Below are 144,179 nucleotides of genomic sequence, written 5' to 3' on the forward strand. Positions count from 1 at the left end.
AGTATTGATGTCCAAATTGCACGGAATTCAACCTACATGTACATAAAATGACCAAATGCTGCACAAATTTTGCCAAAACTGCAAAAGCCCCAAATTGCACGGGGTCCAATGTGCCTCAATGTCAAGAAATTGGGTCAATTTCAGCCCAATTTGTCCGTGCACATGAAAAGCCCCAAATGTCGGGGACAACATGTCACAAATTCTTGCAATTTCTGAGACAAATATCACTGTTGCATCTTACTCACACCAAATCTGGACAAATCCCCAAAATTTCCAAGTCCTACATGCATTAATTTCAGTGAAATTGAAAGAATTTCACTGAGATGTAAAAAGCCCCAAAATTCCCGGCAAATGTGCATCGACTTTTCAATTTTTGAGTCAGATCGTCCAATTTTGTGTTGAGATCCCCAAATTCGGGAAAAGCCCCAAATTTCTAGGACAAATTTGCACAAATCTGAGATATTGTGCTTGTGCGCGCGAAACCTTCGTTAGATGGGAAATTTTCAAAGGATTTTGAAGAGAAAAAAAAGTTTGATGATGGGTCTGTTGACACGTCAGTTGCGCGCCTTAATGCTGATGCTGCCCGTTCGCTTGCCACGCACCTGTCACCTGTCACCAGCCACGCAACCGTCGCACCCGTTACCTGTCAAGTAGCTATCGCGCCCGTCACCAATCGTTGTAGTCATTGTCAGCTGCTGCTGATCGCCTCGTCAGTTGGTCGCCCACAATGCCTGCAGCAACAGTCGCCTACTCTCCAATATCCATGACTTGTCGTGTGCCCTACAGTGACAATTGGAAACTGTCGTCTATGTCAAATCTAACAATTGCTACCCACCTACGACACTTGCAACTCCTAAGTTGTCTCGAGGAGCGTGTGCTCCTTGCCAGCTCTGATACCAGTTTGTTGGGCCCGGTGGCACGAGGATAAAGACATGCAGTGCTTACACACACCAGCAGAGACAGAGAGAGAGTGCAAAGTAGTGAGAAGAGTGAGCACGACTTGTGGATACAATGACGAGTGTACCACTTTAGGTTTTTAGATAGATATATGTATGAAAGTACAATGTGCTAAGGGTGTGTTCACACCCGTGCACATATAAAAGGCACGATGGCCCTTTATTCCCAACAGAAGCTCCCCATCTTAACTTGGATCTTCATTAAATATAGAAAGAGGATAACCTAGGAACTAAATATACCTTAGTTAGGAGCGGGTTTAGGATGTGTATATTCCTTGCTTTGTCTAAAGGTAGTATCACTAGTCTTCTTTAACTTCAAAGTTAATTAGGGAAGGCATTTCATACTTAAGCAGGGAAGTCAAAACTAAAGTTGATTAAATGTTTTGAAAGAGATAATAAGAAAACAAGGAGAGATTAAATATCTTATAATAGATGTTAAGAAACATTAAACAAAACAATTGAATTAGTGCACATGGTATTGCAATTGGCACAAGTGACCAATGTAATGATACTTGGTGTAAACTTAAACCCTATACAAAAATAATAAAAATCAGTGAATAGCCATCAAACAAAATAAGAGAACCCTAAGAGATGATAAAATTTAGAAGAAATAACATTAAACATATGCAAGATGACCCACCCATTAAATGTAGCTTGCCGAAGCTAGGCCTTCCTCACACTAAAATCTCTCCTTGTGAGGTGTAGGCTGGTCATTAGGGTGAGGATCAATATCATCTTCCTTAAGCTCTTCATTGTTTGTTTGCATCTCGAAATTGTGGAGAACACAACAAGCAATAATATACACAACTACCTAATGAAAGTCCACATTGATATCATGCAAAATATGCCATCTATTTTTCAGCATGTTCCAATTATTACATGCTCAAGGTTGAGTTTCTCTAAAAGGATTAATTAATTGACCGCACACACCATATCATGCATTGGCTAATAGATATGGCAATACATGAACATTACTAGGTTGTAATATTGGTTCCTAAAGGACTTTCTTTCCTTGCATTTTTTTGTAAAGAGATGATGCCTTCTAATAATGAGCTACATCATTTTTGCCTCCAAGATCTATGACATAAACATCTCATAGTCGTTTTTAGTACCACAAACACATTGTATGAGGATTGAGTAGAAGAGATGTCTACACCAATATTAAGCATGTTGCTTTAGTTGAAAAGAGAATATCCAAATAGTTGGATGTCAATATTTTCTCATTGTGGACTCACCCACTCCAAAAGTATAAGCAATATGATGGGTAGACTTGTTGTATGCTAGTTAAGTAATGAGCAGTGGAGTGCGTTCTCAAAATGAGGCGAGGAGATGTTGATGGTGTAGTATCTAGAGGAGTAGAAGGACGTGGATACATTGCTGAAATTAGGTCAGTAGAGAGAGAGAGAGAGAGAGAGAGAGAGAGAGAGAGAGAGAGAGAGTGACCAGTTTAAGGTTGGTTACACACCCATTGATAGATGTCCCATCCTTAGCAATAGTGTGGGCATGCAATTTTTGAAATTGGACTTAGACATGCGCACAAAGCCTTTACAGATAAGAAAGACAATTTGTAATAACATGACAAATAATATGCTTATTATTATTTAGATTGATTGCAAATGCAAAAAATACACGCTTGTTCATCACTTCACAAACTGAAGGAGGGATGTTTTCCAAGCCAAAGTAGGTAGGGAGCTCACGTTTTAGCAAGTAAACAACAAATTATATCTTCTTTGATGTCCAACCCCCAAATAAGTAGTCCGATAGGTTAACATTTGTATAGAGTGGGATCATGGAAGCCTCCCATCATGAATGAGAGAGAGAGAGAGAGCGATTCTTCGTGAAGAAAAAAGAGAGAGAGAGAGAGCGAGCGCTGCGAATCACTGCCTCTCAGATGAAGCGAGGCTTCGCGGGCTGGATGGGCTGCTGGGAAGGCGCCAGGTCTCGCTCGTTGCGGCGCAGGGCTGAATTGAGAGGGCGGGACTCGGGAAAAAGGCGCACGCAGGCCCAATAAAATAAATAAATAAAAGCCAAAGAAAAAGAGAAAATTCCGCCAACGGGACTTCAACAACGGTCGTTAATAAGCATTTTCGCGCGCAATATGCAGTAGCAGCAACAGCACTCATAGCAATACACCAAAGGATCATGCGACTTCTCTACCTGGTAGGGTTATAGCTCAGGCCTCTCTTCCTATCAGTCGTGCCTCCCGCTCTTCTGGCTACCCTTGGTTTTCTCTTCCTCGACTAACAAATTTTATGCTTCCATTGCTCCTTCAGCAGACAAACAACCAGTAATATGCCTTCCAAGACACCTGCAGATTCCTGACTGTCAAATTTCATACTTGTATTGCTTCTTCCCAGCAGACTTAACAACCAATACTATGGCTCCCCAGACACCTGCACAGCATATGCTTCCTGAACGGTACGCACTACCTAACGCCTTCGGTCTAGCACTTCTGCGTTTATTTTGTCTCGCATGAAGCTCACATTGGTCTCTGTCCCCCCAGATTGCAGCTTCTCGAGGAGTTCTATCATGCAATGGAAGCCGCCATTAGCCTCCTCCGCATCCGGCATCAAATTTGCTCATTTTCTGCCATATCTGCTGCCGTAGAAAGCTCCACGCAGAGGTATGTGACGGACGGCACTGAAGCTTGCCATCGATGACAAACAGATAAACAACTTGGCATGCATCTTGTTTGATTGGTCATTCTGCGTTCTTTTTCAGGCGGTTTCTGAGGAGCCATCTCGCCCAAATGAAGCATTTGTTGCCCGAGTCTCTCCACGTGGAGGAGCTCATATCCTGGAATGCAGAGACGCAGTCATCCCGCAAGGACCTGCGCATCACGTTGTATCCTTTTCCCATGGAAGGTGGGGAGCTGGCTCACAGGAGCAAGTCGCTTCGGAAGACAACGGAGATGGTGGCCAGGCGCAACGAATTTCACAGGCGCCTGATTAAGTTTGCCATCGCCAACCCCAAGGTAGGTACACAAAGAGTATCCAGAGTCTGTGTTTCGGAACCGAGGGATGTTGCCCTCTTTCAGTAGAGCTCTGTATATTAGGAATGACAATCCAGTAGAGACTATGTTGCAGATGGATTGCGAGGTGCCACAAGCAGAGATTCCTGATCGATCCTTGACCGCTGCACGGGATGAGGCCATGCCTCAGTCGCTGAAGGTTCGTTAATGTGTCCGCAGAGAGAGAGAGAGAGAGAGAGAGAGAGAGAGAGAGAGAGAGAGAGAGAGAGAGAGAGAGAGAGAGAGAGAGAGAGAGAGAGAGCGCCGTTGTATCTAAATTTTGACTGTCAATTCACGCAGGATCATGTCTCTGTGGCAACATCACCGGTGTGCCAATATGAAGCAGCATGTGAAGTGGACAACAATCTGTCAGAGCAAGAAGATGCCGGGGAACATAATAACCCGGAGGACATGGGTGCTCCCTTGTCCCTTTCTCCGGTTGCCTTTCATTCTTCTCAGCTGAAGAAGTTCCCTCGATCTCCAGGCACATTGACACAGCATCAGTGCCCTTCACCACCACAATCATCAACAACTGCTTCGTCCCATCTCCCATCAAATTTCAAGCGCCATTTCTCTAAGCCCAGAAGGCCTTCGATTTTGTCTGGTTTCGAGGCGACAGCTGCAAATGCTGAGATGACGTTGCTATCTGTTGCCTCTGTTGGCAGAGAGGGGAATGAAACTAGCATCAATGAGATATCCAGAGCAGCGGCCAGGAGTCCTCGCTGTCCTCCTACTCTGCCTCCTCCTCTTCCTTCTCAGAATAAGAAGAAAGCCTCGCAACAGGTTGCTGTCGCATCGGTCATGTCTCCGCCACGGCAACATAACACCGCGTGCCAGACCACTCCGGCCAGAACGCCATGTTCTGTCCTTTCCAACCCTTTTCTGTCACCTCCTCCATCATCACGCGGCAGCTCATCTCCTTCCGCCACTCCTCATCGCGATATTTGTACACCTTCTGCTGCTCCTTCGTCAATGTCCGAGCCTGCTTCCAAGCAAGAAGCCCCAGATGCAACACCAGTCCATGCTGTGAGGAGGAAGGCCGCTGTCAAGTCCTTACGATTTGGTTCTCCTCCTTCCAAGCGCTCTGCGCTAATCCTCCAGGATGCTTCTCATCCTTCGTCTGACTATATACCTGGTATAGTGGCCGCACCTATTCCTCCTGCTTCTGCCTCTCCTCCATGCAGTCCATTATCTTCCTCTCCCGCCAAGGGTGCCTCCTTCGTCACGCCTAAGAAGCCGCAAAGCAGTCTGATCAACAGAGCGCTTGCCTTTCACTCCCCTGCACACGTCGGGGCTTCATCGGATGAAGCAAGAACAGCGGAGGTTCTGCTGCACACGCCCAAGAGGAAGAGGCTGTTGTCTCTTCTGTCTTCGGATTTGCAATCCGATTCGGCCGTGCCCAGCAAGAGCGACCAGACCCAGCATGCAGGCTTGCACTCTTCTACCATCCCCAGCGAACCTAGTAGTAAGCCGGCCATGCTTACAGTTGATCCCCTGTCCACGAGTGCATCGAAGCTCTCTGCATCCGATGCCGAGATACTTAAGTGCCTGCCACAAGAGCTTTTGGACGATGTAAGTGCTTATACACTGCACATATAACTATCAGCGTTTGATTGATACTACTGACCTTAATTGGAGGCAATGATAGTGATGGACCCACTCTTTGCTCCCTTCAGGTGCAAGCCAAGGAGAGGAAAGGCATTTATGAAACTGCTTCTGGTCTGGAGAAAGCCCGGAGACGGCAACAGTTGATTTCAGGCTTGCCCCACCTCTTCAACATGGTGAGACTCATCTTTCAGTCGGGGAATCGCACAGTCTTGACTCGCAAGGATTTGATCCGCATGGTTGTCGCATCACATCCTGACATAACAGATCAGGGTAAGGCCTAACGTTAAGATTTATGATAGCTGACATGAATGTTCAGATGTATAGATACCACGCCTGCTGTGATAAACATGTTGACATAGATGTTATTAGACATGGCAGATTTGAGTGTTCTGTAAACATCGCCACTTAGATTTTCTTCTACCTCCTGTCTGCGAACAGGAGAAGTCAGAGAGCAACTACAACTCTTAGTGGACTTTGCCCCAGAATGGATGTCGTCTTGCAGCTCTTCCACAGGGGAGCAACTCTACCGGTAAGCAGATCTAACCCCTCAGGTGATCGATGGGTGTCAATCATATGGCTCTGTCCGGTTAGAGCAAGCACGCTGATGTCTCTAACTGAGTAAAATACGTTATGTGCAGGATCAATAAAAATGCGAATATGAGAGCTGTGTCCAAGAGCCTTACTGAGGCTAAGTATGGTGTTAAGTGATAGCTGATACTGATGATTGGCCATGTACCAGTTACTTATATAAATCGATCTAACTTAAGCTTTGGTGTCATTGTTGTAGTCATGTCTCTTGCTGCTATGTTGTCTGAACTTACTGCTTTGGAGCACCTATGCTTTATTGTATTCCATAAGTCCTGATCTATCAGAAAGCTGTTATAGGTCCTTTGAAGAGCTCATACACAATGGAAATGAATGGCCTCTTTTATGCATACAGTGTACTATGCAATCTTGTCATTTATTGGGCTTTATTGTCTGTGGATGTATTCAGTATGCTTGGAATTCTCCCTTGAGATGATTGCCAAAGATTAGTTTTTGTGCAAAAGTGAGTTTTCCACATTGGAAGTCAACATGAAGTGAGAGGAACTACTCAGTATGCTCCTTTTCAACTAAATACAAGTATTTCACTGACTGCTAATGTTTTGAAGATGGAATGTTTCTTTTTCAGCCGGTATACCAAGTATTATGCTGGCTGATTACTTTAATGATGGCTGTTAAAAACAGCTGAATATCAATACTTTTTCAACTGGATTATTATGTTGGCTATGAATGCATTAAAGTCGTTATGTTCTTTTTCTGGCTAAATACTGTAATGTTGCCAGTCCATAATAGTTGAATACCAAATCTTTTCAGCTGAATAACTTGTGTTATGCTGTCTGTAATGCATTAAAGTTGTAATGTATTTTTCAGCCAGTGTAGTGAGTATTATGCTGGCTGAACATCGTTATGTTTGCTATCAATAACAGCTGGATACCAAGTCTTTTTTGAGCTAAATACCAAGTTTTTATGCTGGCATTAAAACGTTATCTCACTGCTGAATAGTTGAACAGCATTATGGAGTTCCCTTGAATTGAAGCAAGCTGTAATACCAAGCTGGCTGCTGGTTGTATGGTTTACATTGGTACTGTCTTAGAATCATCAGTAATCCCTGGTTCAAGTTCTTCAACTGTTTATTTGTTATGTATATGTCAAAAAGACCAGTTCTGATGTAGTGCTGACTAACTTGAAGTCAAAAATCTCACTGAGGAATAGTGGAAAAGCACTATGCAGTTGGCTTCTAGCTCTCTGAGATAAAAGAGCATTGATAGACTCTCTCTGATAAGAGATTTGTTTTCTCTGCATTCTCTGAAAGGCCACAAGATGGAACCTCTGCAACAAAAACCCATGCTTTGCTTCTAGCTCTCTCTGATAAAAGAGCATTGATAGACTCTCTCTGATAAGAGACTCGTTTTCTCTGCATTCTCTGAAAGGCCACAAGAAGGAACCTCTGCAACAAAAATCCATGCTTTACTTCTAGGAAAATCGCAGGCCATTTCAGGACTTGGGCATTCCTCCACAATCTCAGCAATATCAAGTATTATGCTGGCTGTCAATAACAGCTAGATACCAAGTCTTTTGCTGGCTGTTAATGCCTTAAAGCTTTATCTCACTGCTGGATAGGTGAACAGCATCATGGAGTTGCCTTGAAGCAAGCTGTTATGCCAATCAAGCTGGTTGTATGGTATGCTATACCAAGTCTTTTGAACTGAATACCAAGTTTTATGCTGGCTGTTAATGCCTGAAGGCTTTATCTCACTTCCGAATTAGTTGAACAGCATCGGTACTATCTTAGAATCATCAGTAATTCCTGGTTCAAGTTCCTCAACTGTTTATTTGTTATGTATATCCCAAAAATACTAGTTCTAATGGAATGCTGACTAACTTGAAGGCAAAAATCTCACTGAAGAATGGTGGAAAGGCACTATGCAGTTGGCCTTCTAGCTCTCTCTGATAAAAGAGCATTGATAGACCACAACAAGAACGAACCTGTGCAACAAGAACCCATGCTTTGGACTTAGGAAAGCCACAGTCCATTCAATATCCTGCACAAGACAGTTTGCATTTTAATATCATGCATGTAGACTGGTAAAACTTGACAAATTCAGCTCCTACTTACCATCAACATACTGTCTAGTTTTTGCGATGTGAGAAAGCAAGCGTAGACATAAGCTTGAGGCTTGCTAGCCGTCAACTGTACAAGTGCATTTAATCTCTACCTTTCAGAGTCGTTGAAAGCCATTGAAAAAGGCATGTTGTTGTAGCTTACGGTCCTGCTCCCAATTTGTAATCTGCCACTACGAATGGTGATGAGTGTCCCATCGAAGCCATGGAGAATGTGCTTCTTTTACTTGTACAATCATAGAAGGACCCATCGAAGGCACGACTTCGCCAGGCAAGGCAATACCCTGTCACTAATACGCTGTCACTCCAAAGAAAGCTGAGGTACATTGCAAGGATATGAGGACATGGTATGATTTGTGGGACTTGGTTGATTCCTATTGTTTGTATGTGCAAAGGTTGGAAATAAGGCAATGCTTGTAATGTGCTGTAGATTTGCTCTTGATTTCTTTGCCAACTCTTCTTATTTTGAATACTTGTAATATGGGGTTGTCGGTAATGCCTTAAGAATAGGGCTTCGTACATATTAGGCACAAGGGAGCTGTTCCTGCCACGGTATTGTGGGGGAAACTGTTTTTGCGATGGAAATGGTTTCTATAGATCACACAAGGGGTTTTTGAAAACCATCTGAATTAGAACTATAAAGGGAAAACCTTTGAGGACTACCCAAAAATGGGCAAAGGTTTTTTGGGAAAACACCAAGGAATAGGGTATTTGTTAAAAAAATTGGGTGGTTTTGGGGGAAAATCGGGAACCCTCCATGTGATCTTGAAGGGTCCTCGGTTTATGTGAAAACCTTTCCAAAAACACCCCCTCAAAGACCCATGGGGGAACAATTCCAAGGCCTTTGGTCTAAAACCTTGCAAGGGGCATGTGGAGTTCATACCCATGGGGGAACAATTTCAAGGCCTTTGGTCTAAAACCTTGCAAGGGGCATGTGGAGTTCACAAGACAGAACCATGAATATCTCTTCATTTAGACCAAAGGCCTTGAAATTGTTCATACCCATGGGGGAACAATTTCAAGGCCTTTGGTCTAAAACCTTGCAAGGGGCATGTGGAGTTCACAAGACAGAACCATGAATATCTCTTCATTTAGGGAAGAATATATTTCTTAGGCAGTGGATTGGCCTTAGTGAGGGTCTTAGGTCTACTCCTATTTGGCATGTGGAGTTCATAAGACAAAACCATGAATATCTCTTCATTTAGGGAAGAATATATTTCTTAGGCAGTGGATTGGCCTTACTACGATCTTTCGTGATAGATCTACTCCTATTTGCATTGTTTGGCCACTTCACACATCGTTCGCGAGGGTCTTAGGTCTACTCCTATTTGCATTGTTTGGCCACTTCACACATTGACAATTAGTAGCACCAAAAGAAAATGTCTCTATTGTGCACCTATATTTGTCCAGGAAAAAAATTATGCATCTCTTTGTGTATGCTCAACTTCTCCACATGGGTAAGATAATGAGCCTTGAGGCCTTTTGTTGACATAGAAGGGAATGCGACATGTGTCTCTTCAAGATGTCTTTTTAGACTTATAGTTTCTTGAGATATTACTCGCAACATTTATAGGGTTTTTAGTTATTTTAGACAAGGAAGTAATAAGCAAATGCTAGTGTAGGGCATTGTAAATAAGGAAGTAAATGCTAATGCATGCATTGAAAATAACATGTAATTAATTTAGTAGCTAGTAAATGTTGGCCTAGGGCATTGATAATGACTTGTAGTTGTTGTATAATGCGCAAGATATATGCAAGGTGGTAAAGTGGTGTGTGTTTAGGGTTGTTGGTCTTGAATATTACAACCACTTATTGAAAGGATCCACAATAAAGATGGATAGCCATTCAATCTTCCAAGATTGAATAAAGTTCTTTCTAGTTACTACCCAATAGTGCTTAAATCATTAAATTGGTTAGTTAAGGTCTTGCCTAGGCAATATCATATGTGTTTAACTAAATATCATGTGCAGTGTAGTGAATCTTGACAACATCTATACTTGTCCCCCCCCCCCCCCCCCCCAAAAAAACGCGCCTGCATTGCTCCTTATGCGCCCCCTACATCCTCAGTGCACACATCAATACGGTCGCCATACCCGGGCCTTCGCCTCGCGCATCCCTTCACTCCTTCACTTCCTCTCTCTTGCTCACCCTCCCCCCGCCATGGCTACTCCCTCGCCCATGCGCATCCTTCGCCTCATCTTCTATAGTCGACCTCAGTCCGATTCCAGCGCCATGATAGTCGTCAATCACTGCTGCATCAAGACCACACTGGCCTCCTTGATGTCTGCCATCACTGGCCTCTACCTGCTTCTCGGGTCACCCCTCCTTCCTTTCGCTCAATCGGTTGTCCTCATCTCACTCCCGCATGTGTGGCGCTCGCTCCTGAGCTGGATCACCCCCCCTTGCCTATTCGTTGTCCTCAATTGCATCATTGTTACCCTCACCCTCACCTTCGGCAGCTTCAAGGGCCCCTCCTCTGCAGGCTCGGAGCTGTATGTAGACCATGTGAAGAAGATGGACGCCGTGCACATGCATGTGGATTATTTGCCCCCTCCAAAGGTTCGCAAGAGGCCAGTTCATGTGGTGCCAGTGCAAGCAATTGCTCGCAAAGAACTAGAGAAGGAGGAACATGTCGCGGTGCAGGACAAAAGAACAGAGAATGATGATTGTGATGATAATGATGGTGATGATGCTGTGGCTATGGCTACCTTTGATCTTGCACAGAGAGCATGGCACTCTCAGCCTGCAAGCCCTTCCGGCCAGAAACAGGCTGCCAAATGCGTCCGCTGGGCGAAATCCATTGATTCCTCTTCCATGTCAACAAACAGAAAGCATGCAATATTTCGCCATGGCTTCAGGTCATCGTCCTCAGCATCAGCAGAAATCGTGCCCGCCCCAGCTCGAAGCGCCGGGGCGAGCCTAGGCGTGGAGCGCCTAGTAACTAATTTATAATGTGCATGTAGTTGACAAAATCTTTTGGTGCGTGTGTACACTATGTTCTTCTTGGTGCCCACATGCTTGGGTTCTTTTGTAGATATCGACACGCTCCACACTTAAATGTTCATGCTTCTTATTCCTACTTTAGCCTTAACCCATCTATCATAGTTGATGGTCTACTTGTAGCCCCTAGCCAAGGGGTACAAAACAAGATGCCTTAAACTAAAGATGGGATTGTTTTAGGGCTTTAACTTGGAACATGACCTTGCTAATCAAATTAAGTCTTGGATTTATTTGTGCCGTGACTATCTTACAATGAAACTCTAAGATCTAAATGCTTTTAGTTTAGGGAGTAAACCTCTTTGAGCTACATGTCCATGATCTCTTTAGATTGGTTTATCCAAAATTGGGTTGCCCATGATCTCTTTAGCTTGGTTTATCCAAAATAACAAACTCCATTATTGTGTTCTCCTATATTAGAGAAATGTCTTACCTATTGCTAACTACATTTTTGTCATATCTAATGGTAATATCCTAACTATCTCCAACTCTACTATGGGTCTTTTATCTTAAAATCAACCTTGTCGAAACATTTATCTAAATGCTTTTACTTTTGGATGTAAACCTCTTTGGTAAACCTCTTTGTGCTACATCTCTTTAGATTGGTTTATCCAAAAATAACAAACTCCACTATTGTGTTGCCCATGATCTCTTTTGCTTGGTTTATCCAAAATAACCTACTCCATTATTGTGTTCTACTATGGGTCTTTTATCTTAAAATCAACCTTGTCGAAACATTTATCTAAATGCTTTTACTTTTGGATGTAAACCTCTTTGGTAAACCTCTTTGTGCTACATCTCTTTAGATTGGTTTATCCAAAAATAACAAACTCCACTATTGCGTTGCCCATGATCTCTTTTGCTTGGTTTATCCAAAATAACCTACTCCATTATTGTGTTCTCCTAAATTATAGAAATGTCTTACCTATTGCTAACTATATTTTTGTCATATCTAATGGTAATATCCTAACTATCTCCAACTCTCTACTATGGGTCTTTTATCTTAAAATCAACCTTTTTGAAACATTTAACCTATGAGGTATATCAAACAAGTCTTCAAATTTTAGGTCCTCAATTTTTGAAGAGCAATGACTTTATCATATGTTTGACAAAGCATCCATCTTTGTATGTTCAAAGTAAAAAGACACCCCTTCAACAAAGGATCTTCTATGCAAGTTTAATGTTTTGTAAGAAGTGTAATCCACATTTAAAAATATCAAAAGATGGGACCCAAAAAAAACTTGAAGTGATTAACATAAATTGTTGAGGGGAAAAGAGTAGAGTCCATTTCTCGCTTCATGATCTTGTACATGTCCTAACTAGTGCTAGTGGCGTCCCTCTCATCCCTCCAACACCTCAAGCTACATGTAGGCATTGTGCTTAGAGATCCTTCAATTAATCCAAGACCCTGCAAGCATTATTATGTTTTGTAAGCATTGAGGAGGCTCTGAAGACGTGAACTATATAACCATCCAAGGTTCCCTAGATTTTCATGCAGTTAGCAATTTCCCTATTCAGAGCTCAAGTCACATATCCAAAAACCTAAGGCCCCATGCTAATCACAAACGCAAAATGAGTCTAATCAGTCTCTCGAGTTATTGATTGCCAATTACAAGCCACAAAGTCCACTTATTTCACTGGCAGCCATTGTTTTAAGACTGATATTCATATGCAAAGAGGATTGTAGCATGTAAATACAAGCAGAGAGCCTTTGCTCATTGAGGGCACAAGAAGCAGACAGATATGCGATGCATACCTGATTTTTCCTGGTCAATTCTTCTCGACTGTATAACAATTCTGACCTTTGAGCTCCTTCGCCCATTGTCCTTTAGTATTGGTTCCTTTAACAGATTCATAACATCATCGTATTGGTTCTTTTAGTTGCTTGTGAACATCTTCCCCTTATTGTTCCATGGCAGCGTTCATGTACCCATCCAGACCAGCCAAACTACTTGCTTCTAGAGACATAATATTATGTCACTTGACTGTCAAGATTTATACCAGACTTGATACCATTCCTAGCACACGCAAAACAAATTTATACCAGACGTGAAACCATCCCTAGCTAGCACATGCAAACAACACATCAGGTTGGTAATACAAACTTGCATTAAAATAAAAACATTGACTCAACTTTTACATACTTTGGAATTTTGTAAAATCCCAAAACAATGCATCCTTAATTCCTCAATTTCAACTTTCATTGGGCCCTTTCTTACTCTTTTGTGAACATTTCATTTATAAGCACATCTTAAAAAAATTCAAATCGCACTCTTTTAATGCAAAATGTATGTTGATTAATTATTACAAATTTATGATGACACAATGCGTACATTGATTAAAGGTTAAAGATTCATGACAACTCTTAAAAAACACTCCCAAGGGAGACTGTGAGATGTCACATAATTCTCTCTTTATAATAATTTAAAAACATTATAATGATGGTAGGTATTTTTGTCACTTGCTATGGTGAAGAGGGTGTTGCATGCTGTTCCAACATTCAACAAAATGAGCCTCCACAAAACAAGTGTACACATGGCAACATAATTGAATTAAAATTATTTAGACACTTTAAATCATCCTTTGCATTGTCTTGGAAGGTAGCTCCTTTTGTCATTCCAACAATGCCTTGTACATGTTGGCAAAATTTCATGTTGATTGTGTGTAGACAAAGTGAAATGGGTGGGTGGATAGGTGAATGCCCTTGCACATGGACATATCCTTACAATAACCATCTTTGTAACAAAAAATGGGGCTTTCCAATCAAGTCAATGAGCTATCCCTAGTGATTGTGCTTAAGGCCATTATGAGAGTGTTAGAGATTGTGTGTATACTATATGGTCCCATACATCCTTGCCTTGGGCCTACTCTGAGAGAGAGAGAGAGAGAGAGAGAGAGAGAGAGAGAGAGAGAGAGAGAGAGAGAGAGAGAGAGAGAGAGAGAGAGAGAGAGAGAGAGAGAGAGAGAGAGAGAGAGAGAGAGAGAGAGAGAGAGAGAGAGAGAGAGAGAGAGAGAGAGAGAGAGAGAGAGAGAGAGAGAGAGAGAGAGAGAGAGAGAGAGAGAGAGAGAGAGAGACCCGAAACCATGAAGCCATCCAATACAAAGGGTTTTGGTAATGCATCCACATGTGACCTCAATATAGCACAAAAATTTATCAAGTGTGACACCTTGCCCCCCCCTCCCCCCCCCCCCCCCCCCCCCCCCCCCCCCCACACACACACACACACAGAGTTGTGTGTGTGCAACTCCCCTATATAAGATAGGGGTGTGTATTGTTGCCTTTTTGGTTTGTATGTTTCCATTGAACACATACAAATGCATTGTCTATGACCTACATATAGAAGAAGAAGAAAATAGGGTGTATGATGCGATGCTATGTTGATAATTTGTTTACAGTCCTTTTGGTCTAGTCAAAGATCTAAGACCATATGACTTTTGCCACATCCTCAGAAGAAAGTTATGACCTTAGCTCACAAGCACACACACACATAGACACATTTGCCCCCACCCCCCACACAAGTGTAATGCTACCTTTCTAGTTTACATGTTATATTGATCCAATCAAAGATCTAGACCATATAGAAGAAGAAGAAAATAGGGTGTATGATGCGATGCTATGTTGATAATTTGTAAACAATCCTTTTGGTCTAGTCAAAAATCTAAGACCATATGACTTTTGCCACATCCTTAGAAGAAAGTTATGACCTTAGCTCACAAGCACACACACACACAGACACACTTGCCCCTACCCCCCACACAAGTGTAATGCTACCTTTCTAGTTTACATGTTATATTGAGAGTGAGAGAGAGAGAGAGAGAGAGAGAGAGAGAGAGAGAGAGAGAGAGAGAGAGAGAGAGAGAGAGAGAGAGAGAGAGAGAGAGAGAGAGAGAGAGAGAGAGAGAGAGAGAGAGAGAGAGAGAGAGAGAGAGAGAGAGAGAGAGAGAGAGAGAGAGAGAGAGAGAGAGAGAGAGAGAGAGAATGTGGTGCCTCAACATATCTCTAATGAGCATCACTTTATTGCCTTATCACTCACTAATACATAAAGAATAAGTATACACATGTATAGTTAGGGTTAGTGAGTGAGATAAAGCAACTAGCCACATTAGCCTTTACCCCCAATAGTCTTCCACTTAGTGAGACTGACATGAGTAGCTATTAACCTTTAACCCAACAACCTTCCACTTAAAGGAAAATGTACCTTTAAGGGAGATAGAATAGCAAAAGAATATGTGATGTATCCTCACCCAATTTTCATCAACTCTTGACAATATCCAAACATTTTGGAGGGAAAAATATTAGTGATGAGAAAGTCTATAAGGTTTTCATTCATATCCACTTTGACTAGCCCCAACACACTTGTTCTCAAAGTGAAAGTTCACTTCTATGTGCTTAGTCTTTGTATGAAACACAAATTCTTTGCAACATAATGGCACTTTGGCTATCATCATGCAACAATGGCATGTCTTCTCCAATGCTCGAATATTCCTCTAGATAAGTAAAATACATAGCTTCTTTGCATGCCTTTGTGGTTGCTATAGACTCTATCTTAGTATTAGCATACATTTTTACAGATGAGACCTCCATGAGATTGCACACAATACAAGGTAATGACATCTATGTGGTAGACTTTCTAGTGTCAACATTCCCTACATAGTTTGCATCTATGTACCCAAGTACACCACAGTACTTTCTCCCAAAGTATATGCACATATCCCTCGTACCACTTAAGTAACTTAGAGATGACTTTCATTGCTTCCTAATGTTTCTTGCCATGATTTGATATGTATCTACTCACAACTATAAATGCAATGTTTGGAAGCGACTAGCAATTATGGCACACAAGAGAGTATCCATGCATGATGCATAAGAAAGCTTGGCCATTTTAGTTTTTTCCAAATCAGATTTGGAACAATAATTAGTACTAAGTTTCATATGTGGAAGTAATGGAGTAGTTATTGCCTTCCACACCTCCCTATTAAGATGTTGGAACATTGTGCTTATATAATCATTTTGGAAATGGAGCAATCTCTTTCTTCTATCTTTGATTGTATGAATACCAAGGATGTGATTGGAATGCCCCAGATTCTTCATCTTAAAGGTTTCCATTCACCCTTTATTTAGGCCATCAATCTCACACTTGTTTGCCCCAACAACAATTAGCATATCATCCACATATAGGACTATCACTATCAAGCTACCATCCTTAGCTTTTCTAGTGTATAAGTAGTAATATGTCTCACATCTTTTAAAGCCATGAAACTAGATAAAGGTATCAAACTTATTATACCATTCCTATGGGGCTTTCTTTGAGCCATAAATACTCTTCTTTAGCTTGTAGACAAGATGTTCTTTTACATATAAGAATGACATCTTTAGATCCAATGGCATAAGCTCCATATCTTCCTTAGCCACTAAGGTAAACATAGTGTGAAGAGTAGTCATTTCCACCCTAGGTTAAAGGACCTCATCAAAATTCATACGTTTCTCTTACTTGAAGCATTTGGCTACCAAATCTGCCTTGTACTTTGGCTTAGCATTTTCAATTCTAACCTTAAATTTGAAAACTCACTTACATGGCAAAGCATTCTTGCCCTCTCATAGAAGAACTAAATCCCAAGTCTAATTCTTCATGATAGAATAGATTTTTGACTACATAAGTAGCTTCCACTTGAGCTACTTATTACTAGTCATGGTCTCTTTGTAGCAATATGGCTCCTTGCAAATTTTTTTAATCACATAGTGAACTCAAAGCTAAAATCTTAGGGGGATGGGAGGCACGAGTAGACCTCTGTAACATAATGGGCTAACTTTGAGTGAGAATTTCGGGCTCCACTCTTTCTTCATGAGACACCATTGGGCTCTGAATAAGCTCCTCAACATTGATTTTTTCACTTCTTGCTTACAAGTAGAAGCACCACTTGAGCCCTCTCTTTGCACAATTTGTGCATTGGCCTTTGCTCTTTGTGGAAATATAACAAGTAGTAATGCATTGTAGAAAGTAACTTTTCTTGTTTCCACTTCCTTAAGGAGCTATGTATGCATATCTTTCTCATTGAAAATCACATAATTACTATGTATGATGTTCCTAGCTTTTGGATCCCAAAGGTGCTAACCCATTTCACCACTTTGTCCATAGCTTATAATGATGCATTTTCTTGACTTTGGCTCCAACTTACTATGCTTCTTTTCTGGTACATGTACATACACTTCACAACCAAGCACTCTTAAATAATCATATGAAGCCTTCTTCATGTCCAAGCCTCCTTAGGAATGCCATTGTCTAATGTGTAGTATATGACATGCTATCATCATAGCTTCAATCCAAAAACCTTGAGTAAGATGAGCATTTGAAAGCATACTTAGCCCCTTTCATCAAGGGTCCTATTTGTGCATTCTACATAACATTTTGTATAGGAATACTAGGTGTGGTGAGCTCCTTCTTGGTGCCATGTGCTTCATAGAAACTTTTAATATGTAAGAGACATACACTCTCCATTATGATTCCTAGGATACTTTAGTTCCAGATTGCTACAAATGCAAAATTTTTTGGAAGTAAGACAATGCATCTTTTTTCCTAGATATAGAAAAAGCCTACACTTTCCTAGTCGCATCATCAATAAATGTAATAAAAAAGGATGTTCTCCCTAGTAAAGACATTGCAAGCATAGGCTCACATATATCACCATGTACTCATTTTTCTATTAAAGTTCCTTATCAATTGAATGACCATATTTATCATATATATGATGCTCACATAAGTAAAAGTACAAAAAAATAGTAAGCAAGCTATATAAGAAAACACTTCCATTCCATTCTTAGAAAGATGATATAATAATCAACGATGTTACGATAGAATTGGCTGAAAGGTATGCCCATAAATACAGCGAAGAGCATTAGCTCGACAAAGCCCTCAAGGAGGTCCTTTGAGAGAAGTAACAAGCCCTAAAATACACACTTACCCACCATTTAATGCCTCAAAATAGCATCCAAGTTTTAGGGTAGCAAACAACATAAAACATGCTAAAAATAGGCCAAAGAATGCTTCAATCTAAGTAATCAAGGAGGCTGAAAATTCATCTCAGTGGATCTTTTTGGATAGCACAAAGAAAAAGGCTTATGCTTTCAATGTGGGGAAAAGCACACCACGGATCATCCTTCAAGATGTGCTTATTGGAGGGCTAAGCTCAAATGTATATATGTCTAGGAAGATGTGGATGAGGAAGATGAGGATTTGAATGCTATAGTACATGCTAGTCATGAGGACTATGATGAGGATATGGGTCAAGAACAATTCTACAATACCTTAAATGACTTTCTCTTTGAATCAGGTGGATACTTGCCTCATGACCCATGGAAATGCCTTTACCATACCCCCCATATACTGCCACTTCCATATGCTCTATCTCTATGGATGCATGGATGGCTCTAGGAGTCCAAGCACGCTGCAAATATAATGGAGCATAAATGAAAAACATGTTTTTATTCTTGTCGATAGTGGTAGCACTCATGTTTTTGTGAATAAATAAGCCATGAATCATCTAAGATGCTTTACCACCATTGAATCACATTAGCCTTCCCAATGAATTACCATAGCCTGTACGAGTGCAAGTGGCAAATGGTGATGAGGAAATCAACACTCAAATATTCTCTAGAGTACCTTTATGCTTGCTGAAGATTATGTGTCATTTGTGGACTTGATTGTACTTAATATGGGTCTCATTGACGTTGTTCTAAGATGTGATTGCCTGAAACACTTGGGAAAAATTTCCATGGATTTCTCTTAGCTTTACATGGAGTTTGTTATGTATGGACAACCCTTAGAGGGAATTTGGGATAATGCAGAATTTTAACTTATTACAACCAAGCAACTCAAAAGGGAATAGCCACAAATAATTGTATTGCATTTGAACAAAGAAATTATAGATCAGTCGACAATTTTAGCTAAGAATTCCAGCATTGAAAGATCTCTTGGATGAGTACAAGGATTTATTCCAAATGCTTGTAGTTCTCCCACCTAAGAGATAGGTGGATCATCCCATTGACTTGGAGCCCCATTCAAAGCCAGTGATGAATAAGCAACCTTGTAGGCTTCCAAAGTGTGAAAGTGAAGAAGTTGCAAAGCAAGTCAAGGAGTTGGTTGAGATGGGATTCATTGAGCCGGGTTATTCTCCTTATGCATCCCTAGTCTTGCTAGTCAAGAACAAAGATGGATCATTCAAGATGTGTATTGACTATAGGGACTTAAACAAAATCACAGTTAAGAATCAATAGCCCATATCTAGGATTGATGACTTGCTTGATGAGCTAAAGGGGGCAAAGCATTTCACAAACATTGATATGAGATCTAACCATCATTAGATTTACATGAGAGCAAATGATAAGATTAAAACTACATTTCACACAAATCAAGAGCTTTATAATTTCCTTGTAATGTTGTTCATGTTGACAAATGCCCTTGCTACTTTTCAAAGCCTCATGAATAAGATCTTACACTCCTTTATTTTTCAGTTTGTGCTTGCATTCTTTGATGACATTCTCATTACAACAGATCATTGAGAGAGTACTTATTGCACATCATGAGGGTCTTTAACATATTAAGGGAGCATAAAAATTTTGCAAAGGAGAGAAAATGTATATTCATGCAGATTGAGGTGGTGTACTTGGGCCATATTATGAGTGAGCATGGCAAATAGGCTGATGCCAAAAATGTGCAATGTGACAGGAGTTGCCCCACACTAACTAATACCACTCTTTTACTAGGGTTTATTGGTCTTTCTTCAATCTATTGGAGATTTATTCACCATTATGCAACAATCATAACACCTTTAACTAATAGATTGAAAAACAAGGCCTTTTGGGATGCTCTAGCTGATCGCAGCTTTAACTGATTGAAGGAATTTCTTACTTCAACCCCCACACTTGTTAGCCTAGACTTCTCTAAAGAATTCACTGTCCAATGTGATGCTAGTGGAAGGGGTATATGCGCTATCTTGTTGCAAGAACATGGTTTCATTGCATTTGAGAGTCACAAATTGGATAGAAGAGAGAGGAAAACGCATGTCTATAACTAAGAAATGTTGGCTGTCCTTCATGCTATCAAGAAGTGACATCATTATCTCTATGGCCAATAGGTTTAGAGTGAAAAGTGATCACCAAGTGCTTGTGTACATTTTTCTATTACAACCAAACTTGACTCCCAAGTAGAGGTGAGTGGCAACCTTACAGAATTATGATTTTGAGATCACTCATACTAGAGGAAAGAATAATGTTGTGGTGGTTGATTCCCTCTCTCATATGTAGGTATGCAAAGTATCATCTATTTCTGAGCTTTAGAGTGATTAGATAGAGGAGCTTCAAGAGGCCCACTAGCTTAGTGATGACTTCAGCCCTACCTTTTAGAAATTATGGCAAGATATCATGGAAGAGAGCTCCTAGTATCAACTCAAAATTGGACTCATTTGGTCACATGGCAAGATTGTAATCCCTCATACCTCTCCTTTTAAATAGAAGATAATGGAAGAGATTCATTCTTTGCATATTGCTTGTCGTTTGGGCATCTTTAAGACATATGAATTACAAAGAGTTTCCATTGGAAAGGCCTATGAAAGAACGATAAGAACTTTGTCTCTAAATGCATGCCATGTCATCAAAACAAGGACAAGACTCTCAAGCCATGGGATTTATTGTTTCCATTGCCTATCCCCTTCAAAGAAAATGGTCACATATTATGATGGATTTCATCATTGGCTTGCCTGTGACCAAGAAGCATTGGAATAGAATTTATCTGATAGTGGATTGACTCACCAAAGAAGCCCACTTTATCCCCACTAATACACAATATACCACATCTCAAGTAGCCAATTAGTTTATGGAGTATGTCTTTAACTTGCATGGGGTTCTATAGATCATTGTGGATGACATAGATGCCAAAATCATGAGCCATTTTAGCTCCATGAGGACAAAATTAGCTTCATCTATAGTATATAACCCCCAGAGGGATGGCCAAACTAAGAGGGTAAACAAGTGGCTTGAGACATACTTAAGACATTTTTGCCATGACATACAATATGTATGGGATTCATGGCTCCATTTGGTTGAGTTTGCACATAATAACTCCACTCATTGGAGTCTCGCCTTTGAGGCCATAAATGGATACAAGGTGCCTCTTTCTATGATCATATTCAGTGAGAAGTTAAACATGCATGGAAGAGAAGAATTGCACCGCATGCAAGCCCTACTTTAGCAATGTAAGCTGAATCTCAAGAAGGCCTAGGAACTCGTGAAGTTCTATGCTGATGAAAAAAGGCACTCCCTTGAATTTCAAGAAGGTGATTGGTTCTCTTGAAGGTATCCAATTCCCAATACTCCACATTAAAGGATGGATCTAGCAACAAGTTGGCGCATTGCTATTATGGGCCTTACAAGATAGTTAAGAGAGTGGGCCACTTGGCTATCATTTCCAACTCCCTCCCTCCACTAAGATACATAGTATTTTTTACATGAGTTAGTTGAAACCTCTTCTTGGGACTTCTAAAGACTATGTGGAGGAGCTGCTACCCATAGATAAAGAGGCCATCATACAATACATTCTTGAGGCAATCATTGGATAAAGCAAAAAGAAATTGAGGACTTGATTCATCCATGAGTATTTGATTAAATAGCAAGATTTACCCCTAGAAGAAGCCTTTTGAAGGCCAACAACAATCGTAGAGGAGCCCACCTAAAAGATGCAATTTTGGCTGAAGAGTAGCTCATTTTAGTCTAGTTGACCTGCAGATAGCACTCTATTTTAGAACAGTTTTTACCCTACCCTAATGATAGTCATGTGAAACCTGTATGGGTTGAAATTACATTTCATGAACTTTTTTTTTGACATATCATATGTCTCAATTAGAGTTGCCCATAGAACTCTATTAGTTTCTCAAGTAGACTTGTTTTAGATAACATGTTGTGTTAGACCATAACTATCAAGAATTGGTGGCCAAACTCATAGATTGTCAATTTGTACATGTTGTACATATTTCATATACATATATACTCCCTAATTCCATATAACTTTGAGCTTTCCTATACATAAATTACTCTTGTAATGTTGAATAGAGTAGTACTCTACAACCCCACTGTGAGCCACACCAATAAGTTTTCTTTTTATTTTTGAGGGCAAAAACCTTAGGGGTCGGGATGTAATGTAAAAGAGTGGGATAGATGGGTAGGACACACGGGGTTAGTATGGGAATACATGGTTATGGTGATGGGGTATTTAAGGTGTTGAGAGACTTAATTAGGGGATTTATCAATAATCAAGTCTCTCTTTACCTTCCTTGTAGCTTTCAAGGCTTCCCCTCTCCTTCTCTCTCATCTTCTGTATTTCTCCCTCTATTGGTCTTTCCCTCTCTTCTTCTCTTTCTCTCTCCTCTTTATAGTCTTCTTCCTTTTCTTTCTCTCTCCTAGATCTTCTTCATTACAAGCAACAACTCCTCCTTTGACATGGTTCTAGCAAAGGATACAATAACCTCATGTATAAGTATACCTTCCTATGGACATGAAGCATCAATATAAGGCAAAAGAAATTATCTTGGTATAAATCCCTTGCTAAAAGGCACTTAAAATTTTTCTTATTTCTCCAAAAGATCCTTAATGTCTTTTTGATCCCATAGTTTTATCTCTCACCAATCTTTTGCATTTATGAATGAAAAAGTTAAGTGGTCTCAAAGGATACAATATCATACTATGTGGGTGCTTCTCCCCATATACACTAAATCAAAACAATAGAAGACCTTTACATGCCTTGAAATAAGGTACTCAACACCCTCCCTAATACCCCAACCTTTTGTAAATAAATTGCTACATGGTCAAAGGTTTTCCTACTTATCACACAAATGCACATACATTGTACGAGTGATATGAAACTCATGCGCTTGTTTGTATAACATCTTGATTATATGCTTTTTAAAATGGCCCAGGTAGACTCATTCAAAAAGTCTTATACCATTATGCATTTTTCATAGCATCATCTTCTTCAAATCTCCTAATCTTTAGAATTCAAATGAAGCCATTGGACACTTAGAAAAATGAAGGAATCAACATGTATCACACACACATACACATATATACATGTATATATGTGTATCTATGTACATCTATAGATAAATAATGGTGAAATTTTATATTGAAGTAATAATGCATGGATACATAGTACTATACTTGCTGCAATCATATTTAGGCCTTTTGAACAACATACTTCTGTTAATATAATAGAATACTATAATAAATTATAACATATTAATATAAAAAATATTCAATTTAAATAATATTTATATATTAGTATAGTAAATTGATTATTATACATTGACTCATTCACATAATTAATAATTTATGAATTTAAAAAAGTTACTAAATTGATATTAACATTTTGTATATATTAATTATAATTATTAATAAGAGAACATATTATCAACATAATAATAGTAATTATGTATATAACTAGTAAAGTACCATTTTACAATGTATATATAATACTATTGTACTAATATATTATTTTTGACAAGTGTGTGTGTGTGTGTGTGTGTGTGTGTGTGTGTGTGAAATCATCAATACATTCATGTTAATTATTATCATGGTTATCAATATCAATTTGTTATTAATATTTACAATATATTTATATCTTAATACTGTCTTGCTATTATGTAATAGTGATGCATATTATTTATATTAATAACTTGATAAAGTTATTAGTGAATGAACATTATGGATCAAAACATATAATGTTAATATATTCATATAGGATACATCATTGAAATTTTAATTTTATATGTTTCCTCATTTGAACTCTCTAATTTCCTCTATGACATACTTAAAAGACTCACTTCACTAGTTTTTGATTTGTTGCATCAAGCTTACAAGGATAAAATAAAGGTTTTCGACAGTGCTTACATGTTCATAGCAAGCATCCAAGCTTGTGCCACTCGACTGACGATTTCTTTAGGCACACTATTGATATCCACAATTTTGAGATCAAAGAAAAGATGGATGCATGAACAATGTACTTTTTCTCTACATTTGACATGTAAATCATAAATAAGCAATCACATGCATCTCCATGCAGTGCTTTTGTGTCCATCCTCATACATATCACTCCAAGTCAAATTAAATATTTTTTTAATGCTACTATTTAGAACTATAGATATATCTTAAGGTCATTACAATATGTCTATTATGTATTACTATAACTATTACCAATAATATATCAATGTATTATTGTTAACATATTAATAGTTCAATATTAGCCAAATATACATAATAATTAAAAATTCAAAAAATATATATATTGATTGCATATTTGTTGATGTAGCATAAACATATTGACAATAACATTAGTATTATTAATAATATTATTAACATTATTGGTACGATTATTATTAACATATTGATAAGTCAATGTTAGCCAAATATATTATTGATTAAACAACTATTAATGTGCCATAGATTCCAAAATGGCTCTAGTAGTCTCATTCAAGAAGTCTTAGAGCCATTATGAAGGCATTTGACACTAAGGAAACTTGAGGAATCAACATGGAGCACACACATATGTATGTATGTATGTATCTATGTATGTATTGGTGAAATTTTGTCTTGAACAAACGCATGCGTTGATACATAGTATATCTTGGAGCAATCGTATTTATGCCTTTAGGACAACTATTGTTTATATAGTATATCAATATAATGAATTGCAACAAAATAATATCACAAATATAAAATATAATTACAATTTATACATTAGTATAGGAAATAGATAATCATACATTGATTTATTGATGTATTAAATTAAATTAATAATTCACATACATTTTTAAAATTACTAAATTGAATTCACATTTTACATATACTAATCTTACTTATTAATAAAAAATATGTTATTCACATAGTAATAGTAATTATAGATATAACTAGTAAAATAAGGTATTGAACATATACTTAATACTACTATACTAATATATTGTTTTTGACAAGAATACATGTTAATATATGTATTAATATTGCCAATATACTCATGCTGATTATTATTATTGTGATTATAAATAAGAATATGATTTTAACATTAACAATATATTCATACATTAATATGTCTTGTTAATATATTACTAGGCACTTCATGCTTAGATCCTCTTGATGCTTTTGCTAGTGTTCTGTCAGTGCTACAAGAACAAACGGAAGTAGTGGAGTCCTTTACAAATATATGAAAAGTGATAGCAAACATGAACTTTTCTATTTATAGTGAGAGCTTTTTGGGTAAAATAATACCCCATGTGGAGGAGAGTTCAACTAAACCCAAAATTACTTTTATGAATGACAGTCCATGCAAGAAATCTCCATTCTATGTTGTACTCTCCATTCCTGGCAAGTCTATTTTTAAACTGACCATATCCATCCTAGGCCATGTGATTGACTATCATAACTATTCATTAAGCAACACTATATAGTAAATTTTTCATTACTATGTGACACTAGCTCCATATGTTCACATGAATTCACATTTTATGCTATAATACACATTGTACAAAAAAGGCCAAGAAGAAAGCTTGTGCATATCAAAGTCAGTTATCCAAGTTTTATTACCAAGCCAACACATATTTTGATGTAAACTAATTGGGATATGCATGCATTTGTTTATGTGGGATGGAGGTATAGGCTTACGTGTAAGTTTTCACAATGTATTTCACAAAAGTGCATCTATGTAGCTTACAAAGCGGCCACCTTTGAAGCTACCTTCCATGTCCTTAGTCTCTCTCTCTCTCTCCCCTATGTAGCTTACAAAGCAGCCACCAACGTTCAGCCATAGGAAATGCCAATAAATTCCCACGCAAAGCTCTGGGACGGTCCAAGAAGATGGAGGAGGCAAGCATTAGCCTGCTGCAACAATGCAACATGTGCATGTCGTAAACTTCTGATGAGCTTGGCAGCTATGGCGCGGGGGACTGCCAATTGGCTGAGAGGGTGAGCTTCTGATGAGCTTGGTGCGTGCGGCCCAGGCTACGAGCTGGGAGAGAGAAAGAGAGAGAGAGAGAGAGACACACCTGTCACCAGCCTCCACGAATTGAGACGAAATGACATGACTGAGATGATGAGAGAGAGAGAGAGAGAGAATCGCGACATGTAAGGTCTCTTGCATTGGCAGATAGATCTCATTCGACACTCGGACTTGCTCTCTCGGGAGGACTTGCTTCCCTAGCATATGGCAACTTCCTCTGGGTCTTTGCCATGACTTGTGTATCTTTTTCGTGGCCTAGTACTGGGATTTTACATACGTTGGCTTAGGGCCCTCGTGTATCTTGCAATCATGTAAACTTGTACCTTTTTTCGTAATTAATACAATTATCTTTTACGGAAAAAAAAGAATTGCGAACAAGTATACATTAGTAAGGTCATTATAATATGACTTATGTATTATTATTATCATTATTATTAACATACTAATACAAAAATATTACCAAAATATTAATAATAATAAATTCAAAGTATATATTGATTAAATATTTATTAATGTAACATAATTTGGATATCTATAGTAAATTTAGTGGTATGGACTACTAATAATTTGCACTAGATATATCTTATCCCTTAATGATAAGTTTCACGGTGCAAAAAACAATACGGAGTTTGAAAGTTTTAAGTCATGTGGCCTTTGCATAAAATCAACAGTGCAATTGAGCTCCCTATTCGATGGACTCCATGTCTGTATATGTATATATATATATATATATATATATATATATATATATATATATATATATATATATATATATATATATATAAAGTGACCATGACCATAATGAAATTTTCCTAAATCGTAAATCGTATAATATGGTAAATAGTGAAAAAGTAGAAACTAGGATTCGAACACCCGATCACAATACAATATAAAATACGTCATTACTTGCCCCCCATTACACTATGCAATTACAAATATAAACCTCAAATATTCAATTACGCCTTGCACCAACTTGACCCACATGTAAATTTCAAGCTACAAAAGTATCCCATGTATGTGTTTTTGAGTGGACATTTCAGGACCTTCAACATAACAAAGGTGACCAATAGTTGTTGCCTGTCATAGTAATTCCCTCAATAGTACACATTAATTTGCTCAATCTATTTGTCACCCATGAATAACACGGGCTGTAGCGGATGCACCCAATACTACAAGCTTCTTAATTATTTCCTTTTACAAACACAACAATATGTCCTTCAGCTTGAGAAAGCCCCTCCTTGTATATTATCCTAACAGCACGAGTTGATGGTATTTTTATACAATATGGGATTTTACTATTTTGAACAATGATCATCAATATGCTACTATACATTTTGGGCTAGAATAATGCGTCAATAGCATTTATATCAATGATGAAGCTTGTGAAGGACAAGCAGTGCAGCAGAAGTTAAAAAGATGGAAATTGAGTAACTCAATAGATCTGCACCGGTTGCTATTGTAATGCCTTTGCTTCTCTCAAACATCTTCACAAGCAAAATCATCACAACCACATGCCCGAGCTTCGTTTTCAACTCATCTAGGGATCCAATTCTCATCCATTTGGGTCTCTCCTGCATTCCAAAACCAACCCAATAAGCCCTCTCTCTCTCTCTCTCTCTCTCTCTCTCTCTCTCTCTCTCTCTCGTAAAGGATAATTATATTAATTACTGAAAAAGTAAAGAGTCACACAGCTCAATGAGCTAAGTGGATGGTAGAGCAACGGAGGAAACTATTGTATGGCATGAGACCAACTCCTCCCAAGGGAGAAGCTCTGCATGCTGCCTGATACCTGAGTACCAATGGAGGAGGCCTTTCAAACGAGCAATCCGGCTTTGAACGCCTGAATGGGAGTAAAAAATAAAGGCATTCTGAGCAACCTAGTTGTGCCAACATCCTTAGAAATACAGAAAGTGGAACAGTACCTTCATGTGTGGCTGGATAGGATCTGAGAATTTTGGCTTGCCAAACACCCAATCTCTCTCTTTTTATTTCATAATCTAGTGGCTACTAGCTGCCAATGAAGAAGACCTTTTAGTCTAGCAAGATGACTTTGAACCCTGGAAGCAGAAATCATTCTAGGTGACCCAATCATGCCAACAGCCCCAAAATCTAAGGAAATGAAACAATACCTTCTTATGTAGCTGTGCTAGAGTAGGATATTTGGCCTTGTTGAAGACCCAATTTGAAGGACTGAGGGAAGATCTCACCACAGCCCACCAAATGTCAAATGGTATGGACTGGATCTTCCAGGCCAATGACCAAGAGATGAATATATGATGGGAAGATTCCACGCTAATAGTACAAAAGTAGTTACCATTTGAAATACAACACTTCACGAGGGTGGAGGCGAGGGACAAAGCCACCTATTAGCATTCTTCAAAGGAAGACTTTGCATTTGAATGGGGTCTTATTAAGCCATCCTTCCCTACTCAATAGATGGTAGATTTGATTGATTGAAGCATGGTCTAGATGCAACCGACCCACAATCTCCAATCTTGCCAAGGTTGATCAATATCAAGAGTGGTGGGAAAGGGGTAGCGATCATGCAAAAGCTTGGAGATCATGCCCCACAAATTACAGTATTCACAAGGAATTCGGAAAACCCGTCTCCCTGAGCAAAAAGACATATAGACATGCTGCCAGCCATTGGGTTGCATTTGCAATATAAACTAGGCCCTAATGCACCATTCGATTGAACTTGGGAACAATATTCCTCTTTCCCTTCCCATGAGAGCAAGTGAGATACAACCAATAATTCCATATGCAAGGAATTAGTATGCAAATCCTCTAGTGGATGCCAAGTCACCATCTAAAGGATTGTCTTCCACAAGCATATCAAATGGGTCAATAAAACAGAAGACAAAACCAAGAGTGGGGAGTCATTATTATGTGCCACCATGAACCATGAATTTTAGTACTACCATGGACAACTCGACTTCCAAAAAAAAGGATTGTCTTCCACAAGCATATCAAATGGGTCAATAAAACAGAAGACAAAACCAAGAGTGGGGAGTCATTATTATGTGCCACCATGAACCATGAATTTTAGTACTACCATGGACAATTCCCTCGACTTCCAAAAAAAAGTGAGCAATAGAGAACCGAGGCCGACCTGGACACATGGCTTGGAACAGTGACTAGCGGAGAGCAACCATGTGCATCTTAACCTCCAAGTCAGCTCCTCCATCCATGCTCTTCTGTCTCTCAATGGAGAAGACTACCGAACCAAAGTAATGGAAGGTGTCAAACAACCACTCTCTCTCGAAGGAGCGGATTGCCGAGGGGACAGTATCTAGCAATCACTATCTCGCAGGGGAGTGGATTGCAAAACCATTGTTGTTGAGATGGCATTCTTGAAACCCTAGAAGTAGAAGCAACCTCCGTAGCGCATTGTGGCAGTTGCAAGGAGGTTGTGAAGCCTCCTATTGCTCGAGAGAACTTAGCACGCATTGGATACATCTTATTGCCCTGAGCATTAAAATTTGAAAGTTGGTGTAGAATAAACTCTATGGCCCAAAGGGAGAGGTGGCACAACAAGTGCGTGGCGGAAGACGAATATACTCGGGTGGTGTAGAGAGCAAAGGTCCATGTTGGTAAGTTTCGATGGGAGGTCCCATGATGCCACAAGAAGAGCACCTAGTGGGCTAGCCATTTGTCTATGGAGAAGTCATAGCATTGGAGCGCTAACCTATAAAAGGAAGAGTGGGTGGGAGGGCAAGAGAAGGGTATCTTTGTCTCTCGATGATGGAGCGGAAGGGGAAATCAATAATTGATGCCGAACCCGCAACTTGTCATTACATTCTCTAATGAATAGGGTCTTTAGCTTTTTGAGCTCCTATGCTCTGATACCATGTCAAGATGTGAAATGGTGTAGAGAGACAATAGGGTTTGCAGGGAGAAACATACAGTATGTAGGATCTCGCGAGTTGCTAACTGAATCATGCTATGAGAACAAAAGCTGATACAACGAAGTCGAAGCTTAGAAGATGACTGCATTGTCATGTGTGAAGCTAGCTGCAATACCTATGGGGAATTTGCACAGTTAAGGGAGTGAAACACAATTCTTCGAGAAATGGGCTATTAAAATAATCACTAGAAGGTGAAGGATAGTTGTCAAGGGAGCAAACCACAGTCCTCTAATGTTGTCGGAGACAAAGAAGATGATCACTAATTGTCGAGGGAGCGAACTGCTGTCCTTAGATGCCAATGGCTTGGGTAGCAAAACATGAATCCCAAGGTGTGTCGGAGTTGTTAAATGCAGGGGAAAGTTGTCAAGATACTAACGGCAAGTACAAGGTGATGACGCCACATGTAGAGGAAGTCCCCAAGCTGCAAAATGCAAATACTTGGGGGGTGTACTGAAGCCAAGGATAAGAAGACAGTCGCCTAATGCAGAATGATCTCGCCAGCTGCTTGAAGCTAACACATGGTAGAGGGAAGGCCTCCAAATGTAAAATTGTAATGAATGAAGCTAGGAGGAGAGAGGAGAAGAGCTGAAGAGAGCAAGAAGAAGAGAAAAGAAGACTAAAAGAGGAGAGAGAAAGATAGAAAAGATGAAGGAAGCCATGGAAGCTGAAGATGAAGGTGAAGGTGAAGAGTGTGTTCTTGATAATAACTGGTTGCCCTAATCTGGGACTCTTTCACCTTATATACCCCGGTCAGTGTGATTGGGTGTCTTAACTCCTAGTTTCTATGTATCCCGCTTGTTACAATCCATCCACACCGTAAAGGTTTTTGCCCTAAAAAACAAAGAGAATTGGAGGGGAGTGATGGGTGGGTTTAGGGAGGGGTGCAGAGTACTACTCTGAGCCATATTACAATGAAAATGGGTAGGTAAAGACTAGGGACAGCATGCTATCCATGACTTGCCTGTTGAGGTAAAATTGTCATAACTTTTGGTAGGCTGCTCCAAATGGGGCATGTTGCATGTCGAAACGGAGCTTATGACAAGTACTTTTAGCCTAGGTAGGATACACATGCCTGAGATTTGGGCAAGTACAAAATTGTTCTAAACAGTGTGCAATCTGTAGGTAGAGGGTGGTCAAAACGGGGGGCATAACCGGTTAGTCTTCAGTCCATTGGGCCTCTTGGAGGTGGGGAAATTCGTTGACAATGGTGGCCGGGCATCAAGAGGCTTCTTCTAGGGATAGGCCTTGCCATTTGATGAGGTATTCCTTGATGGATCGAGACCTTAAGTGCTTTTCTCATTGTCCAATGATTGCCTCAGGGATATACTAAGTGATGCCTTCTTCATCGATGGGGGAAGCTCTTCCACATAGTCCATTGAGGTGCCTATGAAGGGTTTCAGCTGGCTGACATGAAACACATTGGATTTTGGTGGTGTTACTGCTGCCCTCTTCGAGAGTGGAGTAGCAGAACTTAGGCACTTTCAAGAGGACCAATTCCCCTTCCTGAAATTCCAAAATGCCTTCTTTTCTCATCAGCATAGAGTTTCATGTGCGTTTGTGCCTTTTGAAGATTCACTTTGCATTGCTAAAGTAGGGCTTGCATGGGATTCAACTCAGCTCGACTTTGAAGGGTTTCAGCTGGCTGACATGAAACACATTGGATTTTGGTGGTGTTACTGCTGCCCTCTTCGAGAGTGGAGTAGCAGAACTTAGGCACTTTCAAGAGGACCAATTCCCCTTCCTGAAATTCCAAAATGCCTTCTTTTCTCATCAGCATAGAGTTTCATGTGCGTTTGTGCCTTTTGAAGATTCACTTTGCATTGCTAAAGTAGGGCTTGCATGGGATTCAACTCAGCTCGACTTTGAGGGTTTATCTTATCATTAAATAAGACTGTAGGGAGGGAAATCTTATACCTGTATAAGGCCTCAAAAGGGAAAACTCCAATGCTGGAGTGGGTGGAGTTATTATAGGCAAACTCAGCCAAGTGAAGCCACGTATCCCAACACTGTTGTACATCATGGCAAAAGTTCCTCAAATATGTCTCAAGCCATTTGTTCACTCTTTTGAGTCTGGCCATCAGTCTGAGGGTGGTATGCAATGGATGGAGCAAGCTTGGTACCCATGATTGTGAAAATTGTTTGCCAAAAGTTGCTCATAAACTTAGCATCCTGATTATGTACTATGACTTGTGGCAAGCCATGCAACTTGAAGACATATTCCATAAACTAGGTGGCTACCTGAGAGGCAGTGTATTGGGTCTTAGTGGGGATAAAGTGGGCAGCTTTGGTGAGGCGATCAACTACCACATAGATACTGTTTCACCCTTTCTTGGTTACGGGGAGGCCAGTGATGAAGTTCATTGTGATATGAGTCTATTTCCCTTCAGGAATAGGGAGGGGCTGCAAGAGGCTAGCGGGCCTGAGTGTATTGTCCTTGTTTTGTTGGCATGTAACACATTTGGTCACAAAGTCCTTGAGATTCCTCCGTAAGCCTTTCCAATGAAATCTCTTGGCAATCCTGTTATATGTTTTGAAAATACCCAAGTGACCAGCAGTAGGGCAAGAATGCATCTCTTCCATGATCTTCTGCGTAAAGGGGGAAGTGTGTGGATGATAATCTTGCCAAGGGACTAAATAAGGCCATGCTTGAGCTGATATTGGGAGTTTTAAGCCATGACCCCATGCTGTAATTTTTGAAAGATGTGGCTGAAGTGATCGTCTAGCAAGTAAGCTTCTTGAAGCTCTTCAATCCAATCACTATGCAACTTTGAAATAGCGGATACTCTACATACCCACATCCGAGAGAGTGAATCAGCCACGATATTATATTTGTCTCGAGTGTGAGAAATGGCAAAGTCATAGTTTTGTAATGTTGCCATCCATCGCCTTTGCTTAGGAGTCAATGTGGACTGAGTCAAGAAATACTAGAGGACTCAGTTGTCACTTTTTACTTGGAAGCGGCTGCTATACAAATAGTGGTACCATTTCATGATAGCACGGAGGATGACCAACATCTCCTGGTCATATACATTCATTTGCATCTTCTTCTCATTAAGCTTGCGGCTCTCAAATGCAATCACACCATGCTCTTGCAACAATATTGCACCAATACCCTTGCCACTGGCATCACAATGAATGGTAAACAGCTTAGAAAAGTCACGGAAGACAAGGATGGGGGCGGAAGTAAGCACTCTCTTTAATTGCTTGAAGCTATGATCAGCAGTGGTATCCCAAAAGAATGACTCCTTTTTTAATCGATCAGTCAAAGGTGCTACAATGGTGGCATAGTGCTTAATGAAGCATCTATAGAATGAAGAGAGACCAAGGAAGCCACACAATGAGGTGGTGTGGATGGAGTGGGCCAGTCTGTAATACTTTGCACCTTCTTCGGGTCAGTTTGTCTACCATTTTTGCTCACCATGTGTCCCAAGTACTCCACAGATGTCTACATGAAGGTGCATTTTCTCTCCTTAGCAAAGAGTTGATGCTCTCTCAACGTGCCAAACATCCTTTTGACATGTGCCAAGTGCTCCTTTGGTAACTTGCTATAAATGAGGATGTTGTCAAAGAAAATAAGCACAAACTTGAACAGAAAGGGTTGAAGGATTTTGTTCATGAGGCTTTGAAATGTGGCAAGAGCGTTAGTCAATCCAAAAGACCACTAGAAAATGATAAAGCCCACGATCTGTCCGAAGGCCATTTTGATCTCATCTCCCTTCCTCGTACGAATCTGATGGTAGCCAGAGCATAAGTCAATCTTAATGAAAAAGCATGCCCCTTTCAACTCATCCAGCAAGTCGTCAATTCGTGGGATAGGGTAGTGGTTCTTCACCGTGATTTTGTTCAAGTCTCTGTAGTCAATGCACATGCGGAAAGAGCCATCTTTCTTCTTGACTAACAGGATAGGGGATGCATAAGAGGAAGAACTTGGTTCAATGAAATCCATCTCCAACAGCTCCTTGACTTGCTTTGCAACCTCTTCACGTTCACACTTGGAGAGTCTGTAAGGTGGCTTGAAATGGGGCTCTAAATCAAGTGGGTGGTCCACTTGCCTCTTAGAGGGAAGGGCTGTAGGCATCTGAAATAGATCATTATACTCCTTAAGTAGGGCCTGCAAGGCTGAATCATTAGATACTGCATAGGGCTGACCTGAATTGTGCTTATTCAATTGCAAGGCAAAGATTTGTGAGCATTTCTTAAACTCCCTTTTGAGTTGCTTTGCTGTAATGAGCTGAAAATCAGTATGATCTTGAACTTCCTCTAGGCGGAAGGCTGAATCATTAGATACTGCATAGGGCTGATCTAAATTGTCCTTATTCAATTGCAAGACAAAGATTTGTGAGCATTTCTTAAACTCCCTTTTGAATTGCGTTGCTGTAATGAGCTGAAATCAGCATGATCTTGAACTCCCTCCAGGCGGATGGGCTGTCCATGCATCATAAACTCCATGTAGAGCTGAGAGAAGTCCATAGCAATTTTCCCCAATTGTTTCAGCCAATCACAATCCAAGACAACATCAATGGGGCCCATATCTAGGGCAATTAAATCAACCAATGCCACATAATTTTCAGCCGCGCATAAGGGGACTGCAGAACATACATGCGTGTTGATTTCTTCTTCTCCATTTGCTACTTGGACCTTCAAGGGGTGGTCTAATTCCGTAGGGGTGCATTTCAACCAATCTATGGCTGATTTATTGACAAAACTATGAGTGCTACCACTGTCCACAAGGATGAAGACATGCTTTCCATGGATACTTCCTTGAATGCACAGGGTGCTGGGGTTTCCAAAACCAGTCCAAGCATCCAAGGAAATGGAGCAAAGAGAAGTGGCAGGTGGGTGGAATGAATCAAGTATTTGTGATGGACAACCGTCCCTAGGTCAAAAGGAAACCCATCCTCCGGGTCATAGAACTGCTCGTGATCTACATCCTCACCAAGCTCAACACGGTCGGTGGATAGGCCATCCTCATTATTGTGACAATCTTCCCAAGAAACCTCCATATGAAAATTTCCCCCCGATAAGGAATCTTGGACTTCCACGGTTCAAGAGTATTTATCTCACCAGTTTCCTCTACTATCCCAAACATGCCATACTTTGTTGGCTTTCTCAATGACCCAACTCTTATCCTCTACCATTTAATGGTGAATTTGACTAGCCAACCTTTTCAAGAAGTCATCTGGTTTCACAAACACACAATCTTGCCAAGGGGAAGAAGGCAGAAAAGCAAGCAATTTAGAATCATTGAAGCTACTCTTGCAAGGCAACCAAATCTGGCTATAGCCTCTAGGCATCTAGAAGTACTGGCAGATGAGACGGAAAGAATAAAGACAGCTGCCCAAGAATGACAGCATCACGCACTATCTGCAACCCCAATCAATCAATCAATCAATCTCTCTCTCTCTCTCCAAAAAAAAAGAGTAATTATGCTAATTATTGAAAAAGTTCAAGAGTCACATATGAGCTAAATGGATGGCAAAGTAACTCAGGAAATTGTTGTACATCATGAGACCAAATCCTCTCGAGGGAGAAGCTATGCATGCTGCACAATATCAAGCTAAATGGATAGCAAAGTAACACAGGAAATTGTTGTATACCATGAGACCAAATCCTCTCGAGGAAGAAACTATGCATGCTGCATAATATCAAGCTACTAGTGAAGAAGGCCTTTCAATTGAGTAATTTGACTTTGAGCGGACAAATGGAAGTAAAAAATGAAGGCATTCCAAGTAGCCCGATTGTGCCAACACTCTGAGAAATGTAGAAAGTGGAACACTATCTTCATGTGCAACTGGACAAGATTTGGCTTGCTGAACACCCAACTATAGGGACAATACAGGTTCCACCACTTGTCACCAAATCTCTGATAGAAAAGACCAAATCTTCCTTGCCATTGAACAGGAAAGAAACCTATGATGAGAAGACTCTTCATGTGCAACTGGATAAGATTTGGTTTGCCGAACACTCAACTATAGGGACACAATACAAGTCCCACTTGTCGCCAAATCTCTAACAGAAGAGACCAAATTTTCCTTGCCATTGGATAGGAAAGAAACCTATGATGAGAAGACTCCATAGTTGTAGTGCAAAAGAAGTAAGAACTATTGGAGATATATTGTCAAGACAGGACCAAAGCAAAGGGCAAGCAATCAATCAGCATTCTCCAAAGAAAGACCTTGCATTTTAATCAACTTTTATTGATCCATCTCTCCATAATAGTCGATTTCCACCATGTGCTACTTTTATGATGGCCCCAAACAAAATTACCCTTGGGCCTTAGCTGCCAACTAGTGAAGATCCTTAAAAAGCAAGTGATAAATCTGATTAACTAAAGTACACTCCAAATGCAGCCACCCCATAGTCTCCAATCTTGATAAGGATTATCCAAAACAAGTTTAGAAAAAGGCTGCTGACCCTGCACAGCTAAGAAAAGACTATCCCACAAGTCACGGTATCCTCGAGCACATGAAAAATCCATCAAATTGTGCAAAGTGACAGCAGTGTCGCATCAACAATAGAAAGTAAACCAAGTCACGCCATCCGATTAAATCTGGGTTGAGCCTCTTGTTTTCCTTCCCACGAAACTAAGTTAGAAACCACGAGAAATTCAACCCAAAGAGAATTGGCATGCAATCTATCCTCAGTTGGATACCAACCCAATTTCTACAAAACAAATGAGTCAATAAAACTGAAGACTGGATCCTAATGGGCTGATCAACATTGAACACATGACACCGCAAACCATCCTCTCTCTCTCTCTCTCTCTCTCTCTCTCTCTCTCTCTCTCTCAACTTAAATATCTACCCCCGGTTTTTGGTCAAAAGTCTCATGACAAGGTTCATTAAATTTTGAAATAGTCCTACTATGCACTCCATGTTTTGGGTTCAAGGAACCTTTTTCCACATTCTAAACGATACCATAATTATTAAACCACATTTTCAACAATCACCATATAGCTAAAGAGATCATATTACAAAATAGCACTTCTTTTATCCAAAATCTGTTTGGATTAGCTTTCCTTAGAAGATCACATAAAGTTTGTGGATCAACGGCCACAAGAAGATGCAAAAAACAAAAGCTTTGAGTAGGTGCACCTGAAGAAGAAACATCCCAAACAAAGATGAGTTCTGTAAAGCCCGATCTTCACTAGGTGGCACATTGTTTGCAATGTTGCTGATAAACAATCCATATAAGCCCATTCCAAATATTAACATTACAGTTCCAGTTAAGTAGACATCTGCCCATACAAAAAGATAAAAATCAGGCAACCATAATAACCTGCAAAATCTGCACATGCATCTTTTTGTAATGCTTTATGTCATTGTATGTGCAGATTTCTGCACAGCCACAATATGGATTCATTACATCCACAATACAATCGACAGACAGGTTGCAAATTATACTCTTTCTTTTCTTAGTTTTTGCGCCTCATCAAGAGCAGGATCATAGCATCATTCAGATGCACTGAAGGAGAGGTTTCTCAAACCAGCATTAACAAAGTTATGATTCATCACATAGAAAAGGTTAAAGGGTTCTATCATGAAAGAATGAGGGATCTCACAGTTAATTGTGACAAAGTTAGAAATCGTCACACAGAAAAGCTAAAAGCCTCTTATGAATTATCATCATTTCATAATGGTACACAAGTTGAAACAATCCAGTCATACATGTGAATGTGAGAAACTTTCAGAGAGCCAACTTTAATATGCCTAGCTTCAAGGACACAGGTTGTGGTCAAAGGCCTATGCATCCTTACCTAGACTCAAGGTGTGCTTCCCAATCACTTCCAAGGTGATCAGCAGCAAGGTATGGAGGTCCTACTTGATGGGACCGATGAGTATAAGAGAGAATGTTTTCAAGGATGATAATTCACTAAACCAGCTGTCCATAACACGCAATTTTGCATGGGTAGAATGGATCAGCTTGGGATTCACACACACTTTCTACATTAGGCTGCTGGTGGACACACTCAATAACTGATTAATTATGTGAGCTTTTACAATTTAATGTCCTGAAGGAAAAGATTAACAGAAATTACTTTTGTTCCAGCCCTAAGAGTTGGCTTCACTTTTCATTTGATCAATATGCATAACACGTGATCACTTACTATTTTATATTCTGTATCTCTTCTTATTCTTCCTGTCTCATCAACGGCACAAGGGCTATAGCAGCATTAGAAGGCACTAAAGGAGAGGGATCTCAAAAATGATTCCTCACAGAAGGCTCTGTTATGAATTATCATCCTTGCACAATGGTGCACAAATGGAGACAGTCCCATCATACATCTGAAGGTGAGAGACTTTCAAAGATCCATGTTTAATATGCCTAGCTACAAGGACACAGATTGTAGTTCAAGGCCCATAGATCATTAGCTAGATTCCATATGTGTCCCCACAGCCTCTTCCAACGTGACCAGCAGCAAACCATGGAGCTCTTTCTGCTGACTGAAAATTTAAGGAGTGATGAATATCGGTGTGCAAATCCCAAAACGGCTCTCACTCAAATCATTCACTCTCCCTCTTCATTGCAGCCTGGTGGATGCTCCCTGTCTTTGAGCTGCTGCCGCAACTATCTTGGAGTTCCTGCCAATATACCTAAAGGTCTGCCCAATCAGATGCTCTTGCTGCGCACATTGGCATGCCCAGTCCATAGCAGCAGCTGTCCACTGTTTTCCAGGTTCTACCATCATAGAGGCTATAGCCATCAGCTGCTGCAGTTAGAACATGCTAAACAGCTGCATTTTCATGCTGCTATCTACTTGGGGCCTGTCGCCCAGTTTTGCAACCTTCCATCCACGATCTTCAGCAGTCCTCATCTCATTCAGGGTGCTGCCTTCTGCATTTTTTCTGCTTCTGCTATTGCAGCCCAGTTGCCCATACTTTGGTGCAGCCAACCCGCCCCTCCTTGAGGACTTTCTGTCAGCAGACAGTTGTTTTGCTGCTGTTGCAGTCCCTGCACGCTACTCGCTATCTTTGTTCAGCTACAAAGGACTGTGTCCACTCCCTTCACGACTGTTCATATTCATCTAGTGTCTTCTTTGATGTCCCCTTGCCCAAAGGACTGTGCCTCACTCCCTCCACAACGCATATTCTTCTACAAGGGCTTCTGCCTTTATTAGCCAAGACAATGTAATCATCTCAGGCCACTCTATCAACTCTAAACTCCTTGGTTCACCCCTCAACTGTGGTCCAAAAGATGCACAAGCCTGAGGCCATCGTATCATCATTAGATTGCATTCATCATTCATCCATTCTATCTGTTTCTGAATTCATTCATTGCTAGTGTTTGTCATTCAATCTAATGTCTCCACTGCAAAGTGTATTGTTCTATTACATGATATCAGAGTAGAGGTGCTCTCAAAACTAAAGATCCTCATTTTCTGTGAAGTACACAGGTTGCTAGGAGCGACAAGGCCATTTTCAACTCTCAATGAACTCTACATCATCCAAATGTATGGTATTCAGATGGGATTCAGTCCTTCTGACTTCTTTGGGAGGTGAGGGAGGTGGCAAAGGTGCATCGGCAGGTGGTATCAAGACATTTCTATTCCTAATCAGATTCTCAACCATCTCTGCTCTGAACAGAAGAAGGTCGTCATTTGTGCAATTTGCCAAATGATCACCCTGCATAAAATTGTACAAATTGAGGCTAACTATAAAGTCGTTAATAATATGCTAAGTTCCTCCTGTATGTGGCCTTCTATCTCATCAATGTAGACACAAGCAAGTAGGGAAGAGGGGTCATCCCTGCTTCATTGGGCATCTCACTCAGACCACCATCCTCTCATACAATGCATAGATACCCAAAACCATGTCCAATGTGATCTCCAGTGTTTGTAACCTCTGTAGTAATCTATATAGTGGAACTGTATCAAATGATTTGCAGAAATCCATAAAGCAGAAATAGAGTCTTTTCTTCCTTACTTTCACCTTCTGAATCATGCCTCTCACGTCCAGCCAGACCTACTACCCTCAATCTCCCTCTCTTAGCATATGCCCTAAGCTCCACCTTCATCACAACTCCATATAACTTAGCTAATGTATGGCCCAACATGATGATCCTATAGTTACCAAGATCTACGAGATCACCAGGCTTGTGGATGGGCACAATGGTATGCATGGTCCACTCACCTAGGGAGCCTTCTACTAGAGCCTCGTTGAACATAAAAGCAAAGGGGGAGGCCAAAATGTCCCCATATCATTTGTGAAGAAGGTCGATGTGGTAGGGCAAGACTCCAGTGGATGAGGAATCAATGTTTAGTGTGGTAAATCATTATGTCCCTTTACATAGGAGTGCCATGTCACTAATGGGTGTGGGGTGACATGGCTCTTGCAACTTGCACCATGCTATGACTACATCTCCGCTCATGAATGAATGGTACAAATCCCAATATTGTGCCTCTATATGCCTTGTTGAGTTAAAAATGCATTATCCTCACTTAAACAGCCCCAAAACATGCCTACTTAATGAAAGAACCACCTTATTTTAAAAAGAAATGCCATCCTAGAGAACTATTGTGTCTCCCATGCAAATTCCTAATTTGGGTGGCCAAAACTTTCTATAAATAGGCATGCAGTCTACCACTCTCCCTTAATCTCATTTTTGCAAGTATCACGTGCCATATCTTTGCTGCCCACACCCCATTCACAGAGGACATCGCGGTCAGAGTCTTCCATTGTTGTCTGCTACCATTTGGCACTTGATTCCAGCCTCCATCACCCACATCCAGCTATTGCCTACTACTCCATCAATGCCACACTTACATTTGCTGCCAGGCATCCATCCCCAATTGCTGATGTCATCATCTAGGCTGTGTTTATAGATATCAAGGGTCTTTGAAGCTGTCGCCATCATCTAGTTGCTATCACCTTGCATTGATTGCCTGCATTAGATCTTCTCTCTCCCCCACAAGGTCATCTACACTGTCGTCCACCTCCGAACTTTTCTGTTCGTTATCTCCAATTCTCTCTCCTCAAGTACCTGCATTTTTAGCCTCTATCTCTCCTACACTTCCGTCTATATCAGATCTAGCCTTCCTTGCTTGCATTTACTAGTGTTCGATACATGGAGGTTGCCTTGCTACGTTTTAGGATATGTTTGAAGTATGACACACTCACCACCTCATAATCTCTACCTTGATCCTAGAGATACGAGAGTTTGAGGTTCAATTTTCATTGCATAGTGTGTTTGCTACATGAGCATTGTATATTCAGTATTCATTGCGTTCACGGTCTCTAATTTACCCTAACCCTAATTGTGTTTGGCATTTATCAATCTATGTTTTGTTGTACCATTGGTTTTGTGTTTTCTACATTTAGAGCATTTCTTCACACAATATCAGAGCTAGGTACTCTCTGAAAAACCTTAGCCTTTGATCAAAAAGCTCATTCGGGAAGGCAGGAAGAACACAAGGGTCAAATAACTTCAAACACATTCACACCACTGCTCAAGTCTCCACAGCCAAACATGGACAAAAACAATCAAGAGTGGGCCTCCCAGCTTGCTTCCGCCCAATCTAACATGGACCGGACTATCATGGATTCCATAGACTATATCAAATTTTTGCCATTGAGTATAATCTCATCCTTATACATAGGGCTCAGCAAGAGGTTGAAGGTGAACTTGAGTTTTCTCCTTTAGATTCAGTGCATAGAACTAATGATCTTGCACAACCTTCAAAATCTCCATTATAGATTATCCATCCGCAAGTGGAACTTGGCTCTGATTACACATCACTTCCATAGTATATATTTTCTCCAATGCTAGGTAGTACGAACCCTATTATTTCAGATTCTATGCTAACTGATTCTGTATTCTCTATTGGACTTAGAAAGTTTTGGATGATATATTGTAGCGTAAGTTACCTCGTGTTTACCCACCTATTTCTATCATGTTTTACTTGCCAAGATTAAATGATATTAGAACATGATGTGCATCCCCATTTAGGAAAGTAAAAGATCGTGCGATGGTACTTTTCCCCAGAGATTGATTACAAGCTTGCTCTTCTTCCTGAAAATAGTACATGTTTGGTTTTATGGCTAATTGAAGCACATGCACATAGTCTGATACTTCATTTCTAAATTAACTGAAATTTATTAGTCGAGGAAATGAAGAAGACGATGGTTTTTCCATTGCTAGTTGGATTGGGGATGCTCATCAAGTAGGGAATCTTCAAAACAACCTTTGGTTTCTGAGTAATGAGAAAGACAAGTATTTCTTTATGAACTCAAAACTCCGTAAGAAGTTGAAAGAAGAACTTACAAGTATTCCTTCTCTTCCTTTTCCTTCAAATGATTTTATTTCTCATGGTCAATTTGGAATAGATGCATCTTCATCTAATGCATTTAATGGACAAAAGAAACCAACTATGTTTCTCACAACAACATCCATCACAAATCCATTTGGGTTCCCACCGCTATCCCTCCCTTATCTTCCCCTGCACCTTCCTTTCCGCTTCCATTAAGTGCACCCCATTATCCACCACACACTACATCAGGGGGTTCTGCACATTTAGGCATAACCTTTAGGATCTCTACATACTCATTTTTAGATGGTGTACCACTAACGAATACTTGACCTTTCCCACACACTCTTTCAAGTTATCCCCTTGAGAGTGCATACCAAACATATGAGTGTGGATCATTTGGTACCGCAATTTATCTCTATGACATTACCTAGTGGACCATTCGGTCATTATGTTGTGCCCCCGCCCAAATTTGGACAGGGCTATCTTGTCCCAATGTCTCCATCTCCACCTACAGTATCATATGATCTATGTCCATTTTGGTACCTCCACAGTAATCTATACTCATTGGACATCAACAACCTATTTCTATCTATCCACCATGACCCTTTCCTTCTTCTTATCCACCACCAACTTATCCTCCACACGATCCCAACTATCCTCCAAAGCACCTCATCATTCTAGCTCCTCATCCTCCAAAACTTTAAAATCACAAACAAGGATGACTTGAAAGTCAAGTTGGCTGGGTATTGGTGTCTCCTCGCTGAGTTCTCAACTACTGGGACTCCTAAGTTCCCTAACAATCAAGTTACCCTATTCCTTAACAAGCTACCGAGAAAATATTTCCATTTTGTGCAATAGGTGATTCCACAGCCTCAGATGCCCACATTTGATGAGTTTGAGTGTCAGTTGTTGCGTTACACACATATGTTTGATCAATTTCATAACACATCATCGATAGAGGCGACTCTAGTTGCGTCTTCTCAAAGGGGGCAACAAGGCAAAGGTTAAACAAAACTCGACTCAAAATCAAAAACAAATTCAAAACAAGGCTAGTGAATCCCAAGAAACCACTCAATCTACTCTTAAACTTGGATGGCAGAATGTATCTAAGAAGAATAGATATTGTCAAAATTCTCAAAAGGCTGGCCATTATGACAACAAATGCCGATCTACAGCACGAGGCACATAGCCAAAGTCTAAGAATCAAACCCTTACACTTACATCCTAGCTAGATAATCCCAAATAAGGGAAGCAGGATAGTGGCAACCCCCAATAGGGGCGGTGGTGAGGCCAAACCCACATTATCACCGATCACTCATCACAGTCGGCGAATTACTCAACTCTAGAGGTTTGTCTGATTGGTCTACAAAGACCCACATCACCTCCTTAGAGACATATGATACGAGCCGTGTTCACATCTACAAGTTGCCTCCTAATGAGGTGCTTGCAAAGGCCCACTCATCACAGCAGAGTACCTCAGCACACCTGTTTGGCTTGTGAACAATGGAGCTACCCATCACATGACTCCTATGGTGGACATTTTCATTTCTCGGGCCCTTACAACTAGGAGTGTTCGCGTAGAAAACAACTCCTCTATCAAGATTCAAGCCCAGAGTCACGTCAATTTTTCCATTGACCAGGGTCTTGATCTTGCTTTGTTGGATGATGTTTATCATGTCTTTTTACTTGGGGTGAACTTGTTGTCCATAGTTGAGGTCTTAGACTCTCAGACTGGTTTAATGATTGCTCAAAGCAAGGCACAACCTAGTGGCCTTTACCACAAGACTCATTTTCTTACCGAGCTAACTGCCGATGATTTGGAGTTCCATCACTTCCAAGCTTTAGTGAATACACGGGAGCCCATGGACTCTAAGCATCTTTGGCATCACATAGGACATCTTGGCTACTACAACTCTCTTTATGAGCTGTCGCATTAGGGGATGGTTGAGGAACTTCCATACCTAAAACTATCCCCATAGGTTTGTAAAGCATATCAGCTAGGTAAGCAACATCATACACCTTTTCCTCAACAATCTTACTCATGCTGTTGAACCCCTTAGGCTCATTCATGTAGATCTTTGTGGTCCCACATCCAGTACTACCTTAAATGGCAAGCTGGACTTCTTTTTAATAGTGGATGATTTCTCTAGATACATATGGGTGTACTTCCTAAAGCATAAGTTAAAGGTATTCACATATTTTAGTGCTTGGATGTTGTTGGTCCATAACTAGATTGGTCGTCGAGTGGATACTATGAGAAGTGATTCTCATGTCCAGTTTACCTCCCACAAGTTTTCTGAGTTTCTACAAGAGCAATGCATTGTACACCAACTCACCTCTACTCACTCCCCAGCATAGAATGGAGTCGTAGAGCATAGGAATGGGACTATCATGAATATGGCACACTCTATGCTATTCGTAGCAAAGCTTCTTGAGAGCCATTGGGTTGAGGATGTTTAACACTTCTGTGTACATCCTTAACCGATGTCCTACTGCGGTGGCCCCTAAAAAGACTCCATACAAGGTATTCCTTGGCTCTTCACTTATTATTTCTCACTTCAAAGTTTTTGGTAGTCGTTCTTATACGCACACTCTTGATGATAAGATAGGAAAGCTCACCCCCTCATGTCGATCTCTTGATCTTTATGGACTATTCCTCTAAAGCGAAAGAGGGATGTCATCTTTGATGAGAGGAATATAGTGTAGTCCTCTAGAGTCTTTATCCTCACCTCTACTCACATCATTTGAGATAGTGCCTATTGAGCCAGGTCTAGTGTCCACTGCTACCCCAAAATTTCTTTAAATAGGCATGCAGCCCACCACTCTCAGTTATCTTCAGAGCTTCGGCTCCAATGTATTAGCTTTGTTCACTTAGCATGATGCAATGCTTCATCATCATCTTCGTCTTTGTTTTCTAAATTTCTCCTCTCTCTGTGTTTGCCATACAGGATAGTGCGGTTATCTTCAGAGCTTCGGCTCCAGTGTATTAGCCTTGTCCACTTAGCATGATGCAATGCTTCATTATCTTCTTCTTCTTTGTTTTCTAAATTTCTCCTCTCTTTGTGTTTGCCGTACACACTACAATACCTTCTAACATGGAGTGCCAAAACTCGCGGCTTCTCTCCCAAGGTTCCACTTGGGCCTTTGCTGTAGGATACATACTTCAGCCTTCAAACACTTATGGCCCTTGAGTATTTACTCTCTGGACATTTCCCATAGTATGTACTTGTTTTGCAGCATCAACTGGTCTTAATCTATGATGCATTGTTCATTATGTTTTTCTAATGGCGCAGTGTGCTTTTAGAGTGTCTTTGGATATTTTTGAAGTTGTTAATTTCAGAATTATGAAAATTTTCTAAATTTACCTTATTTTCAATGTGTCACCCCTTCAAAACTTGTTCCTGGTAGTTATGCATGCATACAACAAATTCCATGCCACGAGCTCAAAAAAGGTCTAACAACAAAAGCATGTACCCCTAAAAAACTGGAACAGAAAACACGCCTTCTTTTTGGCTCACACATTTATGACTATACCCAAAGTAACTTGGATAGTGCTTTGATTAGACTCTTGATAGACAATGGCTAATGTTAAATGAGCCAAAGGCTACCTTGATCCAAAATTGCCTCAAGCCTAGTGTGGGCACCATCATTTTAGTTTTTTGGCACAATATGTCAGTGTAGAGGGTGAGGAAGATTGTGTTTCATGCTTGCAAGTTCCTTTAAATGTTAGTTGTCATTATGTCTTAAGTCTATACATTCGATCAAGTAACCAAGGCGAAAGCGTGAAATAAAGAAAATATGGATTGCCAAATGTCCTCTTCGAAATTGTTGAATCTCACCCTCTTTAGGCTTGGATCTGCCAGCCAATGGTTGAGTGAACTTTATCTGCTCATGTGTCTCAAAGCACAGTTGCAACTGCATGTCCTATTACCACCAGCCAATCCCCAAATCTACCATCATTCTCTGGCCAGTTCAATGTCCAAGCCTGAACCCCATAGTATTTGCCAAACTTTCACAGTCATGCATATGGAAATTATGCAAGTTATTTTGAGTACTCCAATATCGAATCGAGAAACATGCCTCTCCAACTATGGTAGCAATTTTAGTGCTTGCTATCTAACCTTTTTTTTGAGCTTTTAAGATAGTGATGCCTATGAAATGTGAGAATAAACAAAATCACAATTTACAAACTGGTCAAGGCATGTTTGTGGCAGGACTTTAGAGTCTTTTGGATAATAAGTGTCTGCCCACAGCCTGTAAAAAGACAATGTTTTAAATAAGAAACACTGCCATTTGCTATGTCAGTTTCTACACTCACCAACTGCTTCAACAAGCTGTAGAACCATTTTTCCAGTGTGTACACCATCTAGGAACATTGTGTAGAATGTCTTATATGACTCTGCAACGAACACGCATCCCTGGTTCAATACCCCAGCTCAACAAAATTATCAGTATGATCATCTGTATTCAAAAGACAATCTTACTTGTTCAGATGATAACCATAAAAAGAAAGAACATTTGAATGTTTATAAAGGAGCCACAGCTTAAACCTTTCATTAAAATTTCTTGTAGATCCAATTTGTAAGGTCATATACAGACCATGTTACAGCTTAGATATAAATATTAGAAGCATAATGTGAAGCTGAATTGTGGCATTCATCAGTTGAGAACTGGATAGCTTTCTCACTCATCCAATTAAACAGAAGACCAGTATGATTTCGGATTTTGTGCTCTCTTGAATGTCTATTTGATGATTAGTGATGCGATTGCCTCCTTTCATTAGTGGTAATACGATAAATTCATTCAGTCTGAGCTTCTGATGTCTATTTGATGACAGGTGACGTTTTGTCTCAGGAGTTGAACTGATCCAATCGGACCAATTCAGCATTAGTTATTGTTCCATCAAATGAATGGAGATTTAAATGTTTGAACATTCGTATCCAATATTTTAGTATGCAACAAAGTATAATATTTCTATCAATAGAAAATCTACATAGGCATCAAAGCGATTCATCAGTGAATAACCCAAAACAGTCAGAGACACACCCTCTTTAGCATCTTATGGCTAACTTTAAGTCCATGGCTCTTCTTCATCATTGGTCTAAGTAAGGCTAATATCTCTATAATACAAAAATCAAAGCGATTCATCAGTGAAAATCTACATAGGCATCAAAGCGATTCATCAGTGATGAATAACCCAAAACAGTCAGAGACACACCCTCTTTAGCATCTTATGGCTAACTTTAAGTCCATGGCTCTTCTTCATCATTGGTCTAAGTAAGGCTAATATCTCTATAATACAAAAATCAAAATTGCATCAGGTTTCCACCTTATTTCTTTATTCATAGCCACTCTATTTCTGTTCTTCCATAAGCATCTAATAACAACTGCATTGATAATAGTCCAGACTTCGAAAGCCTCTTGGCCTAAGGACACCCTTGATATTCAAAAAGTGCAGTCTTGAATCCAATGCTAGCGTTGAGCTGTCCCATATAAACCCACAACGTAACTAAATTCCAGAGGCCCCTCACGGTCAGGCAGAACCACAAAATGTGAGGCATGCTTCCCTTTTGCCCAAGGCACAGAAAACACTATGGAGAGACTTGCATGAACTTGTCAAGCCTGTCTTTGGTGCAAAGTTTCTTTGAGGATACTTTCTGTAGCAGAAGATTGAGTTTGGCAGAGGAAGTGCTCTTCTAAGCCTCTCTCATCCTGCACTTCCAAGTTCTCCACTTAGTCCAAGGGAATAGGTGCTTCCATTCTTCTTGAACTTCGATGAACATATCATCTTTTCTGTTATCGAAGTCCTTTGCCTTCAAAGTTTCCATTTTGGGGTAATCAAAGATCTCAAAGGCAAGTTTGGCCTGCCAAGGGCCAGCATGGATTAATGTTCCACTTTTGCTTGCAACACCTCACATAGCTAACTCCTCTCTGCTTCATTAAGGCCATATCTTCTTTAAAGTTCCACTAAACCAATCAGATGCTTACTTTGGATGTCCTAGACACTGAATCACCTAAGAGTACCATTCTTGGCCAAAGCCTTGGATACCTTCCAGTCCTTGCTGCAGGTGGCACTCTGTCTTGTGAGGCAAACCCACATGATTTGAAGAAATGATGCATCTCCTCCTCTCACAGTATCTACAGCCAAGCTGAAACCTTTTTTATTCCTTTCAAGGCCTTCAGCATAGCCTGAGTTTCATCTAAGGCTGAAATTCTGAAATTGAGCTCCGCAAGTGACACATCTTTCCAATTGAGGCCTTCACATCAACCCTTGACAAGGCAATGTGAAGAAATGCTCCAAATGTAGAAAACACAAAACCAATCGTACAACAAAGCACAAACTGATAAACACCAAACACAATTAGGGTTAGGGTTAGGGTGACTCAAAGACAATGAGCACAATGAATAATGAAGTGAATGAATACTGACTATACAATTCTCATGCAGCAAACACACTATGCAATGAAACTGAACCTCAAACTCTCATATCTCTGGGATTAAGACACAGGTTATGAGCTGGAGCATGTGTCGTACTCCAAACAAATCCCAAAACACAACAAGGCAGCCCATCTGTCGAACACCAGCAAGCGCAGCCAGGGAAGGCTGGATCTAATGCAAATGGCCGTGCAAGAGAGAGAAATACTAAAAAAGTAGCTACCTGAGAAGAGAAAATTCGGCAATAGCTAGAAGCAGCAAACGATTGTGTAGAAGATGCAGGCGACAGATGGAGGAGAGAGAAAACCCAGCACATGCAAACTATAGATGATGGCGAAAGTGACAGTTAGTAAACGATAGGTCCAACTGATGGCAACAGCAATAAGCGCAAGGACCTAGAAGTAGAGGAGACAACTCTAAGGTATCAGGTGACAGCTGTAGGATGTGGGCAAAGGCTCGAACCAAACACCAGATTATAGCAGATGGCCGAGGGAAGCTCTTACCACAATGTCCTTGGTGAATGTGTTAGCAGAGTATTTGTCAACTCATGTGTGAGTCTGAGCTTGATCTGGGCTGGGCATTTTTATTAGGTATTTTAGGTATTTTCTGGTGTGGCATTTTATGCTAGTGGAGCATTTTATGCACCAGTCGGCCAGCATTAATGCTGTCCGACCAGCATTTATTGCTCCCCACTTTTCAGCCTATTTATACTCAGTGGCTCCTCCTCAGTCAGTCACTTCACTTCACCATCTGCAGACTCTGTGGAGAGAGGAGCCAGTGCCAGTGCCCACGCAACTAGTGACTCACTGTTGTATGCGACTGTCTCGTATTCAGATATATGGATTCCATTTCCCGTGCATACATCTGAGTTCTCATCTGTATCGTATTCTTTTCTTTTTTCTTTTTGTCTTATGTTTCAGTAGTTTATTTCAGCACATGTTTATGCTTCCACCGCTGCTCCACTTCTGACATGGTATCAGTTTTCAGGATTTGTGTTTCTGCTGTGTTTTCTTGCTGATTTCAGGACTGTTTTGTACCCCTGCTGATCAGGCGACTGCTGTAGCAGCCAGGCGACCTGTTTTGGGGCTGTTTTCAGCCTGCGTTTTTTGCAGTTTTGCCATCGTCTACTGCCTACGCACCCTCTGCTGCCTGCATTTTTCATCTGCAGCTGCTGGTGACAGTTTTCTATCTGTTTTTCTCCAGTTTACAGCCTGCGTTTTGCTGATTCAGCGTCTCTCGTGGCTGGGTGACTGTTACTTCAGGCCGTTTTTGCTGTTTTTGGCAGTTTTTGACTGATTTTTTGACTTTCTGCAACAGATTTTGTCTTCTATTGATCAGCTTTTGGGTTATATTGCATGTGAACTCTCATTTTCTGCAGTCTGTGCTTGTGTTTTGGCTGTGTTTCCTCTCTAAATTCCATCTCTTCTCTACTTCACTTCTTATCCTCTCCATATGGCTCCTCCGTGCACTTCCACTGATAATAAGTTACATGGACCTGATTATCTCACATGGAGTGCTGTCATGAAAGCTTGGTTTGTGCAGAAGCGGTTATGGTACATCGTCTGTGGAGCTATTGCTCGACCTCTCCGTCCTTTTTCTCTTCCTGAAGACTTTGATGAGGACAATCATGAGGAAGCGGTGCTCACATGGGACTCGGACGATGCCCGTGCTTACTCGTGTTGCTTTGGTGTATTTCTAAAGCGGTCTTACCGGCGGTTACCTCCTGTAGGACATCTCCTGAAGTATGGCAGAAGTTGCAGCAGATGTACGAGGCACCTTCCACCATGCGGGCAATCACACTTTATGGCCAGCTCCAACATATGAAGTTTGAGTCGAAACTTTTCTTCTTCGTGACCAGCTTCGGCACATGCAATCTGCTCTTCCCGAGGCGCATCTCGTCAGGACGGTCCTCTACAAGCTCCCCCCGGAGTTTGATGGAGTGGCCAATGCTTTGCGGGTGCAGACATCATCGACTCCTGTCAGTTTTACACATATGACCTCGATGCTTCTTGAGCATGAGATATCCTTGAGATTACATGGGCGGCTTCCGGCACATTATGGAGGCGAAGCTTATGTAGCTTCAGAGAGGGGTGACGGGAAGAAGAAGTCGAAGGCCCAGTGTTACCACTGTGGCAAGAAGGGACATTTGCGGAAGGACTGCAAGCCGTTAACGGCTTCCAAGAAGAAGGAGCAGAAGACGAAGCGGAATGTTGACTCTACCGATGAGTTCTCTCCTTCATCCGACTCCGACTCAAATCCTCCGACCAAGGTGAAGTCCAAGGCGCGAAAGGGATCCTCTTCTTCGGATCGCGGGAAGGGCTTGGTGGCCCCTTCCTCGGCTGCTTTCTAGTGGTGGTGATGAGGTCATCCCTCACGACTCTTGTGCCAGAGAGAGAGTGTGAGCGGGTGTTCAAATGGGGCAGCCGTGCCTCATCTATACTTTTATACAGGTGCACAGGTTCCAGAGAGGGACGTCCCTGACGCATCGACTTCAGTCTGGCGGAATCAAATCCTGGAGCTGGGATTGACATCCAGGTTCATGCTGAGTTGATTATCTGACAGAGAGCGGGAGGCTTTCGTCTGGAGCTCACATGAGGGGACACTTTGGCGGTTGGCCAAAGGCGGGGAATCCATGGTCACCTATGTTCAGGGGCATTTTTGACAGGATGGTCTTGTATGCTACTGCAAGATATTGGTGATGGACATAGAGACATGCTATGATCTTCTCTATTTTCAGGTGTTTGGTACGCTCGACATCGACATCAGGTTCTCTCCGAGGCACCTTGGGGTGGCTTGATCACCCACTGCTTGGGTATCCATGGTTCTACTTGGTGGTTCTATGTTGTATAGTTTCTGATCCCTTTTCATTGTACTATTGTATTGTATCAGATCACCCATGATCTAAGAGAGGATGTTAGCAGAGTATTTGTCAGCTCATATGTGAGTCTGAGCTTGATCTGGGCTGGGCATTTTTATAAGGTATTTTAGGTATTTTCTGGTGTGGCATTTTATGCTAGTGGAGCATTTTATGCACCAGTCGGCTAGCATTAATGCTGTCCGACCAGCATTTATTGCTCCCCACTTTTCAATCTATTTATACTCAGTGGCTCCTCCTCAGTCAGTCACTTCACTTCACCATCTGCAGACTCTGTGGAGAGAGGAGCCAGTGCCAATGCCCACGCAGCCAGTGACTCACTGTTGTATGTGACTGTCTCGTATTCAGATATATGGATTCCATTTCCCATGCATACATCTGAGTTCTCATCTGTATCGTGTTCTTTTCTTTTCTCTTTTTGTCTTGTGTTTCAGCAGTTTATTTCAGCACATGTTTATGCTTCCACCGCTGCTTCTCTTCTGACAGAATGGGCTATGGGCACTAGAGATACAGCTCTTAAAACCTACAAAAATAAGATTGAGGGAGAGTGGTCGATTGCATGTTTTTTTATAGAAATTTTAGGGCACCTAAATTAAAGGTTTGTATGTGGGACACAATAACTCTCTGGGATTGTGTTTCTTTTTAAAATCAGATGGTTTTTCTTAATCAATAAAGCCTGTTTTGGGGCTTTTTAAGTCAGTCTAATGCATTTTTAGCTCAACACCCCCCCTCAAGCCCAAAACTTTGCCATGAGAAATAAGCCCTTAAGATTGATTTTCTTTTTTTCATTTATTCCAAGGCGTCCCACCCCCCCCGAAGCAGCCAAGACGATGGTTATCTTACCAAGTAAGCCCAAGTGATCACCCCAAAAAGGCCAAAGCATCAAACTAAGGATGCACATCAGCTGCCTAGGGGCCTACCAAGTCTTGCAAAGGCGGATGAAATCAACAATAGACTTTTTTTAAAAAGGGCTTTGGGTTAATTTGTTCCCAAGATTTAGTATTAAGTGAGGATTTCAAATCAATGTTCGTCCCATTAAGTCACTGTGCCTCAAAGTATGAGAAAATAAAGATGGATAGCCTCACAACCTTTAGAAAATAAGCAAAACAATCCCACACGCTACTAGGATAAATATCCAAGGATTCCTAAGGAAGTGTGTGTATACCAACCATATAAAGAATATGTAAAGAGAAAGGCAATACGACACGCAAGCAAGCAAGACAAGCAAAGCAAGCATGTAAGCATTAGAAAAAAAATGCCGTTGAAGATGTGCAATGGCATGAGTATGGTCAATCTAGAGTCAACCATTCCAAGGGTATCCAAAAAGGGATAAATACGCACAAATGCATGTTTACATGAATAGAATGCCAATGGATGGGTTAATGCAAAGGAAGATGCAAGTTTTCATGCTCATGCAAAATGCAATGCAACGATGCCACTTAGACAGTGCCCTCACAAGGAAATTGTTTACTTGCCGAAGTGCTCTTTTACAATCATGCAATTTTGACAGTGCAGATGAAGTTAGAAATGTGCAATACAAAGTAAATAAATCTCTGAAAGTAAAGTCTGTAAGCATTAGTTACTATCGACAGAAGAAAACCGCTCCCTCTCAAGCTAGAAGGAGAAGTAAGAGGAAAGCACCCTCTCCCTGTCAATTGAAAAAAATAGAGGAGAGTGTACCCAAACCAATCTGTGGAAGAAGATACTATAGAACTAGCTAGTTAATCGCCTTGGTCAAAATATCTATAAAATTGTCACTAGTCGGCACAAGCTCTAGAGAAATGATACCTAGATCAACCTGCTCTCTGGTGAAATGGTAATAAACCGCCACGTGCTGCATCTGAGGGGTGGGGATAGGATTGTCTGCAAGGCCAATGGCACTTCGATTGTTGCAATAGATAATTGTAGACCACAACAACAACACTGAAGAGCGGCCAACAAGTTCTTCGAATAGATAGCCTCTATAGTACCATCGAAGAGAGTCTGATACTTTGCCTTGGCTATACAAGCCACTACCACCTCCTGCGTACGGCTAGCCCAAGAGATGGGTGTTATACCCAAGGTATAGAGGTAGTCTCCGTGGGAATGCCAGATGTCAAGATCTTCTACCCAATGCACCCTTACAAGCATAAACCAAGACCATAACTTAGTCCATAATTACAAGTACACCTTAAATACCTTAACACACAAAGACAAGCAATTCAATGAGACATTCTAGGTGCATTAAAATATTGACTAAACAAACTGAGTACGTAAGATTTGGCTTAGTATGAATCAACCAAAGTGATTTTCCTACAACAAAATAATAGGTATGAGTATCAAAAGGCTGACTTGAGGGATCCTTCTGCATCAGATGGATAATGAAATCTAGAGGTGTAGCCACTCGCCGTATCTTATCAATGCAATACTGTTTTGCTAACTGAAAGGCATACTTTTCCTATGATAGAAAGATACTTTTCTCGGATCTAGCAATCTCCATCTCCACGAAATAAGACAATAAATCTAAGTCTGTCATCTCGAATGCAGTGTAAAGTAGGAGAGTTTTCTGAGCTAAGAGTGAATGGAGCTAATAACACACGTAGAGTGAGCACAGAGCAGTAGAGAGAAGAGTGAGCACGACACACTTGATGTTCGGTACAAAGACTAGTGTACCACTTTTAGGTTTTGATAATATATATAAAGTACAAGAAGTGAAAGGTGCGTTCACATCCGAAAACGGTAAAAGATACGGTGAGTCTTTATTCCCAACAAACTCCCACCTAAAGGCAACGTGCCTAAAGGTAGAGAAAAGAATCAGCTAAGTCTATGTATATACAAAGCTGAAAGACGCATATACTATCCAACCCCCATCATTTGGCGGCAATGAGCAAACCGCTCGGCTAGAAGACCCTTTGTAAGAAGGTCTGCGGGATTATCGTTTATATGTACCTTGATAAGCTCAATACCTTTGCTGTCAAGTACATCCCTGATAAAGTAATACTTCACCCATATGTGCTTTGTCTTTGCATCAAAGACAAGATTCCATGCTAGCATGATAGCACTCTGACTGTCACAGTGGAGGATAGTAACCTCTGCAATACCAAGCTCTCTCACTAGGCGTGAAAGCCATAAAGCCTCTTTGCATGCCTCCGTGGCAATCACATATAATTCTGCCTCTGTGGTAGACAATGCAACACACTTTTGCAGCCTAGATATCCAAGAGATTGCTCCTCCTGTGAACATGAACACATATCCTGAAGTAGGCTTCCTACAGTCAAGATGGCCGGCATAGTCTACATCCGTGAAACCGACAATATATGACTTCTACTTACCAAAACAGATACACAAATCCTTTGTGCTCTTAAGGTATTTCATGATACCCTTCATAGTTTCCAATCCCTAAGATTGCATGAATGTATCAAATTTGTGATATCATTCTCGTGGTACCTGCTTCAGCCCATACAAACTTTTGTGGATTTTACATACCACGTGTTCTTTTCCCCTTTGCAACAAAACCATCATGTCGTTGCATAAAGATCTCCTCATGTAGATCACCATGTAAGAAGGCGGTTTTTACATCCATCTGTATGAGTTCCATGTCTTCAAATGCAACCAAGCCCAAGATGGTTTGCAAAGTAGTTATTTTGACTGTAGGAAAAAATATTTCATCAAAATCAATTCTGTGTTCTTGCTTGTACCCTTTAGCAACCAAGCGTGCCTTGTACTTGGGCAAAGAATGAGTTAAAGTCATTCAAATGTACAAACATGGCTGTACCTTCTTTCATACGAAAGTCCGTCAAAATTTTCAGCCAATAAACCTTGTTGGCCGCACTTTTTTTAGCATATAATTCTTCAAACCTTTGCCACATTGCATATGCTTAATTCAGTTTCTCAATGTTAAAGAGCAAGTTGTCTAACACTGAGAGCTCAATGGTAGAGCGAGCAAGCTTGTCCAAGTCATCCCACTTGTCTTGTTCCATATCTGCTGGTTTGATTCCCTTTGTTTTGATGGGCTTTACATGTTTCTTCTGTACCAAGACGTTATAGCATTGTTTTTTCTAAATTGCAAAAGTATATGCACCCTCAAGCTTCTTAATGTGCAAAAGATTATTGCTGTCACTGTTTCTAGCTATAATTAGCATTTCCAAATTGACTAACCCGTCACCAAAGGCAAGCCCAAATGTGACACAAGTAACCACGGTACACAAAAGTACCAACCAGCAATGAAAATCCCAAGATTGCAGAAATTTCAGATCTGCAAATAGATTTTCAGAATTAAAAGGTGTCTTTTGTTGCACTCCTCAAGCAATTTCTGACACATTTAGAGACCAAGCCACCAGTTACATGTGAAATCCCCAAAATTTCAGTGCAATTTCTGCTCTAAGGACATTCCTGAGCACAAATTTGAAAATTTTGATCAAAAGCCCCAAAGTTTTAGAGGATAATCCATTCAAATTGTATCAACACACGTACCCAAGTGCATATACCAGGCAATTCTTGCACAAATTGATGAAATTCTGCAAAAGCCCCAATTTTCTCGGGTCCAGTGTGCACAAATTTCAGTGAAATTGAAAAATTTTCACTAAAATGCAAAAAGCCCCAAAATTTCACGGGCAAATGTGCACTGATTTTGCAATTTCTGAGCTAGATTGTCCAACTCCTAAATCCAGAAAAGCCACAAATTTTCAGGTCAGGCTTACACACTGTCCATGTGTGCGCAAACACCTAGTAGTGGGAGGGAAACAAATTTGAAATAATTTAAAAAAAGTGACAGCGTTGACTATCGAATCGGATCCATAACCCGTCTGTTCACGGGTGACAAGTCACCGTCTGTACCGTGAGCCCGTCTCATCCGTGCTGAGTCCGTCTTGTGTCGTTGAGCCTAGTTGCGTATTGCCTGCAGCAGGCGTTGACAAAGTTGCCGCCCGTCCCCTGCTCAGTGCACCTATTGGTCCAACTACCTCTCCTGCGCCTGCTGAACGCTAGCAACTGCTACGGACACCTCTCACTTGAGGTCGCCTGACTAGCCTGTCCAGCTTCAAGAAGCGTGCACTCATTGAGCTCTGATACCAGTTTGAGGGAGAGTTTACTAAGTTGAGAGTGAATGCGACTGATAACACACGCAGAGTGAGTAGAGAGCAGTAGAGAGGAGAGAGGAGAGTGAGCACGACACACTTGATGTTCGGTACAAAGACTAGTGTACCACTTTTAGGTTTTGATAATATATATAAAATAAAAGAAGTGAAGTGAAAGGTGCATTCACACCTGAACACAGTAAAAGGCACGGTGAGCCCTTATTCCCAACAGTAAGGTTGTGCATTAATTTTTACTATTCCCAAAGAATCTAAGCCAATGAGCAATATATCATCAATGTACAATAGGATATAGTTGACTCCCACACTAGTGGTGCGCACATATAGATTTGGATCATAGGGAGTAGAATGGTATCCATGAGACCGTAAAAACTCACCCATCCTATGGTACCAAGATCTCAGCGCTTACTTTAGCCCATAAAGAGCTTTGCACATGCGAAATACCTTGTTAGTCCGATCAGCAGAAGAAAAGCCGAGAGGTTGTTCCACATAGACTTCCTCCTTCAAATAACTGTTCAAAAATGCACTTTTGATGTCTATCTGATAGGCCAATCAACCATGGTGAGCGACGAGCACAACCAATGGACGAAATAAAGTCAACCAAGTGGAGGATGCGAATGTTTCTTCATAGTCAATACCCTACTTTTACCTGAAACCTTACACTACAAGGCAATGACCCACTAGATCTACTTGAGAGGTGAGCTTTTCTATCTTGTGATCAAGAGTGTGCATATGAGCACAAGTAAGGAAGACTCTAAAGTGAAAAATAATAGGTCTTGAGCAAAAATGCCTCATACAAAATCTTTTTAGGAACCACCACAGTCAAACATTAGTTAAGAATGTACACCGAAGTGTTAACAACTTCAACCCAAAGGCGCTCGGGCAGCTCTGTTATGAACAACATAGAGCGTGTAATATTCATGATTGTCCACTTCCTATACTCTATGACCCCATTTTATGCAAGGGAGTTGGTTAGCTAGCGTGTGACGTCTTGCTCCTATAAAAACTCGAAAAACTCGTATGAGGTAAACTCACCACCAAAATCACTCCTCGTAGTATCCACACAATGACCATTCTAGTTATGGACTAGCAACAACCAAGCATTGAAAAAAGTGAAAGTATCTAACTTTGTGCTTGAGGAAGTACACCCACATATATCTAGAGAAATCATCCACTATCAAAAAGAAGTACAATGCACCATTCAAGAAAGAAGTGGATGTGGAACCACAAAGATCTACATAAATGAGCCTAAAGAATTCAGCATCACGAGTGACAAACTGCTAAGAAAAGGGTGTACAATGCCGCTTATCTAGTTGACATGCTTAATGACCTCTCTAGAGATGAAAGGCCTTCAATTGTCCCTTGACGCAACAACTCATAAAGAGAGTCATAGCCAAGATGTCCTAAGCGAAAATGCAAAAGATGTTTATAGTCCGTGGGATTCCATGTGGTGACTAAAGCCTGGAAGCAACGGAACTCTGAGTCATCGGCAATCAGCGAGGTAAGCAACTGACTCATGTGGTAAAGGCCATCATGTTGTGCCTTGCTTGGAGCAATCACTAAACCAATCTAAGAGTCTGGGACCTTCACTATGGTCGCGGTGAAAAAAACTGCATGCCCCAACTGACAAAGCTGCTGAGCTTACAACAAGTTCAACTGAAGCTGGGGGACATGACAGACATCATCCAACGAAGTGAGACTTGAACCCTAGGCAATGGGAAAACTAAAGCAACCCTGGGCTTGGATCTTGACAGAGGAGTTGTTTCCTACACGAACACTCTCAGCTGCAAGGCCTTGAGAAATGAAAATGTCCGCTATGGGAATCATGTGATCGATAGCTCCATTATTCACAAGCCAAACAGTACAGGTGCTCAACTATGACAAGTGGGCCTCTGCAAGCACTTCATTAGAAGGCAACTCGTAGATGTGAACAAGACTCGCATCCGATGTCTCTAAAGAGATGATATAGGCCTTGGTATACTAGTCAGACAAACCCTCTCGAGTTGAATAGTTTGCCAACTATGATGACTGACCAGTGGCAATGTGGGTCTCACCTAACCATTGCCCCTACTAGGGGTTGCCACCACCTGAGTTCCCTTGCTGGGGATTACCTAATTGGTATGCGGAGGTCTAATTCTTGGATTTTGGTTGTATAGCTCTCATCTTAGATCCACGCTCGTCGTTATAATGGCTAGCCTTTTGACAATGTTTACAAGACCTTTTCTTCTTAAGTACATTTTGTCATCCAAGTTTAAGAGCAGATTGAGGGGCTCCTTGGAATTTACTAGCTAGTTTTGATTTTGACTTTGATTTGAGTTTTGTTTGCCCTTGCCTTGTTGCCCCCTCTGAGAAGATGCAACAAGAGTCTCCCTGTATCGAGGACATGCTATAAAATTGGTTGAACATCCGTACATAACACAACAAGTGACACTGAAACTCATAAAATGTGGGCATCTAAGGCTCCGAAATTACCTACTATACAAAATCAAAATATTTTCGTAGCAGCTTGTTAAGGAACAGGATAACGTGGTCATCACAGGACTTAGAAGCCCCAGTGATTGAGAACTTAGTAAGGAGACGCTGATACTCAGCCAACTTGACTTTCAAGTCATCCTTGTCTGTGATTTTAAAGTTTTGGAGCTCATGATCCAAATTGATGTGACGGGTCTCCTATCCCAAGCTGCATAGCAATCGATGAAGTGTACCCAATGCTCAAATGCAAAGTCGAAATGCTGAAGCTGAGAGTAAAACTCCGGCAATAAGCCTTGCATAAGCTCGACAATAGCAAAGGTATTACGAGCCTTCCATGAGCAGACAACCTCGTATGAAATAAGTGTGGGGTCGGGTTGGGATTCTAACCCCTGCACTAAATCCCATAGCTTCTAAAAGTCTAAGACATGCCTCATTAAATTTGACCAAGTGGTGTAGTTTGACCCATTGAAATGAGTCTTATCATTAAAAGCATGCTTGGTGAATGAGGAGCTAAAACCGTGAGGTGTTTGCGAAGAAGGATAAGTGGAGTAAGGTGGAGGATAAGTGGGTGGTGGTAGTGGTGGATAAGGAGGCGGGGGTAAAGGCGGATAGGCAAAAATAGACTACTAATGTCCAATGAATATTGATTGCTACGGAGGTACCGAAATAAACAAGGGTCAATACGATACCATAGGTGGAGGTAGATGCACCAGGACAAAAAAGCCCTATCGAAATGTTGACTAGGACACAACATAATGACCAAATAGTTCACTAGGTGATGCCATAAAGGTAAACTGTAGTACCAAACAATCCACACTCACATACGTCTGGGATGCACTCATAGAGAAATAACTCAAAAGTATGTATGGGAGCTCGAGCTTCCGTCACTAGTATACTACCTGGAAACGAATATGTAAAGGTCCTAAAGACTATGCCTAAATGTGCAGAACCCCCTAGTGTGCTATGTGGTAAATAATGGGGTGTGCTTAATGGAAGCGGAAAGAAAGGTGCAGCGGAAGATAAGGGAGGGATAGGTGGGGAGCCCAAATGGATTTGTGATGGATGTTATTGTGAGAAAAAGAATTGGTTTCTTTTGTCCATTAAATGCATTAGATGAAGATGCACCTACTCCAAATTGGCCGTGAGAAATAAAATCATTTAAAGAAAAAGGAAGCGATAGAATACTTATAAGTTTTTCTTTCACCTTCTTATCTAGTTTTGAGTTTATAAAGAAATACATGTCTTTCTTGTTACTCAAAAACCAAAGGTTGTTTTGAAGAGTCTCTTCTTGATGGGCACTCCAACAAAAAATATAAAATCAATCGGCATAGAATCCGAAATAATAAGATCTGTACCTAGCATTGGAGAAAAGATGTATTGTGAAAAAGATGTGTAATCCGAGTCAGGTTCCACTTACTGAGGGTGGCCAAATCCGTAGTGGTGATCCCGAAGGTCCTGCAAGATCATTAGTTTTGTGCACTGAATCTAAAGCAGAAAACTTGGGCTTACCTTTAACCTCCTGTTGAGCCCTATGCATAAATCTCGTATGGTTTCAAGACTCCATGGTAGTTGGATAGTTCTCCGCTCATGTCAGATCAAACAGAAGCAAGCCGGGAGGCCCACTCCTGGTCGTTTTTGTCCATGTTTGGCTGTGGAGACTGGAGTGGTGCTGTGAACGTGTTTGAAGTCATCTAACCCTCCAGTTGTTCTTGTTTTCGCAAATAAGCTTTCCAATCAAAGGCTAAGGTTTCTCAGAGGGTACCTAGCTATGATATCATGTTAAAAAATGCTCTAAACGTAAAAACCACAAAATCAATTGTACTATAAAGCACAGACTAATAAACATAGAACATAGTTAGGATTAGGATTAGGGTAACTTAGAGACAATAGGCACAACCAATAATCAAGTGAATGAATATTGAATATACAATGCTCATGCAAAAACACACTATGCAATGAATATTGAACCTCGAACTCTCGTATCTCTAGGATCGAGACAAATGTTATAAGCTAGAAAGTATGCCGTACTCCGAACATATTTCAAAATGCAACAAGGCAACCTTTGTGTATCAAACACCAACAAACACAGCCAAGAAAGGCTGGATCTAATGCAGACAACAATGCAAGAGAGAGAAAGACTAAAAACCCAAGTACCTAAGAAGAGAGAAAACTAGGCAACAGCTAGAAGCAGTAGATGACTGCATGTCAAAAGATGATGTACTAGCGAGACAGTAGGGTTTGTGGGGAGGAACATGGAGTGAACTTGGGAAACATGGAGAAGAGAAGAGGAGAGAAGAAACTCTAATGAATGGAATGATGAAGTTCTGAATCATGGAGTAAATGTGATACAAGGAAACAAGGGTGCCGTAGCACAAGGAAGATGATGAAGACAGCCACAAACCACGAACCACGAACCTCAATGTCCTCCTGAAGGGGTATGAGGGCAGTGGAGAGGCTGGAGAGAGAGGTGACAGACTAAATGAATCAGCCGTAAGGAATGAATGAGAGAGTGGTTTATAAATAGGCACAATCAGTCTAGGGTGGCGCCCCTTTTTGGGGCTGCAAACTCTAAAAGCAAAACGCAGAATCGCAAAAAACACAAACTATGGGTGAAGGGTGAAGGTTTTCTCAACACCCCCTCTCAGGCCCAAAAAGGGGAAGAAGAGAAGAGTGAGGTGGAGATAGAATGCTACATGTGGAAGAATGCTCATACAACAGGTGCCGCTTGGACAATGTACCTGGTGGGAAAATTGTTCACTTGTCCAAGTGCCCTAGTACAAAGATGATGAAAACATGCAATGTCGGACTTTGTGTGGTGCCGAGAACCATAAGGATATGCCCGTACTCAATCTCGGGAGTTGGCTCCATGCTGACCAAGTGACCAAGGCAAGAAGATGAGGAGGAAGAAGATGTAGAGGATCCCTAAGATCCAAGATTTCCACCTGAAAGGTAACCTGCAGTAAAGAACAATGGACAAAGTGAACTAGAGAACTCGAAACTCAACCTCGAGAGAGAAGCCACTAGCTCTGTGCATCCATGCAAGAAGGAATACGAAGGCCTCGTCACCAAGTCGCGGCTGAACCTCCAAGGCCCTAATCTAGGTAGACCCTCCAAATCCTGGGTATCAATAGGTGAGATGACCACTGGAAGGAAGCCATCCCATCCAAGGGTAGAAGAAGAAGGTAAAAGGCCTCCGCCAAGGTGTGTGGAGGATTGAGCCCTGGGGGTGGGGACCCCCTTTGAAACTGGAGGAATAGGAGTACCCTCTGAAGTCGTCATAGATGTAGATACCCCTCGAAGGGCAAAAAAAGATCATCCCCATCTGAGGTAGATAGGGAATCGAAAAACTCATGGATCACACACTCCAAAATGTTTGAGGATGAAGGAAGTGCCGCCGGTCATGCCAAAGAAGGTATCTCGGGTGGTGAAGAACTCCAAAGGTGGCCTCTCGAACTTGAGTAGGCGAGGGTGAAGTGTGGGGCTCATATTGAGCAATGAGTGGGCAACAGTCGGTTTTGTATGCATCACTCGCGTCCTTCTATACTTCTTTGACCCTTCTTAAATATGCATTATCCCCTAGGAATGATGTGTTAAGCTTAAAATGCGACAGACTATGATTGAAATTTGTGACTAGAATCACCTTGCAGACTACTTCCATTGGGATGTGATCAGAAACTGCAATGTTTGGCAGAGCCCTCACCTCACGTTTGGGTATGAACCACCAAGAGCCCTAATTGACATAAGCACGGTCTAACCTTGCAGGCCTCCAAGCATCACTTGTTTTATGGCAATGCCAAGTAAAAAGTTGTTGGTCCATATCTCCATTCAACTTAATCATGAATTAGACAAAGAATCCCAAGCATTCTCTTCTTTTGTGAGCATGGTACAAACTGCATGTGATCTGTCACCATCGCCTCTTGTCATGTTCAAATCCCCAATCAGTAAGAGTTGGCAATAAGGAAATGCTCCTCATCTCAACTTAATCATGCATTAGACGAAGAATCCCAGGCATTCTCTTCTTTTGTGAGCATGGTACAAGCGCATGTGATCTGTCACCATCACCTCTTGTCATGTTAAAATCCCCAATCAATAAAAGTTGGCGATGAGGAAATGCTCCTTTCAATAAACTTCCATTTTTTCACCCTGCTGCTAGAGGCATCAGGCACATAAATAGAGATCACATATATCTCTTCTTTCCCCAATTTGATTGTGACAACCACTAAACAGCCTTTTTTATCTTTCCACTTGACACAAGCCACCATGCCATGAATCTTTGAGTAGTAATAGTAATGTGCCACCTTTTCCTGTTCAGCATGGTGACAACACACATATGAGGGAAATTTACCACCATCAAGGTCAGCCTGTTGAATCTTGATTTCTTGCAAAGCCGGGATGTCCAACTTCCTTAAGACCATACTACCTATTGTTCTTTTTTTGTTAGAACATAAGCCTCACTTTATTCATACAAAAAGGAGCAATCTGGCCCTTGTTTTAAGGGAGATCTTCCTGCCTCTTGCTCTACCATTACTGATTTTCTTGTATGGCAGTATCTTTTCCTTACCTCTCTTCCCCACAGTTGACTGGGGTTGGGACACTCTGAACTTATTAATAGCCTCTTTGCCTCGTTCTCATCCCTGTCTTGATTAAGTTGTGGTTTTTTCCACCTTGGAGTTTCTGTCCCATTAGATTTTCACCTTTCAGTTTGCACTTTGATAAGGTCTTGATCATTGGTCTTCTTTATCTTATGACAGCATGTAAGCCACAATAATTGATGAATGGGCTACCCCCTGGTTTAGCAGCAAATCTCTTTGCCTTGAGCTGCAACAATACAAGTGCTGGGTTTTCACTAATTGGGTACAGATCCCAAGGTGTCTATGTAAACCCTGATGTCTACTGCAAATTAGGGTTTCGTCAGCAATTTCTGCAATTGCTCTTCCCCTCAAGCTAGGAATTGCTGAGAATGGCTAAGGAATTGTTAGAGGATGAGAAAGGAAGATGTAGAGAGAGAAAATTCTGATTTCTATCGCCAGAATTGCTTGAATCTGCTGCTGCCCTGATTTTGGACAGCATAGATGTTGTTGCCTGTAGGCCTAGGAGCCTCTAATGCTGTCACCAGCCCACAACAGTCGAACTAGCTAGAATGACCCTCAACCAGCCCCTAAAGCCCTCTCCCAGCCTTGCATGGGAAAGTTTGACAAGTGGCAACCACGTGCACAACTTAATTATGCCAAAGCTAAGCACAACATATGCACGTCCTCATGGCAAACCTGCCCCTTGAAATCCTCGCAATCATCCTTGATTGCAGCGCCCGGTGACAAACCAAACTAACACTGAACTGGGAAAAGCATAGGCACCATGGTCAAAGAACATTGGCCGTTGCTACTCTACTATGCCACTGCCCAATTCATGCTGAAATTTCCAGCCCACATATAAGTCATAACTGACTCTAAAGAAACTCTTACCTATTGCCAAGACCAATGTGGATGCATACCAAAATGTCTTATTATACTACTCTAGGTTTTTGCATTGCAATGCATCTAACTTGTTCCAAGCTATCATAATGTCCATAAAAATCTAGCTAAGATCTTTTTAATTTAAGTAGTTTTTTGGCTCATATTGTCCTTGATTCTGCTGGATTAATTGAAAATGTTTAATAGTGTGGTCATGTTGTCAACCTGTCCCAAAACATTAAACAAATATGTGCATACTGAATATATAACTATTTGCTAGACAAGATGGCTTCTATTAAGCAAATGTGTAACACTTTGGTAACGTTAAGGGCCACTTTTGCAAATCACAAACTCTCTACAAGAATAAAAATAAACATATGAGAATCACGATGAAGGCTTAACCTAACAAGTTAAATTAGGTCACTTGTATACAAACTTATTGTGAAGACTTAACCTAACACCCTACAAAACTATGGAATATGCATGAGATGCCTATGGCCAAACAAGGTAAACCCTAAGTTAAAATTCTAATTATCCGATGTCTTCCACAATTAATTTTGAATCTTCATATGCAAGTTGCAACAGTCAACTTATCATTTTGCTCCAATTAGGTAAATGTTGATGAGTTGAAGTTGAGAGGGGCCACCTTGAAGAGCATCAACAAAGAGCAAAATGAGGAGCAGGAGGCCATCTTCACAAATCTCTACATGAACCTCTAGGAGATTGATCGTTGGGCCTCATGCACATGTCAGGGGCATCAAGTTGTTGCTCCAGCTGCAAGCACTAGGACCACCGCTGGACTAGCCATCAGGACCTACATGAGGCGAGACTCGAGGAGTTCCTCTATTGCACATGCAGTTTTTGTAGAGGATACTCCAATTAGAGAACGTGAGTATGATGATGATGAGAAGGTCATCAATGATCGGGACTTTGGTGAGTTGTTTGAAGCCTCTTCTAGTGAGGGCAGCTTTCCACCTTCCGATGTCTCTAGATCTAATGATGAGTCCTCATGGGTGATCAGTCATTTTGTTTTTAATCATTTAGAATCTTTTTATAAGTATTGAGTGATAGCACGTGCCATGGAAAATGCCATCTTGTATCTTTTTCTCTCACTCAATCGAACATGTTATGGTTTACCTAACTCTAGTTTCAACTCTTATATGGCCTTGCAAGTGTTGTCTCAACTCAAATTCATTAAAACTTTGTGCTTTTCATGATTTATCTTTAAGTTGCAAAGTTTATATGTGTGTAGGATGATTATATATTTATTTTTATATGTATTTTCTAAATGAACATACAAAACAACGTATTTTATTCTTAAAATATTTGTGTGCGTTCTATATCGTACATATTCCCATACTAAATGTATCATACTAAATGTACGAAACTATCATATTTGCCACACCAAAGGAAAAGCCAAGGAGACTTCCATGCTTGTAGTACCTCTTGGCCCTTTTTCATCACTTGACCTTCATTCGCATCACCGAGATGCTTTGACTACTTCAATTTCTACTACTCCCAAGGATCCGTAATTCCCCCAAAGAGCTACAACAACAACAACAGTGTGCCCGTGATCCACCAACTCTCCGGGATTTTGATGCAGATGGTCAAGTGATCACTCTATGGAATCACAAGTATCTAGGTTCTACCTCCCACCCTACAAATGGACCTTCCTCCTCACGGGCCAATCCTTAAAGGCCTAATCCTTTTGCAATGCTAGGAGACTTCTTTCAAGATGAAGTACTGGAGACACTGGCTGTGAAGCTCAGGCCCATACAGCAAAATCTTGTCAACACTCTTGATCCTATGTGTTTATGGAGTCCCAGGGTGCCTCTTGCAAACTCGGCCTTTTCTATTTGTTGAACCCATTATATCGAATTTATATATAATGGCCTAGAGCCACCCTAAACTTTCTAATCTTGTTATCCTAAACTGTTTTTCATAAGTAACATAAACAACCAACTACCACACACACACACACACACACACACACAGATTTTTTGGGGCTGTTGGTATAATTGGGTCATTTGGAATGCAAGTTTACTATATTGTGGGCTATATAAGATCAACAAATATGGTCTTCATTGCCTACTCTTAAGGAACTTGCGAAACAAATTTGTGAAGATTGTATTTTGAGTAAAATACGTATGTTTCATTTCCAAAAGATGATTCAACAAGAGTTATTTCAAATTGTAGCTTGTGGTGGGTAGTAATATTTGTGGTCCAATACAAACACCATCTTTGGACAGCTACTTGTATTTCCTATTTCATTGATGTTTACTTCAAGTATGCTTGGATATATGATTTGAAAGCTAAGTCCACCACAAAATTTTATAGCTAAGAGTAATAACCTATCCGCCATGGAGATAGCACGATGCATGATCAAAACTCAAGCTTTGCCACATAGTTTCTAGCTTGAGATTGTTTTATGTGCAATCTATATACTTAACAGGTGTCCCACTAAGGCATTGGAGTCTATTACTCTATACAAGGCTTGGAATGGCAAAAATCCATTTAATGTTGACTTGCATGTTTTTTGTCGCTTGACTTATGCTTTGGTACCAATGCAACAATGCAAAAAATTAAATGATAAAGCTATAAAATGCATTTTTGGTGAGTACAATAATGAAAGCAAAGGTTATAAGTTATACCATCCACAAAGTAAATGTGTCTTGGTGAGTTGTAATGTTATCTTTGTGAAATATGCTACTCAACCTTAGTTTCATGTACAAAAGAGACACATGTATACTCACAAGATATCTATATCACTTTGTTGTCTCTTTGTAGTGGTACATTGTCACATGTAGCACCAAAATAGATAGGTTTCTTATGATATCACAGATTAGATTATCTCTTATGCAAATATAAATTATGTACTTCTTGATGAGAAAGTAGAGATTGAGCAGCCGAAGATTATGCCAAAATCATTGATACAAATATAATGTGACAATAAGTTGGATGCACAATTGACCAATCATACTTGTTCGGGCTCTCATAAAGTCTCTTATGCATTGAATATTTCTATTCTATGTGATGAAGATAAGCTTGTCTTTTGAAAAAGCATAAGATTCAATAGATTGGATGGCTACTATGTAATATGCGTATAATGCTATTGTCAAAAAATGGTACTTAGTTTTCATGTAATTTTCTTTCTAAAAGAAAACCATTGGCACTAAGTGGGTTTAGAAATTAAAGTGCAAGCTAGACGGTAGTGTTGATCACTACAAAGCTAGACTTATGGCAAAGGATTATACTAAGCAAAAGAGCATTGATTTTGATGAGATCTTCAATTTCACTTTTGTATGATAACTATTTGTAACGTTTGTACATTAGCAACTCATAATGATTGGAATGCACATCATTTGGATATCGAAACTACATTTCCAAATGGTGGTTTACACGAGAAAGTTGATATTTTTTAGCCTCATGGTTTTGTGTGAAGAGGGTAAGAAAACAAAAGGGTAATGTATGGTTTGAGGCAAGCACCCCAAGCTTGGTATGAGAAGATATATGCATACTTGACTACATGTGGTTTTCAAAATAGTCCAAGTAAGAGCACCTTATATATCAAACATGAGGGTGATGTGGCTCTAAACATTGTGGTTAACATTGATGACATATTGTTCATTGATCCTAATGAGACATATATTTTATTTTAAAGATGGAGTTGAATTTAGCTTTTGACATGTTAGATTTGGACCTATTGTATCATTAGAGTATTCAGTTCGAGCAATGTGATAGAGGTATTGCTTTGTGTGGAGACAAGCATTACAAGGCCTAACATTCAATTTGCAGTTCCATAGATGAGTAGGTTTATGCATAGCATAGGCACCAAGCATTGAAAGGTAGTGAAGCATATCTTTTGCTACTTGAGTGATACTCCACATCACGGGTTAGTGTTAAATCTTTAGTCTTGTTAGCTCATTTGGCCCACTCATGGAAAATAGTGTTTCAAAAATCTGGTTGCCATCCAAGTCATGATCATTTACACACCAACTCTATGTAGACTGAATTGCCCTGCTGTTTTTGAGATTGTTTCTTGAAAAGGACAGCAGCATGCTAGCTAAGATTTCAGCTCAACAATTTCTTGGTCTCTGGTTGTTATGCATGTATTATCTCACAGTTTCCATTTCATTCTTCCAACCTATATTCAATTTCATCATGTTATCCACCATTTTAGCCCTGTAATTCTGCCTTTATTTCATAGTATTTCCCATTTTCCTACTCACTAATTCTTTTGTATGTGCTTTCATCTCCAACAGTACTTTATCATGTATTGATGCATACATTTCTGCAACCTCCAACAAACCTTATCATGTATCGATGCATACATTTCTTTAGTCTCTACTTTTATAAGAGATCTCATGTCATCCAAGCCCCCCTGCATGTTATCTTTAGTATTTCCACAACCTCAGACCATCTTTTGATGCTCGCGAGTGTGAGTCATTGCATGCACTTCTCGGATAGAGTTAAGCCAGGGAAAGGATGGATTTCCCTTCCCCCAGGATATTACCTTGTTTTCTTGGCAATAGTTGCTCCTCCATATTTGCAAACACATATTCCCATACTACCAATGCATTCACAAGTATTGGTCACAGTATTACAATATGCAATGCCCATTGTGTATTTCAATAGTTGAGTTTAAGCCAAGGTTATGGTCACACTGTTCATTGCTGTGTCTCAGTAGTGTAGTTCAAGACTGCAATAATTACACTCGGTTGTGTGCATCACGGTAGTCATTGTTGCCTCATATCACTTTAGTGCAACGGTCCAGTGCAATCAAAGGCACTGCATAAGAGAGAGTATAACCATAGTTTACAGTCTGCATAGTACAGAGTGCAACCATAGTCACTGTGTCCAGAACATGACCAGTGTCAGTACATCGCTGCATAGTCCACTACTAGAATCCATAGCGTAGTTCATTCCCTGACCATAATCACTACAGACAGTCCAATGTGACCAAAATTATTGCATTCACTTATTCATTGTTAACCAGCATCAGTGCATTCAAGAGAGACCAGAATCCTTGGCACCCTTATTCGTTGCATTCTAGCACAACCAGGATCACTGTGTTCCTATTAACTGCATTCCAGCACAACCTGAGAGTGCTCCTGCATAGCCATGACTGGGAAAGAGAGCCATGACCTGATCACTACATTTACATTCCCTTATTCACTGCACTCCAGCACGACCTGAGAGCACTCTTGCATCCCACATCCTCACTGCATAGCCACAACATCATCAATGCAAAGCACAACCTCACTGCATAGCCACAACCTGATCACTGCATTGCACAGAGAGAGAGAGAGAGAGAGAGAGAGAGAGAGAGAGAGATTACAAAAAAATAGGGAGAAAGAAAGGAAGTTATAGCTATGAGACCAAAATGTTACATTTGAAAGTCAGGGAGTTCTTCCAAGTCCCAAAATAGCTGTCAACTAATGCTAACACCAACTAAATGGAGAATAGATAATACATAGCTCATAATGAGTCATGATATATCATAGATAACTCATAAATGAGAATAAAGTCACATAATCAACTCTCGAGACGAGAATAGATACTAAAGTGACAGAGTCCAATAACTAAACAAAATCTCAAAAAGTAACTCTCTCATCCAAAATCCTAAGCCCTCACAAGTCACTACTCGGATTCTAAATCATCATCATCATCATCATCATGTTTAACATTGCCTGACACTTTTTGTTAAAAAAGCCATGTATTTTTCTCTGTGAACCACCCCCCCCCCATGTTTAACATTGCCTGACACTTTTTGTTAAAAAAGCCATGCATTTTTCTCTGTGAACCACCCCACCTTCCCCCCCCCCCCCCCCCCCCCCCCCCCCCCATGCGGCGCACCCAAGAAAGAAAAAAACTCCCATTTTTTTTTGCAAAAAACGTTCTTAGTTGAAGAAACGTACCATAAGTTTCAAACCCAAAGAAACGTGTTTCTTTGCTTCCAGCATAGACTTCATTGACCAGCACTTGGCTAGAGCGAAAGGAAAAGATGATTTGGATTCTAATGAGTCGTCTTGGCTAGAGCGAAAGGAAAAGATGATTTGGATTCTAATGAGTCGTCTTGGCTAGAGGCCATTCACAAAGATGCAGAAGGCAATGAAGCAGTCAAGCACTCCAAGCTAGCGGTTGACCCGATGGGCAGGAGCACTTCAAAGTTCATGTGCTAGGATGATTGTGCTCCTTTGTAGGAGAGGGGAGACATGTACCATGTTATGCTAGCCAATAAAGGCAAGGCATCCACATTACCGAATGGTAAGCATGCAGTGGTAGTTTTGGGAACAAATGTTGTACAAAAATTGCAACCTTCCATGAGGAGGCTGCTATTTTCTATTTTACTTGTCATGTTCCCCTCCTTGCTCATGTTCGGGCTTGGCTTGAGGCTTTGTTGTTACGCGGTGATTTGTATAAGGAGTTGATAATGGGCAGGTACAAACTCCTCTTGTCGAGGAGATTTATGATGAGCTTAAAGGGTTCTTTAAGGTTCTCTTTCATACTCCACGAACTCTAATTAGATAATGCAAAGCATCCTGTTGTTTCTAGATGGCCAGCTACTTCATGTTGTTCCATGGCGGCCCTTGGAGGAATTTCATGATGTGCTTAGGAAGGCACGTGCCATTTGTGTGAGGAATTTCAAGATGTGCTTAGGCAAGCACATGCCATTTGCATTCCTTGTGTTGTGAGTTGAGATGGGGGACATTTGTAGGCCATGGTTTTTTTTCTTTCTTTTGCAAATAAAGTGTGGCTTATTATATTACTTCAGAAAAAACCCGTGAATACAAAGAAGTGCTCATGCTCAACAAACTAGCTCGAGCTGATGTAGAGTCACAGATATATCAAGTATACAAGCTTCTCAAGGGGGTCAGGGGGGATGGGAGCAAGAAGCCATGGAGGGAGGGTGTATCGCCATTTGGAACTGCCTGCCTACATCACGAAAAACAGGTCCTGGCCGCCCCAAGTGCGCATGAAAAGAAAACGGAGCTCTTGACGAGCTCAAGACTCACCTGCACTTGGTCTCATCGGCCACAAAGGGAGTGGATGATGGAGGTCCAGAGCTCTGCTAAAGTTGCCTGTACTGAAAGTCTCTCAAAAACCTCTTGGCACCGCGTCTTCCAGATATGCCATCTAGTAAGACTCCCTATGATCTCCCATACCTCAGAGCGGTCTGCTGTAGGCTCCAATACTTCGCGGATGGGTAGAGCCTCCAAACCGACCACTGTGCATAGCCCAGCCTCAATAATGAATATCATGTCCTGCATCCCAACCTCATACAGACGGTGACAACCCTAGCTGACTACCTGCCAGTAGAAAGCTCCCCATGAGATACATCCAAGGCTGGGTGCTATACGGAGGAGGATGCGACATGCTCCTCTCCACACAAGCTGTGCCGCCTCACACAACCAAAGGTAGTGCATTGGAGTTTCCAAAGGATGCTATGTGCAGTATATACAACCTCCATCCTTCTGCATTTGGGCTAACCAACTCCCCACCGTCAGGCCTCCATGTGCCACCAACCATAAGAAATACGATACCCTCCTCCACCTCCAACTATCCCATAGGCGGCGCCAAAAGGTCGGTCGGAAAGCCTCCGTGATGCTGTGCCTCCGCCCAGTAACTGCTATGCAACGACACCTAGTCCATGTTCTCCTACATCAGAACGTGTCTACCAATCCTAGCTGTATACTCCAAGAATCTCGGTGGCTTCTTGGCGACTGCAGTGGTCAGCCATAGCCACTCTTCCGGATCCCACTCCAGCTCATCAAGTGGCCTTCCCTCCCACATCCAGAGGCGCCACTCCTTGAGCTCCTTCCAGAAGACATAGGGGTCCAGTTGCCATGTCTTCCCCTGAAGGCCAACCACCCGAATCCTCCTCCATGAAAGGACAACTATCCCCTCATCCTGCCGCACTCTGTCAAGGGCCAAATGCCCCCCCCTCCTGTACGGTGAAGAAGGTCCCATGTGGGGCACCACCCACTCTACCTGCCACCTGTAGGGGGACACCTGTTGGTGAAAACCTAGCGGCCCATACCTCCCCGAGCTCTACCTGCTCTCGTACGGGGGGGGCAAAGCCACTCCAAGGGTATTCCTGCGTCAATCTCCCTTCTCCACAACTCAACTCCTCTCTAGCAACCTAATGCCCGCTACAACACCTTCTCATGCACCATCCTATACACCTCTCGCTATGTCCTAATGGTACAGGCCAGGCCGGCCTATCAACCAGCCCACTAGATGTGGGGGTGCTCACCAATCTGTACCCCATCCCGATCTTTGACCTGGGGGTTCCAGATCACCGATTGGCGGTCTATCTCCTCCTAGCAGCCTAGGGGACTCTAAATTAGGGCCTTACAGAGGCCGTGCCACACACAAAGCAAGCTGTGTAGGAAGGGGGGTTTGGGGGGGGTGATCCAGGCCATCGTGAGGATCCATCTCAAGGACGGCCTCTAATCACTGCCAAGCCTCGGTCTATACTCCTTGAGACCCTCCTGCAATAGGACCTTCCAAGTCTGCCCTCTTGGTGTGAGACTGCAAACTATTAGCTTGCCCAAGAGGGCCAGACTCTGATACTCTGGGTCTATGATCCCAAGCCCTCCCTCTGACCAACGCCGGATGATGATCGCCCACGCCACCTTGGCCCGCGAATCCCTGGAACTGTCTGATCTAGCCTACAGAAAGTTCTGCACTAGGTGGCGAAGCTGAACTACACAAGACGTGGAGAAGCACCAACACAAGGCAATGTACCAAGCCGTCGCTAGGAGGACCTGGTTAACCACCATTCCTCTGCCTGCTAGGGAAAGGCGAGCAATACTCCAATAGGTCAGCTTTCTTCGAATAGAGTCAAGGACTAGAAGAAACTGCTGGGCTGGAGTGATGTCGAGTCCCACCTCGAACCCCAAGTAACGGACGGCGGTCTGCCCTCTGCACACCCATCTAAATCCCAAGTGGACGCCCCACTCTGTGCATGAGTGTGAGTTTGTAAGGAAACTAGCCGACTTTCGCCAATTGATTTTCGCTCCCGCTGCAATATAGAACACCTCGAGAGCCAGTCTTACTCTCTCCAATATCAACTCATCATCCTCTATGTAGAGTGCTATATCATCTGCATACTCAGTCTAACAGCTCCATCTCCTCTCACACTGGAAGTCGAAGGCCGCATAACCCGCTAACACGTGACTTGAGGAAGTGAGACATCGCCTTTGCAAAGAGTAAGAATAGGTACGGGGCCAGGGGGCATCCCTGCTAAACCGATCTCTCCAACTGAAACTCCTCCCCCTTGCCTGCCACCTATGAGAACCCTGTTGATAGCCGATCTATAAAGTGTGGAGACCCTACGGACCAATGCTTGGGGAAAGCCCAACCTCACCATGGTGCCCTCTAAGAAGTCCCAATCCACCCTGTCATAGGCTTTCTCGAAATCCAAGAGTAGTACAGCCAATCCTTGACCACTGTGCTGTGAGTCTGTAAGGAAACTAGCCGACTTTCGCCAATTGATTTTCAATCCCGCTGCAGTATAGAACACCTCGAGAGCCAGTCTCACTCTCTCCAATATCAACTCATCATCCTCCATGTAGAGTGCTATATCATCTGCATACTCAGTCTAACAGCTCCATCTCCTCTCACACTGGAAGTCGAAGGCCGCATAACCCGCTAACATATGACTTGAGGAAGTGAGACATCGCCTTTGCAAAGAGTAAGAATAGGCACGGGGCTAGGGGACATCCCTGCTAAACCGATCTCTCCAACTGAAACTCCTCCCCCTTGCCTGCCACCTATGAGAACCCTGTTGATAGCCGATCTATAAAGTGTGGAGACCCTACGGATCAATGCTTGGGGAAAGCCCAACCTCACCATGGTGCCCTCTAAGAAGTCCCAATCCACCCTGTCATAGGCTTTCTCGAAATCCAAGAGTAGTACAGCCAATCCTTGACCACTGTGCTGGGCCCACTCTGTCGCCTCAAAGAAGGTGAAAACATTGTCTAGGATGCTCCTAATCCAGGACAAAGCCTGCCTCTGTGTCATGAATGATGTTTGGAAGCATAGGACGGAGTCACCTACCAATCATCTTTGCCAATGCCTTATAGGCGATTGACAACAAGGTGATCGGTCTCCACTGGGATAGCTCCAACCGGTCTCCCCCTTTGGGGAGGAGACTGATAAGACCTGCCGATAAACTCCCTGGCATCCGTCCTGAAGTGAAAATCTCCTGGAAGGTCAGTAGTAAGGGGTCCTTCACCACTTCCTCTAGTTTCTTCTCTGTGAAGGGGTCTAGGAGGGAGCGTTCCATCTCGTCTATCACGAGGGACGGGATGTGATCCTAGACCTGCTCTCTACATCACTATCCTCTAGCTGAGGTTGTCTCTTGCTGGAGAAAAGGCGTCTGTAGTAGTCGATGGCAATCTCCATCACCTTGTCTGGGCTAGAACGAATCCTCCCATATTGATCCTGAAGGCTACGTATTTTCTCTCCTGAGGCGCGAGGCTAATGCACCTGAAAAAACTCCATGCACATCGTGTCCCCCTTCCGTACCCAGAAGGCTACTGAGATATGGAATAAGAACTCCGAGCACCTGTCCTCTAGGCCGACGATGGGTGCTCGTGCGCGCACCTCCTGTGCGTGGAGGATGGGGTCCCTTGGTGCCTCTTATAGTAATCTCTGCATGGCTGCTAGGTCCTACTGGAGTGCTCTCTTCTCCTCCCAACTCAATTGCTTGGCCTATAGGGCTGCCTCCTGGCAGATACTGCTTGACTCCACTAGGACCTCTGCAACCTTCTCTGCGATCTAGTCCCTCCTACCCCACTCCCTAGTCCAAATCTGCTCAATCTTTCTCTTCACCTTCTCCCTCTTGTAGATCGAGTCAGGGATCCCCAACAAGATCGTGTGTCTAGGGCGGATGTTGGGGGATTAAGTGTCAGGAGAACAGGGCAGTGATCGCACAAAGTGGTGCCAGCCAACTGCCCTACCTAGCCTCCGCAAGAGCATCCCCACTCTCCCACATAGAACCTGTCCAACCACTCCTATAAGGCTCCGCTTAGCCGCTTGTATCCCCAAGAGAAGTCCAGCGACCTCTCCCTCCTGTAGAAAGCTCGATCTCTCCAAGCATCGTGTGCTCCCACTGCCAATAGGAAGACCTCCCATGCCTCCTACTCCTCTCCAGCCATGCCTTGGTAGTTTCTGCCCCTGCCTTGTTGGTCCTCTAAGGCCTCCAGGTTGTTGAAGTCTCCTCCTGCTCCCTACTACCATGGCTGTGTCTGAGAGGCTGGCTGCGGCCTCCCTACCATCTCCCTCTTTGTTGTCTCTGGACCTGCATAAAGCCGTCCGCGTCCACCTGTGAGCCTATCGGCAAGGCCATCTTAGCTCCAAAGCACGTGCACTCTGCCACCACATGCCCAAAGTCATGGCAACGCACACACTGCCCTGACTACCCAGCCACAATAACCTATTGCCCTAAAAGAGTGTCTGTCTGCCTCAATCTCTAGAAACTGTGGTATATATTCTGTCTCTTTCACCACCACCCGTACCTTTGGGACTCCTGCGGCTATCACTGCATCCGCGAAAGAGGCGGAAAGGACAATGTCAAAGAGCCATCCAAAGTCTTCCACCAACTGGCAATACTCTATCACCAGTCCGGGAAAAAGCAGGGTGACCGGGTGTCTAAGGAAACTGTCGTGGAGCGCGAATGCCTCCAATGTGAAACCACTATACCAGGGAACCATATAGATGATCCTCTTCGTGGAAGCATAGGGTAAACTAGCCACTAACTCACGGGTTGCGTCTGCCGACGTGAGTTGTACCATGAAGATCCCTTGCCCCATGAGAATCGCCTCCACGATCTGCATCGTGCCAATGCGCAACATGGAGTGAAACTGATCCCGAAGCTGAGCCCTAGATGGGGAGTGTCCTACGACCTGAAGATCGTTGTTTCTTTTAGCTCCAGCTCTGAGGCACGAACTGCTAAGAGCTGTTCCTCAGAGACCACGACGCGCAAGGTATTTGACTAGGGGGCACTTGCAGAATGCACTGGTGTCTGACCAGAGGTTTCCATTGTGCGTCCCCACTGAGAACCTACCAATCACACTACTGTACTCCTGGAGGGGGGGGTGTTGCGTAATGGCCAGTCGGCGGGGGCGCTGTTCAATGGGGGTTCGATGGCGGGGATGAGGGCAGCGGCATGTCGGTAGGGAGCTTAACCCCTAGGCCATGGTTTTAGATGAGGGCAGCTGAGTTATTTTATATCTGAATATATTCACGATTCCACACGGATCAAAGCATTGTGTGAATCCAAAGGTTGAGATGCATATGCAAGAGCATGAATCTCAAAGACATGTATCTCTTCTTGCACCTACTGGGAAAATTGCAAATAAGGATTTGTATGATGCCAGACATGTGAATGAGCCTCCTCCTTCCAATCATAAGCAAGTATCAAAGGAAGCTCCTTGGGTGATTGTGGTAAAGCATCATGCTCATTAGGAATCCCAGTTGATTCCTATGCACACATCCCCACCCAATGTCAACATTTTAACGAAGGGGCAAAGGATTTTATTCTAGGTCCCAATCATTTCATGCGCTTACAATAGGTGTGATTGATAAAAGTTCTTCTAATTCTATCTGGCAGTTTGATGCTCAAGGAAGATTGCTTCCATCAAGGGATGTTTTTCATACTTAGCAACAACAATAGTCTCCTTCTCAAGCATCGATTGCTGGTTTGCAAAGGGCTGATCTTGTGGATGTCATTCGCAATGAGATAGATAGGTTTCAAGCTAGTAAAACTACAGAGGCCAAGGGGAAATAGCAAAATCTTTCTCTTGCATGTTTATCGTGAGGATGGCATGATTGGAGAATGTCAAGGGTGTCTTGTCTAGGAGAAAGTAATATAAGATGTGGAAGACTATTTTTGTTGAAAACTCGGATATTTTTTGTGCAGTGGAACACAAGCAACACTCAATGGCTGGTTCCATTTATGTATATAAGGATTTTATAGTGTTTTTCAATGGTCGTGCTCCTCATAGATGAGGGGTCATGCTGGCTGTTCACTCTTCCTTACAGCCATCTTTGATTCACTAAAATACTCGAGGTAGATTCATGATTGTAGAAATCATATATGAGGGCTCTGTGGTTAATAGGGGTGTATGTACCCAACACAATTGAGGATCGTCGATAGGTTTGGGAGGACTTGCAATGTCTCTCTACGGCCCGTCAGGGGATTGTGATGGGAGACTTCAATACTTGAGTATGTTGAGCAAACAACTTTGCCTCATTCAGTAATGGATTGTCCTAAACACTAGATATGGGATACTCTCCTAGCCTTCCCATTGAAACAAGATATGTAGTCATGACTCCATCCTTCCGAGCCTCGTTTTAACTTTCATTCTCTCTGGCATTCTGGTACTTGGGCTAGATTGGACAAGGTGTATGTTTGTTGGAGTGATCTCTTCCTTTTTGCAGTGCTTAATATGTGGGTGGAGAAACAACATGTCCTTTCGGACCACCATCCTTTGATACTAGAAATGATTTGTCACCTTGTGGATGCCTTCAAGGCAATGCTCGTTATTTTGCCCTTACAATCCAATCAATCATTCTTGATGCATGATCGGTTCTCCAAGTACGTGTAGCAATTGATTGCTTCATTTGCTAGACAGGTCCTATCTCAGGGTAATGCTTGTGCTTTTTCTAGAGCATATGGATTTAGCAAGCATCTACATTAAAAGCTGATTTACAACATTTCCAATATTTGCTAGAGTATTCTATGACTTTGCAATAGGCTAGGATACATGTGACGAATTGACCACCTATTTAGAATGGTTGAAATGCAAAGTCTAGGATTTTCATGATGAGTAATAAACAAATACAGATTGTTGGCCTATTTATATGCTTTGTATGATAGCAATCACCAAATCCATCAGTTTTTTGTTTGTCTTTGGCAAACATATGCGCGTGAGAATATTGTGCCCTTGTTGGATATGTAGGGTGTTGTGGTTACTAAGCATTACTCTATAATTCAGAAGTGTTTGGAGTACTATAAATCCTTGCTAGGTCCACTAGAAATTCTCACTAATTAGGTTCATGTTGCTTGTCATTATATTTTAGGCATAGTTAGTGACAAGGTGAAGCTTGAATGGACAGATCACATGGAGGTGGATATTATAGAGGCAAAGGTCGGGGAGGTGTTGTCCCATCTACCACGTGGAAAACATCCTAGTTGGGATGGCTTGCCTGATGAACCCCTTTTTGGCCTACATTGACTAGCTTAAGGATCCCTTGGCCTGACCTTTTTTAGTAGGTTTGAAGATCGGGCCGCATGCCTTTGGATTGGAAGATCGTAATGCTTCATCTATTACTAAAGATTCCCTCCCCCCAAACTTTGAAGTAGTAGAGACCTATTTTTATTATAGGACCCTTGTATAAAACCTTCTCTAAGATAATCACTAATAGATTGCAGAAGTATTTCCACAATTGATTCACCTACGGCAATATGGTTTGATTAAAGGCCCAAATATCATGTATAATGTTTTGAATGTTCAATTGGGAATTGATTATGCCAAAGCCTCTAGACACTAAGCAGATTGTTATGATTCAGCTCGATATCAAAAAGGCTTTTGATCATGTCATATGGTCCTTTCTGCAACAATTAATGGCTACCATGGATTCTGGTCCTAGAATGATATCCCTTATTGATACCATCAACCTTGATGCAGTGATGCTCTTTACTTAATATTTGCCCCGGGCTACTTTTTGAGAGTAACGGTTTGAAAACTTGTATTCACTTTGCATAGATTTTTTTAACATTTATTCTTCTTTCATTCTAAGTTTCTATTCACCTTTGAGTTCTATAATTCTATCATTGATTTTGTTGTATATTTTTTGTGCTTGAGAATTTCTTTACATGGTATCAAAGCTAGGTACTCATTGAAAAAACCTAAGCCTTGATTTGAAATCTTGACATTAGAGAGAAAAAAGAACTTTAAAGGGAAGATGACATCAAACATTTTATTATCACTTCAATCTCCAAGACAATCTATGCCAAGAATGGAACAAAAGTGATAGTCATAACTAGCTCCAAGACATTCCAATACTCATGAAGATCCAACAAGCTTCTTTGGATACTACAAACCGTATGTAATCTCTTAGACTGAACAGGGCTGGATTCTCATAAACTGAGCCCAATGACTTCTTGAAGGTAACAATAATCTTTTCCCTTTAGATGATGTGCACATTAGAATTGCCTTATGGAATGTTAAAGGGATTTCACAAGGCAATAAAGCAATTAGATTATGGAAAATTGTTTTTATCGATAATTGGGATATCTATTGTGCAGTGCAGCATAAGCGGCACACATTCGTTGGCTCCACCTATGTTAATAAGGATTGTATAGTGTTCTTTAGTGGCCATGTTCCTTATAAATATGAAGTTATGTTGGCTTTTGGATTTTTGCTTTAGCCATCATTGGTTTGTTAGGACATTTAGGATAGACTCCTAGTTGTGGAGATTATGTATGAGGGGGAGGTTTAGTGGTTAGTGGGTGTGTATACCGTATACAACCTCAGATCATCATCAATGTTGGAAAGATTTGCAGTGCCTTTCTATGGCTTGTTATGGGTGGCTTTAATGTTTGTGTACCAGTGGACTAGGCGAGGCTCACACTGTTATGGATTCCTAAGCATCAGGCATGGGATGTTTTGGCAATCTTCACATTAAAACAAGACATGTGGTCATGGCTCCATCCTTCTGACTCTCCATTACAGCCTGGACAACAAGGAGAACATGTTGATTTGGGGCAAGAAGCATGTCCCTCAAGGCCACAAAATGTTGATTGTCAACAAGGGGATGAGAAATATGATGACCAATTTAAGGCTCGTTTGAGGACAGCAATAGACATCTTTGCTGAGTTGGCCAAGGATCCTTAATTTATGAGATTCTTTAATGCTCCAACAAATGACAACAAGAGCAAAAGGAATGTCTCCCCCTAAAGCTTTTGAACAGCAAGGAGCCTTTAAAGAAGAGGCATCACAATCCCTAGATGTATCTAAAGTTTATGTGCAACACAAGCAACTAGTGCTAGAGAGGCAAAACATGCAAACACAAGGCTATCCTCAAAGCGCCAATCCAATGAACTTTACACAACAAGGCATGCATGCAAATGTGGGGGAGCCTGGATACTTTGGGAGTGGCATGATATTCCAAGCTATGGTTGGTCAAGGACCACATATGATAATGCATGGCACAACTCCTTATGGTATGCGACAACCTATGCATGGAATGCAAAACCCAAGTATGGCTAGTGGAATGCAAAATTCAATGTATCAAGGTATGGCTAGTGGAATGCAAGACCCCATGTATGGCATGATGCATGGGGCAAAAAGTGGCACATATGGATACGCATCTGCACTCTCCTATATGTATGGGGCTCAAGGAATGAATGTTAGTCATGCAAATGTTTCATATGGTACTAGTTACAATGCAAATACAGCAAATGTGTCCTTTCTCCAGCCACCAACTTTTTATGATTTGACTCTGAAAGGGCCATCAAATGACTATAATGAAGGTGGTAAAAGGATCAAATCTGAATCCTTTCATAATGCACAACATAGGCTCAAAGATTAGACTTTAATTCAATAGTTTAATGCAATTAGAGCAACAATAAATTAGTCGCTCTAACTGTCATGTGCTCAACTTATTTCAGATCTTAGTGTGTATGAGAGAGTATGCTAACCAATTTCTCTCACATGTACCTAGAGCCTATAGCATAGTCCAAACTAGATAACCCATGCTATTTGGAGGAGACACCTCCCTTAGACTAGTCTTGGAGTCCCTAGAGTAGTGCCACTTGGATTAGTTCCTAGTTGAGATTCAGAGGCTCCGTACATCATTACTACCAGTAGGCACTAAACATAGAGAGGGACATCAGTCTCACAGCTTACCAATTTTTTCCGCACAATGACCACATACATAGCACCTACACAAAGAGGGGTGATAGTCCAAAGAGCTGAGTAGGCAATTGCTCCAAGTTACAAAATATAATTATCTTAATAAATAAGAACATGCAAAATATGATGGATTGAGAAAGTAAAAATGAGGGATATATAAGAAACTGTAGCGATATTCAAGAGGTGTTTTTGAAATCTAATTTGATTGGAGATATGGAACTCTATGATTTTCAAACATTTGAGGGGTTTTTTGAGGATCTTCATAAAAGTGGGGATGGTTTGGCAATTTGACCTTGTTCTTTAATTACAACCAACTAAAATAGAAGCAACTGTGCAAGTGCATACGAATATTGCTCTTTTAGGCGTTTTTCATGCATGATTGCAGACATTTGTGATGTGCTAGAAATTTGCACGTGTTTTATCACAAGTTTAATCCATAGTTGTTTGTGCAAAGAGCATTACCTTGTTTCATTCAAGTAGTGTGTGATATAATGAGTTCTTGCACCATTATCAAGTCATCTGATCTTCGAAAGACTACTTTTGGGATGATATATTGCTCTTGTGCATGCTCATGCACCCTTGTTTTTTTGCTATACAGTATTTGATTGTCCCTTAGAAAGCATGGTGATACTTCAGCATGATCCACCCATTTATATAGGAAGTTCTTAAAGTATAAAGCCAGCTAGTTTGGGATCATGCAACAACTATTGGTTATATCGTGTAACTACAACTTCTCACAATAGCATTCATCTTGTTTCTCAGCAAAACAAAAGAAAAATACCTTCAGGAAACACAGGAATGATCCTGCAAGAGAGCCCACGATTGCTAATAGAGATAGAAATCGAAAGTCAAAGATAGCCTGCAAAATGACAACAAAATCTTAAATGTACAACATATGCTGATTAACAAAGACTAATACATATCTTAACATATATAGATACACCCCTTTCATTTGACAACATGAGTGATTCAATTCTCATTCTTTTTAGTGGCTTCTTAGTTATGTGAGACTCCTATCAAGGGTCCACCACTTCTGAGACTCCTATCATGGTCAATCAGTTCATACCATCACACGTGGGTGTGCTGTTACCCTTATATCAAGAGATTGCGATATGGTGCATGGTGAACTAATATCAGCACACACCCTTGGAACCAAAATGGCCATCACTTCCAAAGGAAGAGCTGAAGATCAAAGCATCCCTTGTATGCCAATGTACCAAAGTCCAATCCAATACAAAAAGTGAAACAAATGAGAATGTTGTGGCCACAATATGTCAGTTCAGGGTATCTTCCCAAGACCCATGTTTGATTAGCTCTACAATGTCACTCAAGTTCACACCCTCGAAATAAAATCCCCCACAACTTCTAGAACCTATGTAAGAAACAAAAAGATAAGATGCTATTTCCACACATATAGTGCAAAAGACACAATGAGCGCTAGCAATCTTGCATTACCAAACCATACCACTTATTAAAAGGCCTTTAATAAGAACTCTCCAACAAAAAACCTTGCCTTGATATAAAATCTATAACATCCATAGCTGTAGCAATGATTCTACATTTTGTACATCCAATTCTACATGACAATCTTACATTGATACAAAGTCTATAACTTCCATAGCTGTAGCAGAGCAATCCTATATTTTGTACATCCATTTCTACATGACTAGACCTTACTAACATTCTCTATAATCCATCTTTCTTATATCATCTTAAGCAATATCCTTTGTAAAAGGCTGCTCAAAATCATCACAAGTTGCAAATGAGTGATCTTTTCAAGATAGAGAGACCTCAAAATCAGCAAGAGGAATATGCTGCCCAATTTTCTCCTCTAACCTAGACCTTCCCAACCTATGATTTCTAGGCATGCAAATGTAATGTTGTAGACAACCGAAAGCATGAATTCTTGACTAGTGAGGAACAGTAGAATCTCCCACCATCTTTGGACTTAACCGTGCCATTCTTTTCACCTTCTTTCTCAACAATGACTAAATTAGCCAATGCACCAATGTAGAGACAGCCAATACTTCAGCTCGTAAACAATTAGCATTTTGTCTAGACGTGAGGAGATGCCAAGTCACCAAGAAGTAAAAGACAGCAAGTCTAAGAAATCTATAAACGGGAACACATCTTTCAAAGTTGCAGCTAGATCTGACACTTTAGAGCATTCCACCACCATGAGCCACCGTAAACAAAGCCAACGAGAGATGCAACGCGCACCTTGTCCACAGCTCTACGATCCACATCCCTACTCGAGGCACCATTTGAGGAATGGCAACTTGCTTTGTCATAGAAGCAAAAACATTGTGTTGGATCTCCCTCCATTGAAAGCATTGGTAAAAGATGTATGTGACAGCTACATTTTGGGCAAAATGCATCATGCTTATTTTCCTAAAAATGGATCCATGAGTGCTGATCAAAATTGTAGCTTATGCATAGTGATATGTGTGGTCCCATGCCCATGTGCATCCATCCATTTAAGGATACTTCTATGTTGTGGCCTTTACTCATGACATGACTTGTCATAGCTCATTATATGGATTAAAGCACAAGCCAAAAGTGTTTGCATGCTTCAAGACTTTCTTGGCTATAGCTGAAAAGGTAAGTGCATGCAAGCTGCTCACTCTCTATACTAATCAAGAGGGGAAATATATGTTCACATAATTCAATGCTTTTCTAGCTAGATAGGGTACTATTCGTCAATACACTACACCTTACACACCTCAACAAAATGGTGTGGCTGAAAGAAAAACCAATCTCTCATGGAGGTGGCAATAGTGTATGCTAACTCTTAACAAGCTGCCCCCAAAATTTTGGTTATATACTGTCATTTTTTCGACTTACATAATTAATCCCAGCTCCAAAAAAGCATCAGCTGAATGTATGCCTTATGAGGCTTGGAATGGTTAACAACCAATGGTGTCACACATGCATGTCGTTGATTGTTTGGCATATGCCGTGGTGCGACGGCCACAAAGACACAAGTTGCAAGATAAAGTTGTCAAATGCAATTTCATTGGTTACAGTAAGAAAGTAAAGGGTACCATCTGTACCAACCATCCATGAACAAGATAAAGCTATCAAATGCATTTTCATTAGTTATGGTAAGAAAGTAAAGGGTACTGCTTGTACCAACCATATACAAACAAGAGTTTTGTCACTAGAGAGGTATTTGCTAAAGATGCTAGTCAACCCTTCATGGATTGCAAAAATTAGCCAAATGTGGATCCAATGGATATATTAGATAATTTGTTGCCACAGTATCAGCAAGGTTCATCAAATTTTGGTCTATTTCAGCAACCTATTGAGAGTATATGAAAGCAAAATCAACAACAAATACAAGTTGAACAATGGCCTAATCTTCAATGATATAGTGGTAAATGAGAAGGTTGATTCGGGAAGCTAAAACAATCCCTAGATGGCTATTGAATACATTGCAAGATAGCAAATAGCCCATTCCATTTCCTGCTAGAACTAAAACATGTAACTTGGTTGCACAAGCACTCATAGCTCCTACATGCAATGAGGAACCTATTTCAAGTGTCTCTTCGCAAGCATACTATATGCACAAAGTGAATTTACAAGATTAATTGCAAATTTGATAGTAACATTGATCATTAGAAAATGATGCTTGTTGCAGTAGCATGGGATTAACTAAAATGAGACCTTTGTCCCCCACTTCATATATGATGATCATTCGCAATGTCATTGCTCACTTTGATTAGCATGGGCATCAAGTGGATGTGTCTTGAGTTCACTCCTAGGTTCACTCATCTCTTGAGTTTACTAGTCCTAGGTTCACTCATCTTGAGATCACTCGTCTTGGATCTCTTATCCTAAGTTCACTCATCTTATGATTACTCATGAGTCATCTTAGGTTCACTCATCTTAGATCACTTGTCTTGCATTCACTCGTCTTGAGATCACTCGTTCTAAGTTCACTCACTTGTCTTAACTTCACTCATCCTAAGTTCACTAAGCACTCATCCTGAGTTTACATGTCTTGAGATCACTTGTCTTATGTTCACTCGTCATAAGTTCACTCTCTTAGATCATACATCTTGAGTTCACTCTGTCAAGAGATGACGTACCAACGAGACAGTAGGGTTTGCAGGGAGGAATACAGAGTGAACTCGGCAAACACTGAGAAGAGAAGAGGAGAGAAGTAACTCTGATGAATGGAATAATGAAGTTCTGAATCATGGAGTGAATGTGATACAAGGAAACAAGGGTGCCATAGCACAAGGAAGATGATGAAAACACCACGAACCATGAACCGCAATGTCCTGGAACAAGGGTGTCATAGCACAAGGAAGATGATGAAAACAACCACGAACCACAAACCGCAATGTCCTCTTGAAGGGGTGTGAGGGTAGTGGAGAGGTTGGAGAGAAGAGGTGACGGACTGAATGAATCAGCCGTGAGGAATGAATGAGAGAGTGGCTTATAAATAGGCATAGTTAGTCTAGCATGGTGCCCCTTTTTGGGGCTGCAAAATGCAAAAACGCAAAAACGCAAACTGAGTGTGAAGGGTTTCTCAACACCCCCTCTCAGGCCCAAAAAGGGAAACAAAAGAAGAGTGAGCTGGAGATGCAATGCTGCATGCTGAAGAATGCTCATGCAACAGGTGCCATTTGGACAGCGTCCCTTGTGGAGAAATTGTTCACTTGCTCAAGCACCCCCGTACAAAGATGATGAAATCATGCAATGCATAGGAGGAATGTCGGACTTTGTGTGGTGCCGAGAACCATAAGGATATGCCCATACTCGATCTTGAGAGTTGGCTCCATGTTGACTAAGGGACAAAGACGATCCACCCTCTAATCTAAGAATACCACCTGAAAGGAGACCTTTGAAGATAATTAGGAGACAAGATGAGCTGTAGAACCCAAAACTCAACCTCGGGAGAGAAGCCACTATTGAGAAACCCTTCACCCACAGTTTGCGTTTTTGCATTTTGCGTTTAGGGTTTGCAGCCCCAAAAAGGGGCACCATCCTAGACTGACTGTGCCTATTTATAGGCCACTCTCTCATTCATTCCTCACGGATGATTCATTCACTCCGTCACCTCTTCTCTCCAGCCTCTCCACTACCCTCATACCCCTTCAAGAGGACATTGCGGTTCGTAGTTCGTGGCTATCTTCATCATCTTCCTTGTGCTACGGCACCCTTGTTCCCTTGTATCACATTCACTCCATGATTCAGAACTTCATCATTCCATTCATCAGAGTTTCTTCTCTCTTCTCTTCTCTTCTCCATGTTTGCCAAGTTTACTCAGTGTTCCTCCCCGCAAACCCTACTGTCTCACTGGTACGTCATCTTTTGACATGGTATCAGAACTGGATCTGCTCACCTAGCAAAGAAGATCCTCCACTCCAGTGAAGGCAAAGACCGGTGGCGGGTTCGGCATCCACTTCTCTTCTTCTTTCACTGCATCAAAATCTCGTTTTTGCAGATTTCAGGTGTTTCAGCTTGCTGCCCACACCTCATTCGCGGCGGACATCTCAACCGAAGCTTCCATTGCTGTCTCCATCAATTGGCGCTTATTTCCAGCCCTCTTCACGTAGTTTGGAGTTGATTCTAGCCAAGCGACTGCTATTCCTATGCAGACCTGCTGCCGTACAACCTGCCACGTCATCACAGTCCAGTTGCCTACGTTTTTAGTCTTTCTCTCTCCTGTAGGCTATCTTGCTTGCGTTTTTAGTCTTTCACTCTCCTGTAGACTGTCCTGGCGTTTTTAGTCTTTCTCTCCTGCAAGTTGTCTTGCCTACGTTTTCAGTCTTTTTCTCTCTCTTGCAGGCTATCCTGCTTGCGTTTTTAGTCTTTCTCCTGCTGCCTGCGTTTTTAGTCTTTCTCTCTTTTGCAAGCTGTTCTACCTGCTTTTTTACTCTTTGTCTCTCCTCGCCTGCGTTTTTCTACTGGTTGCAATCTCTACTGTCGCATTCTCCTCCCACTGGCAGCTCACTTTCAGCCCTTCCACTACCCTCTTACGTCTAGAGGCAGACATTGCGGTTCGTACTTCACACTGCTCTCACACCCCTTGAGGCGAACATTGTGGTTCATGGTCTGTGGCTTGACCTCTTGCACCTCTTCCTTCTTCGGCAAGGCACACTGGTACCCATGGCTTCTTTACCAACAGATGTCCAAACTACTAGGTGCTCTTACTGTGGCATCGCCGGACACACCACCGATGCTTGCCGACTTCAATCTTTGCTCCCCACCCCCCCGGGAGTATATGCGTCTTCTACTAGGCACTCCTTGTGTCACCTCTCCTTTCTGGGCCACAGAGATTGTTTTGCATCAGCTATCAGAGTACTATGCTCAAGGCAATAAGACGCATCCGATGTGCACTAAGTCCTTTCGAGCACATGGAGGACACTACAACCTCCTGGAGATCATCGCAATGCAAGCGGCAGTCTTCTCCCACTTATTTTCAGGTACAATGGCTTTCACGACCTACGGATCTACAGTCCGCTCCATCGATAGACAGTGATTGTTTGATACCGTCTTCTCATCAGTCTGCTCCTTCGAGAGACAGTGGTTGCTCGACTCCTTCCTCTTCTTCAGCTACCCATTCTGCTCCACTTAGAGACAACAACTGTTGCCCACCTCTTGCTCATTCTGAGCCCCACCCTTCCCCACCCTCGACTACTCAAGCGAGTACAGGTATATCCTTATGGTTCTCGGCACCACACAAAGTCCGACATTCCTCCTATGCATTGCATGTTTTCATCATCTTTGTACTAGGGCGTTGGGCAAGTGAACAATTTTCCCACGAGGAACACTGTCCAAGTGACACCTACTGCATGAGCATTCTTCATCATGTAGCATTGCATCTCCGCCTCACTCTTCTCTTGTTCCCCTTTTTGGGGCTGAGAGGGGGTGTTGAGAAGCCCTTCACCCTTCACCCGCAGTTTGCGTTTTTGCGATTCTGCGTTTTGCGTTTAGGGTTTGCAGCCCCAAAAAGGGGCGTTATCCTAGACTGACTGTGCCTATTTATAGGCCACTCTCTCATTCATTCCTCACGGCTAATTCATTCATTCCGTCACCTCTTCTCTCTAGCCTCTCCACTACCCACACACCCCTTCAGAGGACATTGCGGTGCGTGGTTCGTGGCTATCTTCATCATCTTCCTTGTGCTACGGCACCCTTGTTCCCTTGTATCACATTCACTCCATGATTCAGAACTTCATCATTCCATTCATCAGAGTTTCTTCTCTCTTCTCTTCTCTTCTCCATGTTTGTTGAGTTCACTCAGTGTTCCTCTCTGCAAACCCTACTGTCTCGCTGGTACGTCATCTTTTGACATGGTATCAGAGTTGGATTTGCTCACCTGGCAGCGAAGATCCTCCACTCCAGTGAAGGCACAGACCGGTGGTGGGTTCGGCATCCACTTCTCTTCTTTCATTGCATCAAAACCTCGTTTTTACAGATTTCAGGTCTTTCAGCTTGCTGCCCACACCTCGTTCGCGGAGGACATCTCAGCCAAAGCTGTCCATTGTTGTTTCCATCAGTTGGCGCCTGTTTCCAGCCCTCTTCACGTAGTTTGGAGCTAATTCCAGCCATGTGACCGTTGTTGTCCTGTTGCTTGCGTTTTTAGTCTTTCTCTCTTCTGCTGCCTTCGTTTTTAGTCTTTCTCTCTCCTCTAGACTGTCCTGCCTACGTTTTTGGTCTCTTCCCCAATTAAAGCTCTTCCCTTTCCCTTTAAGTTGGTCCGTCATTGGAACAACTATCTTAGCATAATCTAGAATGAATCTATACTAAAATCCAGATAAACCTAGGAAGATCTATAGCTCTTCCAAGTTTCTTGGAAATGGCCATTCAATAATTGCTCTTACTTTTTCTGGATCCATCTTGATTCTCTCTTTTGAGATAATATGCCCCAAATATTTGACCTCTTGTGCGAAGAATTCACATTTAGTTTTCTTCGCATAAAGGGAATGGGTTCTTAACAATTGGAATACTAACCATAAGTGTTCCAAATGTTCTTCTCTTGATTTACTAAAGATCAAGATATCATCTAAAAAGACTACTACAAAGCATCCTAGATAGGGCTGTAACACACTATTCATCAGCTTCATAAATGTAGCTGGTGCATTTGTGAGGCCAAAAGGTTGGCCTCACCAAAAAATCATAATGCCCGTATCTAGTACAAAATGCCGTCTTAGCAACATCCCAGGCCTGAATTCTTACTTGGTGATAGCCTGATCTTAGGTCAATCTTTGTGAAGATTTTTGCTCCTTGTAATTGATCAAAAAGATCTTCTATTCTGGGCCATAGCCACTCCCTCCCTAGAGCGATATCGGCCCTTTCCATATTCATAATTTGGAAATCAAGCTTATCTTTATATCCTTGGATCTCGATTTCCAAATTGAATATCATTGTATCCCATATTTTGTTATCCTGACCTCGCATCATACGAACAATATATTGATGCTCACTCTTTTGTTAGGTAAGTTTCAACTTTTTGACAAGTACATAACTTATGAAATTGTGGGTGGCAGAGTCATCAATCATGATTCTGACCCTCTTCCCACCTATTGATCCATGCACTCTAAGTAAATCATGTGGCTCGAAGGTAGGTTGCCACATGGAAGTTGACATACAACACCTGTGTTGTACATCCTTGTGCAAGACCTCTAAAGATTTATGCCTTTCATGACCCTATTACTCCAAGGTCTACACTACATGGATTTGTTTCTCTTTTCCCTTGTCCTTGTCCTTATCATTTCCTTTATCTTCCCCCTTCTTTCTTTGAGAGCAATTCCAAGCAGCATGGTTAGGGGATAGGCAATTGAAACACAACCTTTCTTTTTTGGCCTTATCAAAGTCATCTTGACTTAGCTTCGGCCATACATATTGTCTCTTTTCAAAGGGTTGTTTCTTACCCTTAAGAAATGGCATTTTCCTTTTGGATTTGCCTGCAAATTTTGAGGCCTCAAATTCCTTAGACTTGGGCTCTATGTCGGTGGGACTAGTGAGTACACTTGGACGCGTATTATCTTCATTAATTAATGCAAATTTAACTGCCTCTTCAAGTGTCTTAGGTGAACTCCTTTTCACTTCCTTTTTACAAGCCTTATCTAGTCCCCTTATAAATCCTCGTCTTTTGAAATTCATCTATTCCTTCCAATTTGAGGATTATCTCATGATACTCCTCGAGATATGTCAGCAAAGGTTTTCCCTTTTGTTTGACAAAATCTCAACCTTCCCAATTTCTTTCCATTTCATTTTCGAAAAGGAATTCTTTCAAAAAGACCGATTCAAATTGAGCCCAAGTTTCAGGTATTTTATTTGCCTCCTTTAAAGTTCTCCATCATTTATATGCCTTTGGTCCCAAGGTTAAACTGGCCTCCAACGCTTGGAGATGTGGTGGGGTATTCTTTAATTTGTGCAAATCCTCCCATTTTTGGAGGAAGTTAAAGATAGTGTCTTTGTTTCTATCTTTTTCCTCCCCATAAAACTGAGGGGGTTTCATGTCTTTTAACATTGGGCTATCCCTCAGCTTTTGGTGGGGTTCCCTTGGGTCTCGCATAGTCACATCTACATCTTTCGATGATGGAATATCTAAGGCCCCTGCTTTACCTTTATCCCTTTCAGCCCTTTCTGACAATAAGGCTAATTGGGATTTTATTTCGGTGAGTGCTTGAGTTAGCAACTCCATTAGAACCCCCTGTGCTTGCACACGAGCAATTAAATCATCAAATTGCTCTCATGTAGCAAAAACTTCTTCCCAGTGTTCTTGCGTTTCAGTTTCACGGGGATCCACCGTAGGGTGGTCCTCGGAAATAGAGCCTTCTGTTGCCCCCTCTCTCTTTTTCCCCTCCATCTATACACTGGAATTGGAAAGAAAATATAAGAAATTTGCAGGCAAAGGTGGAGCACTTCCCTGTATTGCGTCCGCCTGATTCCAATTTTCAGTACACTGGAAATTCCTGAAATTCGGTGCGGTGTCCAAGGCTGTAAAAAAAAAAAACTTCCACAAGCAAGCCGGTTGAAAATTTGTCTTCTTTTGGTTGCGAGATCGCAAGCGCTTGCGTTAGTCAGTTGCTCCCAACCGAGTGGGTGTTAGACTCCCACGATGTGGGGTCTCAACCATAGTGAGAATATTCCCCTTTTCTCTACGTCGGGAGGACAACCCTTTCAGGTCTACATATCTACAACCCGGATGTATTGTGACGCATGTAACCCGAGGAGGCGAGAATTTACAGGTGGGCGGATGTCACCAGCCACATGTACTGAGATGCGAGGCCAACCTTGGACACGGCCTTTAGTAGCGGCACCTATCTCCAAGTCAAAAGAGGACGGAATCGTTGCCACCCGCCATCCACTCGTCTCCAGGTCGCGAGTGGGTGTTAGACTCCCACGATGTGGGGTCTCAGCCACAGTGAGAATATTCCCCTTTTCTCTGCGTCGAGAGGACAACCCTTTCAGGTCTGCATATCTGCAGCCTGGATGTATTGTGACGCCTGTAACCCGAGGAGGAGAATTTACAGGTGGGCAGATGTTACCAGCCATGTGTACTGAGACGTGAGGCCGAGCTTGGACACGGCCTTTAGCAGCGGCGCCTATCTCCAAGTCAAAAGAGAACGAAACCGTTGCCACCTACCGTCCGCCCGTCTCCAGGTCGCAAGTGGTCCTTAGCAGCGGTGCCCGTATCCGGGTCGCGAGTGGCTCTAATACCAGTGTAGCGTTACTGTCTTTTTGCAGTAGTGTCGCGTTATTGTCTTTTTGCAGTAGTGTCGCGTTACTGTCTTTTTGCAGTCGCCCAGTGTAAGGAAGCACGAGAGCTCTCGATTTGCCACCCAACCGCGCTCGGAAAGATGTCGGAAGACTCAAAACGTGTCTCCTCCAACCAGCCGTCAATTTCTAGCGAGTTATGCTAATTTACAACTCACTTACTTCTTAAGCCCGCTGAACCCCATATGGGCACCCAAGGCCCTCGGACGGCAAGCTGTTTTCCAATAAGAGTCCATAAGCTACATTCATTAATGTAACAAAAAGTATCCCCATTTGAAGACAAAGGAGAAAGATTCGAAGGATACAAAGGCTACCTTTGCTATGGCACAATCTATCTTTGTGCATGTCTTTGCCGAAGAGGATACAACTCTTGTTGCTTCCGCTTGAGAAGCCTTGGCTCATGCATAGTGGAGCCTCTTCTCACATGACCTACAAACAAGATTGGCTTTAGGACATGAATGCAAAGGGGGCACTATCTGTGAAGGAAACTGCTAGGGTTTGCATTGAGGACACAGTGTGTACGACCACGACAAAAACACAAAGAGACAGACACAAACAAAGAGGGCAAAACTCAAACACTAAACGCAAAACTCAAAAACTCAAACCCTAAACGCAAGACTCAAAACTCAAACACAAACAAACAGTGTGCTCAAGGGCAGAGCAATGTTGGAGTGTGACGTCCACCGAAGACGGATCCCAAGTCTATGACCACCAGTCGGAGTATAGGAGTGCTGAATAGTGAATGGCAGTAGGCTGGTCACCAAAACGCAGCAGTCTGGAGGCTAGAAACTAGTAAACGCAGCAATGTACCATCGATCAGAGGCTGGAAATTGTGCACAGTTTGCTATAAACAGCAGGCTGAAACAGTGTCTAAGAGTGTCAGGGCCTGCAATGCTGAAAATGCAGGCTGGCTGACCCTAGAGATAATGGACAGCAGGCTGAACAGCAGTCTGGAACAGTCGCCAGCAGCTGAGAGCTGTCGCCTACAACGATGGACAGGCTGAAGATAATGTGACTGCAGTCAATGATGACTGGACAGCAGATGGAGGCGGCGGGCTGCAATGGTGGTGCCACACCTCAACATGCCAATGGTGGACACCACTATTTGCTATTTAATGGCAGCAGTTCGAGCTGAAATAGGGTGACACTTAAGGTCAGATTTGTGGCAGCATGTCAGTGCCAGTGTTAGTGATCACAAGCAATGTTGTGGAGAGAGGCTGAAGTAGATGAGGCAGCAAGGTGGCAGAGCTGACAAGTAGGACAGTGGTGGCACTAAAAAAAGAGGGGCAGACGGGTACAGATGGCGATGCAAACAACACAGTGGTGGTGCAGGCAGGTAGAGGTGGATTTTTTAGTCTTTCTTTCTCCTCACTACCCCTCTACATCAAATTTGACTTCCTCAACTACATTTGCTAGTGTTCGACCCTCCGAGGCTGCCTTGCTATGTTTCGAAATCCGTTCAAAGTGCGACACACTCTCCAACTCATTACCTTTGCCTTGGTCCTTGAGCACAAGAGTTCGAGGTCCAATATTCATTTACTGCATAGTGTGTTTGCTACATAAGCATTGTATTTTCAGTAGACATTGACATTAGCATTCTCTTTGTTCATTGTCTCTAAGTTATCCTAACCCAAACCATCAAAGCCAAAAACGTCAAAAGCGTTTAGAAACGAAACATCAAAAACGTGTTTCGTAAGTTTCTTTCAAGAGGGGGTAAAATAAAAAACGCGGGTTTTTTTATATAGGGATTTTTAATAGTTTTGACTCGGGAAAGAGATTTTAAACCTCTAAGGAACTCTCTCTTAAACAAAGAATGGCTAATTGAGCTTAAGTGATAATAGAGTCAAATGAGAATAATACATTATACGTTACATATCCATGATCCATTATTGACTTGTCACTTATGTCAAAGTTAGTCTTTGGACAAGCTATAGTATGGTTTAGAACTCAAACATTATGATTCATACATAGTAGCCAGAAACGTCAAAAGCGTTTAGAAATGAAACGTCAAAAACGTGTTTCGTAAGTTTCTTTCAAGAGGGGGTAAAAAAAGAAACGCAGGTTTTTTTATATAGGGATTTTTAATAGTTTTGACTCGGGAAAGAGGTTCTAAACCTGTAAGGAACTCTCTCTTAAACAAAGAATGGCTAATTGAGCTTAAGTGATAATAGAGTTAAATGAGAATAATACATTATACGTTAGATATCCATGATCCATTATTGACTTGTCACTTATATCAAAGTTAGTCTTTGGACAAGCTATAGTATGGTTTAGAACTCAAACATTATGATTCATACATATCATACAGAAGACTTGTAAAAGGGAGGATCGGAGGGAGAAGAAGAAAAGAATATCTCCAATGATGCAACAAAAATGAAGGGGGAAATCAGTAGATGATACCAAACTTGCAACCTGCCTTTGCCTTCTCCAATGAATATAATCATTAGCTCTTTGAGTTCTTGTGCTCTAATACCATGTCAAAATAACAAGTATACTCTAACACCATGTCAAAATATGCGATAATGTAGAGACTGTAGGATTTGTGGAGAGAAACATAGTGTATACAGTAAACACTAAGAGAGGAGAAATCACAAACACAAGAGAACAAGATGAAGCACTAAATCATGCTTTGTGAAGAAAAGTTGATACAACCGAGCCAAAGCTGAGAAGATGACTGCAATGTCCTATTTGAATCAAGTAGTAGCACCTATGGGGAATTTGCACAATGGAGTGAAATGCAGTCCTCCAAGCAGTGGGCTATTGAAGTAGTCATTGGAAGGTGAAGAACAACCGTCAAGGGAGCGAAGCGCAATCCTTTGATGGTGTCTAAGAGGAAGAAGGAGATCACCAATTGTCAAGGGAGTAAACCACAGTCCTCTAAAGCCAAGAGTAGACCAAGGCTACGAATGCATATGCCAAAGGCTGCGAGGTAGCAAAACGCCAGGCAAGAACACACGCCAGATGCATGTGTGCTAACACTAAATGTTGGGCGCTACAAACACAAGGTAGAGGGGCTACCAAATTGACGTCAAGTGGAAAAAAAGTGAAACCAAGAAAACACATCCTAACGCCAAGCAAAAGGAGATGACGCTTGACAATGGAAAAGCCTCCAAACTGAAAAACCCAGGTGAAGGTCGAGCCTGAAGGAGAACGGTGCTAACACCAAGCAAAGGGATGGTGACACCACATGGAAGATGCACCAAAAGCAAGGCCTAATGCTATGAGAACAAGGCACCTAAAGAAGTAGAGAGAGAAGCTGGTGAAAGACAACCATGTACCACGAACCACAATGTTCGCCAAAAGGGATGTGAGAGCAATAGAAGAACTAGAGGAAGAAGGGAAGGGTGCTTGATGACGAAAAAAGAGTCGTGAAGAGTGTGGATGGCGGTGTGTAAAAAGGGGTTGTTAGTGCAAAACCCTAACTAAGGTGAATACATGAAAGAAGTGGTTTCTCAACAAGGCCTCCGTTGCTTCAAAATTAGGAGCGAGGGAATTTTTGGTAACAAATGAAGCACTCCAATATTCCAATCTAAAGGCATGCTACGCAATCTCCAAACTTGCTAACAATTCAAGTCGATGGGTCCTTTAGCTAGTCAACATATGTAGAGAATAGTTCATCGGCAAGCCATCGCAACCAAGGCTTTTCCTACGGGACAAATGGTACAACTCCTCCTCAACCTCCTCACTAATATCTATCTCCATAAGATCCTCCCATTCACTTTTCACCTAGTTACATACATACCAAAGACATAATTGCAATAGCATGAACTAGATTAGTGAATTTCTTGTGAGCCCAACAAAGATTTTTAGTCTGGATGGCACATTTGGATTATAGAGCGAGGCTCAATAACCACCGCATCCTGCATATCCAATAAGCGCATAATATTCTCACGTGCATATTTTGGTGAGGACAAGCATAAAACTTATGAGTTTGGCAATTTTTTTCCTAAAAGGTATCGAAGTGGGCCAACGATTTGTATTTTGCATGTTACTCATCATCGAGAGCCTATATTCAACATTTCAACCATTCTGAAAAAACACTCAATTCATCAAAATTTGAGTCCCCAGCTAATTGCAATGCAAGATTGCTCCAACAAGGATTGCAAATGCTGTGATTCTACTCTAAATGCATATGCATGCTGGATTCCATAAGCTCTAGACAGAGGACGTGCATTATTTTGAAAAATTGCCCATGCTTCCATATCCTCAGATAGAACCTCTCTACAAAACGAAGCAATCAATTGTTACATGTATTCTGAAAATTGATCTTGCATCAAGAATGGCAAATTGAATCTCAAGGGCAAATGCTTGGGCTAGGCCTTTAAGGCATCCACCAGGTGGTGAATCATTTCCAAGACCAACAAATAATGGTTTTAGAGGACATGTTATCTCTCCACCAACATATCAAGCATAGCCGAGAGGAAGGGATCACTCTAGCAGACATACATCTTGTCCAATCTAGGCCAGGTTCCAGAAAGTTGAAGGTAAGGAAAGGTAAACCCAAGCTCGGAAGGATGCAGCCAAGATCATACATCTTGTTTCAATGACAAAGCTGCCAAAGCATCCCATGTCTAGCGTTCTAGGCTATCCATCACAGAATGAGGCGAAGTAGCCTGCTCCGCAGGCTCACAAGTATTAAAATCACCCATCATAATCCCTGATGAGCCAAAGAGAGACATTGCAAGTCCACCCAAAGTTGCAACGAAAATCACAAGCTGTATTAGGAGCATATATACCCCCACCAGCCAAAAAGCCTCCTCCTCATACATGATCTCCAGGATCATAACCTGCCTCTAGAATCCTAATGAATCAAAGAAGGCTGCAGGAAAGAGCTAACAGCGAGCATGACCCTAAATTTACAAGGTGCACAACCACTAAAAACCACCATAGAATCCTTACGTACATAGATAGATCCAGCCATCATGTGTTGCTTGTGCTCCACTACAGAGAAAATATTCCAGTTTCCAGCAAAAGTAGCCCTCCACATTCTATACACTTTGCTTCAGGAGGAGACACCTTTAACATTCCATAAAGTTATCCTTGTGATAGAATAGGCAAACACCTTCCCTTAGGCATCTGCAGTTTTACCCGCCTGAAACCTCTCCATTTCTCTGCAAATGACATCTACAAGGTCAGCCCTCTGTAAACCAGCAATTGACACCCAGGAACGCAACTGCTGTTTTGCTGAGTACATAAAGCATCCCTTGGTGGAAGCAATTTAGCCTGAGAACCAAACCGCAAGACAGAATCCAAATAAATTTTTCCTCCCGCACCCACTGTTGGTGAACGAAAAGATTGGGATCTAGAATAAAATCCCTTTCCCCTTGGCTGAAACGTTTGAGTAATGTGTGTGAGTGTATGTGTGTGTTTGTGTGGCATACACACTTCTTTTCATGAGAAAAGGCTACAACGGATGAAGGACCAGGCATGTCAGCACCACAAAGCAGAAACGTAGGAAAAAACAGACAGTGTGGAGCTAACAACGTTATCGAGCGAAACACCACCAAATAATGAATTTTGCGAGGGACAGTGATGCCCAGCGGCTCCAGAGGTGCACAACGATTTCACTGACTACAATAATAGACAAAAGGAAAAGACCAAAAGTTCAGAGTGCAACGGCAAGGGGATTATAACAGACAGCTATCTTACTCTCTCAATTCCTGTTTCAGCCCGTTCTTGCCATGAAAGTAGAAGACCCGCACCAGAAGATAGAGGCGAATAGGTGCTGTTGACGAGGATAGATGAGTGTTTTGGAGAGGAACCGGAATAATTAGCAGCACTGCTATTGGTGAAGGAAGGAGAGTCGGATGAAGGGGAAGAGGAGATAAAGCTGGGGTACGCATGGTCCATCGTGTTGTGGGAAGACGCAGCTCGGTGCTCTTGCGCTGGTCTTAGCCACTGGCAGGCTTCCAAATCTGCTCTTGTCATGGCCACGTGGGAGCTGGCCTCAATACTGTCGTTGTTACTGCTATCCATGGAAGAAGCTTGCACCATCGTCATTCTTGCCCGTCTGTTACTGTGGCCGCATGAGAGAAATGATGGCACCATAAACTTAGCAACAGCAGCAGCACTAAAAGAAGCTGATAACTGCCAGGTACCCTGCACCTTCATTGTAGCTCCCATTAGCATGATTGCCAGTGAGTTCAATGGTCTCTGATTATCGATCGGATAGGTATTCTCTGACTGCGAGTCCTCTCTTCGAGACTCGGAGAGTCAGAGAGCGGGGGCGGGCCTGGGCTGGGCAGGAGAGGGAGAGAGACGTGTCGTGGATTGTCTCACAAACAAATCCGTTAGTATCTGCAAGTATCATAATGCAACTATTTTCCGCCGGACTGCAGGCTTGCGCGTGGCCGCTGTGATCATGCAAATTACGTCGAGTCAGTTCCCTTCGATCAACGACACGAGTCCACAAAGGATAAAGCTAGGGTGGGTTCACAATACGACAAATCATTATCTTAGCACGTTATTTTGGAAAAGAAGAATGTGAAGGCATTTGAAAGTGAAAAAGTCTCTCTCTTCATTCTCTTTTTAAAAACATATTTTCCCTCTTTCTTTTAATTTTATATTTCCTCTCTCTATGTTCATATTCTCTCTCTTTTTCTTTTTCTTTCTTTCTCTCTCCTCTTTTTACTCTCTATGTTTTCTCTCTCTCATCTGTTTTCCTTTTTTTCTCTCTTTCTCTTCATATTGTCTTTAATTTTTTTCCTCTCTCTCTCTCAATTTTATCTCTGTGTTCATATACTCTCTCTTCTTCTTCTTCTCAAAGTATGTGGAAAACTATGTCAAAAATTTTTGTATTTAAAAAAATTTAATACATATAATTTAACAAATATAAAATTAAAAATATTTAATTAAAAGATGAGAAAAATTTTAAAAAGAGAGAAAATTAAATTAAAAAGTTTACTCTAACTAAAAGAAGAAAAGAGGGAGAGAGAGAGAGAGAGAGAGAGAGAGACTTGTGATTTTAAAAAGGAGAGAGAAATGTTTGTAAAAAGTTTGATTTAATTAAAAGAGAGAGAGAGGATTTTATTTAAAAGGGGAGGGGGAAGAGCAAGGAAGTGATTAAATATGAGAGAGTATGGATTTTAATTAAAAAGAGGATGTTTGGGAAGGGGGTAGGTTGTTCGGGAAGCCTTTTGGAGGTTTGGGACTTTCTGAACCTATAACCAAAATAATATAGTAGCAATAGTAATGGTGGTGGTGGTAGTAGTAGAGAGAGTGTGTGTGACTTTTGATTTAAAAAATGGGAGAAAGACACGTTTGTGAAAAGTTTGATTTAAGTGAGAGAGAGAGAGAGAACGAGAACGAGAACGTACAAGAGAGAGGGAGGGTTTAATATAAAAGGGCAAGGGAAAGAGAGAGGGAGGGGGTTTTAATTAAAAAGGGGAGGTTTGGGAAGCCCTCTAAAGGAACCTTCAACCAAAATAATATATTAGTAGGATTTGTCCTTTTTTTTAAATAAAATTTGTAGTAAGCCCATAATTTTAAACCTTATTCTTTAAATTTTAAAGGTTTTCTAAATTCACTTTACATTAAACTTTAGTTTTTCGTGAATAATGACCCATGACAAGTTTTATTGTGGCTTGTTTCACACATCTCCAGACGTATGCGACACTCACTACCTACAAAAGAGGGTCATCCACTTCACACAATTCAGATAATTCATAAATATCTTGAATACTCTCATAAAGAAATACTTGATTCATGGTTAACAAATGAACTTTAGAAGGCATGTGTCATGAATCCAAGGCCTATCAATGTCTTTAAAAAAGGCAATAGTTTTGGATGGCGAGGACATAGTGATTATATCTTCTTTGTATAGAGACTATTGGGGTTTAAAGGCCATCTATGCCTAACCACTTATATTTACCTTGTACTCAATGCTCGCACACATGTACACTACACATGGTGGCCACCCATCATTGTCATCATTATTCTTTATTCTTTACTATAATAGAATAATAAAGGGAATGCAAGTCACACATTCTGACTACTAGAATTTTCGCAAACAAGCCTTACTCTCTTGAGTTCAAAACTCCATAGCCATAGCTCTTACTTCTGCTTGTACTCCTCTTACTCTCACTCCTACTCACCCTTTCAATTGGTATCAAAGTATGCATTCAAGGAGCTTCAACCATTCCACTTCAACCCAAGAAAGAGAGCTTCAATTGAGCTTCTATACAGCCATTTCTTCACTTGTTTGAGGTAAGCTTCAACCCCCCACCTTCTCTAGTTTCTTCCTAAGCTCTAGGAGAACTTCAAACCATTGCCAAGTGACCCTTGAAGATTATGACAGTAGGGCAAACCCCCAAGATAGTAGCTCAAAAATTATGGTGCAATTTTAGGGGATTTTTCTACACTAATTACATCAACATCTTGCTTTTGGCATCCCTCTTGCTCCTTGCTCAACTATTGGCAATTGTTCTTGGCATATTGGACTCTACGCTGGACACTATTCAAGGCAAAGATGATCAGCTATGATTGGTAGTTGTGGACAAACCTACTGTTCACAAACTAGGGCAACAAACTTTTGAATATTTATGCTTCTTTGATGCTTATTCCCTAAAGGTTTAATATTGGAATGATATATTAATGCTTGGGATGCTCTATGGATCAATTAGAGCCCACTTTGCTTAGCCATTGGAAGGCTTATTACTCTCATAAACAATGGACATTAAGTATATGTATTGAATATCAATGAAGTCTATGTTTTTATGCTACTCAAAAATACTATTGGATCATATGTATGCTCACCACTATTGGTTATATTGAACATGCTATTCTTTGAAATTTGAGCTTTCATTATAAGATCCTTTATATGCATATACAGGCTAAGATTGCATTGGTCAACGCTCTTACTTACAGGCTTGGATACTTATATCATCTATATGCTCCCATATGTATTACTTGGTATCATTTGGATTCCAAGAGAATAGTCTAGGCATTGGCTAAAATGTTTGTGATCAAATGCTGGGGGTGAGTATGTCTCGTGTACATTTGAGTAATTTTGTGATGCTCAGAGCATTAAGCATCAATTGACCATTCCCAATACCCATCTCAAAATAGTATGGCAAAGTATGTAAATAGAACCATTTAAGAGACTGTATATCTCATGTACATTTGAGTAATTTTGTGATGCTCGGAGCATTAAGCATCAATTGACCATTCCCAATACCCATCCCAAAATAGTATGGCAAAGTATGTAAATATAACCATTTAAGAGAGGGTCCATAATATGCTTAGTCATGCAAGCTTATCTCATACATTTTGAATTGAGGCAATTACTTGTACAATTCAACTGATTGATAGATTCCCATGTACTACTCTTGGTGTTTGAGTTGCAAAGGAGGTATAATCTGGTAAACCTCCTTCATAGATACACTTGTGAGTCTTTGGATGTGGGGTATTTTGCCATATTCCCAAAGACAAGCGGAACAAGTTGGATCCAAAGTCTATCAAATGCATCTTTCTTGGATATGGTGATGCAAGTGAGATGGGCTATCGTCTTTGGAATCCTCATGCTAGGAAAGTTATTGTTAGCCATGATGTTGTATTTTATGAGGATAACATGCATAAGCAACTTGAGCAAGTGATTAAGGTATGCAAAGTGATCTTTCAGAATAAGCCTCCCATCGTTGTATAACCAACCCTAGTTAGATAACTTACAATTGTTGTTGATGCTCTAGTAGCCTAGGATCTACCTATTGTACAGGATCATGTTAATGATGGATAGAGAGGAGAAGATGCACAGGTTCCACATAGTCAATTTTATGATACTCTACTAGAGTCTTGAGTCCTCTTACAATCGTTATTATGACCCTTCTATGCATTATGTAATGGTGACAGATTATAAATGAGTCCCTTACTTATGAGGAGGCTATGCATAGAGGTGACAGTTCATCTTGGAAGAGGGCTATGCAATTTGAATCTAACTCATTGCGAAAGAACCATACTCTAGATTTGGTTTCCTTGCCTAATGGAAAGCATACATTGCCATGCAAGTGGATGTATAAGTTGAAGAGCATTCCTAGTTGCCCTAAGTTGGCATGTAATACCTGATTGATTGCAAAGGGTTTTAAATAGGAAAAGGGAGTTGACTTTGATGAGGTATACTTCCCATGTAGTCAATACAAATATCCTTAACTTGGTTTTGGCCTTGGTTGGCTAGTTAGATCTAGACTTGTACTAGATGGATGTTAAAACGACTTCTCTACATGGGGACTTGCATGAGGACATCTGTATATAGTAGTCTAAGGGATTTGTAGAAGAGAGCAAGCAACACCTAGTGTGCAAGTTAAGGAAGAGTCTCCGTAGACTTAATTGGGCACCTAGGAAATGGTATCATAAGTTTGATGCCCTTATGCATTCATAGTCTTATAGTCATAGTACTATGGATCCATGTCTTTACATGAATAAGACTTGTGATGGTAGCCTTATTATTTTGGTATTTGGGTCACGCAATAGCTTCAAGTACATAAATGATTCAAAGTTGATGTTAAGTATCTCAATATTGTAGCACATGTTTTGAGCTTCAATGTTTGTATGTGAATTGCTTTGTGTTATTGGTCAAGGGGAAGAATGGTGATTTCTACATGTATAGACTACATGGATTTGAATAAGATTACCATCAAGAACGAGTACCCTATCCCACGAGTTGATGATCTATTGGATAAGCGTAAGGAGGCTAAGTACTTTACAAAGATAGCATTGAGGTCGAGCTATCATTAGATCAAGATAAGAGAGGCTAATGAGATAAACATGACTTTTTAGATCGATAGATGGCTTTATCATTTCCTTTTTGTGCCATTTGGATTGAAAAATGCTCCACCTACCATTTAGAGTCTTTTGAAAAAGATATCCTGATTTGTAGTAAATCATTGGAGAATTATTTATTTCACATAGCGAAGGTGTTTGATGTCTTGGGAGAGTGTAGACTCCTTGCTAATTGATACTAAATGCACTTTTATCCAAAGTGAAGTGGAATACTTGGAATGCATTGTGAGTGAAGAACATATTAAAGTTGACCCAAAAAGCATAATGTGTTAAGACTAGCAAATGCCTACAATGCCACTTCCTTCCTGGATTTCTCAATTTATCTTCTTTTTATTGAAGATTTATTTAGCAATATGTGACTATTGCAATACCTTTAACAGAAAAGGTGAAGAGGGAAGCATTCTTTTGAAAAGGTGAAGATTTATTTAGCAATATGTGACTATTGCAATATCTTTAACAGAAAAGGTGAAGAGGGAAGCATTCTTTTGGAATACCATAATTGATAGCAACTTTAATCAATTGAAGGAATTGCTCACTTTATCCTATATTTTGATCTTCATTGATTTCTTGAAGGAATTCTTCATTCACTATGATATTATTGAATGGGATATAGGTGTAGTTCTACTTCAAGGGCATGGAGTCGCATATTGAGAGACAAGGAGATGAAAATGAATGTATATGACCAGCAAATGTTGTCTATCCTCCATGTAATAAAGAAATGGAATCAAAAATTCTAATTGAGTGACATTGGCACAAAAAGTCCATTGCATTCAATCGCATTGCTTATGAAACATTGAAAGCTTGATCGTGCACTTCATACTATCAATTGCACAAAGTATCAAATATGCTCATTTGCTACCGAAAGAAGTATGAAACACGTCATGAGATAATTTAAAAAGAACCACAAAAAGAAAATGGCACTACAAGAGAGGCTAAGTAAGGGAAAACAAAACCATAAACCTAGAGGATTGAACAACCCTGAAACCAAAAGATTGACCCGACAAGCACTCTGTAGGAAGAAAAGGGAAATACAAAGAAACATAAGCCAACTATTGGAAACATTTGAGGGAAAAAAATGATTTAGACCTAGTTGTTAATGTGCCATGTCAGTAGAGAAGGGAGTATTAGCCAATTATCGTCTTGATCCTAAGTGACCACTCACTATAACTAAACATTGCAATCTAGCAAGGAAAGCTGTCTTGGTCAAGGGCACTTGCCACTCTACTTGATCTTATCTTTGCATCATTTAAACCCTAGTTGCATATGAAGAAAAAGTAACCATGCTACTCTTGAGTTTGAACGTAGATGACCTAAGATAAATGTAACAACTTTTATACACTTAAGGACCTCTTCATCAATAGATTATCAAAACTAGGGTATGCAAAAAATTTGATTGTCAAATTGATGAATGTAAGTCAAAAACACAAAGACAATTATTGTAATTACATATCTCCCATATCTAGAGTCTTTATTAAAAGAAGATATCAATAGTTAAATGATGTACTTAGAAAGTAGTCTCCACTATATTCATTAATGGGATTAAAAATTAGGAACTCTATCAAGGGCTAGCAAGAAATTTGAATATACAAAGGGACACACTTGTGAAGGTTTTCAAAGAAGCAATCCATATGGATGATCTGTTAAATGAGAGGAATACAAAAGCTATCTAGCCTACATGCATCATTATCATCTATATAGTGAGAGATCCATGATCTGCAATGATTAGCCTATTGTAGACACATAGGACAAGGGAAAGATTGTGGTCATTACATAGGAATTGGTAGGACTAAAGCTAGAGCTTGCAAAAATTCAGAATGCATTTTACATGGCCCATGAGATTGCACATTTAGTGTATCCATTGTGGTATATATGCATAGCTACATTTGCAATTGGAGCCCCAAGAGAGATACCAAGGAAAAGGGGTTTCTACTGCAAGGAAATCTATCTTATAACATTAACAAGCTTTTGTTTCATTCTTTAGAGAACCACAACAAGGAAAAGAACACCACTAGCAAGAAATCTTCACGTACCATCATAGAAACAATTCTCCCACAGCTTTAACTTCAACAAAATTGATCAGTCTCTTCATATTCTTCATAAAATTCATCAACCAATCAAAGAGAGCATTAAAAAAACACCACTTTGAGTGGAAATAAGATCACATATTATTCATCTTGTCAAGATTGTGGGAGAGAAGGAAGGAGTCTCGCTTGAAACTTTCTTGCTTGCACAATGGGGGAAGACACACAAGGGTGGAGGCTGAAAACAGTTTTTCTCTTCTTAGTTGTGTAAGCCAAAAGAACTCAAGTACAAAGAAATAGAAGAACCCTATATATGGGTCTCAAACCAAACTCAACTAACTAAGGTGGCATACTAACTGAGCCACGAACTAGAGTAGATAAGGATAGCTATCATGTAGCTATTATTCATGGGTGGTGTACCAACCGCGTCTGCAACTGACAAGTCGGTGACATAAATATACAATGGTCACCCTGGCGTATCACGAGTGGAGCTCGATATCTCAACATTCCCCCTCGAGCTCAATCCCAATTCCTGCACACCAAGCAGGTCTCTGAAGTTGCGCAGCTTCTCTGCGCCCAATGCCTTCGTGAATATGTCAGCTACCTGATCCTCTGTGCTGACATAAACTAGATCAATAAGACCTAGTAAAACCCTCTCTCGCACATAGTGATAATACAACTCAATGCGCTTTGTTCTAGCATGATAGACTGGGTTATTTGCCAAGTGTATACTACTCATGTTGTCACAATAAATGACAACTGGTCCATTTGTAGACTGATGCATATCATAAAGTAGCTTATGCAACCAAGCTACCTCACATGCAGCCATTGCTGCACCCCTGTACTCAGCCTCTGTGCTCGACAAGGCAACTGTAGGCTGTTTCTTGCTGCTCCAAGTGACTGCAGCACTCCCAAAAGAGAACACATATCCACTGGTAGATTGTCTATCAGAAATACTACCAGCCCAATCAGCATCAGTGTATCCATGCAACTGTATCTGAACCCCAGTCTCATAAAATAGTCCATACTGCAATGTGGACTTCACATACCTGAGTATGCGTCTAGCCGCATCCAAATGTGATTTCCTTGGAGCCTGCATAAACTGACTTACCAATCCAACAGCATAGCTCAAATCTGGCCTGGTAATAGTCATATAAATCAAACTTCCTACTATGCGTCTGTACATAGTAGGGTCTTCTAGAAGCTCACCTGCATCTGTGCTCAGCTTCACATTCTGCTCCAAAGGAACTGAAATAGGCTTACAGCCTGTCATCCCATATTTGGACAGCATGTCCAATCCATACTGCCTCTGCAAGAGCTGAATCCCACTTGGTGATCTAATCACCTCAATGCCCAAGAAATAACGCAGCTCTCCCAAATCCTTCATCTCAAACTTCTGCTTCAATAGCATTTTCACATAAAGAATATCTTTCATCACTGTCACCTGTCATAATCAAATCATCAACATAAATGACAAGTAGCATAATACATTTCTCTATTTTTCTCACATAAAGTGAGAAATCTGCCTTGGAAATCTGAAAGCCAATAGTGACAAGATATTGTCCTATCTTGTTAGACCATGCTCTAGGTGCTTGCTTCAAGCCATACAAGGCTTTCTTCAACCTGCAAACAAACTCAGGATGAACAGCATGCACATAACCTGGTGGCTGCTCCATATAGACCTCTTCTTGCAAATCACCATGCAAGAAGGCATTCTTTACATCCATCTGATGTAAAGACCATCCCTTTGATGCAGCCATAGCAATGACTGCTCTTACGGTTGCCATCCTTGCAACCGGACTGAATGTTTCTTCATAGTCAATGCCATATGTTTGTGCATACCCCTTGACTACTAATCTTGCCTTGTATCTATTCACAGAACCATCTGCATTGTGCTTCACCTTATAAACCCACTTACAGCCAATTGCATTTTTACCTTTAGGCAAAGGTACCAATTCCCATGTAGCATTTGCTTCCAAGGCATCCATTTCTTCATCCATGGCTTTCTCCCATTTTTCTTTTCCCATGGCTTCCTCAAAAGAAGTGGGTTCTAGTTCCTGTATCACTTTAACCATATATGCATAGTGAATGGCTGTAAATCCATTATATTTCAGCCTATCCACAGGATACCTAGCTCTCGTAAACCTGCGCAAAGTAGGTTCACTCCCATGTGCTCTCAAAACATCCCTGGTCTTCCTTACTCCAGGTGTAACAATAGAAGGAATACCCAACTCATCATCAATGCTCTGTTCTGAGCCACTGGATTCACCATCCACATAAGAGTGACCTGCATTCACATCAAACATGGACTGATCAACCTTCTCTTTTCCTTTTCGTGATACCTGCATACCACTATCTACATTACTTTGAGAAGATTCTCCTGATCTCAATCTTCCTGTCCATGGCGAAGAATGTGAACCACTACTAGAGGACGCTCTAGGTCCACTAATATTTTGTGACTGCTGTTGTGAATTTTGTGCAGCATTACCATTTTGTGCATCTACATCATCAATCACATTTACTGGTTTATACCAGCTACTCATCTCATCAAAAACAACATCTCTGCTCACTGTAAACTTACGAGTAGAAGGGTTATAGCATCTATACCCTTTTTGCTGCAGAGAGTAACCAATAAAGATGCACTTCTCAGCTTTTGGATCCAACTTGGATCTCAACTCATCTGGCACATGTACATAGGCAATGCAACCAAAAATTTTCAAATGAGAAATATCTGGTTTCCTACCAGTATACCTCTCCTCTGGAGTCATTCCATGTATTGCTGCAGTGGGAGTCCTGTTCATTATGTAGACTGCTGTAGAAACTGCTTCAGCCCAATAAAAATCTGGCAAGTCTTTTTCATTGAGCATGGTACGAGATACCTCTCCAATATGCCTGTTTTTTCTTTCTGCAATTCCATTTTGTTGTGGGGTATGACTGCATGAATATTGCTGCTTTATGCCATGCTCCTGCAGGAACCTTGCAAACTCATTTGAGAGGTACTCTCCCCCTCCATCTGACCTTAGGCATTTTATCTGCAAGCCTGTTTCTTTTTCAACCATAGCTTTAAGAGTTTTGAAATGCCCAAAAACTTCACTTTTCTTTTTCATAAAATACACCCAAACTTTTCTGCTATAGTCATCAATAAAACTGACAAAATAATGACAGCCTCCAAGAGATGCAGCTTTAGTTGTCCACACATCAGAGTGGATTAATTCCAATGGCTTCTTACTCTCTTGAACATGTCTAGGAAATGGTTTCCTTGCCTGTTTTCCAAACTGACAGGCTTCACATACCTTATGCATTTCTGCAACCTTGAATTTCGGCAAACCTGCAACAATATTTTGGGCCTGCATTGATTTAAGTCACTGTACATTAACATGACCAATGCGTTTATGCCAGATATCAATATCTGCAACTACACCGGTCCCATGTGCAAACATTGCTGCACTCAATTCAGACATGTCTACATCCAATGTAAACATTCTGCCCTTCTTCTTTCCTTTTGCTATCAAGCGACTTTTATTTTTCATATCCTCAACAAAGCATCCATGAGGATTAAATCTGACCTGCAAGCCCTGCTCAACCATTTGACCAACAGAAACCAGATTCTTGGTGATATTCGGGACATGAAATACATCGGACATGTATTTCTTTTTCCCATCCTGCATAGACAAAGGAATTTTTCCAATGTGCACGATAGGATGTGCAGTATCATCACCAGTCTCCACAAATCCTGGTTTTTCCATTTTCCTTGCATCCTCCATCCATTCTGCATGACGTGTCATATGGTTTGATGCACCTAAGTCAACATACCATATATCGTTGCTTTCTTCTGCACTTGTCACAGAATTGTTCATGTGCTGCACCATACACAGATGCTCATTTCTGTCATCACCTTGTCTACTAGAGGATGCATAATTTCCTTGTTGTAGTTTTCCATTCATGATGTCATTCTGCTTTTTATAGCAGTCTTTAGCCATATGACCCATTTTACCACAATAGTAGCATTCAACATTACTGTTTGCATTTTGACCTCTTTGCCATCCACCACGACCTCTTTGGCTCCCCCTGCCTCTAGAGTTACCATGTCCTCCTCCATAGGACTGGTTTTCTTGAGTTTGCTGCATCTTCTGATTTCTACTACGGCCTCCATATCGGCCTCCTCTACCTCTGCCTCTACCTCTTCCAGCATTTGAGTAGAAGACAGCTTCTTTTGAAGTTCCTCCTGAAGAAGATGCACCACCATTTCTTTGCTCCTCAGAAATTAGAAGAGCAATCAGCTCCTCAAAATCAGGAAATCTTTCACGAACTGAAATGGATGTCCGAAACTGTGCATAATCCTTTCCTAGACCATTCAAGGTCACAGAAACTAAATCATCATCTTCCACTGGTGACCCAATGGAAGCAAGTGCATCTGCAATCTTCTTCACCTTCATGTGGTAGTCGTTGATGCTCATATTTTCTCTTTGCACATTGTGCAACTCTTGCTTGAGTTGCATTTTCCTGGCTTGCGTATTTGTGCTATACATTTTTGACAAAGTGTCCCATGCCTCCTTTGGCGTACTTGCATCCTGAATATGCACAATCATAGAGTCTGAAATACTGATAGACAGCCAATACATAACTTTCCTGGCTCTTTCATGCCATGCTTTAAATGCCTGCATTTGCTGTTGATTGGGAACATCAGGAAGAACTGGTTCTTCTTCGTTTCCTGCAACAAATTCCCAATATCCTTTTCCCATAAGGAAATTCGTCATTCTAAACTTCCATGCTTGGAAGTTGTTCTTGTCAAGCTTTTCAGTGACAATCTGTGAAAGAGAATCAGATGCCATTACAGAAGACTGCAAAAAATTCTGTCACTGCAAAAACCACAACTTCACCCTCACAAGGGAAAATCTGCAAAACTGGCGAAAGTGGTATTTGACCACACAGTCACTTCCTAGTGACGATTTTGCATCAACAGGCAACAGGGATGATTCTGTAACTCCCAATGTCTCTGCGCACAAGCATACAATGCAATTTTTACAGTAACTATTCACCGACCTGTAGAACAGTTGCTGCATAGCATAAAACTGGGCCTTTTCCTGAGTGCGTGCAGAAAACTTCCGCCTCCAAAACAGGCCCCGAAATGGCCTCAAATAAAAAAAACAAGGTCGCCAAGGGCTAAAGCCCTTTCCCGCAGCATATACTGCCCTCTTGCTTCACCGCGAAGGGTGTCTCAACCTGAGACAATGCACTCCTGCACTTTTCGGCTATACTACCTGCAGAGATTTGCTCCCAAAAAAGAAAATGAAAGCAACACTGCTCCTCTTACCAGAACACCGCGAGCTTGGCTTGCTTTCTTGAGCTCCTTACCACGAACAAGGCTCTGATACCATGTCAAGATTGTGGGAGAGAAGGAAGGAGTCTCACTTGAAGCTTTCTTGCTTGCACAATGGGGGAAGACACACAAGGGTGGAGGCTGAAAACAAATTTTCTCTTCTTAGTTGTGTAAGCCAAAAGAACTCAAGTACAAAGAAATAGAAGAATCCTATATATGGGTCTCAAACCAAACTCAACTAACTAAGGTGGCATACTAACTGAGCCACGAACTAGAGTAGATAAGGATAGCTATCATGTAGCTATTATTCATGGGCGATGTACCAACCGCGTCTGCAACTGACAAGTCGGTGACATAAATACACAACGGTCACCCTGGCGTATCACAAGTGGAGCTCGATATCTCAACACATCTTTATTGTCTTCATAGTTTTATCTCACAATCTCTCATAGAAAGATATATTATTTGGCATAGAATTGGCTATCTCTAACTCTCTCATTCTCTCTCAATCAATAGTACATCATCTCCTCACTACAATACTCAATAATCACTAATAATAACACTAATAATAATCTTTATTTGGTCATGGATGCCCTTCCCAAAAGGTGTGTCTGATATGAAAGGTCACAAGAGCCACTACAGTGACTCTTTGTAGCCCATCATTGTCACTTCACTCCAGTCTTCTCTTGAGTCTTCAGCAGCAGCTGCTTCTTCCACTTCCTTGAGCTCTTTTTAACTTACATTCACCTCTTTCCAAGTCTAAAAAACTTTTCCAAAGTCTCACATACATTCCACACAACACTTACAAAGGCATACAGAACATAATATAATAGGAACAGAGGCTCTATAGAAGCTCAACAGAGGGTTACAAAAGGTCAATAGAAGGCATCAAAACCACATAACTCACACTAAAATCATTCCAAACTATCAAAAACCATTCAATGAGCTTTCAAACATTCTCAACTTCTATCAATCATTAATCCATGCTTCATACAAAAGAAAATTAGAACACAACAGAAGCTATTAGAACCTCAATAGAACCTATCAAAACATCACAAAGCCTCATATCTCTACTGAAAATCATCATGAGCTTCCAAAACATAATCAACCTCACTCAAAACACTCTCAAACACTTCCAAAGTAATCAATCATCACTCAAAATCCTTCAAAAACCAACCATTTAGGCCTTAGAAACAACAAAAATCAACCAAAAAACCTAGTCAATTTGGCATTCAACATATCCCCATACTTAATAAGGAAGCATCCTCGTGACCTAAGAAAAAGGGAATATATACTCACAAACGAGCTCAACTCAATCTTCTTTAGTATCTTCAATAAACCACCCAGCAAAAACCCCAACTTATCACCTGTATCTAAGAAAGAATACAACGAAATGAAAACACCTTTATCCATTAACACATATTATAATCAACAGAAAAGTATAACAAATTCATAAAGGATATAAGAGGTTCGTCAGCTTTGCATCTTAAGCTTTTCATCCACCATCACCATCACTGTAAATATTTGAAAAGAGAGCTCTCAAACAACTCCAATATTCAACCACCACGAACTCATCATATAGAAATTAACACAACATAAACATAAATTAACCATCTTAATGGCACCTTCAAAAGAGAGATATATCATTAAGAAGCATAAAAAATACATCCACAGGTTTTAGTGAAGATGATCCCTCTTGAAGGCTTGATGATTACGAAAAAGATCCATGGATAAGGATTCATCTACAAAAGTTTTTGGAGGATTTTGGAAGAATTGAAGACAACACATCCTTTCTAGCAAAACAAGGTATCTGCTAGGCAAACAAAGGGCATGAAAATACAGGACATCCAATTGTTGGGAATAAATGTTCACATTGACATTTATACATAACTTCGGAATGGCCTTTTGATTATTATGTGAATGCTTATGCATATATGCTAGGTACCAAGCAAAAAGGGTTGTCAATCTCACTAAAGGATCTGGAGATTGTGAATATTGTTGGGAAAAATGGAGATAGTTTTGGTACTCTTGACTAGCAGCTGTTCACTCCCCTGGAATTAATGGCCAATTAACTTGCGGTCCAATAAGAGAATTAGTTGAGCTCCATCCTTTTCTTCTTGAAATCGTCAAATCAAAGCCTTGATACCCACTAACCAACTGAGGGGGCTGAGAAATAGAAGTGGTAGGAGATGGAAGAGGAACGGGTAAAAGAGGATGAAGAGATGGGTAGGAAAAATCATAAAATGAGGAATAAGCTAAAGAAGGATTAGCTGAAAATTTAGGCGAATTGGTTAAGAGAGGTGTTAACTGATAAGCAAAAAAAGTAGAAGGAATATGTATAGATGGGGAAAGACAAGATGGAGAAGGGGAACATACTCGATCTTCTATGAAAGAACAATAGGTAAAAATCAGAATTTGAGAAACCCTGAGGTTGGAAAAGGAGAGGTAAAATGATTGTTGAGTTGGATTGATAAAGAGAAAAATAAGTATTATATCAATGGGCCATTTGTTGATAATAAGATAAGCTAGAAATGGATGGACCTAAAGCAGATCATTGATGGTAAGCATCAAAGAAGGATGAATCAAATGGATGGTTATTGAAAAGATAAGCTAAAAGATCCACCCTCAGTTGGTTAGTATTTTACACATGAGTAGAGGCTACTACAGAATCAATCATTGTATGCCATAAAGTGTCAGGGCAAACATCCACTATAGAAGAATAGCACTGGAACATTTCATCTATCCTTAACTCCAAATGTTTGACATACAAAGAAGCCTGTAAGACCACATCCCCTACATTCCAAGCTAGATCTTCATCATTTGGAATCAACAGATTACCTCGTAAATACGTGTAAGACATTAACATTGTATTTGAAGTCACAAAGTCTTCAAAGACCATAGGAACGACTTCTGTCAACAAATCAGAAGACCGGGCTCCACTCTAACCATCCTCTAGAAGAGTAGATCCATCTTTGAGAGTTTAATATAGAAGGCCAACTTCTGCAGTTGATAATGGACAAAAAAAGAATGATTGAGAGGAACATACTCTTGAAATTGCTCAAATGAAGACCATAATAAGTCCATCCTAGATTGCAGCCTTTCAACTTTAGCTTGAAACAAAGGACATAACATGGCTTGTTGTTGGAGAACTGCCAAGTCCGCAGGGGGAAAAGTAGAAACTGGTTGCCAAGGACTTTGTGTAGTGGATCGAGACTAAACCAACTGATCTTTGAGTTGCTAGATCTAAGCATGGCTCTGGTCTAAGATAGCTGTGGTGGATTTAAACTTCTATGCTTGGGTAGCTATTACCACCTTCATCTCTTGGCCCTCCTTCTGTAACCTATCCCTCTCCTCTGTTATAGTAACAACTTGAGACCTAGCTTTTGCCAACAACTGAGCTTTCAATGTAGAGATTTCATCTATCTGGGTATCCACGAGCTTAGCCTGCTGCTCCATTTGCATACAAAGGTCAGAAAATTTCTCCTGAGTAGAGGTTAACTCAATAATGGCCTTATTTAGCTCCTCCTTAGATTGTTGAACTTCTTCATAAAATGAAAAATAAAGCTTTTGTTTAAAGGTAGTAATCAAAAGTTCAATGGAACTCTAGATATCCTTGCACAAAAAAGGAATGGCATCTCCCGTTACTGGCGGTGCACAAAAGGAATAGTAATGCCTAGCATCCCATCTCTATGGGCACTGAAAAGATATGGCGTTTGAAGGAAAGTAGACAATGTGCTACAGGATTGAGCAAGAACGGTAACGGGAATGGAAGGAGGAGGAACTGGAACTGATTCAACCACCCGCTTAAGGCATTTTCTCTACAAGACTAATAGAGGGGGAGAATCATCATCCTCAATGATCACATCAGCCTCTTCATTAGAAGGAGGAGGAACTCTAGGAGGATCAATTGGAGGGAAAGGGACTTCCTTAGCAGGAGTACTATGGGTCAAGAAGACATGAAGGTAAGACCCAAAGGTGACATTAGTCACATTTCCTCGAGTAACTCAGACAAAATGTTGATCCATCTTGGACAGGAGGTAGGTACTCCAATTGGAGCACCAAGGAAAAGGGGATTCTACTGCAAGAAAATCTATCTTGTAACATCAACAAGATTTTATTTCATTCTTTTGATGACCAAAACAAAGAAAAACAATAAATCTTCATGCAACATCATAGTCGATATCTCCCACGGATTTGATAGAATCAATCGTAATCTTCAACATCTTCATAGAATCCATCAATAGAACAAAGAACACAAAAGAATATACCATTTTTGAATGGAAATTAATTATATAGTATTCATCTTCAATGTTTTCATAGTTTTCTCTCTCAATCTCTCATATACATATACATTGTTTTGATAGAATTGGCTATCTCTAGCTCTCTCTCTCTCTCTTTCTCAATAGTACATCATCTCCTCACTACAATACTCAATAATGACTCTCAATAATCCTTCTTAGGTCGTGGACGCACCTCCCAAGAGGTATGTCTGATGCGAAGAGGCACTAGAGCCACTACAGTATCTCTTCATAGCTCACTATTGTCACTGTCACTTCAGTCTTTTCTTTAGTCTTTTCTTTAGTCTTCAACAATTGCTTCTTCCATTTGTTTTAGCTCTTTTGAACTTAGATTCATCCTTTCCAAAAGTTAGAAAACTTTTTCAAAGTCACACATACATTCTACAGAACACTTACAGAAGATCTACATAACAGAACAGAACAGGAACAGAAGCAGATACAAAACAAAGATAGAGCAGATATAGAGGCTCTGCGGAAGGTCCACAGAGAGTTACAGAAGGTCATCAGAGAACATCAAATCCTCATAACTCATACTAAAACCATTCCAAACTATCAAAAACTATTCAATAAGCTTCCCAAATATTTCAACCTTCATCAATTATCAATCCATGCTTCATATAGAAGAAAATCAGAACAAAATAGAAGCTATACAGAAGGTATCAAAACCTCAACAGAACCTATCAGAACATCACAGAGCTTCATATTTCTACTAAGAATCATCATGAGCTTTCAAAACATAATCAGTATCATCCAAAACACTCTCGAAAACTTCCATTAACAACCATACATCACTCTAGATCCATAAAAAATCAACCATTAAGACCTCAAAAACAACAAAAATAAGTCAAAAATTCAATCTTTTTCCACTCTCAATATATCCCCACACTTAGAAAGGAAGCGTCCTCATGACCTAAGGAAAAGAAGAATATAAGTTCATTAAAGAGCTCAATTTGATCTTCTTCAGTATCTTTAATAATCACCCCACCATGACCCCAACTTATTACCTATATCTCTAGAAAAGAATACTACTAAAGGAAAACTTCATTATTCATTAACACATCTGATAATCAATAAAAAGTCATGACAAATTTGTAAAGGATATAAGAGGTTCTTCAACTCTCCATCGTAGGCTTGCCATCTATCATCACCATCAATAGTTGAAAAGAGAGCTCGCGAACAAATTATTCAACCAACACGAACTCATCACATACAAATTATTACAACACACACACAAACACAACCATCTGAATGGCACCTCCAAAAGATGTCTCATTAAGAAGAACAGAAGATACATCTAGGGGTATCACAATGAAGATGATCTCTCTTAAAGGCTTGATGATTTCAAAAGCGATCCATGGATAAAGACTCATCTACAAAAGATTTTGGAGGATTCTAAAAGAACTGAAGGCAGCACATCCGTTCTAGCAAAACAAGATATCTACTAGGTAGACAAAGGACATGAAAATATAGGACATCCAACTGTTGGGAATCAATGTTCACATTGACATTCATACAAAGCTTTGGAATGGTCTTTTGATCGTTATGGGAATGCCTATGCATATATGCTAAGTACTAAGCAAAATGGGCTGTCAATCTCACTGAAGGATCTAGAGATTGTGAATACTGTTGAGAAAAATGGAGGTAATTGTGGTATGCTTGACTAGCAGTTGTCCAGTCCCCTGGAATTAATGGCCAATTAATCTGTGGTCCAGTGAGAGAATCAATTGAGCTCCATCCTCTTCTTCGCGGAATCTGTTGATCAAATCCTTCATACCCACTGACCAACTGAGGGGGTTGAGAAATAGAAGTGGGAGGAGATGGAAGTGGAATAAGTAAAAGAGGATGAAGAGATGGGTAGGCAAAATCATAAAATGAGGAATAAGCTAAAGAAGGAGTGGCTAAAAATTTAAGTGAATCAGTTAGGAAAGGTGTCAATTGATAAGCACGAAAAGTAGAAGGTATATGGATAGATGGAGAAGGGCATGGCAAAGAAGGGGAAAAGACTCGATCTTCAATGAAAGAACAATAGGTAAAGATTGGACTTTTAGGAAAACTCGAAGGTTGGAAAAGGAGAGGTAAGATAGTTGCTGAGTTGGATTGATAAAGGGAAAAATAAGCATCATAGCAATGGGCCATTTGTTGATAATACAATAAGCTAGGAATAGAGGGACCTAAAACAGATCGTCGATGGTAGGCATCAAAGAAAGATGAATCAAATGGATGGTTCTTGGAAAGTTAAGGTAGGAGATCCACCCTCAGTTGGTTAGTGCTCTGCACATAAGTAGAAGTTGTATTTTGGCGTTGGTTCAGGACTACAGAATCAATCATTGAATGCCATAAAGTATCAGGGAAAGTAGCCACTTTAGAAGAATAGCACTGGAATATGTCATCTATCCTCAACTCCAAATAGTTGACATATAAGGCAGCTTGTAAGACTACATCCCCTACATACCAAGCTAGATCTACATCATCTAAAATTAACAGATCACCTCGTAGATACATATAAGATAGCAACATGGTATCCGTCGTCATAGAATCTTCAAAGACCATACGAACAACTTCTGTCAGCATTTCAAAAGACCAAGTTCCACTCCAACCATCCTTTGGAAGAGGAAGATCCATCGTTGAGAGCTTAATATAGAAGGCCAACTTCTGCAACTGATAGTGGACAAAAAAATAATGGTTCGGAGGAACATACTCCCGAAATTGCTCAAATGTAGACCATAATAAATCCATCCTGGACTGCAATCTTTCCACTTTATCTTGAAACAACGGACATAATGTGGCTTGTCTCTGGAGAACTGCCAAGTCCTGCTGAGATATAGAAGGAATCATAGGAACACTGGGGCTTGGAGGAATGGACCGTGACTACGCCAGTTGGTCTTGCAACTGCTTAATCTGGGAAGCTTGGGATTCTAATGTATTGTGAGCAGTCTGCAAAGCTGAGAGTTTTGTATCTAAAAGAGTCTTAAAATCTTGAGCTTCTTTAGACATTTTCTCTTTCTCTTCCAAAACTCTTGTGACCTTTGATTGAGCCTCGGCTAATTGAATTTTCAAATAAGATATTTATTCTCTCTGGGTCTCAATCATTTGTATCTGCTACTCCATCTGCTTAAACAGATCAGCAAGAGTGTCTTTAGCAGAGGCTAACTCTGTGGTTGCCTTATGTAATTGGTCTTTGGATTGCATCAATTCTTCATAGAAAGAAGCATATAACTGTTGAACACAGGTTGCCACTGAGAGTTCAATAGAACTATGGATGTCGTTACAAAGGAAAGGAATGGCATCCCCTGTCACTAAGCTATTTAGCGAAGGAACTGATATTTCCAAAGAACCCTCTCGATGTGTCCTGAATAAGTTATTGCATGTGAAATAGGCAGGGAAGTCACTTCCAGAGGTAGCAGGAATTGGTACTAAAGGAATGATGGGGGGAATTTTCTCTGCTACACGCTTCAAGAGCTTCCGATGAATGAGCAATGGAGAAGGGGAATCAAGATCCTCTATGTCAATGGGTTCTGAATCCTCTGGGGGAGGGACTTGATCAGATGGAGGAGGGGGAAGCTGATGCCAGGAGGCATATTTCATGGTGGATTCCATGCCACGTGCCACGGTGGATTCCGTGAGGTTTTACGGTGGATTTCGTATTGTTGACCGGGGCTCATACACAAAGTGGATTCTTTGTGCGAGAAGTTGATGGGGACGCCTATCCTTTTCGGGCGTTTCATTAATTTAGTATGTACATGGGTGATTCCATAGCGGGTGATTCCGTAAAATACATATTAAATTAATAAACGTTTATGAGTTTAGAGTGCGCACTCGTGATAAATTAAGGTTAGGATTGATTTCTAATCAGTTGATTTATTTATGTAGTTGAAGACTGCTAGGTATTCACTTTTGTCGGTTTAATTGTATTATTTTACTAATGATTGTAAATGCTTCAGTTGATGTGTAGAGATAGCAGCAGTGGCGGAGGAAAGCATTGGAGGATAACGTGTAGTCGAGTTGTCACTTATATTTTGATGGGCGCATATCTTAGGCATGGCACCTATATTTTGTCGCACCTATTTATTGAGGTGTTGGATATTTATTTATTATTTTGTATGCGCATGGGCGCATGATTATGATATTTGTATTTGGACATTGTATTGGGTATGCCTGACTCTTTGGGCGCCCGCCCATTAGTTTTATTTCTATTTTGTGCTAAAGCAAACTCAAAAGCCAAAAGCGTGCTATTTTGTAATTTGGGCTATTATTTGAGCTTGAAGATGATTAATATATAAAATACATGCTTTGTGAAGCGCTCACACAAGGCATGGGGGGAGATTGCACCCAATTGGTCTCTTGTTCATGTCGTGCATGCTTTCTACCTTGAATTTTGTGCAAAAAGTAGAGTTCTTTTGTTCTTGGGGACCTTCCGACATTCACCATGCAAGCATACAACATCCGATCTATGCACCAGAAGCACACCCTTCTTAAGGCCGGAATATGTCAAGAAAGCATATAAAAATGAACCATAAGTTACGTTGGTAACATTCCCTCTAGTCAGCTCGACAAAATATTGGTCCATCTTCGTAAGCAGGTAAGTACTCCAATCAATGGCAACCCCTTTTAGCACCATCTTGGAAGCTGTGAAAAGCTCCTTGGACAAATAGTGAGATGGTGTCTTGGCATGCATAAACCTGTCTTGGAGGGCAGACTAGCTTCCAGAGAGGATCAGTGATCATTGAAAAAGACACTCCTGAAGTGTTAATCACCTTCTTGACATCGAGGAGCTCTTTGGTCTGTTTCTATAACAGCTTGAGAATCTTGTAATTTGAGAATAACTGTCTGGCTGTAACAAAGGGTTCTTCTTTGTAGGGAAGAGACAAAGCCTTCCCTAACCCTCTAGGTGTCAGGACCATGGAAGTACCACGAACCAAGCCCAATTTCTTACTGTATGACACAAGAAACTCATCACATAGGGCTGGATTGTCTAGAACCAAAGGGAGTGAAGCAGCCACGAAAGATGCAAGGCTTGCTTTCTCGATAGGCTCAAAAGTTAGTAGGGAAGAATAGTCCCTACTAATCAATGGGACATCATGAACAGGAGGAGGAGCTTGAGGCGCCATTCAAATGGAATATACACACACACCACAAACACAAATAATCACAGAGAATGCCTGCAAAACAATAAAATAGTGATAAAAAAGAAATCAATCAAAAGAAGCACACACAAACGTAACTAACCAATTGACCACCCCAAGCAATACACATCCTAGAAAAAAATTCAGCATGACCCCTACACATATGCGATCGAAAGCTTTATGCTATGCAATAAGCAGGCATCCAAGACCCTGTATCGTGCAAAAAAAAAAACTACAAACCACACCCGTAATCGTATCACACAATCAAACCATTATACCTTAAAAACCTAATCAGGATATAACCAGAACTTTGATAAACAATTATCAGCTTAAAGGACTATACGTGCCCATCCCACGAAGCATATTTATTAAAAAGAAAAAAAAAGTGCAGTGAGGGGAATGATTTTAATGAAGGGCTCATTTTAATAAATTATTAACAATGGTTGAAATTTTATTAGGTGGTAAACCTTAATAAGAAAACGGGGTTCATTTTTACATTATTAGTTACAATTTATTAATGTGAAACTATGCTTTTAACGAAACCCGGACTGCGATCCCCAAACTCAAGTCTCTAAATGTATATTCATTAATTAAAAATTTAATGTGTCTGAAACGCTTTTCTTTTTCAGTGCGTGCATTTTTGTGACGACTAGTTCATTTTTATTAAAAATTAAAGTGCCTCTGAAGCGCACGTAACGTGTGCAAAGTGAATGGCGGGTTGATTTTAAGTTATTAGAAAAATGTGTGTTTAGCGCGAGCGTGTGGAAAAGTGGTTGAATAAAGTTTATTTTAACAATTAACTGTGGTTAAGGGATAACCAAAATAAATAAAGTACAAAAAATAGATACTTGGTAGGGGTGTGTATGCAAGAGACTGAGGATGCATTGAGTAGTTCCAAATGCAAGGAATCCAATAAAAAAGTAAAAACCACTGATTGAAAAAAATTAAATATCTTAGTTTAAAAAAAAGATAAAATAAATATCAAGGCGATGTTAGTGGGATCACATTTGGTTTAGGCAATGTTCATTAGTGTTTGGGTAAAATTGTTATTAGTATATTATTATTTTTAATTATAATTTAGATGTGTTTTGATTTTATTTTGTTTTGTTTTGTTTTAATTATAATTTAGATGTGTTTTGATTGAGTAGTTCCAAATGCAAGGAATCCAATAAAAAAGCAAAAACCACTGATTGAAAAAAATAAAACACCTTAGTTTAAAAAAAAGACAAAATAAATATCAAGGTGATGTTAGTGGGATCACATTTGGTTTAGGCAATGTTCATTAGTGTTTGGGTAAAATTATTATTAGTATATTATTATTTTTAATGATAATTTATATGTGTTTTGATTTCGTATTTTATTTTTGTTTTGTTTTGTTTTATTTTTATATATTTTTTATTTTAAAATATATCAAAAGCAATCAAATGCATTGATAGATTTTTTGATGCTTTTTTAAAAAATTAATTTTGATTTTCAGATATTTTTAATGATTTTTTCTAAATTTTTAATGAATTTTAAAAGGATTTTAAATATTGTTATTTTTTGCAATTAATTCTTTATATTATAATCAACAAGATCAATCAAAAAATTACCCAATTGAGGAAGGAAAATTTTAGTAATTTTTTTGTTTTTTAATTGAATTTTTATAAAGTTTTTAATATTTTTAAGTGTTTATAGGTATTTTTAAATGTATTTTTCTTGGGTTTATGGAAAATCAAAAGAGATACCTAGGCTGCGTATGAACAGCTATGTGTGCTTGGGGACGGCACACACCACCACATGGAGAAGACCAAACGTGTGTCCTCACGCATGAACACCCATTGGAAAATTCCCACAAACTCGTGCACAAACTAGGCATATAAACATGAGAGGGGCTCCCGCGTGTCGCCACGCAAACACGCGCACATGTAGCATGCGAGCTTGTGAATAGGGGGTAATGGGGGGTGGGGTAAATAGAGGGAAGGGGGGTTAAATGTGGAGGTAGGGTAAAGCAGGGGGGGGGTAAAAACAATGGTGGGGGAGGGGGTAAAAATAGGGGTGGGGGGGTAAAATAGGGGTTGGGGGGTAAAAGTGGCGGTGGTAAGGTCAAATTAGGGAGGTAGGGCCAAAATGGGGGGGGGGGGGGGGGGTGCCCAAGGGGGGGTGTAAAGGGGAGGTGTGAAAAGGAATCGGGCAGGCAGGGGCGCACGAGGTGGACCAGGCGAGCGGGGGTGTGGAACCAGGCACGTGGGTGGTGGACCGAGCGAGGCGCGTTGTCAAAGAGAGAGAACCAGGGAGAGAGAAAGAGGAGAGAGAAGGCTGCAGGAAGAGAGAGAATAAGAGTGACAAGGAGAGAGAAAGACTAGATTTAGAGAGAGAAAGACAAGAAAGAAGGGGAAGCCATAGAAGCTGTGAGCAAGAAGGGAGAGAAAGTCTGTAATTGTATTAATGTGTTAAAAAGATATGTAAAATTACATGTCCTCTCCTTTTATACCAATGTCAATGTGACATGGCATAATATCAATGTTATTTACACTAATTCCTTATTCTCATCTTCTTACAATCCATCCCCACTCAAAATGAAGGTTTTTGTCCTAAAAAATAAATATCGAACTTATTGGTATAGCCAAGTGGGGGGGCTGCAGAGTACTACTCTATATAGCATTACAAGGGGTAAAGGAAAAGATTACCTAATACTCAATAGTAGTACTAATCTATACAGAAGGTCAAAATCAGCCTGTAGCCACCCGGATCAAAAGAAAAAGTTGTATCATTGCCATGCATTGGATCAACTTTCACAAGATCGAAATCAAATACTGCTGGAAGCATGATCATCATGATGGTACTCACTAATGAAGTCACCATTGCATGATGATCATCCAAATCCACATGCTGTCCATGATCTGCCTTCTTGAACTGAACTTCTTGTTGTGGACTCATACCAAAATGGTCTTCAACAAGATGTTCTCTATCATTTGCATCATAATATTCAAATACCAAGAATATTTTGGCAGACTTTGCCCTACATGTGGCTTGGTGATTACAAGATAGTGGCTTAGCACAACGATAGCATAAGCCCGCAGCATGCAGTTCCCGTATTGTATCACTAGTAAGGTGTCTAACACGCTTAGCCTTAGATAGCAATTTACACACCTGTTCATCACCATTGGTCAGCTCTATAATAGTTTTGACATGCTGCTCATAGTCATCTTGCTGCTCATGTATAACAGATGGTTGTCCATGCTCATGACCATATTGCTCATGCTGTCCATACTGCATATGGTGATAATAGCCTTGTTGCACATCAGATGGACAGTTTGGTTGAGCATATGCATTTGCTTCTACTGATGTTTGCTGCTCACATACATAAGCATGTTGCCTTTGATCATTGATCCCACTGCATTGGTAATAATCACTTGCTTGCTGTTGATCAAAGCTAGAAGTGTACTGATAAGCATAACCATTTCTGTCACATCCATAAGAACTGGGCTGGTCAACCAAGTGAGCTTCACAAGTATAATCATAACTATTTTGCTGAAGAGATGGATGCTCATAAGCATAAGCATGTTGACCATAATAACCATTTTGCTGCCAAGGTTCAATGGAATGATACTCATCAGCATATACATGTTGTCCATAAGCATAAGCATTTGATTCAAGTGTACCATCAGCATATAGATGCTGGCCATAAGCATAAGCATTTGATTCAGGTCTTGCTCTTTTTTCCATAACTGCCTTTATAAGAGCAATACACTAATCAGCCAAAACTCTAAGTTTGTCAATTCTAGCTTGTGTTTGAAGCCAACCTTGTCCAAGTTTGTCAATATTAGCCTGTGTTTGAAGCCAACCTTGTTCACTAGAGCTGGAGCTATTGTTCTCAGCTGCCATTGCAGTCAAGTTGAAGAGATATGTTGTTCCTTGAAAAATATAAGTCCAAATAAGGTGTATGATAGCTTGACTCGAAGGTTAGGATGTCTAGTATCAAGTAGAAATCCTGATTTGAATTTAGGAGTAGCAATACCCCTCTTTGTTTAAGAATTTTCAGAACTGTCCACAGTGAACTGTTAGTGAACTGCCGGTACCAAATAGGCTCTAGCTCAAGAAATATGTGTCCAAATGAGACGTTTGATGGCTCCACTCGAAGCTTATGATATCTAGTATCACTTCCAGTTGGGTCTCTGTAGCAACTTTTCCAAATCTGTCCCTGTTTGGACTGCACCCTGTTTTGCACTGTAATGACCCTATTTTGCCTCGTAATCATTACCTTTCATCTAGGGAAAGTTGTAAAGTACTTAAGATCAGTAAGAACACTAATTAGACATGCACAAACCCTGCAAATACATCCTTGATACATCCAAGAAGTGCTCTACAAATAGCCCAACTTATCCTTACTACATACTCTCAACCATTTGATCAAGCAAAACCCATAAGCATTGAGAACTCCAATAGTTGCTTCAAAATGGAGCTAACCAAGAAACAAACTCCAATATAGTTTTGAGTTGGTTGCAAGCTTCAAAGTACCCGATGAATTGAATCATACCAAGTAGATTCAAAGGTAAGAAGATACCCAATTACTTGAGCTTGCTTGATAAACTCCTCAAAGCCAATATTGTAGTAAGAACGCTTGAACCAAAATAGTAGTATATCCCAACATCATACTCTACTCAATAATGCTCCAATGGTTCTCCATGAACCATAGCTTGTTGAAGAAGAACCAAATGCTTATTCCCTATGCTGAAACATTGCTGAATCTCTAGACAATGTGACTTCTTCAGTGTATATAGATTCCAAAGCCACAGTCTGCTAAGAATACTGTTCCAACCACGGAATCGATCTTTGCAAGTCATTGGGGAGGAATGAAATGTGGAACACCAGGCCTGGAACACTATGAATCGGTACTAAGATATCCTGTCCAGGAAGACTAAAAGCTAACCACGCCCTGAAAGAAGGGATGAGAATGGTGGAGCTGAGATCTAAGAAGAGCAATAGTTGTGGCCGAGTTGAACATTGGATTCCTCTTCTAGCTATGACAGTAGCGAAGCACTTTGATACACAATACTTCTATCAAAAGCGCTCCTCGCTTCAAGTTGTCTTCTATGGCACAAAGCAGAATGCAGATTGTGCTGGGTATGCATTCGCAACCACTTTCAGTCGTGTGACAAAGCTTCCTTCTGAGTTTGTGCCTGGTATTTTAACTACCCTGACAGGCATGTCCAAAGTATCACATGTTGAAGAGAATTGTGCAATCATTAAATGTCCAGCAACAACTCGTGGTTGAGCACCTCAGAAATCTTGTCCTGCTTTCTGACAGCAGCAATAGCAACAACATCAACAAGCACAACAATTGCAACTGCAACATTTTGGTGCTATCATGCAGGAGGGGTCTGCCATATAGCAACCTGTTCAGCACCAGCAACAGCAGCCAATCTCACAATCAGTACAACTCCAGCAGCCTCAGCCAATCTCCCTGCAACAGTTGCCATAGCCACAGCCTCAGCCACAGTCGTAGCCACAATAATCACAGGCCCAGCAACTTCAACATCTGCAGGCACAGCCTCAGTCACATAAGCTTCAACAGCACCAATAGCAGCAGCAGCCTTTGCAGCTCCACGCGACACCAAGTTGGACTAAATCGCCAAGAGAAAAGGATGCTGTGTGATGTACAAGATCAGGTAGAACAGCTGCTGGCCTTGGCATTTGAAAACTACAAGTCTCTAAATGAAGTGTCTCCCTCAGGGATATCTGAAGCTCTTACTCCAGTTTCTGGTAAAACTACACCAGTTGTGATTCCAGTAGTGCAGCTTTATACACTACTTCATGATATTCTCTCTTTAGAAGCTTAGTCAACACTGTGGACTTATTTCCAGACAGCTGCAATGAAAAGATGTAGGAGACATATGGCAGAGACTGATGAGTTTGTATCCAGCAATAATGAAGGCTTTTTGATTGATCCACTTACAACCTCAGGTGCCTATTCTAAGATGAAGTCTTTGTGCATCAATTTGAGCAAGGAAGTGCTGACTGACATCGAGATACATAATCAACATATTCTTCCAAGCTCAATCGATCTACCCAACATAGCAACTGGAATCTACAGTGTGGAGCTTTGCAATAGGCTGAGAGCATTTCAGCCTTACAGTGACAGTGCGGTTATCTAATGGCAAATGCCCTTAACCTCACTCCCTCAAGCCTGTCTTTTGCCTTTGGGTCTGTTCTTTTGACCTCAGACATCTTATTGGATATCAACTTTCTGGTTATCCAACATCCAGACTCCAACATACCTTTGTTTTTTTTAATTGTCTTTGGGTTTTTGTATTTTTGACCTCATCGGAAAGGGACTCGCATGAGAGAGGCTTGAGAGCATGCATTCTTTTTCACTACCATCCGAACAGGACAACCTATGATGAATACAATAACATCATCTGTTACGTTTCACCATTTAGTCTGTAGTTCGCATAACCGTCTCTTATAGACTCTCTGAAGATGGCATTTTCCCATTACTGACCTGACTTGAAGATTGCTTTCTTTTGGGAGGAGCACGGGCTGCGGGAAAAAGAATCCTAAATTTGTCGTCGAGAGTCGAGAGATGATGAAATTGCATTTCTGGTATCTTGTCCTCCTTCCAGTCCCTCTCAACCAGTTATAGATCTTTTGCTTGCCACTGCGGACTTTGAAAGAGATCTTGTTTCTCTAAACATCAGGCCCTTGAAGGGTGGAGTGGATGCAAAGTATCTGTTCCACTTGTACATAGTTCTTTGGATTCAGGACAAGCGCCTCAATCTCTTGACAAAGTGCGACGGATAGGGGTTACCACACAACATGGCACGTCTCCTTTTGTTGAGGAAATGTATGAGTGCATTAGGGAGACTTTAAACGAATATGATGTTCTTCTTAGTCGGTGGCGAGAGTACACAATTGCATTGGAGAATGCCATTGCTGATGTAAAAACTGCAACATCGCAATTTTCAGGGCTGTTTCCTACTCCATGGTTGAGGCAAGGCTGAGCAATCCTATGCTCATACTGAAGATCTTGAATAGGGGAATCTATTCCATGTGATATTTGGCCAATAAACTCAGGGTTTAGAGAGATATGAACTGATCTTTAGGGCTTCCATGAAACCTACAGGAAACTCCAGGAAAGGGGAAAGAGAAACCCCTCTTTTCAAAGTAACCACAGTTTGTTCCCAAACTAGGCCCGATTAACCATCCTTTACCCTAGTTACCTTCAATTTTGCATAAAATTTGATGACGTCCAGCCATTTAAGCCTTTACCCGCCATATTTGACCTTGGATATCTCCAGATGTAGTTTCTTGCTAACTGTAGGTGTCCTGCAGCACTCCACTAGTCACTGACTTGTACCATTTTTGTCTGAAATTGATTTTGGAAATAGGAAAATGGAAGAAAATAATGGATCAAAGACTGAAGCTCTGATACCACTTGTCAGAGAGAGAGAACCAGGGAGAGAGAAAGAGGAGAGAAGACTGCAAAGGAGAGAGAAATACTGCAGGAAGAGAGAGAATAAGAGTGACGAGGAGAAAGAAAGACTAGATTTAGAGAGAGAAAGACAAGAAAGAAGGGGAAGCCATAGAAGCTGTGAGCAAGAAGGGAGAGAAAGTCTGTAATTGTATTAATGTGTCAAAAAGATATGTAAAATTACATGTCCTCTCCTTTTATACCAATGTTAGTGTGACATGGCATAATATCAATGTTATTTACACTAATTCCTTATTCTCATCTTCTTACACGCGGTGTGGAACTAGGTGGGCGGGTGGTGGACCAGGTGGGGCAAGAAGGAGTGAGAGGGAGCATTGTGGGAGGAGGAGGCGTGAAGAAGGAGGGGAGGGGCAGCGAAGGAGGGGGAGGAAGAAGGCGTGAAGGAGAGGGAGGGAGGGCCCGCGTAGCGAAGGACGGGGAGGAAGAAGGCGTGAAGGTAAGGGAGGGAGGGCCCGCGTGACGACGACAGTTGGTAAGTAGATTTGTTTTAAAAAAAAATGTTCTTATTCTTTGTGGGTTTTTGTTGCCGTGATGTACTTTTGGTTTGTTATTTTTTTGGGTGTTTTTTTCATCTTCTTTTTTTATTTTAGTTTTATGTTTTAGTTATGTGTGTTTGGTTTTAAAAAAAAGTAAAAATAAATTGTGGTTTGTTTTTTTTGTTTTGTTGTTGGGTTTGTTGTTTTTTGTTTTTGTTTTTGTGCGTTTTTTTTGTGTGTGTGTGTGTGTTTTTTTTTGGGTGGGTTGGTATATGTGTGTTTCTTTTTTTAAAAAAAATTATTGTTTTGGTCTATTTTTTTACTTTTTTAATTTATGTATGTATTTAGTTATTTATGTGTTTTTTTTTTGTGTTGGTTGTTGGGTTTTTTGTTTTTTTTAGGGGTTATTTGTTTTTGTGTTTTTTAAAGAAATCCATGAAAAGATAAGCTTATCCCCGTCCTGCACGCATGTGTGGGGCTGGAGGAAAAAAAAATTGCATCAGCGGGATCAGATGGGGCTGGGATGGCGACAAGCGAGGCAAAGAGGCGATGGGGTGTCCCGAGGCACTTAAAACCAATAACATGCGCGTTCACGTGCGACACGAGAGACGCGACCACACGGCAACAGGAAGAAAAATTAATAAAATCCAAACCATACACCGGATCGAAAAATCGTAAAAAGGAAAGATGTGTCGGGAGACGAGGAAAAGATGATAGTAAAATGCAACACAAGTTCCGGGGAAAAATCAGGGTATTCACATGGAAAAAACATGAAAATGATTCCAAAAAGACATTCGAGGATTAATATGGAAAAATTCGCTCACCAGAACGCAAGGCGGGAAGAAGGAAAAATGTGCCAAATAATGTGCCCAACAAATCTATCACGTCAACACATGGTGTTGACCGAGAAGGGACACGTTCACATGGAAAAAACCCAAAAATCGTACTCGAAAAGTGATGAGGAAATTAATGTGGAATGAATCATGCACTGGAATAGAGGAAAGTAAAAAGAAAAAATGTCTGGAGGAAGGGAATTCACAGGACTCTCACATCAAAATGCACTGCTGGTGGAATGAGAAGGGGTTCACATGCAAAAAACACAAAAAGGACACCCGAAAATACATGGAAAAATTAATAACTAAAAATCCAGCAGTCGAAAGAGGGGAGAGGAAAAAGGAAAAAGTGGGGGAAAGATTGATGGGACATGATTGTCAAATTAAACGGGACGTTCGGTGCAAACAGAACATGTGTACATGAGAAAAATGTGGAAATTACGCACGAAAAGGTCCCGAGAATCTGCAAAAATTAATAGCAAACCAACCGTGCATCGAAAAGACACAGAGTAAAAATAAAAAATATCAAGGGGAAGGGATTGTCAGGGCGATCACATTGAATCACAGTTCCGAAGCAATAAAGATGTGTTCACATGGAAAACCGCAAATTTATGGAAATTGCGTCAAAAATTAATAACTCAAGAACCATCGCTCAGAACAGGGGTTTGTAAAAAGAAAAAATGGGCAGTTCGAAGGGACGAACATGGCTGTAAGGTTGGATGTGAGTCTTAGTGAATGTAGGGTGCGTTCGCATGGAAAAATCACAAAACAAAGAATAAAGGCAAATTGTCAAGGAACAGTACCAAGGATAGGGTGAAATAGAACGGAGGAGTGGGGAAGGGACCCCATCAGAGCATAAAAAATGAATTTCCGCATTTGGAGGTGAATAGTTGTATTTTCATGATGATATGCTGAACAAATACGTAGGGACGCGTCCCCACACTTAAGACCTTACTGGGCAGGGTTAGATGTAGCAACATGACCTAGGACTCATCAACCAACTGGACGCGGGTGTCCCCACACTTAAATCATAACGTACACTTGCAATCATAAGAATAGGGTTAGAAAGACTTGGCCCGGTTTGCGTATGGTCGAAGGAACCGTCACTGCTATAGAAGGGTTGGAGTCGGTTGCAGGAGAGGTACCACGGCTCACTCCAGTGTTCAATCATCATGGTAGGGACCATGCAGCAACACCCAGGGAGGTAGCTAGTTGATGAAGCCCGTCGGGGGAGGTATCGTTGACGAAAGATAGTCACTCAACTCACTGGCACTCAGATGGGATGAGAGAACAGTCGCTCACCCTATAACGTACATCACTCGAGTTAATATTGATGGAAACCTAGATCTCACACCCAGTTTAGGAATCGACAAGGGAATGGAGCAGAGGGAGTATGCCAGGGTGCACAATTGATGGTGCATCAGTACGTCCAACCCCGTCTAGCATAGGTGCAAGCAGGAAGGTCAGGGAGCCTTGCAGTGCAGTGTATAGAACAGAGTAACGTGTCGTATGATGATGGCAAAGAACCATCCCATAGGTGCATAGGGAAACAGAAACGTATCGGACTCCAAAAGGCCAGGGAGCCTTGCAGTGCAGTGTATAGAACAGAGTAACGTGTCCTATGACGATGGCAAAGAACCATCCCGTAGGTGCATAGGGAAATAGAAACGTATCGAACTCCAGTTGTCGTAACGTTCCTCAATCCTCACCTCTCAATACTTGATTGAAGAAACATCCGTCACACTCAACCCATCCTTTGTCTCACTCTTTGTTGAAAGATACAGAGGGCAGTCCATTCCTGAAACCCATTAATGTAATCCTCACTCTCACTTGTGCAGAGGTTGTATGCCTTGTGAGCATTTGATGGTGCAATAGTGCATCCTGCCCTGTGCTGGCATACAGTGCAAGAAGACAGGCCACGGAGCCTTATGGTACAGTGCACAAGAATAGATCACGCGTTGTCCATTGAGAGGCCCATCCCATGCGTGCAACACTCCGTTCACACATCTCACCTTTCATTTGATTTGAAGGGAAAAACTGGTCACTCACCCCACCCTCTATCTCACTCTCTGTTGAAAGATACAGAGGGCAGCCCATACTCACGTTTCCATCTTGTTAGGATGAAATCTCACATCACTCAAGGGATTGGTGATGAAGATAATGCCGGCTATTATCATCAGGATCTTGAAGACGAGGCGTACCCAGGGAAGCAACCAACAAGTCTCGTACTTCAATGATTTATAAGAAAGATCGTCTGTTAAGAAGGACAAACGCACTGATATTGCAGAGACAACGCACCAAGGGAGGTGGCTTCAAATTACTTGCTGAAAAAGTTCTGTTGGTGAGTCAGCTATCCTGAACTGCGGGGTGTTACCACCTTTTCCACAATCAGCTTCCCGCCCAAGGGTGTTTCACATTTTCTTGCAACGAGGCTTGTTATGACAAGGAATTTCTTCCTTTTCTTCCATAACAGTTTTGTTTGTTTTATTTTGTTTTTTTTAATTTTTATTTTGTTAAGAAAGAGAATGATAGAAATACCATGTGTTAGGATCAACCTCGCAGCCATTGTTGGATCATGCGAGAAGAGAATAAGGTCGGATTGAGAGGTATCTGTGAGGGGCTAGCAAGACGAGACCGTTTCATGAGGAGAATCATAAGGGCTATCAAAAGCACGAAGAGAAAGACAATGCAACGCCCAAAAGGGAGAGGGTAGGTCGACTGTGATTGTCAAGATCCCCAAGGAGGGAAGTACTTCTTCAAACGATAGCCATTGATCAGGAAAGGATCATCAGAGGCATCAACGGTCTGCACCTGAATAGAGCCATTAGGATTGACAGCAAGTACCTTGTATGGGCCCATCCACCGTTGTTGAAGCTTGCCAGGAAACTTACCAAATCTCGAATCATAGGCTAGGACAAGATCACCTTCTTTGAACTCCTTGTGCTTGATAAAACTGTCATGATAGGCTTTGCGTCGTGCTTGAGTGGTTTCCATACATTGTAGGGCCATCCACCATATCTCATCCATGTATTCCAAGTGCAAGAGGCAGCGTTGTAGTGACTCATCATCTCCCAAGCGTTCTTTAACAGCCACTCACAAAGAGGGCTATTCTAGTTCAACAGGGAAGACGGCTTCTGTACCATACACTAGCTGGAAAGGGGTCTATCCTATAGCTGCCTTATGGGAGGTTCTGTATATCCAGAGGGCCTCTGTAAGTTGATCGTCCTAGTCGCGACAATATGCGACAATTGTTCTTGTCAGGATCGAGCAGAGGATGCAATTGGTGACTTCAACTTGGCCATTGACTCTGGGGTAATGGGGATTGGACTTGTGATGACGGATCTTATACAACTCTATCAGCTCTTCCATGATTTTGTTAAGAAAATGAGTACCTCTGTCACTTACCAGCTCGAGGGGACTGCCAAAACGGGTGATAATATTCTCGTACATGAACGGGACTATGCTATTACCATCATCTTGCTTTAGAGCTTTAGCTTCACACCACTTTGTGACATAATCCGTACATACTAAGATGTATCTGTTTTGCTTCCGTCTGGCGGGTGGATCAATGGGACCCACAAAATCAATCCCCCACTTCTCGAATGGCTTTAGGGAAAGAATGGATTGCAATGGCATGGCACTTGTTTTAGTGGGTTTTTCCATTCACTGACAAGCATCATATCTCTTGCAGTAGTCATGTGCATCCTTGTGGAGGGTAAGCCACCAGTATCCTGCTAAGAGAGCCTTCCTGGCTATCGCTTCTCCTACGAAGTGTCCACCACATGGTTCGACATGGCATGCTTTCAATACTATGTTGATTTCATCCCTTGCAACACATCTTCGCAGTACTTCATCTTTGCCTCCTGGCTGTCGCTTCTCCTGCGAAGTGTCCACCACATGGTTCGCCATGGCATGCTTTCAATACTATGTTGATTTCATCCCTTGCAACACATCTTCACAGCACTTCATCTTTGCCTCTCTTGTATAGTGCACCACCTAGCAAAGTGTAGGGGGTTGATTCTAATAGAAGCTTCTTCTTTTCATGGCTTGAGATGCCAGGAGGATATTGTTGAGTTGCCAGGAGGTTGGCTATGTCTGCATACCAGGGAGTAACTGTTTCAACTAGAAACAAGGAAGCATCAGGAAGGTTTGGATCATCATGTTCCTCTTTTGCAGTTTGAGGGATCCGTGATAGATGATCAGCTAGGACATGGGAACAGCCAGGCTTAGTGACCACTTCAAAATTGAACTCCTGGACTAGAAGCAACCATCTCATCAGTCATCCTTTAACATCTACTTTGTTCATCAGGAAGGACAAGGCTTCATGATCCACGTAGAACTTAAAATGCATTGACAATAAATAGTGTCAAAACTTCTCCAGTGTAAATATCATTGCCAAGCACTCAAGCTCAGTCATTGTATAGTTGTGTTCCCTATTAGTGACCTTTCGGCTTGCATATTATATTGGTTGATTCAATTTAGAGGGGCCCTTTTGACATAGGACAACACCTAGCCCTTAAACTGATGCATCTGTGTGCACATGAAACTCCTTCGAATTAGGAGGCTGCAAGATAGGTGCTTGGATAAGGCACTATTTTAGGGTATTAAAGGCTTCTTCATAGTCATCAGTCCAAAGAAAATTAGCATCTTTCCTTAGGAGCTTGTGTAGAGGGGCTGCCTTGGTTACAAAATGTGCAGTAAATCTTCTGTAGTAGCCCACATGGCCAAGAAATCCTCTCAATTGCTTAAGGTTTGTTGGTGTTGTCAAGGCGGCAATCTTCTCAATCTTCGCCAGGTCTGTTGCAATCCCTTGTGCAGAGACAATATGGCCCAAAACAACTCCTGATGAGATGCCAAAGACACATTTTTCGGGGTTGAGAGAAATCCCATACTCTCAGCATCTATCAAAACATTGCTCTAGGTGTCCCCAATGCTCACGGATTAAGCTATAGACATAGAAGTCATCAAGATACACCTCAATGAAATCATGAAGATGATTTTGGAAGGCAGTCATCATTACTCATTGGAAGGTGGCAGGAGCATTACAGAGCCCAAATGGCATCACTCTATAGGCATAAGTCCCCCATTCTATGGTGAAGGTTATTTTGGATTGGTCCTCTTTTGCAATTTATCCAAAAGGGAATAGAGCTCATAACCTGCCACTGTGTCCAACAGTTGGTCTGTAAAAGGGATAGGGAAATGATCCTTCTTTGTCTTCGAATTGAGCTTTCGAAAGTCCACCCATTTTCGAAGTTTCTCGTTCTTCTTTGGTACTACCACAATGGGCAAAACCCATTCACTGTTAGCCACGAGATAAATGAACTCGGCTTCAAGAAGTTTCAATAATTCAGCCTTCACCAGAGCATAATAATTAGGACTCATACGCCTTTGTCTTTGCCTTATAGGTTTGGCATCAGGCTCTAGGTCAATGTGATATTGGCATACTATGGGATCAATCCCTTTTAGATCTTTATATAATCAAGTAAACACGTCTAAGTTCTCCTTTAATAAGTCTCGCAGGACTACTAGTTCTTCTTCTGGAAGATTGAGGGCCACTTTCAGATGATGTTCAGTACTATCAGGATCCAAGAACGTTACTTGTCTTTCACCTTCCACTTCACGGATAAATGTCCCACGGATTGCTTCTAGATAGAGGTTGTATGACTCTTTCAAGGGAGTTGTATCCTCATTTGATGTTCCACTAGAACCAGTGTCCTCCTTCTAAACATATGACTCATTTGTCTGTTGAGATTGCTAGAAGGACATCAGAGCTTTGTTTGCTTGTGTGTGAGTGGCGATTTCTTCTAGACTTAGGGATTCATCTTTAGAGGATGCGTCCATGAATGTCACATAGCATGGACATTCTAGAAGCCGAGGCTTTGATAGTTCTGGCTTCTGTTGGCAGGGGGCATCATCATCATCTTTTCTCTGGACTAAACGGTAAGGGCGACAAGGGCCACTGGTGAACTTAATTTTTATTCCTTTGATCCATTGCTTATGCAGATTCTACATACTTTGTGGTCCATTGATCAACCCAAATGGAACCATGGTTATTCCATCCAATACTTTCAACACCCCGATATTTTCGACCTCTGAGGTCTCTGTAGGGACATCAACAAGATCATCCACTATCAGAGGATCTTCTTCAACTTCATAACCTGCTTCATTTTCTTCCTCATCATTTTCATCCTCTTCCTCTGGAGGCTCTGTCTCTACTTTTATAGAGGCTCTGTAGGAGAAGAACAAATCTTCTACCTCTGCGTCTGCTTCTGTCTTTGGCTTTGTCTTTGTTACTGTCTCTGCGACTGCCATGTAACAGGGAGAACAGTACATCCATGCTTCTATCTCACTGTCAGAGGTGATTTCAGAAGTTAATTCTAGTTGAGGTAGGAGGTATTCTCCCATGGACAAGGACTTTGCTTCCTTTGGTAGTTGGCTTACAGTGCCCACTGTTAGGGACTATGTCTATGTTTTCTTGGGAAAGATCTGTTTATGAGATCCCATAAGAATTTGGTTTGACCACCAAATATGTCAGCCAATAGTCTCTTCCTGCAAGGGTTTTTTTTACGTATGGGAGGATGCTCAACGGTTTAATTCTGCTTTGGTCTGCCAATCTGATAAGCCACTGTATAGGTTGAATTCCTTGCAACCCTAAGTCCTTCATTGTCACATCCGTCATTATGTTTACTAATGAGCCTCCATCAATCAATGCATCTGAAATAAAGCATTCTTCTATCCATACACTAATCCTGGGGTTTCAAGATCTAGGAAGGCGTTAGCCATATCTACTTCTTTACAGGCTCCGGGGCCCTATTAGTCTTGGTTGCTGTTGAAGGAGCAATCCTTAGTCCACGTCTTCTTGTGAAGATGCTTTTGAATTTCTTTTGGCAGTTGGGAGATAGCATCAGCAACTGTCAGAAGGTTAGATTTGGTTTAAAGGTGTCTAGGTCTTTGACCAAGTCATAATCTTTGATAGGATCCACAGGCTTCTCTAGCCTACTAGGGAATGGGGCTACACCCATTTTCATGTTTTCTTTTTCTTCTAGCAATAGCAGCATCAACATTTCCTATGTTTCTAGAATTGCTTCTATATCATCTATCTCCTGGACCTCTGGTCCTATTTCTGGGACTATCTTTGTGACTCTCTGTTGCACTACAGTGCTATGTACTGCACTGTTCTGTCCTGTACTGCTCTGTCCCTTTGTTGACATATTGAACTTCACAGTCTTAGCATGAGAATTATTTTTGTTTTGAACAACTGGTTTCTTCTTCTTCACATGCATGATAGCGGCAACTTCCAATTCTACCAAATTGGAGGCAGTCTCTTGTACCTTCTGTTAGCTATCAGTGGCATTGGCCTTTACAAGGGCTGGACTTGGACAGTCCTTTGCAGTGTGACCTTCTCCTTTGCATCGGCTGCATAAGGGCTTGTAATCCACAGATCGTCTAGGGTTTGGACAATTCGGGGAGATTTGACCCTTTTCTCCACACCTATAACATTCCACCTCTGATCTCTGACCACCGCCAGACTGTCGTCCTCTGTAACTTTGAGAGGAAAACCTCCTTGGACCAAAATTAGGACCAAACTCCCTAGGATTTGGTCCAATATCTTGTGTTGTCATTTTGGATTCTAGCAAGTTGAATCTTGTATTTTCATCCTTCTATCTTCGTTCATGTATCTCTTTCATAGAGCAGATATCCTCTGTATGGTTCTTCCACAAAAAGTAGGAACATAGGGCTCTAGGAATGGTTGGTTTTCAAGTACATTTAGTGGCTAAATGTCCCGCTTGATGACACTTTCCGCACCATGTATTAGAGCGCATCACATCTCTCCCAGCTCCCGTAGGGGTGGATATATTGACGACATTCACCTTCAACATCTGTAGCTGTTCTGTAATCACATCCATAAGCTCTTTCTTGATACTTGCAACTGAGTTGGATAAGTAGTCCTTCAGATTTTCACCTCCTAAAGTGCTTGTAGTAGGATTTTGTGCTTCTGTAATTACTGCATACACTGGTTGGATCGGTCCAGAAGGTCCTCTATTCTGGTTCTAATTCAGAGCTTTTGCTGAGACTTGGGTTTGTTGATTCCAGCTAGTAGGGTTCCACTGTTATTGCGTCGCTATTGGAGGAGCTATTTGAGGCCACTGTTGTTGTGGTTGATTCATCATTTGAGGCACTGTCGTTTGTGGTGACCACAATGGATTAGGTGCACTATACTGTGGCATTGTTTGCATATGGGAATAGGGATAGGGAACTGTCCTTGGGATTGCATTTGGTGGGTATACCATTCCTAGCATGGGAGGAGGTAAGACTCCTCTTCCTGGAGTCATTGACAACCGTGCTTCAACTTCATCATTCAATCTTGCACCTTCTACTGCAGCTTGCAGATTGACTGGTCTTGTCAATTCCACGAACTTGTGAACTTCTGGTTGTAGGCCTCTAAGGAACACTCCTTTTTGGATACCTTCGTCCAAATGATGGTTAGTCCATCTCTTCAAGATGGATTCCATTCGCGAGACATAAGCTTTTACTCTTTCTCTAGAGGATTGACTTAGGTTCATGAACTCCTCTCGCATTCGCTCTTCAAAACCTTCACGCCTGAATTTAGTGAGGAAGGCCAACTTCAAGTTGTCCCAAGTGCCAAAAGTTCCTGATGCTTGTCTCTCATACCACTGAAACGCTGCGCCTTTGAAAGTGGCGGGGAATATTGCTAACCAATGCTCAGGGGTTCTAGCATTGTTAGCCACACATGCTACCATAAATTATGCTACATGAAGATCAGGGTCTTCATTGTACTCTCCCTTAAAAATTGGCAATGGGACTACATTTGCTAGCTTGTCATCAATATTTCCAGGACGAATTTGACTAGGAAGGGGACCTTGAGTTGCCATGGGGACTTCTGTAAAGAGTGCTTTTAGAGCGTCAAAGGAGGCTTCTGATGCGAGCTCGTTCTCAGCTTTGATTTTTGCGTTCTCCCTTCTCACGTATCTCTGGACTTGTTCTAATTCTTGCCTCTTAATTGCATCATTCATCAGGGGCTTGGCTCCAACCAGTTGTTCAGTACTCAACAGAATACAATTAGAGAGGTCTTTAGTCTCTGGGGGACTCTCTGGCCAATATCTCTTCTACTTCCTTCTTTTCAACATCTCTGAATTCGGCTTTCAAACCACTACAAAGGGGGAGATATTCCGTTCTGAAAGTATCAAAACTCATTCTTCTTAGGATTCTTGTTGTGCCATTATAATAATGCCAGCTTTTGAGGGTTTCAATAGTGTATGTTGTGAAAAACACTCTGTCCACCAACTTCCAGTGGTTGCTAATTGGACAAACAAAAGATTGTCAGAACACCAAGCATCCCACGTATCTTGCTATTGAGCATCCACGAACAAATCCCAACTCTTTTCCTTCTTGTTTTCGTGAACCTCCACAGACCACGACTCCTGAAGCTTCTTCATGATCTCCCACTTCATGATGTCTGGAAACTTCTCAATGAATACCAAATCTTCCATGGATAGTCATTCTCTCTGCTTTTGCTCTTCAGTTTGTTCCCAAACAATTTGCCACCAAGATGCAAGTTTCTGCTGCTTCAATAAGGAAGAGGAAACAGTCCACCACATAGAGCATGCATCATGATGGTAATATGTTTTCGCCATTGTGGGATGAAATTCTTGTGGAAAGTGGCTTTGGCAATAAGAATCTCCAACTCTTTAGTGCAAGAAGGAACTTTGCAAGCATCCATTGAATTCTTCTTTTCTTGGCAATGCCATTTCTTTCATTTTCAGCCTCTTCTAATGCTTGTTGATGGCAAGTTTCCCTGACTGTGCACCAAAAACATGGAGCCCCAAGAGGAACACCAAGGAAAAGGGGATTCTATTGCAAGAAAATCTATCTTGTAACATCAACAAGCTTTTATTTCATTCTTTTGATGACCAAAACAAAGAAAACAGCAAATCTTCATGCAACATCATAGTCGATATCTCCCACGGATTTGATAGAATCAACCATAATCTTCAACATCTTCATAGAATCCATCAATAGAACAAAGAACACAAAAGAATATACCATTTTTGAATGGAAATTAATTACATAGTATTCATCTTCAATGTTTTCATAGTTTTCTCTCTCAATCTCTCATATACATATACATTGTTTTGATAGAATTGGCTATCTCTAGCTCTCTCTCTCTCTTTCTCAATAGTACATCATCTCCTCACTACAATACTCAATAATGACTCTCAATAATCCTTCTTAGGTCGTGGATGCACCTCCCAAGAGGTATGTCTGATGCGAAGAGGCACTAGAGCCACTACAGTGTCTCTTCATAGCTCACTATTGTCACTGTCACTTCAGTCTTTTCTTCAGCCTTTTCTTTAGTCATCAACAATTGCTTCTTCCATTTGTTTTAGCTCTTTTGAACTTAGATTCATCCTTTCCAAAAGTTAGAAAACTTTTCCAAAGTCACACATACATTCTACAGAACACTTACAGAAGATCTACATAACAGAACAGAACAGGAACATAAGCAGATACAGAACAGAGACAGAGTAGATATAGAGGCTCTACGGAAGGTCCACAGAGAGTTACAAAAGGTCATCAGAGAACATCAAATCCTCATAACTCATACTAAAACCATTCAAAACTATCAAAAACTATTCAATAAGCTTCCCAAAGATTTCAACCTTCATCAATCATCAATCCATGCTTCATATAGAAGAAAATCAGAACAAAACAGAAGCTATACAGAAGGTATCAAGACCTCAACAGAACCTATCAGAACATCACAGAGCTTCATATTTCTACTAAGAATCATCATGAGCTTCTAAAACATAATCAATATCATCCAAAACACTCTCAAAAACTTCCATTAACAACCATACATCACTCTAAGTTCATCAAAAATCAACCATTCAGACCTCAAAAATAACAAAAATCAGTCAAAAATTCAGTCTTTTTCCACTCTCAACACCAATCAATAGTGATGCCTTTCAAAACCATACGGGAAGATGTGAACAACTCCTTGGAGAGGTAATGAGGTGGGGTTTTGGCAAGCATAAACCTGTCCTGAAGGAATTGGCATGTCTGCTTCTAGAGGGGATTGGCAATCATGGAGACACTAACCCCTGACGTGGTAACAACCTTATTCGGATCTAAAATATCCTGAGTCTACTTTTGCAACAACGTCAAAATCTCCTCATTCGAAAACAATTGACAGGCAGTAGGGATAGACTTCCCACAATATGGCAGTCAAAGAGCCTTGCCCAGACTTTGAGGTGTTAGAAGAATAGTAGTACCATGGACAGAACCAGACCTCTTATTGTAAGAGGCTAGAAAGTGATCACAAAGGGCGATCATCTAGAACTAGTGGTAAGGAAAGACCCACAAACTTGGATAAGCCCGCTTTAGCGACAAGGTCCGAATCCAATAATAAAGAGTAATCATGCAATACCAGAGGGACATATTGGATCAAGGGAGGGGTACGAAGCACCATTCAAATGGTTTTACACACAAACACACACACACATACCATACACATAGACAATCACAGTGAATGCCTATAAAACAATAGGATAACCATAAATAAGAGATTGACCAGAATAGACACACACAGACGTGACTGACCGATTGACCACCCCAAACAATCCACATCCTAGAAAAAATTCGGCGTGATCTCTACACATATGCGACCAAAAGCTTCATGCGATGCAAGATAAATAGACACTCTGAAGCCTCGTATCAGACATAAAAGAAAACTACAGATTGCATGTCATAGCAACCAAACCATAATACAACAACCCACTCAGGACATGATCAAAACTTCTGTAATCAAATTAGACAATAGAAACAACTCAAAAGACTGCACGTGCCCATCCCACGAAGCACATTGATTGAAAAGGGAAAAAAGTACAATGAGGAGAATTAGTTTAATGAATGGTTCGTTTTAAGAAATTATTTAAAAATAGATGAAATTTTATTAGTGTTAAACCTTTAAAAAAAAAACAGTGGTTCCTTATTAAAATGTTAATTACAAATTATTAGGGTGAAGTACTTTTTTTGCCAGTGCATGCTTTTTGTGACGGTGGGTTCATTTTTAATTAAAATTACACGTGTTTGTAGAGTACAAAACACGTGCTAAGTGAATGGCAGGTTTATTTTAATTTATTAGAAAAATGTGTGTTTGGTACGAGTGTGCATGGAAAAGTGGGTGATTAAAGTTTATTTTAACAAATAACCATGGTTGTGGGATAACCAAAGTAAATAAAGTAGGAAATATAAAAAGAAATACTTGGCAGGGGTGCATATGCAACAAACTAAATGTGTACCAAGGTGCAATGATTCTGAAAATAGAAAAGCCACTAACGGGAAAAATGTAATACCTCATTAAAAAAAAAAAGAGAAAATATCAAGGCAAGGCTAGTGTGGTCCTATTTGGTTTGTTTGGTTGTTATTAGTGTTTGTGTGTTGTTTTTTTAAAAATTTATTTAAAATTTGATATTATTATTATTATTATTATTATTATGGTCAAATTGTGATTGAAACAATTGCAAAGTTGAAAAATATTAAAAAAACGATTGTTGATTTTTTTTTTGAAATTTACCATCCCTTTTTTAAAAGTTTCGACAAATTTTCAAGCACTTTGGTATTTGAAAATGATTTTCAATGAACAAAAAAAATCATTAAGTGATGAATTAAGAAATTGAATATCCACTTATCATTCATTAGTATGAGAAAAGGGTCGGAATTGTTCTAATATATTTTTTGAAATTAATTTTTAATTTTTATGAATTTTATTTATTTTTTAAATATATTTGAAATGAATTTTTGAGTTTTTGAATTTTTAAAAGTTGGTTTCCAGCATTTCATTATGGAAAAAGATTCCAAAAATTCCCAATTTGATATAGAATTGTTTTTCTATTTATATGTAAACTTTTTAGAAAATTTAGGGATTTTAATAGTTTTTATGTGTTTTTGAGGGTTTTGGATAGTTTTGTAATAAAAATGGGGGTACCCGATTGCATGTGAATAGCTGCGTGTGATCGGACGGGCATGCACCACCTCATGGAGAAGGTCGGACGCACGTCCTCGCGCGTGAATAGTCGCAAGCAGCTTTCGGACATGACACGAGGACTCATGCTAGTGTGTACGAACACATGAACACTAGCGTGGGTGGGAAATCGCCATAAGGGGGGGTTGACTTTGGGGCGAGTGTGGATTAGGGGGGATGGTAGGAAAGGGGGCTAAGGAAGAGGAGGGTTTTTCTGTGGAGGTGGGGGGAAAGGGGGCTTAGGAAGGATGTTGGATGGGGTGGGAAAAAGGGAGGGATTGGGGGGGAAGGGAGCTAAGGGAGGGGTGGGGGGGGGGGGGGGGGGGGATGGGGGTTTAAGGGGTAAGGGTGGTGGGTGGTTACAGGTGGTGTGAACGGGAGGGGAGGCGGGTGGCCAACCCGACCACACAACGGCCAGAGGAGAGAGAGAGAGAGAGAGAGAGAGAGAGAGAGAGAGAGAGAGAGAGAGAGAGAGAGAGAGAGAGAGGAGGGAAGGAATGGGTGTTAGGGAGAGAGAAAAAGGGGAAGAGAGAGAAAGAGAGAGGGAGAGAAGAAATAAGAAGAGAGAGGAGAGAGAGAGAGGAGGGAAGGGGTGAGGGGTGGTTACGAGTGGGAGAGGGGGAAATTTCTTTGTTTTTATTTATGTTTTTTTTGTAAAGTTACACAGAAATTAATACAAGAAAATCCATCTACCAGAATGAGGTGCGGGAAAAAGAAAAAATGTCCAGTTAGATGAGTTGGATGGGATTATCACGTCAAAGCATAGTTTCGATGTGAAAAAAAGGGGTGTTCACATAGAAAAGCGTAAAAAACACGTAGAAAAAATACTCAAAAATACACAATAATTAATGAGAGACAAACCGTACACTGAAATGACAGGCGGTAAGAAGGAAAAATGTGAAAAGGAAGGGGTAGGGCATGACTAGCACATCAGATTGCTAGTCCGAAGCAAAAAGGTGTGCTTGCATGGGAAAAACATGAAAATTGCATTGACAATTGGATGCATAAATTAATTGGGGAAGATCCGTACCTTAGAACAAAAAACAATAAAAAGAAAAACTATAAGACACTTGGGGATAATAGGGTGAGGAGGTTAGAATGCATATCTGGGTCATAAAGAGGCGTTCACATGGAAAAAATGAGAAAATAGAGCCCAAAAACACATAAAAACATTAATAACGAAAAATCCAAAGATCGAAACAGGGCAGAGTAAAAAGGAAGAATGGGTAGGAAGGGGGGTCGCGGACAAGGCTATCAAATTAGAAGAAAGTTCCGAGGAGAATAGGGAAGGTCCGCATGGAAAAAACAACAAAAAGACGCATGAAAAAGACACGAAAACTTGCAAAAATTAATAACGGAAAAACTGTACCTCAAAATGACTGGTGCTAAAAATGAAAAATATCGAGTGGAAGGTAAAGGTCAGGGCTGTCACATCCATTAGTTATTCCAAAGCAAAAAAGACGTATTCACATGGAAACACGTCAAATTTACGTATAATTCTGCAAAAATTAATAACTTTTGAACCGTTGATTGGAACAGGGGGCAGTAAAAAGAAAAAGTGTACCATTCGAAGGGACAAACATGTCTATCAGTTGGATATGGGTTTTGGTGACCGTAGGGTGTAGTTATATGGAAACATGTCAAATCAAGGACAAACATGTCTACCAGTTGGATATGGGTTTTGGTGACCGTAGGGTGTAGTTACATGGAAACATGTCAAATCAAGGAATAAATAGAAATGGGGAAGGAACATCGTAGGAATGGGGTGAGAGAGGACAGGTGGGTGGGGAAGGGGTCCCATCAAGGTAAAATTAGGTCATGGCATAGCAATATGATCAGAATCGGGATGTGCATGAGTATATGCCTCATAGACGTGCAGGGATGCGTCTCCACACTTAAGACTTTAAAGGAAAGGGGAATCGAGCAACAGGGATTGAGAACCCCACATAAGACCAACTGCAAATATCCCCATACTTAAAACATGACTATCACTAATAAACAGAACGTGTAGGGTTAGAAAAACTCAATCCATGTTATCGAAAAGTGAAGGTAATTGCCGATGTTGCGTCCTGTGTCATTGTTAGCTGTTGCAGGAGGTACCAAGGTGTCTTCATGACACATCCAATGTGGCAAGGGCCATGTAGAAGCACCTAGGGAGGCAAATTTATTGAGGGAATCGTGGGCAATCGTCGATCGCGAAGGATAGTGCACTCAGCTCACAGTCACTCAAACAGAATGAAAGAACAGTCACTCACCCCATTATGGACATCAATCAATTTGAATAATGGGGGAAACCTAGTCTTACACCCAGTTTAGAAATCACAATGGAGATGGTTCAGGGGAGTATGCCAGTGTGCACAATTGGTGGTGCATCAGAGCGTCCAATCTCGTCTAGCATAGGTGCAAGCAGGAAGGCCAG

General features: G+C 41.0%; 3 protein-coding genes across 6 annotated transcripts; 2 read left to right on the forward strand and 1 right to left on the reverse strand.

The window, feature by feature from the left end:
- The first annotated feature begins 2,836 nt into the window (after positions 1–2,836).
- On the forward strand, positions 2,837–6,509 carry LOC148019135 (uncharacterized). Of its 3 annotated transcripts, none has more exons than XM_087660661.1 (9): positions 2,837–3,116; positions 3,230–3,374; positions 3,460–3,579; positions 3,678–3,930; positions 4,043–4,126; positions 4,267–5,538; positions 5,643–5,844; positions 6,013–6,103; positions 6,213–6,509. In XM_087660661.1, the coding sequence occupies exons 2-9, from the start codon at positions 3,334–3,336 to the stop codon at positions 6,280–6,282; spliced, it is 2,133 nt and encodes a 710-aa protein (XP_087516787.1). In that variant the 5' UTR covers positions 2,837–3,116; positions 3,230–3,333; the 3' UTR covers positions 6,283–6,509. The 3 variants fall into 3 exon arrangements, with proteins under 3 accessions (XP_087516787.1, XP_087516788.1, XP_087516786.1); XM_087660662.1 differs by having other exon boundaries at positions 3,233–3,374; XM_087660660.1 differs by having other exon boundaries at positions 2,837–3,374.
- Positions 6,510–10,277: 3,768 nt separating this feature from the next.
- Positions 10,278–11,743, forward strand: LOC148019136 (uncharacterized). The gene has a single exon (XM_087701455.1). It carries the CDS (start codon positions 10,285–10,287, stop codon positions 11,188–11,190), a length of 906 nt encoding a protein of 301 aa, XP_087557581.1. The 5' UTR covers positions 10,278–10,284; the 3' UTR covers positions 11,191–11,743.
- A 15,691-nt stretch (positions 11,744–27,434) lies between these two features.
- LOC148019137 (uncharacterized) lies at positions 27,435–98,743 on the reverse strand. Of its 2 annotated transcripts, none has more exons than XM_087660663.1 (5): positions 98,047–98,733; positions 82,439–82,516; positions 46,741–46,840; positions 37,270–37,412; positions 27,435–27,838 (listed from the first exon to the last, which is right to left on the reverse strand). In XM_087660663.1, exons 1-5 carry the CDS (start codon positions 98,524–98,526, stop codon positions 27,635–27,637), a joined length of 1,005 nt encoding a protein of 334 aa, XP_087516789.1. In that variant the 5' UTR covers positions 98,527–98,733; the 3' UTR covers positions 27,435–27,634. The 2 variants fall into 2 exon arrangements, 1 of the variants encoding a protein (XP_087516789.1); XR_015687527.1 differs by lacking the exon at positions 27,435–27,838 and adding an exon at positions 46,262–46,407 and having other exon boundaries at positions 37,274–37,412; positions 98,047–98,743.
- Between the last annotated feature and the right edge of the window lie 45,436 nt (positions 98,744–144,179).

This window comes from Lygodium microphyllum, chromosome 20 (genome assembly GCF_053477565.2).
Source record: "Lygodium microphyllum isolate KBCC chromosome 20, Lygodium_microphyllum_v1.1.10, whole genome shotgun sequence".
Taxonomy (NCBI): Eukaryota; Viridiplantae; Streptophyta; class Polypodiopsida; order Schizaeales; family Lygodiaceae; genus Lygodium; species Lygodium microphyllum.

Bases quoted from the DNA above. Each gene is read 5' to 3' on its own strand.
- LOC148019137 (XM_087660663.1), bottom strand. From the start codon at position 98,526: ATGCTAATGGGAGCTACAATGAAGGTGCAGGGTACCTGGCAGTTATCA. The intron at 82,517-98,046 runs GTAAGATAGCTG...GTCATTTTGCAG, and splicing joins CTGAAACAGGAATTGAGAGA to GCTATCTTTGACTTTCGATT. The intron at 46,841-82,438 runs GTATTTTTCTTT...GTATTGAACCAG, and splicing joins CATTCCTGTGTTTCCTGAAG to GGATGCGTGTTCGTTGCAGA.
- LOC148019136 (XM_087701455.1), top strand. From the start codon at position 10,285: ATGCGCCCCCTACATCCTCAGTGCACACATCAATACGGTCGCCATACC.
- LOC148019135 (XM_087660660.1), top strand. From the start codon at position 3,334: ATGGCTCCCCAGACACCTGCACAGCATATGCTTCCTGAACG. The intron at 3,580-3,677 runs GTATGTGACGGA...GTTCTTTTTCAG, and splicing joins GTAGAAAGCTCCACGCAGAG to GCGGTTTCTGAGGAGCCATC. The intron at 3,931-4,042 runs GTAGGTACACAA...ACTATGTTGCAG, and splicing joins TTGCCATCGCCAACCCCAAG to ATGGATTGCGAGGTGCCACA.